Here is a 128,616-nt window from a genome sequence, read left to right as displayed (position 1 = left end):
CCAAGCTCAGTGCCAGCCACATGGCCCTGAAGCAGCAGAGCTCTGAGACCTGCAGGTCCACCCACCCAGAGCACTGGAGCATGGTGATATAACGGGTGAACGCATGGCCAGTGATGTATGGGTTTGCCAGGGCTGCCATAACAAAGTACTATAGATGGGGGCCTTCAACAACAGGGGTTTATTTTCTTACAGTTCTGGAGGCTGGAATTCCAAGATCAAGGTGTCCACTGTTGGTTTCCTCTGAGGCCCCTCTCCTGGGTTTGCAGTCAGCCGTCCCCTTTCTGCCTTCTTGAGTGGTCTTCCTTCTGTGTGTGGGGTCCCTGCTGTCTCTCTGGGTCCGAATTTCCTCTCTTTATATGGACACCAGTCAGATTAGATTAGGACTCCCAATGAATGGCCTCTTTTCACCTTAGTCACCTCTGTAAAGGCCAAATCTCCAAATGCAGTCCCCTGCAGAGGTGCCTGGGGCTGGGGCTTCAGTGCATGAGTGTTGGGGGACTGACTTCAGCCATAACAAATGGCATTAGAGCCTCTCTCCCTCTGACCTCCTGACACTGTGCAAGAGCCTGAGACCTTACCAGATCCACGGAATAGGCAGAAAAGCCCTAAGCATAACTGAGGTTAAGTCTTCCTCCTGCTCAGCAGAATGGGGCCATGGTGGAAACTCAGCAACATTCTAGAAAATTCCTGGTGTGCTGTGGTGGGATTCCCCCCGCTATGTGGGACTGGGTCTTCTCCAGGACAGCCCCAGGTTCTGCCGTTTCCCTCGGGACAGCTGGAGGGGCATCGCCCTGCCCTGCCCCATTAGAGGAGGGATGAGGCCGTGTGACTAACGCTGGCTACTGAGATGTGAGTAGAGGTGGCATGCATCAGTCACTTCCAGGTGGGAGAATTTAATGGCCAGTACATTGCTCCAGCCAGCCACGGTGATGGCAGAAGCATGTGGTAAAGATAGAGCCTCTGCCAGCCTGGGTCCCTGAGGGGGCTCAGTGGGAAGAATCCCCCTGCTGAGCATGCACTGAACATGTGACCAGAAAAAGAAGTGAACCCTACCCTTTAAGCCTCCAAGACTGGAGGCTGTTTGTTACTGCAGCACATCCTGGCATGTCTCAACCTCTCCAAGGGTTAGCTGAGGTGGACACCTGCTACAGTAGCTGTGATTAATTTGATTTCCAAGTAGAGAGAGCAAGGCCTGGGCTAGGGACAAGTAACAGCTCCTGGGCTCAAAGGGTCACCCCCTCAGCCCCTGTGTCACATGGGCTCATTTTCAGACTCCATGGATCATTCTGTTAGTTTCTCCTCCCCTTCATAGCTTCCTTAGGGATGCCTGTGCCAGGGTCATAACCTGAATGCCCTAGTCTTTCCACCTCCCTTCAGCTTCCAGTGGCCTCATCTCTGTGCTTTCGGGTGACTGTGGAGGGGTGAAGGCATCTGGGGAGGAGCTAGTGTGCTGTGATGGCACAGGCCATGTACTAAGTGTGTGCTGGGCACCCAGCGCCGAGCTGCCTTCTGGAGTGCCAGCCTAGGAAGCACTGTCCCCTTCCCTGACCAACTGTTCCTGCTGTGCCACTTGCAGATCAAGGGGCCGGGCCTGGGAGAGAGGGCTGTGCCCGAGCCCAGGAGGAGTGAGCCTGCTCCTCTCCCAGTGACGATGGGGTAGGTACCTCTTGGAGCAGCTGGTCGGCCTCATGGGCTGTCCCAGAGATGCTCAGGTGGCCTGCACCTGGTGCCTGGATGTCAGACACCATGGCACCGAACCCGTTGGCAGATGGGCTCCCTGGAGGCCTGAGCCCACCCTCTGCCCCAGGCAGGTGATCAAGATGCGGCAAAGCCAGCCTGGAGAAGCAGTTGCTAAGCCATGAGTATGCCTCTCCTCGATCTCAGAAATGCCTTTTGAGAGCTGCAAGGGGTTAGAGGCACCTGCTCAGCACTGAGCCTGGTGAATAGACCTAGTGTGAGTGGCCTAGAGTGAGTGGCCACTTGCTTCTCCCCATGGCTTTGTAGCAGAGCTGGGCTGGAGACTGGACCCACACTCCCCAGGGCTGCAACAACTGAGTGAGGCCAAAAGGATATTGGTCCCAAGCTTCCCGTGTCCCTGGGGATGCGTGCGCAAGTTCTGCCTTGGGACTTGGGCTCAGTCCCGGGCACAGCAAACGTGAGGTCTTCAGGACTTCCCACTCTGCAGCCTCTCAGAGGACAGTCTCATCTTCAAAGCTGGCAATCCTGTTCACACCCATGGGTCATTCACAAGAGGTCATTCTGCTAAAGTCCTGGTAATTATCCTGCAAGACAGGTTTACCTATCCCATTTTACAGATGAGGACACCGAGGCTCAGAGAGGTGCAGTTATTTGCCCAAGATCCTAGACCTCATGGGACGCAGAGCTGGGTGTTAAGCCCAGGTCTGCCTGAATCTGCAGCCTGACTTTACCCGGGACGCAATACCCCTCTCAGGAGGACCCAGGTCAGTGGAGGGGTTCAGGGAGAGCAATTTTACCAAACTGCCCCCCTTAACAACATCAGATGTGAAAGGTGTGAATGAGAGGAGCTGGCTTTCACATGTCACATCGGAGAGGAAGGCAGGCTCATCTGGCACTGCACATGTTTTTGGTTGATGATTTAGGGGGATATGAAAGTAGTTCTAAACCCTATGTTCTGGCAGCATTCTAAACACTCGCCATGGGTTATACAGCTCCACTTTACAGACGGGGAAACCTGAGGGAGTGAGGTCACATGGCCAAATACATGGCGGTAGGGTGGGTTTTGACTCCAGGCAATCGGGCTGAGTCCAGGCCTCTGACCACTGCGCCGCACTGTCACATCTGACAGAAACACCCTCAGCACTGGAAGGGCCCCGAGCCTTGTTTCTTGGGCCATTGCATCAAAATGAGGAGCCTGTAGCCACTCCAAAACCAGTCTGGAGGATGTAGAGAAAATGCCGAAAGGATTGCTGGGATGGGACTGAGAGCGCCTGGGGTGATTATAGCAGAGCGGGGTCTGGAGTGCACACCTCTGGAGCATAGAACTAACTCGTTTCCACTCCTAGCTCTGCCACTTCCTCAAGTGAGCTGGCAGGCTTCCTGTATTCTGTGCCTCAGTTTCCCCACCTATAATGTGGGGCTGATTGTGCCTCCTTGGCTTCCATGAAGCCCCCACCCCATCCCGTGCAGGGCCTGGCCCAGTGCAGCATCTCCATCCGGGGAACTGTCCATGCTCTGTTTCTCAGCAGGACCTTCTCTGGAGGGTATAGGGGCTGCTTGTGGGGAGTGGCCCGTGTAATTGGCTCTGGGATCAGGAGCGTGCCCAACGATTTATTTCTCATATTGTTTGGGGACGGTGACTCAGCTGAATGCATTCTTCAAATCAAGATCCAAAAACCTGCTGTGAAGAGTGTTTAAAGCCGGCTCCGGGAGGCTCTGGGATGCAAGATCAGTTCTGCTTGGCTGGAGGCGAATGGTATTCTGGGGAAGACAGGGCCTAATTCGAGGTTGAAAATGTGAGAGCCACTCCAAGGAGCTGGCCCTCCCCATGGGCTGGGGCTTGCCCGGGCTGGAGCTGGGCCATGGGCTTGTGGGGCACACCCCTCACACCATTGGCCTCCCCACTGTGAGCACCTGGGCTGCCTCAGGGGCTGGCTCTGAAACCCTTGACTACAGACTGGAGTGGGTGACAAGCACCCTCCTCTAGACATTGATGCAGCCCTTGTGACGGTGGCCTTCCAGAAGGTTCCTACTCTTCCCAATTCCAAATGCTGACCCTCATCATCCTCATAAATGCAGGTATCCTGTGGGCTTGCACAATGTTTAAAATATTAGTTGTCAGATTTTAAATATTACAAGATTTCATATATTGTCCAAATATTAGGCTTCTCATTAAAAAAAAAATCAGAAGATGTGACAGTCTCAGATTGGGACATTTCTCCCCCAGTTCTGACTGGTCCTCCTGGCATGGACCATCATGTCTCCTGCCTGGCTCCTGCACATATCAGAGTTTCAGACATCCCTGCAATCCTGGGCCCTGTCATCAGGAGGATTCTCCCAGGCTACATCTTGTCCTTCCCACTCATAGCATTCTGCACATGTTTACTGAGCACCTACCTAGTATGCCTGTGCCATGCTCTATAGTGATCTAGATATAGAAGACAGACAATAAAACAAATTACAACCTTGTGTTGCCATGGAGTCCAGTCTTTTTTGCCTGCCCAGTCTTCTTAAAATAATTTTTTTTAAATAAAATAGAGATGGGGTCTCCCTATGTTGCCCAGGCTGGTCTTGAACTCCTGAGCTCAAATGGTCCTCTCGATTCAGCCTCCCAAAGTGTTAGGATCACAGGCGTGAGCCATCATACCTGGCCTGCCTGCCCAGACTTCTAAGATGCCCCCAACTTCCCTTCTGGGTACTGGCCCTTGCTTGGGCTCCTTGGTAGGAACATGCTCAGGCCTAGCCAATGAGGAACGTGCATGTGACTCAGGCTGAGCCAATCGGAATCACTGAGCTGCTTCTGGAATTCTTGAGAAAAAGAAGTGGCTTACTGCAGGGTTTGCCGAGCCGGTGGAATGTGGTTCTGGAGCTGCTCTAGCTCCCTTGTGAGAGTCTCTGAGGATGAGGCCATCAGGGCCATGGCAGAGCTTTGGAGAGGGGCAGGGCTCAGGAGCAAGCTCTCCGCCCAGCACCTGGATCCATCCGAGCCTGAGCAGGGCATGGCAGGCGTTTCCAGGCATTGCAGCCAACACAGCTCCTTTGTGGCTCAAGCCAGCTTAAGTTGAGTCTTGTCACTTGTAACTAGAGGAGCCCTGTCTTATGTGGGTGAGGGGTGAGCCAGGCAGAGGGATACCCAGGGGCTGCGGGCATGGGGAGGAGATCCAGCTCCAAGCTAGGGGCAAGGGCCTTCCAACCGGCAAGTTTGAAGGGTGAGCAGATGTCAGGGAAATGAAGGGAGGAGCAGAAAGGGAGGGCATTCTAGTCTGGGGAAGCCATGAGCACAAGACTGCTAGATCAGTGTGGATTGAAATAAGACGGGACTCTTAGAACCGTGGTTCAAATAAGGAATGAAATAGCGTCTTAGCTTTTACTAATTTTTTCCTTCATGCAGATGGCAATGATCCTCTTATAGTTTGACCAAAAAATTTCAGAAAGTGACAGATGTAAAATTAAATATTCTTAGCAGAGCAAGAAATGATCATACAAGACACCTCCTTGTGGGTCTTGCAGCCCGGAGAGCATCGCAGGTCGTGCTGGCAAAGCCCAAAGTCCAGGCACCTTAAAGACTTCTTTGTCCAAATAACCTTTCTGCAGACACTTTTATACTAACAGAAAATAGAATGGGATTTTACATTTTCTCATCAGTCTCCACACTGGAGAGAGAGAGAGAAAGAGAGAGAGAGAGAGAGAGAGAGAGAGAGAGAGAATATATATATGTGTATATAACATTTTCAATTCCCCACGTTATCAGAGGCAGCCTTATGATTCCAAAGAGCTCCTGTGTTTTTGCAGCTTTAGGGAAGGGGGAACATTTCTTCCTTCTTGTCTTGCTGAGATTTCTTTCACTGGCGGTAAGAAAGGCTTAGAGTTCTCAAGGCCAACTGTTGAAATTTCATTATTTGGCACCAAAAGGAGAAAAAAAAGCAGGCTCAACAAGCTTACAATTCAGACTACAGAAAGGTGAAGAGCAGGCTAGGATGAGTCAGTAGGAGAATTGGGGCACATGCCATTTGCACCATCGGTGAGCGGCATGCCCCCTGAATGTGCCTGGGGAGGTGCAATTGTTCAACTCAGCCAGTGAGGGGGGTATGAGGGTGCGCTGCTGTGGACACACATAGCCGGACCAGAGGACCTTAAATAAAGAGGGGATGGAGCTTGAGGTGAGGAGGGGGCAGGCTAACCAGTCCATGCCCCAGGCTCCCTCTGGCTTTGTGCTCTGTTGGCCTCAGCCCTGGCTCCTATCCCAAAGGTGGCCTCATAGTCCTGGGATGGCAGCTGTGGCTCCTGCTGTCCAGTTCTGTCTAGGTCCCTGGGGCTCTGGGCCAGAAGCCCTTCCATGTGAGGAGCTAGCACATCAGCTGTACTTAATAACTCTCACTTTCCCCTCGTTGCCCAAAAATTGCTGATCAAGTCACCCCTGCTTGCAAGGGAGGTTGGAAAAAGTAAGGTTTCCTTTTTTGAGGGGGTTGGGCACATGCTGTCTCCCATAAATCAGTAACAGAGAAAGAAAACAGATATTAGATAGGCAATTGGCAGTCTCTGCTACATGTACTAAGATATACAAAGAATCAGTTAATGAACTGGTGCTGGTGCTGATGATGGTCATGCTGGTGGTGATGGTGGTGCTGATGGTGGTGCCAGTGGTGGTGGTGATGATGGTGCTGCTGGTGGTGCTGCTGGTGGGTTTGGTGGTGGTGGTAGTGGTAGTGATGGTGGTGGGGATGGTGGTGGTGCTGGTGCTGGTGGTTTTGGTGGTGGTGGTAGTGGTAGTGATGGTGGTGGTGATGGTGGTGGTGGTGGTGGTATTGGTAGTAATGTTGTTGTTGGTGGTATTGGTGGTAGTGGTAGTGATGATGGTGGTGGTGATATTGATGATGATGGTGGTGTTGATGGAGGTGCTGGTGGTGGTGCTGGTGGTGTTGATGGTGGTGCTGGTGGTGGTGATGGTGGTGCTGGTGGTGGTGATGGTGGTGCTGGTGGTGGTGATGGTGGTGCTGGTGGTGGTGCTGGTGGTGGTGGTGCTGGTAGGATGGTGGTGGTGGTGCTGGTAGGATGGTGGTGGTGGTGCTGGTAGGATGGTGGTGGTGATGATGGTGGTGCTGGTGGTGCTGGTGGTAGTGGTGTTGTACCACCAGCAGCCAGTCATAGTTTCCCATAGTCATTCAGATAGGTCTTTCAAATGTTACCTCATAAATTAAGACATCATGGATACAATTCACTCCGATCATGTGTAATCCTTACTTCTTATTTCCCTCCTCTGACCCCTACAGTAGGCAACTACTCTCCCACTCTCTCAAATTTTGTGTTTATCCATGCAGTATGTATCTGTGACAGTATGTGGCATTGTCTTGTGTGCATTTAAATTAATCAAATAAGTTCATACTGATCACTTTCTTCCATAACTTGATGTTTCATTTCATTTTGTTTTGGTGACTCATCTATGTTGATACTTGCAACTACTGCATAGTATTCCATTATACAAATACAGCATCATTTATTTGTCAGTTCTCCTGACAATTCAGGTTGTTTGCAAGCTGTGACAGCAAACAACATCCCCATGCATCATCTGGTGTCTGACTTTCTGAAGCCCTCCCTAGGGTGTATCTTGAGGAATAAATTTTCTGGGGTCATGTGCATACACATCTTCAACTTCATTCGATGCTGCCAAAGTTTTCTTCCAAGTGGTCACAGCAATCCCTGGAGCTTTTGAAACAAGGACGTGACATAGACCAGGAGTTCTCAAACTTGGGTCCTGGCTGCTACGGATTTCTGAAACTCTTTGATGGGGTTTATGAGGTCAAAACGATTTTCACAATAAGCTATGATCTGCCTTTCTCACTCATTCTGTCACAGTGCATGGTGGAATTTTCCAGGCATGCATGTGATGACATCACAGCTCTGACAGCCAGTGAGATGCATGCTCATGGCTTCTTGTGCTTTCGAAGCTCTCCATTCTAATGAGTATGGTAAACGTTGATCGACAAAACTCTCCCTGACAAAAGCTCTTTGAGGGCCTCAATTTTTAAGAGTGTAAAGGGGTCCTGAGACCAAAAAGTTTTAGGGTTGCCAAGGGACAGACCCACCATTTAGACCTACAGAGCTGGGGAGCACGACGGGCAGTCCACGGGCGAGTTGCTTCAGGGCTGCTGTTCCTCCTTGCCGGGTTTACTTCTTGGGATGCTGAGACAAAGTGATTTCAAATTCAGCCGGTGGAAACAGGCCCTTGTTCTGTCGACTGCCCCTGCTGCATGGATCCTCAGGGGGCAACTCGAGCTCTGGGAACCATCTTGCTGGGATGCACTCCTCACATTCTGGGCCTATCTCAGAGCCATTCCAACTGGCCCCATTTGGCCCATGGGGGTTGCTAACAGTGCGTCATTGATCCAACCTCTCTGATTCCATCCCATTTTGGGAAACTGTGATTTTCAGGCCAGAGGGACACTGCCAGATCTGAACAGACCGGCTGGGAAGGTCAGCACTATGCAGAGGGAGGCAGCCGTGTGAGGGAAATAAGTCGGATGCTTGGGTTGCAAGTTAGACCCTACTTCTAAGAGTGACCTTGGGTGAGTAATTTTACCCTCTGGGTCTCAGTTTCCTCTTCTGTAACATAGGGACGATAATATCTCTTCCTGTCGGGTATTAGCCGATCTATAAAATAGCTGTTGCTCAGAAGGCTCTTGACAACTGTGGGTTCTCCAAAGAGACGAGAACTTGGCTTATTTCTCCAACATCTATGTGTGTCCTCATGCTAGAATCACATTCACAGGCCTCGGCTGCTAGGAATGATTCTGCTCACTGCCAGCTGAGAGGGCAGGGACCCAGATGAAGTTCTCTTCCAGAATAAGTCAGCAATCTGTCCAAGATGGGGAAGACTTGCAGGATGGGGAAGACTTGGCGATAGAGCATATTATGTGAAGAAAGAGGGTCCAAAGTGGTCACTGGCTGACTTGTTCTATGGAAAGGCCCAAGCTGGCAGTGAGTCCATGGAACAGGCAGCAGGGGGTGGGGAATATGGGGCTGCTCCACCTGGCTGTGAGACAGCGCGGAGTGTGATGGCTATGTTAGGTCTGATCTGCCACTCCAGAGCCTGCTGCAGCCAGCCTGGGGAGCAGCTGGGTTCCTAAAACTGTAATAGACAGTGGTGGCTCCACAGAGCAGGCACACCTAAGGGGAAAATCAGCATTGCATTGGGAACGGTGAGGTGACATCACAGAACCTGAATTCTCACTCCTTCTGCAGATTCTCCTTCTTCTTTTTTTTTTTGACAGAGTCTCACTCTGTCGCCTAGGCTGGAGTGCAGTGGCACAATCTTGGCTCGCTGCAAGCTCTGCCTCCCAGGTTCACGCCATTCTCCTGCCTCAGCCTCCCGAGTAGCTAGCTGGGACTACAGGCACCCGCCACCTCGCCCGGCTAATTTTTTTGTATTTTTAGTAGAGACGGGGTTTCACCGTGTTAGCCAGGATGGTCTCGCTCTCCTGACCTTGTGACCCGCCTGCCTCGGCCTCCCAAAGTGCTGGGACTACAGGCACGAGCCACAGCGCCCGGCCAGATTCTCTTTCTTTACCTCCTTCTCTGCTCAGCATCACCTTCCCAGAGCAACACAGCTGAACAACCACACTAGAAAGCAGCCCCTTTTGTTGTTCATCTATCCACACAGAGGAAACAGCAGTGAAGAAACCAGACAAAAATCCCCACCCTGAAGGGGCTGATATTCTATTGTGGGAGGTAGATAATCCAGCAGACACACATAGAATCTGCAGAGGTTTATACAGCAGTGAGTGCTAGAAAGAAAAACAAGCAGAGAAGGGGAAGGGGAATTGTTGGGGTGGGGAGAAGAAGCAGAAAGTGTGAATAAACTGTGCAGGAAAGACTTAGGAAAAAGTGACTTCGGAGTTAAGATATGAAGAAAGTGAGGGGGCTTCATTGTGGGTATCTGGGGAAAGAAGTGGGCAGCCGAGAGTATAGTAAGTACAGAGGGAACATATATCACCATGGAACAGTAAGTGCAGGGGAACAGTAAGTGCAGGGGAATAATAAGTGTAAGAGAAACAGGAAGTACAGTGGGAACAGGAAGGGCAAGGGGAACAAGGAGAGCAGGGGAATAGTAAATGCAGGGAAATAGGAAGAGCAGGGAAACAGCAGTGTAGGGGCACAGAAAGGGCAGGTGAACAGTAAGTATGGGGGAAGAGTAAGTTGGGGGTAACAGTAATTGTAGGGGGATTAGGAAGTGCAGGGGGACAGGAAGTGTAGGGGAACAGGAAGTGCAGGATTAATAGTAAGTGCAGGAAACAGTATCAGCAGGGGAACGGTAAATGAGGGGCAAATAGCAAGTGCAAGGAGGCACAGTAAGTGCACGGGAAGAGTAAGTGCAAGGGGAGCAGTAAGTGAGGGGACAGTAATCAAAAGGTGAATAGCAAGTGCGGGAGAACAGTAAATGCAGAGGTAACAGGAAGTGTAGGGGCAACAGGAAGTGCAGAGGAAATAGTAAGTACAAGGGAACAGGAAGTACAGGGGAACAGAGGTGTGTAAGCACAGGATGTCTGGGGACACAGGAAGTGCAGGGAACAGTAAGTGATGGTGGAACAGTAAGTGCTAGGGTACTGTAAGTTCAGAGGAAACAGTAAGTGCACAGGAATGATAACTATAGAGTCCTGCTGTTGTTTTACCCCTGAGACTCCTGTTCACAAATTAACTGTGCTAACTTGTTTGTTAACACAGTTTCTTGTTGATCTCCCTTATTGTGTAAGTTCCATGAAGGCAGGGATTTTGGTATGCTTTGTTTACTGCTCTCTCCCCAGTGCCTAGGATAGTGACTGGTCTTATTGAGTGCTCAGTAGCAATTTTGTTAAAGGAATGGATGGATGAATGAATTGGTGGGTGCTGTAGGGTGGGGAATGCTGAAGGATGGGAGGCTATATCTGATGTTTGACAGTGAAATCAAGCAGCACAGTCCCGATAGCTGGGGGTGTGTGGCTGGGGCTCAGGGCTGAGGCCACTGAGATGGCTCCCAGGGAAGACAGATTCTGATCCAGGACCAGGAATGCCAACCCGGGGCAGCTTGAGATAGGCCACACTGATGGCTAGAAGGGCCAATGCTCTGACCAGGGCTGGCTGGTCAGAGCATTCCATCCTGAACGTGCCTGGCCTGATTAGATGTTCCAGCTGGCAATGCCTGAGGGTATAGTGCATCCTCAGGAAGTGCTAGAGCTCTGGGGCAGGTGGGCATAGGTAAGGGGCCTGGGGTAGGAAAGGGGAGTGTTCTCTTCCTGATCTCCCATGTCAAGTATCATATAAAGGGACTCTGGGGACCATTCCCTTCCAGTCCCCAGCAGAGTCTGGTCAAAGGGGTGTGATGGCTGTGTTGTAGTATTTGTGGTTTGGATGGCCATATAATTTATTGTTCAAATCACCAGCACACCTTTTTGGGGTAACATTTAAGATATATTTTAAAAATAATTTCAGATGTACAGAAAAGGCACAAAGATATTACAAATAACTTTTTTTTTTTTGAGACAGAGTCTTGCCCTGTTGCCCAGGCTGGAGTGCAGCAGCATGATCTCGGCTCACTGCAACCTCCACCTCCTGGGTTTAAGCAATGCTCCTGTCTCAGCCTCCCAAGTAGTAGCTGGGATTACAGGCACCTGCCACCATGCCTGGCTAATTTTTGTATTTTTTTAGTGGAGACGGAGTTTCACCATATTTGTCAGGCTCGTCTTGAACTCCTGACCTCAGGTGATCCACCCACCCTGGCCTCCCAAAGTGCTGGGATTACAGGGGTGAGCCACTGCGCCTGGCCTACAAAAAACTTTTATCTCCTGGACCATCTGAGAGTTGCTGACATGATGCCCAACACCCTGAAGCCTTTAGTGTGTTTTTCCCTCTAACAGACCATTCTCTGCAACACAGCCATCCAAATCAGGAAAGTAGCACTGAGAGGACACCAGCATCTGATCCCCAGACCCCACTGAGGTTTTGCCAATTGTAGAATATCCTTCGAACAAAAGGATCCAGTTCAGGACCACACGGTGCCCTGAGTTATCCCATCTCCTGAATCTCCTTTAGTTAGGAACATTGTTCAGTCTTTCCTTGACATTCATCAATTGGATGCCTTTGAATGTTATCCTCCAGCATTTTTTGTTTTTTTGAGATGGAGTCTTCCTCTGTTGCCCAGGCTGGAGTGCAGTGGTACAATCTCGGTTCACTGCAACCTCTGACTCCCTGGTTCAAGCGATTCTCCTGCCTCAGCCTCTCGAGTAGCTGGGATTATAGGCACTCGCCACCACGCCCAGCTAATTTTTGTATTTTTGGTAGAGACTGGGTTTCACCAAGTTGGCCAGGATGGTCTCGATCTTCTGACCTCGTGATCCACCAGCCTCGGCCTCCCAAAGTGCTGGGATTACAGGCATGAGTCACCACGCCCGGCCTCCTCCAGCATTTTTAAAAAAATAGAATGCCCCTCAATTTGGGTTTGTCTGCTGCTTCCTAATGATTAGATCAGGTTTTGTGTTTTCAGAGGGATGGCACAGAAGGGATGTTGCGTTCTCCTCACTGCACCCCATTGGGGTCCACAGTGGCAGTTCGTCTTATCACTTGATTATGGAAGGAGCCTTCTTCCCTGTAAATGTGGGAAATGTGCTCTTCCCCTTTGCGAGTAACATGCCTCTGTGGGGAGGCAGTGCTTTGAGCCCAGGTGCATCCTCTCTTCTCCCTCCACCTTCCATTTGCCAGTTTTTTTTTTTTTAAATTGAGATGGAGTCTTGCTCTGTCGTCCAGGCTAGAGTACAGTGACACGATCTCAGCTCATCACTGCAACCTCCGCCTCCTGGGTTCAAGCAATTCTCTTGTCTCAGCCTCCCGAATAACTGGAATTACAGGCATGTGCCACCATGCCTGGCTAATTTTTCTACTGTAGTAGAGATGGGGTTTCACCATGTTGGCCAGGCTGGTCTCGAACTCCTGACCTCAAGTGATCCACCCGCCTTGGCCTCTCAAAGTGCTTGGATTACAGGCATGAGCCACTGTGCCTGGCCCTTACTTGCCAGTTTTAGTATCCTTTGATTCTTGCCTGAAACAATTGTTCCCCAAGTGGCGGCCAAATAATGACTTTCAGATCACATACTCCACCCCTTCCACATTTACCAGTTAGCTTCCACTGTTAGGAAGAGCATTCTCTTCTCCCCATGCATTCATTTATTTTAAAATTTATTTACATTTATTTTTATTTATCATTCAGAGGAAAACAGGGACATTTTTGAGAGTGGAAGGGGCAATAGGTACATATTCAGGGATGATAGGTATAAACCAGGACTGTCCCCAGAAAACTGGGAGGTGCGTTGACCTGTGACACCCCTCACCCCCACTCCAGCCGGCTTCTGGGTAAGGAAAGCGGCTCTGCTACCACTCCAAAGGGGATGCCTGCCTGCCCAGTTCCAGGAGCCAGGCCTTGGAAATTCTCCTGACACCCCCTACTCTCTCATCCCCATATCCATTCTGTCACCAAGTCCTGTGCATTTTACTTCCAAAATGTAGCTTCGATCTACCTGTTCCTTCCCACCTCCACCAGCCTGGTCCACGCTGCCATTCCCTCTCCTCTAGGCCAACACTGTCATTTCTATTCTGCCCCATCCTATTCCATTTGCACACTCAGTCACAGAGACCTTTGAAACACACAGATCTATTCGGTGGCTCAGCCCCCTCCCTCGGCTCCCCTCTGGCATGGCCCCCATGTGCTCCTCCCCTCCCTCCCCATCTACGCCCCAGCACCCCAGGCCCTGGAGCCCTCAAACTCCCAGGTTTCCAACCCTAACCTGCCAGCCATTGAAGCTTACAGATTCTTTGTAGTTATACATTTTTATAGTTACAAAATCATTTTTTCACAACCATTCAAAAACGTGCAACAGTTGAAATTTTATTGGAAGGTAACTTTGGCACCACTGTCACCTTTCAGATTCAGTCACAGCAGCTGTGCCCAGTCGACATCCCACCTGCCACCAGAGGGCTCTCTGTAGTGCCACAGGTGGTCCTCATCCACTACTGCCTGCCCGGCCGCTTCTCATCAGTGGTGACTGTCAGGAACCCAAAGGACTGACCCCTGAAAAACATTCCTGATCCCGGACTGTGCTTAGTCAGCTCAAGCATGAAACCTGGTACATTGGTATAAAAAAATTTATGCTTGTAAGGCTGGTTGCGGTGGCTCACACCTGTAATCCCAGCACTTTGGGAGGCCAAGGCAGGCAGATCAGGGTGGGTCCCGGTTAGGTTGGAAGTTTGAGACCAGCCTGGCCAATATGGTGAAACTCCGCCTCTACTAAAAATACAAAGGTTATCCAGGCATGGTGTTGTGCGCCTTTAATCCCAGTTATTCAAAAGGCTGAGGCACGAGAATCACTTGAACCCGGGAGGCGGAGGTTGCAGTAAGCCGAGATCACACCACTGCACTCCAGCCTGGGTGATAGAACGAGACTCTGTATCAAAATAAAAAAAAAGAAAAAAAAAAGTTATGCTTGTAGAAGCCAACTCAAGATTAATTTACATATTTAAAAATATTTTCCTTGGAAATTTAATACACATCCAATATCGATTATCTTCTTTAAGTACTTTGTATCTTATTCTTCCTGTCAAGCTTTGCACTATAAAGGTGATGTCATGCTTTTCTGCCATGCCTCATGCAGGTGGCACCTCCTTCCTCACCCCCACGTCTTTTCCAGGTGAGCCGCGATGCGCAAAAGGTTGGGATGCCTGGCACAGGATGCCAGCTAGTCGATGTCTTTAGAATGCCCCTGCTGTCTCTCCCGGGGCTAAATCCTATTCCACCGTGAGCCTTCCTTGACCAGCAGAGAATAGAAGCGCCTGGTACATACAGGCCACCAAAGGTATCTGTTGAACAGACATGCACACGGCTTCTGCCGTGGGCCAGGAGGGCCCACTCAGGAGCCTGGGTACTTTCCCTCCATAGGCCATGTATTCCTGTGAACAGATGAATAGGGCAGATGCTGCTTTTATCCCTATTTTACAGGTGATAAAGCTGAGGCTCAGAGGGGCTTAGAGACTTGGCTAAGCTCAACAAGCTGCTGGGAAGTAGTAGAGCTGTGATTCAAATCCAGGCATTCTGGCTCCAGGACCATGCCCTTAGCTGCTGTCTCTTCATGCGCCAACCTTTGTGATGCTGTATTTGTTTGTAGTATATGACTATTGTGACCTCTGTGGGGGCACTTAGCACAAGGCCTGGTCCTTGGTAGGTGCTCAATACATATTGTTTAAATGAATGAATGAAAGCAATTATTGTTCCTTTAGATGATCAAAATTTCCACTCCACCCTAAGTTCCCCTTTCATGGAATGAAGGGATACGAGGCTAGGGAAAGTCAGCTTGGGACACTGATGGATTCTCAGAGGGCAGAGCTTGGCCTTCTTGGCCTGCCAGTGGGCAGAGAGACCCTCCCTACCCGAGGGGGCCAGGGAAGGCTTTGCTATGGCAGCGACATTGAGATAGGGTTTTGAAGGATGAGTGGGAGTTCACTGAATCTCAGAAGTGCAGCCTGATGGAATCTGGGGTTGGAAGCAGCACATGTAGTGAAGGGTCAGTCTCATCTTCAAACGACCTCCCCATCATTTAGGCTGGAGGTACAAAGCAGGACTATAGGAACATATACAGATGGCTGTGAACCCGTGACATGGCCAAAGGTTTCCTCTCATCCCTTTTGCTGAATCATTTAGTGCTGTTCAAAGACAAGGCGGTTAAGCCTTGTTCCCTTCGATGTCTCTCACTTGGAATGGATGCTTCTGGCTGCCAGCTGCTCTCCTCCTCTGTGGCTGGAAGCATTTTGGGTTTCTGGGGGTCTTCTCTGAGACTGCAGTTATCCTAGGCATGAAGCAAACATGAGCATCACTGTCTGCTGACCTCTTAACTGTGGGCTGCAGATGAGCAGATGGGGCAGGGGCACAGGGAGCAGGGTGTGGCTCCAGAGAGGAGCTGGAGATCTGGGTAGGGTGGGGACAGGTGGGTGGCCTGCGACACAGGCTAGCTGGCAAGCACCACAGTCCCATGGCCACAGGAAGGACATGTGATGTCAGCTGGCACAATCTGGGGACCAGAACCAGGAGACAGATATCAATTCTGAACGGACTTCTTTCAACACCTGGATCCACCTAGCCCCAGAGTCCTGCACTTCACAATGACTCAAAATCCTCCTGTGCTGTGAAGCCAATTTAGGACGGGTTTCTGACTCTGGCTACAGGAGGTTCCAGGGCAGAGGAGAGTTGGCTTGGTTCAGGGACCAGAGTGAGGCCTGCAACCTCTCCCATGGTTGTGCCCAGAGGAAGAAAGACCATGCAGGCTCAGAAACACTCCCGGATGTCCCTGGCTACTATGCAGAGGAGGGGCAGAGCTGAGTAGTTTTAGAGACTAAGGTTGAAGAGAAAGCACACATGCATTCCCTTTATGCAAAAACACATGACAGATTTGCACTGGGACCTGCAGGAACCACAGGCTCAGGCCCACAGACACAAGACAGAAGAGCACACACACACACACACACACACACACACACACACACACTTCAAATGGTTTAAACTTGTGCTGCAAAAAAAGTACACGCCCTTTGACCTAAAAATTCCGTTTCTGGGAAGCTATTCTTAGGAGAGAACTAAGGATGTGTACCAAGACTCAGATGCAAGGAATATCCCTGCAGTGCTGTTTGTAATAATAAAAAGCTGGCAACAATCTAGATTCTAATAAGGGGTGCTGAAGTCCGCTGTCGTTGGAGGGCACAGTGGCATGCTATTCAGCCCTCAAGAGGAAGTACGGAGCTGTTTACACAGAAGATGAGTGTCATTTATTGTTGAGTGCAACAAAAAGCAGCTTGAAAAATAATCTGAATGGTATGAGCCCATTTGGGTAAGATAGAAGTCAGAAGCAGCTTGGAAGAGGGGCTGAAAAATTTGCTCGGTTGCGGGGGTAATCATGGTTGTTTCTGGTTGCTTTTTTCTTTTTTTTTTTTCAGACACAGGTCTCGCTCTGTTGCCCAGGCTGGAGTGTAGCAGTGTGATCATAGCTCACTGCAGCCTCGACCTCCCAGGCCCAAGCAATCTTCCCACCTCAGCCTCTGGAGTAACTGGGACTACAAGTGTGTGCCACCATGCCTGGCTAATTTTTTAAATATTTTGTAGAGATGGGGTCTTACTATGTTGTCCAAGCTGTCCTTGAACTCCTGGCCTCAAGCAGTCCTCCCACCTCGACCTCCCAAAGTGTTGGGATTATTGGAGTGAGCCACTGTGCCTGGCTTCTAGTTGCTTTTGAGTCGGTGGGATTGTGGCATTCTTTCTTTTCCTGTAAGGGAATCAAGAATTGCTTTCTGGGGCCAGGCACAGTGGCTCATGCCTGTAATCTCAGCACTTTGGGAGGCTGAGGCTGGCGGATCACTTGAGGGGAGTTTGAGACCAGCCTGGCCAACATGGCGAAACCCCGTCTCTACTAAAAATACAAAAAATTAGCTGGGCATGGTGGTGTGCACTCGTAGTCCCAGCTACTCAGGAGGCTGAGGCAAGAGAATCACTTGAACCTGGGAGGTGGAGGTTGCAGTGAGCCAAGATTGCACCATTGCACTCCTGAACTCCAGCCTGGACCACAGAGTGAGACTCTATCTCAAAAAAAAAAAAAAAAAATTGCTTTCTGGGTAGGAAAAAAAGGGAAGGGAAAGGAAGGGAAGGGATTGATTTTGAAAGGAATAGGAATTCTATACACATATACCTCCATATATACAAACTTGAAGTATGGATAAAGATTGAGATTGCTATGTGGGTTATAAAAGCATGAGGTTGGAAGTAACTTATATGTCTAGCAATAGGGGATTGATTAAGAAATCAAAGTACAGTCTTTCAATGGAATTGCTATGCAACTGTTCCAAAGATTGAGGAATGTCTAGATAAGCTCTGGTTAGTAAGAGTCTCCGAGATGTATTGTCAAAACCACCACCACCACCAACAGCAGCATAATGTTTATAGTATGTAATCATTTGCATAGAAACAATTTTATGCACATGTAAACATAAACTGTCTCTGGAAGGACCCATAGGAAACCGATAGCGGTGTTTGTCCCTGGGGAAGGGAACTGGTGGTCTGGAATCAGCGCTGGGGGAAGAGGGGCTCATTGTAGATGTAAACCTGTTTAAATCTTGAATGAAAATTTTTTTTTGCATTATTTGCATGTGTTTTTCCTTTGAAAGCCTAAATTAAAAATGAAGAAAAGGAAAGCACAGACATGCTTAGGTAAGCACATGGCTGAGACGTCCAAACATGCTGGCAGAACAGCTGCTCATCCCCAAACACAAACAACACCCTGCACCCTCATACCTATGGGCATGTCAACAGAGATTCAAGCAAGTCCTTCAGGGAGTCAGGCCTCACACATGGCTGGGGGTGGTGGAGTAGGGGGTATGGGGGCAGCTGGGAGCAGTGGCAGTTCTGTGCTCTGCCTCTTTAATTCCCTCTGGCTGAAATGCCAATTTTCTGCTAGGCTGGTCTGGCTGCTGCAGAATCACTTCTGTTAACAAACTGCACCGAAGAGCTGAGCAATTAGGCAATTAAACTGTTTTAAATTGAATTTAGAGCTCTGATATTTCTCTGGGAAGATGGCCTCCTGGCTTCACCTCTGCCCTGGATGGTGGATGGGAGAGGAGAGGGCTAAAGTGCAGGGCTTGTAACAGTGGCTGTGTGGGGGCTGCTCTGAGATGGACTCGTAGATCTATGGCCCAGGGAATGCAGCCTCTCCTGGCTCACTGCTATGTGCTACAGTGTGCAGATTCTTCATTCATTCATTCATTCATTCATTCATTCATTCACGTATTTATGGGATACCCATTATGTGCCAGGACTGTTCTGGGCACTGGGATCTAGCGATAGCGGTGAATGGAATAGAGCCCTTGTCCTCTGGAGTTTATATTCTACTAAGGGAAACAGATGACAAACAAAGAAACAAAGAAGCAAGACGATTCCAGATTGAAATGGGAATGAGAAAGGGAATGGCGGGGAGACATGTTAGCAAGAGTAGTGGGTGAAGGCCTCTCTATGGAGGTTACATTCCTGCTAAGAAGCTGAAGCCTGGGGAGATGCAGGCATAATAAGAGCTTTCCAGGCAGAGGGGACAGCAAGGGCAAAGGCCCTGGGGTATGTCCAGGCTGGGCTGATGTGCATAAGACCAAAGATTAAAATGGAGAAGAGTTAGGGGAGATCAGCGGGGCCTCCGTGTGTGCTAGCACCGCCCCTGTGAAGTTCACAACAGTCTAACAAAAGGGGACCTGTGGATCCATATTGACTCAGAGAGGAAGGGACCTGAATCGCTCAGCAGGGGCAACTGCAGTAGCCAGGACTGCTCAGAATGAAGAATAGCCCCAGGTGCCCCAGCCACGTGCCCACATGGCTTTCCCTGGTGGAGCAATTAGATGGGCTCCCAGGACAGAGCCGGGGCAGGCAGGCCCGTTGCCACTGAGTGTGAGGAGGGGCTTTTGACCCAAACATCTGACCATGGAATGCCCTCCCTGTAAGGAGGTGAGCTTCCTATTCTGGGAGGAATTTGAGCATAGGCTGGGCAACCAGTCGAGAGGGTTTCATAGAGGAAATCCCTGCTTTGAACAGTGTTGGGCTGCAACGGTGTTTTCCAGCTGCTGGCCATGGGGACTTGCTGGGGGTGTGCTCACCCTGTGTGATGCTGGGCAGGCCACCTCACTGCTCTGCAGCTCAGCTTCCTCAGCCATAAAGTGGAGCTGGTGATGGTACCCACAGAGAGCGTGCTAGGTGACTTAATGCAGCCAACACCCTCGGAACGCTGTCGGGGGAGCTGCTGTGTTATTATAACAGCCATGGGCTTTCACCCACTTGCTTTTCATCTCTTTTTCTTTTGATTTGAAAATCTCAAAGCACGCATATGGTAAAAAACAAAAACAAAAACCAACCAACCATCCAAAAGGATCAGCAGTCAAAGGTGAGTCTCTCTCCAACCCCTGGCCCCACGTTCCCCCTGGAGGCCATCACTGCCAGCACTTGAGTGGGGGATTGTAATCCTTCCAGAGATATTCCACACGTAAGGAAATGCCTTTCCCACACAAACTGTAGCATTCTATATATATCCTTCTGTATTTGGCTTCTTTCCTCACTCCTTGTCAGAGCCATGTACATTGATTTAAAAAATTTTAAATTTCTGAATAGGAAATATATTCTCACGGGGCTTAAAAAGTTACAGTGATGTATATTGAGAATTCTTTCTCTCCTTCCTGTTCCTGACCACCCCATGCCCCAGACAGGTGACCACTTGTACTGATTTCTTATGGATCCTTTTAATGTTTCTTTACACAAACATATACAAATAGACATTCTTATTTCTCCACCCCATTCCTACACAAAAGCCTTATACTGTGTGCGTGGTTCTGCATGTTTGTTTTTCTGCTAACATCTACTAGCATGGCCCAGGGAATGCAGCCTCTCTTGGCTCGTCCCTAAGTGTTAGAGTGTGCAGATTCTTCATTCATTCATTCATTCATTCATTCATTCATTCATGTATTTATTGGACATCCATTATGTGCCAGGACTGTTCTGGGCCCTGGGATCTAGCGGTAGTGGTGAGTCTCACAGCAATGTGGAAGGACCTGTTTCCCAACAGCATGTGGAATTTTCCTATCAGCCCACGGAGCCTCCTCACTGTCTTCAACAACTGTGCGGTATTCCACTGTGTGCCCAAAGCAGAGTTTGTCTAACCAGCTCCTAGATGGGTTGTTTCCAATATTTTCATGATTACAAACGGCAGCAGTGCCTCCCGTGGTGGAACTGTGAGGACGCATCATTTCGTGGTGCCCAGGATGTTTGCAAGACCCATGCTCAGAGGTAGGGTTGCAGGGTCACATGGTAAATATGACAGCCCTTTCTATGGACAGCTTCCCCTCCAGAGGGTGTTCCCTTGACTCTCATGGCAATGTGGAAGGACCTGTTACACACACACACACACACACACACACACACACACGCTGTCGGCAGCACTAGAATTCTTTGCTGTTCTGATAGGTGAGAAATGGTAACTTGATGTCATTAATTTCCATTTCTGTTATCATGTGTGGAGTTGGACATTTGTCATACATTTAGGGGCCTTTTGAGTTTTCTGTAAACTGTCTATTCAAGTTTTCTGCCAATTTTCGGGGGGGTTGTCTTTTCTAGATTTCTAGAAGCTTTTAATGTATTAGGTTAGACCAGGGATTGGCAAACTGTTGCCTGTGGGATAAATTGGGCCCACTGCCTTTTAAATTTTTTTGTAAATAAAATTCTACTGGAACAGAGCTGCACTCACTGTCTGTGGTTGCCTTCTGCCACCACAGCAGAGCTGAACAGTTGCCACAGATACCCTCATGGTCTGCAAAGCTGAAAGTACTCACTACACAGCCCTTTACACAAACAGCCTGCTGACCCTGTGCTAGACTTTTGTAATGAGTTTCAAACATTTTCCCCAGTTTCTCATTTGTCTTTTGACTTTTCCTTTTTCTTTAAGTGCATTTTTAGCTTAAAGATAGTTTCTGGTCGGGCACGCTGTCTCACTCCTGTAATCCTAGCACTTTGGGAGGCCGAGGTGGGTGGATCACGAGGTCAGGAGCTCGAGACCATCTTGGTCAACATGGTGAAATCCCGTCTCTACTAAAATACAAAAAATTAGCCAGGTGTGGTTAGCTGGGCATGGTGGCATATGCCTGTAGTTCCAGCTACTTGGGAGGCTGAGGCAGGGGAATTGCTTGAACCTGGGAGGTGGAGGTTGCAGTGAGCTGAGATCGTGCCACTGCACTCCAGCCTGGGTACAGAGCAAGACTCCATCTCAAAAAAAAAAAAAAAGTTTCTTGGACATCTTTTGATAGGGCTAAAGCTTGACTTCTGGAGGGTCTTGCTTCTCAAAAACCACCCTTTTTATATGCCAGCCTCTGAGGTTCACTGTCGCTTGTGTGTCTGGTTTTTTTTTTTTTTTTTTTTTTTTTTTTAAACAGGGTCTTGCTCTGCTGCCCCGGCTGGAGCGCAGTGGTGTGATCACGGCTCACTGCAGCCTCGACCTCCTGTGCTCAAGCGATCCTCCCGATCCTCCCGCCTCAGCCTCCTCAGTAGCTGGAACTACAGGTGTGCGCCACCAAGTCAGGCTAATTTTTAAAAATTTTTTGTAGAGATGGGGTTTCCCTGTGTTACCCAGGCTGGTCTCGAACTTCTGGGCTCAAGTGATCCGCCCTTCTTGGCTTCCCAAAGTGGTGGAAATACAGGCATGAGCCACCGTGACCGGCCTGTTGCTTGAACTTCATTCCAGTGCTAAAAGGAAATGCATGAAAAGACAGACTTAAACCAAAACTATGTAGACATTGATGGAGAATTTGGCACTTGGATACTTGGATTCTTACTGCTGAGATTTCAATGGTTTGAGACGTGAAGATTGAAGCTGGGGATATGATGATGCCCGTGTTACAGATGAGGACACTGAGGCTCAGACAGTCGTGCAGCCTGCTGGCCTGCGGGGACGGGGACAGCGCTGCGGGACGGCGCCTGGCGCTGGGTCGGCCACTCCCAGCTGGTGACCTTGGCCACTCCCAGCTGGTGATCTTGGCTGTGAAGCGAGATCCAGAGAGGGGAGGGGCCCCAAGGACCCAGCCGAGTGCGGGCAGGGCGGAGCTGAGCGTGGGTCCCAAGGGAGTCCCCGACGTTCTGCGGCCCCCCCAACGCCCGGCCTCTGGAGGCCGTAGGGGCTCCCTGGCCTCTCGCCCCCAGTGCAGCCCGGGCACAGTGCAGTCGCTCCGCGCCATGCTTGACGTGGGCACCAGGGGGCGGTGCGGCACCAGGCATGGCGGCGCGCGGGGCCGGGCTCCGGAAGGGGAGGGGGGCGGAGGGGAGGGGAGGGGAGGGTAGGGAAAGGGACGGGAGGACAGCAAGGGGAGGGGAGAGGAAGGAGAAAGAGGGGAGGAGAGGGGAGGTGAGGGGAGAGTAAAAGAAAGGGGAAGGCAGCGAGAGGAGGGGAGAGGAGGGGTTGGAGTAGGAGGGGAGGGGAAGGAAGAGGAGGGGAGGGAAAGGAGGAGGAGGGGAAGAGGAGGGGGCGCCTCCGGACTGCCGCAGGCCCCTCTCAGTTGCGCCTTTCGGAGGGGCTGGGCAGCGCCTGCCCTGCTGCCCAGCCCCGGGCTGTGCGTCTGCTCTGAGCTGCGCCAACACCGCCTGGCTTACTCCCCTACCCCTCCCCCGGACCCAGTCCTTGCCCCAGCTCCGTCCCTCCTCCCTTGACCCCTCCTGAGTACCCCAGCTTATGTCCCCTCTCCAGCACCCAGTCCGTGTCTCACCTCCAGACCCCAGCTCGCACCCCCAGCCTCAGACCGCACCCATTGACCACAGCCTGTGCCCCTCCCTCCCCAGTCGCACCACCTTCCCAACCCCAATCCTTCCCTCCTGAGTTCCCCTCCGAGCTTCATTTTCTTGCCTGGAGCTGTTTGGAGCCAGACTCTCAGGGTTTGAGCTGAGCCTGCCGCTGGCCTTGGTGTGGAATGGAAAGCCCACCACCGAGCTGGCTTCAAACCCTCCAGGGCTCCTGTCACCTTAAAATAGAATCCCCATGAATGCCCTGCCGCCCAGCTGACACCGCGGCTCCCCTCTCCCCTCCTCTCCTCTTGCAGCGGGCACAACAGCCTTCCTGCTATCCACAAGGCCTCAGGGTTGTGCCTGCCTCCTGCCCCAGCACGTGTGGCTCCCTTGCCTGGAAAGCCCTTCCCTGGCAATGCCCCTCAACCTCTCCTGATGGCCCAAAATTCTCTCTCCCCCCGATGGACCAAGTAGTCCCAATTCCTCCCTGGATGTTTCTGTTCCACTCCCCTATTTATTCCTTCCTTTTTCCCCCTAGAACTTCAGGGCAGCACCCTCCCAGTCTCTGTCTCCACGGGACCTCCCTCCAGCACTGACAGGGCTGCCTGGCACATGGCAGGGACTCAGTGACATGGGAGTGGAGGGTGACCTCAGTCTGGGACTATACCACTCGGCCAAGTGGACTCTGGATGAGGAGGCCTAGAGCCTGGCCTTCTCTGGGACGCTGGCCTGTTGGTCGTGACCTTGGCCTAAGCCCTTGGGGAGGGGACACGGGTCAGCTCACAACTCCCTGCTCTTGCTCACATTTGCTGAGCACTTGCTCTGTGCTAAGGGCTTTTCTTGAATCATCTCCTGGAATCTCATAATAATCCCAATAATGCGTCTCCTTTTTTGGATGAAGAAGCCAAGCTTCAGAGAGATTAAGCTACCTGCCCAAGGTTACATAGCTAAAAGTGGAGGCTGAGTTTGAACCCAGAGAGACAAGCTGCTCCTCTCCTGAGACAATGGGTACGTGAGCCGAGAAGCCCCCATGAACTTCACAGTGATTCTGTCAGTGAACAGTTGGGGAAACTGAGGCCTGCTGCCCAAGTGTCACAGCTAAATGGAGGCAGAGCTGGGGCTCCGAGCCCCAAGGTGAAGGGAAGAATGTGCTTCTTCACAGCATGTCTCCAGAAGCCCCAGGAGTGACTAGCTGGCCGGCCCCGAACCCCACTGGCCTCAGTTTCCCCTTGGAGGATAGCCCCATCCATGGTCTCTGGCTCTTAGGGTCTCTGAATTCATTCACATCTTGAAAGTTGCAGTTGGGAGTCTCAGGTCTGGTGGCAGGAAACTGAGGAGACAGTCGTGGAATCGGGGTGGGGAGTGGTGCGGGAGGATTGTTTGTTCCCTCAGAGACTCTCTAGTGTATGTGTCCCTTGTCAGCTAAGCAAGACGGGCTCACCACAGCAGGTGGGCTCAAGCCCACCTCAAGCAGAGGTGGCCCAGGTGGCAAACTCAGGTGCTGGGGGAGCAGGGCAGGACACCAGAGGGGCATGGGATTCGGAGAGTGGGGGCTGTGACCTCTGGTTTGAAGGGGCATCTGCAGACAACCCCGTGCAGAGCCAGGGCTCACACTGCCATAGCCAGTGCCACAGACTGTTGAAGAGATGCCGAAAGCCAAAACATCTTCGACGTGAAGGCTCCCAATGTTGTAGAGTTGGCAACGGATTCAAATTTTCAAAGCTATACAGGTAAAACAAACTAGTTCTAAGGGCTGAATTCAGCTGGAATGGCTGTTTCTGCTCAAATCCAGCTCTGCTTCTTGTTCGGAACCTCAGTTTCCTGATCCATTAAATAAGCCTAACAGTTCCTCCTGGTGGAGGATCATGTGGGCCAATAAGTAATAATAAAGCGGCTGTGCACAGACGAGTGGTATCATTAGTCCCCACCACAGCAGAGGGAGCGGCTCCAGCAGGCTTGAAGCAGCCTCCTCCGAGCGCACATGGTGTAAAATATAGATTATTCCTGCCACAGACACAGGCCCTGCCTGAGAGGCACCCGCTGAAATCCTGACCTCCCCCTTCTCCGGTGCTGGTCCTTAAACAGCCCCCATTCCTACTGGTCTCTTGGCCTTTGCACTTGCAGTCCCCTCCTCTGGGAGCACCTCCCCAGACTGTGGTGTGGCTGGCTCCATTTTTCCATTCAGGCCTCAGCTTAAATGTTACCTCCTCGGAGAAGCACTTGCTCGGTCGCTCCACCCTGCTTAACTCTGCCTCCTGCATGATGCTTTGGATCTCTGCCTTCCTCATGATGCTTCGGATCCCTGCCTGCCTAGGACCGTGGGTCTCCCCGCCCAAGTGTGTGCGCCATCTGTGCAGCCCTTCCTCTTCCTGCTCACCCAGACCCCAGCTCAGGGCCCTGATTCACATGATGGGTTCTCAAGGAATGAATGAATGGATGGATGGATGGGCTGGCTGGGATTGGGGCTGTTCTCCTTTCCAGGGGATCCAATTAGAGGAAAGTCCCTGAGTGCAGCAGCTGCCCAGCCCTCCCCAGCAGGCAGACAAAGTCCATCTGGAGGCTTTGTTTAAAAATGCTGAAATCAGGCCGCTCAGCTGTACTACCACGGTAGACACAGCCCTCCTGAGGGGTGCAGGCCTGTCTTGCCCAGTTTTGCTGGGCTCTGCAAAAAGAAGTGTGGATTTAGGACTGGTAGATCTTCTGGCTGAGAGACCCTGGGGCCCTGCTCTTCCATGGAGGCTGTGAGGGTTGGAAATTGCCCAAGGTCACAGTGAGGTTGGGACCAGGGCTGAGGGAACAGTGGGGCAGGGACAGGCTCAGCACACAGTGGCAGTGTGAGGGTCTGGGTGGGAGGGGGCACAGGGCCTTCTGTCCTCTTTGTGGTGAGGTGACAGATGGCTGATTGAGCCCTCCTCCTGCCTTAGCTGGGGCCACAGCCCTCCCAGGGCTGTCTCTCCAGGCCACCTTGCACATGGCCACCAGAGGGCGATGTCTTAAACAAAATTGCTCCCGCTTACAATCCTGCAGTGGCTGCCCGGCCTCAGGACAGTTGAGCCTCCAGCCAGGTGCGTGAGGCCGCTCGGTGCCCCAGACCTTGCCCCGCTGCACAAGGGCCAGCATGCCGCTGCCTCCGACCTTCGCCCTGTGCCTCATCTTTGCCCAGCATCCCTCCAGGACTGGGTTCACAGGTGGCCATGGTCCACAACCCTTCCCTGGCCTGCCCCCACCCCAGGCAGGTCAGAAGCTCTGGAGCCCTGCTGTCCCTGTGCTCTGGGCAGGGGTTCAGGCTGGAGGAGGAGGGACAGAAGGATGGGAGACTCTTGGAAGAGCGGCTTCCTCCTTGGTTGTGTGGCTGAGGCTGCGTATTTGATGTTTAAGAGGAGTGTTACCACAAAGCTACTCTCATCAATGCTGCCACACTCCCTGCCCACCTAGTCAAAAAGACAAAGTGAATGTAGGATGAATGAACAAATGAGTGAATGAGCACATTCTGCCCCGTCTCTTCTCTTTCCCTCACGCCTCACATCCGGCCTGTGAGGAAACCCTGCCACCTCCACCTCCAAAATACACCCAGAATCTGACCTCCCGCTCCGGCTCTGTTCCCACCGTGGTGTGGGCCACCCGCCCCACCACTCCTGAGCTGTTGCCGCAGCCTCCTTGCTGGCCTTGCTGCTTCTGCTCCTGCCCCATAGCAGCCAGAGGGACCCCCCTCCTAAACCCAAAGTCAGGTCCCGTCCCTCCCTCCTCTGTTCCACGCACTCCATGACCTGCTCAGAGGAAACAGTCCAACAATGGCCTAGAGGCCTGCACGGAGTGCCGGGGACCTCTCTGCCTCATGGTCCCCTCTCCTGGTGCACAGTCCGCTTCCACCACACCCAGCTCCTTACCAGCCCCGGAACATGCCAGTGACAGCCCTGGCCCTGGGTCTCTGCACATGCTGTTCCAGATGCTCTTCTCCCATCTTGCCCGCCCCTTCACTTCCTTTGGGTCTCTTGCCCAAGTCTCCAGGAGGCTTTCCCTGACTGCCCTGTGATAAAAGAAAAACTTTAGTTGAATTAAATTTAAAGAAGTTTAATTGAGCAATGAACGATTCAGGAATCGGGCAGCCCGCAGAATCACAGAAGAGTCACAGAGACTCCAGCGCAGATACATGGCGGAAGAAGATTTATAGACGAAAATAGGAAAATGACGTAAAGAAATCGGCATTCAGGTACAGAAACAGCTGGATTGGTTATAGGTTGGCGTTTGCCTTATTTGAACACAGTTTTTCCAATTTTGTCTACCTATTAAGTTAGGTTACAGTTCATCCACAAGGACTAACATATAGAAGTATGAAGTCCTTCTCAGGCCATTTTTAGTTTGCTTTAACACCTGTCATGCTCTACCTGTGGCTTTTCTCCTGGCTCTGTATTGTCGCCAGGCATGCTGTATTTCCTTCTGTCCGTGGCCAGCCTCCTCTGTTAGGTGGGAGCTCCGCCCTTTTCCCTGTTTCCAGGACAGTGCTCCACACGTGACAGATGCTCAGTGTTTGCTGGCTGGATGTGTCCGTGCCAGGTGGGGCAGAGGGGCCTGTGGGGCTGCCTCCTCCTGCCTGCATGTGTGGGGCAGGAGTGCTGGAGTCAGGCTGGGCCCCACTCCTGTGTCTCCTCTGGGTGTGTTTGGTGGTGGCCAAGCCCTGTGTTTGTTTAGGCAGCAGGCTTGCTCTGAGTTGGAAGGAGAGGTTGCGTGGTGCAGAGTGCCCGCGTTACTGGCCACCCTTGGTGACAGCCAGTGCCGCCGCCGTCCCTGAGTGTATGGAGTGGGCCTGTCACAATATTTGTTTAACAGGCGGCGGCACATTAAGCCAGGCAGCAAACACAGCACTGCCAAGGGGAAGCCTCCTGTGCCGCTGGGATCCTTTGCCATGCTAGTGACATGCTGCCCTTCTCCTGTGTCTGGCCTGACCGCCCGGGGCCCAGCCTGGCCAGGTTGCATGTGTCCCTCATGGTTCTGCCTCCTGGTTTCCTTCCAGCCCAGGGCCACCCATGCTCATCCCTGCCTTCCATCTTCTTGGGCCCTTTTGAACTTTTGGGCCCTGGCCCCCAAAGCCTGAAGTCAGCCCAGCTCTCCCAGAATCCCAGCTCCTGAATGCTGCAACAAGGACACCCTACCACGCAGAGCCCTCAGTCTCGGGGCCACCTGGTAGCCCCAGGCTTTCCGCCTCTCAGAGCAGGATGAGGGTGGGTAGGACCTGCTCTGGTCAGGGCTGTGGAAGGGCCAGGTGCTGGGACACAGGAATCCAGCTGTCTATTTGAACTTCTCTTGCTTGTCTGTCTGGCCCATCTATGTCTGAACATCTGTCTGACCACCTGGCTCCTCCCGTCTGTCTGCCTGTCCCCTCTGTCTATGTGCCTGCCTGTCTGTCTGCTTGGGTGTCCCCATGTACCAGACCCTGGGCTGGACCTGTACACAGACTTGCCCATGGAATACATCCAGCATCCCCATTTCACAGATGTGGTACATGAGGCCCAGCGTATCACAAGGTGCTGGGATCCACTGCTTACCCAATGCAGTCTTGGGGCCCCAACCTGCAGACCCCATCACACTGATGGCCGCTCTCTTCCCTTTCTCTGCACCTCACTGTGCTCCTGCCACCCCTCGCCCCATTGCCTTGCCCCCACCTGGAACCTTGTCCCTTCTCTGGGCTGCCCCCCTTAGTCGTGCCCCCAACCTGCAGAAGCTGCCTCACCCAGCCACTCCAGCCTGGTGTGACTCCCCCACCTCACACTCCCACAGCTCAGTGAGTCTGAAACACACAATTTAGCGCTTAATTATACACTCTGCTCACTAATTATTTTGTGCCTTATCTCCTCAACTCGCATGAGCTCCTCCAGGCAGAGCCAGCTCTTGCTCTGGCTCTGGGCTTGGCACAAACCTCCTTGTAGGCTACCTGGGCAGGGGGTGGCCACGCCCTTAGCCTGCAGCAGGGCTGAGAGCACCTAGTGGCCACAGGTATGGAAGGAAGGCAGCCTTTCCACTGGTGTTACTCGTATTTCTCTAGTTGTGGGGGCTCAGGGATAAGGCAGGATTCAACAATGCCCCATTCCCTTGCCCTCCTGGAGCACATGACTTCCCCCTTCAACAAATGAGTTCATCCTTACCAGTGCTAGGATGGAAACATCTGGAGGCTGGAACAGGGCCTGCCCACATCTGTACTTCCATCTTGACTGTGCTCATTTTCTCAAAGGCCACAGCCAAGCCAGCAGCTGGGCCTTTAGATGCTGCCTGCAAAATACCCCTGTTTTTTGTTTTTTGAGGTGGGGTCTCACTCTGTCGCCCAGGCTGGAATGCAGTGGTGTGAGCACGACTCTGCAGCCTCCAACTCCTGGGCCTAAGTGATCCTCCCACCTCAGCCTCCCAAGTAGCTGGGACCACAGGTGCACACCACTATTCTGGCTAATTTTTTTTTAATGTTTTGTAGAGACAGGGTCTCCCCATGTTGCCCAGACTGGTCTCAAACTCCTGGGCTCAAGCAATCCTCCTGCCTTGGCCTCCCAAAGTGCTGGGATCACAGGCATGAGCCACTGCATCTGGTCAATATGCCTATTTTGAATTATGCATGCCACCAGCTGCCCTACAGTGGCGTCACCTCTCACCCGGACCACAGCAGCAGCCTCCACATGGCCTCCTTGCCTTCCCCAGGCCACCAGACATCAAGTCTCTACCCAGGGAACAGAGGAAGCATCACCCCCACCCAAACCCTGTCCACACAGAACAAGCGTGCATCTATGCCACCTTATGAGGCCCCACATGCAGGGAGGGCCCCACTGTACTCCGACCCTCTCACACTGACAGCGGCTCTGGCCTCCCTGCTGTCCTGGAACATACCAAGCTCCCAGCTACCCTGGAGTTCTTTCCTGGAGAGAGAGAGAGATTGAGAGAGAGATTGAGAGAGAAGAGAGAGAGATTTATCTTACGGAATTGGCTCACACGACTGTGGAGGCTGAGAAACCCAGTCCGTCAGGTGGGCCCGGGGAAGAGTTGCCGTCATAGCTCAAGTCCGAAGGCCGTCTGCTGAAAGAATTCTCTCTTTGGCAGAGGTCAGTCTTGGTTCTATTGAGGCCTTTGACTGATCGGATGAGGCCACCTACATGATGGAGGGTAATCTGCTTTATTCAAGGTCCATTGGCTTAAATATTTTTTCTATCTAAAAAAATACATTTGTGGAAATGTCTAGACCAGAGTTTGACCAGAAACTGGGCAGTGTGGCCAGGCCAAGTTGATGTACAAGATGAGGCATCACAGAAGCCTTCCTAATTGGACAGCATCTGTGGGGGTGCTCGGACCCCCCCCCCGCTCCACCGCCCCATCCGCCGGGAGTCAGCACACCCAGCTGCAGAGAGCTGCCTCAACTGAGGTCGCTCCCCTCCCTATGAGCAACCGGTGCAGCTCCCCGGGGCCCTCTGAAGGGCCATCGATCTTCAGAATCTCTGCCTGCGTTGCTGGGGCTTCTGTTGTAGCTCATCACAGCTCCCCGCCAGCCCTGCCTTCTCTTGCCCTTTCTGTCCACAGTATCAACGCAAGAGCCCTCCCTAAGTAACGTCCTGCATGTTCACCTCCAACTCAGGGTCTCTTCCCAACCCTAGCCTGCGACGGGGCCACCTTCATAGCTGGCTTTCTTCTTCATTGTGTTCTGTATCTGACATTTCTTCTCTCACCTGGCTGGCTGTGCATCGTGGGTCTTCTGCCCTGGGACATGGGCTCCGTGGGGCAGTGCTGTGTCAGAGTACCCCTGCCATGCCCCTGGCACCTCTGTCACCTGCTACATGAAGGGACAGATAAACCGGCAGGTGTCTACTCTCAGGCTCTGGTCGAGATGCAGGCTGAACTTCTGGGATGCCTAGGGAAGCAGGACCCTTGGGCAGGACCCCGGTCACAGGACTTGGATCTGCAGCAGGCCTGCATCTACACACATGATAAAATGACATAGAATTCAACATGTGCATTGTATCAATGTCAATGTCCTGGCTTCAGTATTGAATAGCTACATAAGATGTTACCACTGGGGGAGACTGGATGAAGACATCAAAGGACTTCTTTATATTATCGTTGCAACTTCCTATACATCTGTGGTTATTTCAAAATTTAAAAATTAAGCAAATAAGGTTAGGATGCAAAATTATATTCTTTATTTTGATTGCATCCCTATGTATTCATAAGAATAATGATCAAGAGAGTCCAAAGAATTGTATTTAGAATTTTTTTAAGTTAATGGTGAAGGTATTGTTTTTGTTATTTATAATTTTATTCACCTTTCTAATAAATAATTATTGGGGGAAAAACTAGTTCCATGTGATATAAATATATATGAGAGTCTGTGAACACTCACTCATTCATTCTATAAATATTTATTGAGTGCAATAACAACAGAAAGCCTTGAACATCTTCAGCAATTTTCAGCAGTTTCCCGACCTGGGAGGCAACAGTAACATCCTACTTCCCTGAAAGCTGGCAGTAAACTCCAAGTCCCAACTTTTGATGTTCCAGCCCTTCCAATGGTTGTATAAACCCCTGACTCCCTGCCCTAAACCTTTTTCCATTGGGGGCCTCGTAAGGTGGCACCTAGCCCCACTAACACGGCATGTGTGTGTGTGTGTGCACCTGCACCTGCACCTGCACCTGCACAGGAGTCAGCTAGAAAGCACAAAGGCGAATGTGTCACTCCTGTGGCATGGGACCATGAATGGCCTCTGTTTGCCCTCTAGTTCTCTGGCTGGGAACTCAGAGATGTCCCTCCCTGTCCAATCTCATCTCCTGCCACTCCCCATACTTCCTCCCCAGCAGCTCCGCTCCAGGACATTGATAACTGTGAATAGAAGACAGTCGTTGGGAGATTTCACCGCAATCTGAATGACCACTCACTTTTTATCTCCACACAAGACTGTGAGCCCCTTGAGGATGGAGGCTCAGTTGCATTTTTCTTGGTACCACTAGAAATCAGCATTGAAGTTGGCAAAAAGTAGGGATCAGGGATTTTTTTTTTCTTAAATTCATGAGTGAACGCTGTCTCCCTGGTCAAACTGTTTTCAGAGGATTGAGATAAGGAGGCATTTGTCTGCAGGTTCCCATCTCCAGAGCAGAGGCTCTGCATGATGTCTTCAAAGCCAGATTGGATCCCTACCCCGGTCTGGAGTGTGAGCTAGAGCCTCGGCCCTCACCAGCATATGCTATAGCAAGGGCTCTGGGCAGGGAGGCATCAAACCCCAGGTGCTCAGGGGGACTCTGCTCCCCTCCATTTTTTCTAGAAATGTACCAGGACCCCTTCCCTGTGCTGGGTGCTAAGGATACAGCAGCAAACAAAATAGGCTGTCCCTCTGTCTTCACGGGCACAATATTCAGCCAGGCTCTTTGCCTCAGTGTCCCCAAGTGTTAATTGGAGACAGTAGCTCTTATATTGTGTGGTTGCTGCAAGGGTAAAATGAGTTAGAAGACATCAAGGGCTTAGAACGGTGCCTGGCACATAGTAAGTGCTAAATGAATCTGGCTATTATTAGATCATGGAGCTTATTATTAGATCACGGGTGAGTCAGAGGATAGACAATCAGGGAGTAACTAGGACCATCTTAGAGTGAGCTAAGTGCCTCAGGCGAGATAATGCAGAGGTGGGGGACAGAGTGGGTGGGGAGGGGAGCCGCCATACAGTGGCCAGGACCAGCTTTGCCCAAGTGGTGGCAACCGCATGACCACAGGAACGATGGCGTGAGCCCCGTGGCAACCTGGAGGAAGGGTGTGCTGGGCAGGGGAGGGCGGTGCAAAGACCCCAAGAAAGAGAGTCTGGCCCATTGGCCAGCACGGCTGGAGTGTGGGGACAGGGCAGGGGTGTGCGGGGGAGACTGGAGTCCCAGGAGAGGCCAGGTTGCAGGGCATTGAGGGCCAGAGGAGGCACCTGGGCCTGTTCCATTCCCAACCCTCAGGATGGCCCACCCATTACCCACAGCTGCACGTGAACGTCCTTTGGCGCTGGCCTCCAGGGTGGGGAAACCAGGTTCCTGCAGAGAGGGGCAGATCTGAGTGTCCCCCGCCCTCGCCTGGGTGCACTCAGGGTCAGGCCTGGTGCCCGCAGAGTCCATCCCATGCCTCATTACCCCCGGCTGGCTGAGGCCCACCCTGGGCTCCTGGTGGGTGGGGGCACTTCTGTGAGCTCCACCACTGTGTCTGTGAGCCCAACCCCGACCAGCCCCCTCCAGCTTCTGGGGCCTGCAAGGAGGAGGAAGGCCAGGGTAGAGGGAATGGAGAGAGACTGTTCCATGCAGAGGGGTGAGCCACCTTCTGCGGTGGAGGCCAGGAGCAAGGATATGCTCTGAGCCTGGTCTGGGGCCCCTCCCCCACTTCCCACCTCCCAGCTCTTCCCTCCTAGAGACACCTTCTTTGTCTGCAGAGGCCACTGCTTTGATTCTGTTGTTGCTAGGTGATGGGAACTGGGGGGAGCAAAGAGTGGGGAACTGGGCAGGGTCTGGCGGGGCTGTGGTGGGGGAAGCTGAAGCATGAAGGCTCGAGGAGCACACAGACACCTACACACAGCTCCGCGGGCATGTGGGGACCCAGACCCACCCCCACAGCAGACACCCCCACAGAGCACTCATGGCCCCCACAGAAATACACCCACACTCATCACAGCAAACCAAAACAATCACACGCCGGTACACAAACACACACACCCCCGCACCAATCCAGGCAGACACAAAGCTCACGGCGACAGGCAGATCTGATTCACACAGACACAGGCACAGGTGCTTCCTGATGCCACCCTCTCTTGGTCACGTGCCAGCACTTGGAGGGAGGAAAGTGCCTCACCAGGCTGAGATGCCCAAGGGACCCCCCAGGGAGGGAAAGCAGGACACACTGGGACAGTTGCTTCCAGCCCTGTCCACACCCTTGTGCCCATCAGGTATGCCGCTCACCCCCACCCCACCTGGACCTTGGTGTCACCTAGGATTGCAGAGGCCGCCTTCAGCCCAGAGCCTGGGGCCTTGCCCACTGCCTCACCTCCCAGGATAGGGCATGCTGTTCCTTTCTCCTTCCCTTTCTTTGCTCTTGTGTGCCTGCCTTTAGCAAACGCCCACTGGGTGTGTGGGTACACTGCGGCCTTTAAAGAGAAGAGAAACACATGAGGCTTACAGCAGGAGGCCCTGCCTAGGTTCCAAGGGACATGGAGCAGGGTGGCTGTGTAGAGCTGGGGAGCATCCCAAGCCTGTGCCAAGGTTCCAAGGACAAAAAGGGCAAGGAGGCCCAGTGCGGGGTGGTGGGGGAGCAGCTAGCCAGGGCCAACAGTGAGCCTCGCGCCTGGGCAGGTGTAGCCTTTAAACGCGGTGGGGGAACCATGGACAGCATCTAAGCAGGGACGTGCCGTGAGTCCTGGGGGTGCAGGGGTGTCTAGAGGGGAAGCTGGGAAGCAGGGGTCACAGCTTTCCGACTGGTGGCTGAGTGTGGGGAAGACAGGAGGGGCAGGTGTGAGATGTACAGCAGACACAGCTGTGTGCTGGGGCATGGTGGGCTGTGGTGAGAGAGAGGAGCAGGTCTTCTCCCCGCGTGTTCAGAGCAGATCCAAACTCTTCTCCCATTCCTTCCTCCACCGTGCATCCTCAGCACCCCTCAGCACTGGCCTGTGTGGGCAGCGTGAGCACAGAGAGCAGGAGCTTGCCCTCAGAGGCTTCAGGGGGTCGCTTGTACCCAGTGGTATGGTCAGCATCATGTTTGACCAAAGGGAGGAAGGTGGCTGTGACCAGAGCGAGGGGGGGTCCTGATGCAGCTGGGGAGTCAGGCTCGAGTGCATGCTGTGCATGTTCTCTGCCTCTCTTCCTGGGGGGCAGGCGAGTCTCCAGAGCCTGGAGGACAAGTTAGCCTTGCGAAGGATAGCAGAGGACCCAGCCCAGGGGTCCCCAAAATGGAGCACCAACCCTCCATGCAGGCCAAGCCACTGGTGAATATGCTGCAAAAAATATGCTGGAACTTCTATGAATACCACAGGGTGTGAGAAGAAAACATTAGAACTTCTATTTTGTACCTGTGTTACTCCACAACAAGAAAGCAATCAGCTTGATCAATGCCTACTGTAAAGACGGCACCGCCCTCCGGAGGTCCTTTCTCAGCCCTGGTGTTCGGACAGCCACATCCCCTCGCAGCAGGGGGAGGCCTGAAGCATAGAGGGGCCCATGCAGGTCTATTCTGTTTCAGCGAATTGCCTGGGTAAGTGGATTTGTGGATTATAGTCTCTGGTTTTAATTAAACTAACCCTAACAAAATGAGCAAGTGGCTTAAGAAGTTTCATGTGAAGGAAATGTGTTTTGAAGATAATGGAAGCAAGAGCTTAAAACAAGAAATGGTAACTCGGCACTCTTCTTCACTCCTGGAAGGAGCCACTCAGGGTGCACAGTACTAGGTAAATACAGCGTCTATGGAATCGGCCCTGATGAGGAGTCGGACACAGAAATTACAACTCACCGAGAAGCCTGCTTGAAATGTGGTTTACATCCACGGCTGTGAACACAGGCCCCACCTGGAAGACGCCCCAGGGGGAGTAACAGGAGAAAAAGCAAGTGGCAGGACACAGTGTGCTTTATATCCCATTTATGAGAAAAACAAAATCGAGTTATGATATGTGTTAACACATGCACGGGACCTGGAGGCACGCGCATTACGCCAGCTTCTCTTTGAAGGGAGGCCAGCACTGTCACCATTGTGTGCCTCGGCTGATTTGAGTTATTACAGTGATTATGCATACAGTTACAGTGAGAGACACGATAAGGAATTTTTAAGCATCTAGGGTTTTTAAACCTTTTATTTTGAAATAATTTTAGATTTACTGAAGAACTAAAAGGTGGTGCAGAGAATTCCTGTCCCGTATGTTAACACATCACGTAACCGTGATACAACTGTCAGAACTAAGGAATAACTGTTGCTGTGCCACCGTGAACTAGAGTTCAGATATCTCCAGCATTTCCACTGATGTCCTTTTTCTGTTTCAGGAAATAATCCAGGATCCATTTCGTGTGGTCATCTTGTCTCCCTGGTCCCCTCCAGCCTTTCCTCATCTTTTGTGACCTGGTCACTCTGGAAGGGCGCTGGCCAGTTAGTCCACAGGATGGGCCTCCCCTGGGGCTTTTCTGATGCTTCCTTATGATGGCACTGGCATCCTGAGGGGGAGGACCACAGAGAGGAGGTGCTCCTCATCACACCACATGGGGGTCCATGCACCAGTGCCACTGCTTTCCAGGGCTCTTCACCTTCATCACTGGTGGAGGTGGCGTCTGCCAAGGTATCCACTGTCCGTTGAGTTGTATCTGGAGTTCAAGCAGGGGACGGTTTCACAGGGCAGGGATCAGGAGACAGGGAGAGAGGCAGCCAGGCCAGGTCACAGGAGACCTTGACTGTGGCATGTGAAGAGGGCTAGGCAGATGCGGTGAGGTCAGCGTTGAACTTCTAAAGTCTCAGTGGTGTCTTTGGGAGAGAGGGTTGCCAGGGCAAGGGAGGAAGCTGGGGTCCAGCCAGGCCAGAGTAGTGTTGTCAGGTGATGGGGAGGAAGACAATTCAAGGGCAAGGGAGGAGGTGAGACCTAGAGGGATTGGCGTCAGGCACCCCACGCAGTGCTTCTCTCACTTGCAGAAGCAGAAAGTTGAGGCTTAGAAGGTGCACGGCCCTACCTCTTCCGAGGTGCCCCTGCGGGCTGTCTACAGACCAGGCAGCACATGCCTGATAGCAGCTGCATAAGGAAAAGCAGGAGCCAGCTCGTGCACAGTGGCCTCAAGTGTGCACTGGGCATGTTCTCTGCCTCACCATCCCTGTGTGACAGATGAAGGTACAGGGGGCCCGGGATGGGAGGACACTGGCCCAGGTGGCAGTTGGGGCAGAGGGCCCTCGAGCCCGAGACTTTTCCCCAGGTCCTGCAGGCCCTGTGCCAAGGCAGCCAAGCTGCCTCCTCTGTCCTGGGCCTCCAACCCCTCCAGCCCTCTGCCCACTTAAAAGTAGGGGAGCCTTAGCTACTTGGGAGGCTGAGGCATGAGAATCGCTTGAACCCGGGAGGCGGAGGTTGCAGTGGGCCGAGGTCGCGCCACTGCACTCCAGCCTGGGTGACAGAGTGAGACTTTGTCTCAAAAAAAAAAAAAAAACAAAAAAATAGGGAAGTCTTTTGGCCCAGGTGGGGATGGCGTGAACAGGAGGGGAGCTCTGTTCTAGGTGCCTGGGTGACAAACCACTCCAAGCCTAGAGGCCTAAAACAGCAGCCATTTTCTCCTGCTCTCCAAGTCTGTGGGTCACGAATTCAGCCAGAGAGCGTCAGGGTGCTTCCCCTCTGTTCCGCATGTCCCAGAAAGCTGGGGAGACTGAAGGCTGGGTGGTGACCCTGGTGACTCAGGCTACTGGGGGCTGCAGGGACCTAGAGGCTTCCTCATACCCAAGCCTGGCACCGGGGCTTGAGTGAAAGCTGACATAGCCTCTCTGGGTGGCTTGGCCCTCCTCACAGCATGGCAAGCCAGGCTCCAGAGAAGCATCCTGAGGACCAGTGTTCCTAGGGACCTCATTCTTCTGACCTCATTCCTACAACGTTTTGTCACTGCAAAGGAAATCACCAAGGCCAGGTCAGGTTCAAGGCCAGGGGCATGGGGGCGGGGAAGTTAGAGGCCACTCTTTGGCAGGGACAAGACAAGGTCAATGCCATGGTCTGTTTGTCCCCAAAGCTTGTGTTGAAATGTGGTGGTGGTGGTGGTAGGTGGGGCCTAGTGGGGGGTGTTTATGTCATGAGGTCTTCCCTCATGAGTGGTTGGTGCTGTTCTAGGCCGTGAGCAAGTTCTCACTCTGGTGAGGCTGGATGAGTTCTCATGGGAATAAGTTAGTTCCCTCGAGAGAGGTTTGTTATAAAGCCAGACACCTCTCAGTTTACCACCCTTCATACTTGCCCACTTTCCCTTTGACCCTGGCCATGTTATGAAGCAGCATGACAGCCCTCAACAGAAGCCAAGGCCAAGTCCTCGAACTTCCTAGTCTGCACAATGGTGAGCTAAAGGACCCTCTTTTCTCTATCAATGATCCAGCCTCAGGTACTCTTTCATAGCAACACAAAACGGAGTAAGACAGTCACACTGCAAAAGCGTGTGCGGGATGGGAGGTGCTGTGTGGTCGCCTCTGGAAATGTGATCTGCCCCATGGTCCTTCAGCCCTGTGTCTGGTGTGACCCTGGAGGTCCCTGCACCCAGGGCCACAAAGCTACTGCATCTCCCCTACACCCACCACCACTGTGCAGTGCTGGTCCAATCCATTATTTTGTGCTCCAGCCTCGGTTTCCCCATTCAATTCCCCACAGTGACCTGAAGGCCAGACCCTGTCCCTGACTGGATCTCTGTATTCAACTAGGGACAGGCAAACTCCTACCCCCTGAGAGGGTGACCTCAGAATCAGTTCCCCAAGTTCCAGTTCCAGTTTGCCCCTGGCCTGCCACACTGCCTGGAACTGGCTGCCTCTCCTCCATGAGGCTCAGCCTCTCGGAGGCCACCCACAGGCCTGGCAGTGAGTGCCTCCCTGTGTTTTTTATGGAGGATGCCTCTTTTGTCTCCCCTTGTCCCAGCCTGCACAGTGCCCTCCCTTTCCACACCCCCATGCCACCCTTGGCTGAAACTGGGTGGACAGGCCAGCCCTAGGCTTATGCCCCACTCTGACACCCCACTGGGCTCTATCTCAGCCCTGAACCCAGGTCTGCCAAATTCTATTTTGGTTTGTATATAGTGCGTTTGACAGCATCTCTTTGTGCAGATTTTTCAGTGGTCATTCCAGGTATTAGATTATACATATATAACTTATCACAGTTAGCTGATGTTGACATTTTATCAGTGGGGGGGGGGGGGGGGGGAAGAGGAGAAACCTAAGTCCTTCACTTTCCCTGTTCTCTCCCCCTGTATAACAATTCTTTTTAGTATTTCCTCTACATACGTTGGCAATCACATCATTCAGTGTTATAACTTTTGCTTCAATTGTCAAGCATAATTTAGAAAACTCAAGAGATGAGGTCTATTGTCTCTATCTATATTTTGTTGACTGTGTTCTTCCTTCCTTACACTTTGAGATTCCTTCTTTTCTCATTTTATTTGTTTGGCAAACTTCCTTTAATCACTCCTTTTGGGTAGGTCTGCTGGTGACAAAGTCTCTGTTTTTTTTTTCTTCTGAAGATGTCTTGATTTCCTCTTGATTTCTGAAGGATATTTTCACTGGATGTAAGATTCTGGGCTGAGAGTTCTTTTCTTTCAGCTCTTGAAAATTGCTGTGCCACTTCCTTTTGGTCTCCATGGTTTCAGTGAGAAATCTGCTGTCATTAAAATGGTTTTCCCTTACAGGTAAGATGCTGTTTCTTTTTTCTCTCTCTCTGTCGCCCAGGCTGGAGTGCAGTGGCACAATCTCGGCTCACTGCAACTTCTGCTTCCTGGGTTCAAGCGATTCTCCTGCTTCAGCCTCCCGAGTAGCTGGGACTACAGGCGCGTGGCACCATGCCCGGCTAATTTTTTGTATTTTTAGTAGAGATGGGGTTTCACCGTGTTAGCCAGGATGGTCTCGATCTCCTGACCTCGTGATCTGCCCGCCTCATCCTCCCAAAGTGTTGGGATTACAGGCGTGAGCCACCGCACCCAGCCTGTTTCTGTTTTTTTTTTTTTTTTTTGAGGTAGAGTCTCTCTCTGTCTCCCAGGCTGGAGTGCAGTGGTGCGATCTTGGCTCACTGCAACCTCTGCCTGTCAGATTCAAATGATTCTCTTGCCTCAGCCTCCCTAGTAGCTGGGATTATAGGCATGCGCCATCACACCTGGCTAATTTTTGTATTTTTAATAGAGACGGGGTTTTGCCATGTTGGCCAGGCTGGTCTTGAACGCCTGACCTTAAGTGATCTGCCCTCCTCGGCCTCCCGAAGTGCTGGGATTACAGGCGTTAGCCATGGCGCCTGGCCAAGATGTTTTTTTCTTGCCACTTTCAAGATTTTTGTCTTTGTCTTCAGTTTTCCGAAGTCTCAATAGAAGGTGTCTTGGCATAGGTTTGCTTTGATTGATGCCATTTGGGGTTTGCTCAGGTTCTTGAATCTGTAAATTTATGTCTTTTGCCAAATTTAGGAAATTTCTAAACATTATTTCCTTGAAAATCTTTTCAGCTCCACCCTCATCTTTCTTCCTTTCTGGGTCTCTCACGACATGGATGCTAGGCCTTTTGTAATAGAGAGACCAAAATATAGACCAAAATGTATATAGGCCAAAATATACATACCCGAGATTCTGCTCATTTTTATCTAAGTCTATTTTTTGCTTTGTTGTTCAAATTAAGTAATTTCTATTATTTTATCTTTAGGTTCACTGACTCTTCCCTCCAGCCTCTCTGTTCTGGCGTTGAGCCATCCACTGAGTTAATTTTGGCTGTTGCGTTTTCAACCCTGAGTTCCCATTTTGTTCCTCTTTGTGGCTTGTTTCTCTGCAGAGATTTTCTATTTTCTCACTTGATTCTGTTGTGTTTGCCGTTGAGCATTTTTGTGATGGTGGCTTCAAATTGTTCAGATGATGCTGCTGTTGGTGTCATCCTGGGTTAGTCTCTGCATCTCTTCTCATCAGGGTCGGTGTTTTCCTGGATCCTGGTGTGGAGTGATTTGTGATTGAAGCCTGGATATTAGGGGTTATGTGGTGGGGCTCCTGGCCTTATTTAAACCTCTGTCTCAGCAGCCTCCTTTGAGGCCCGGCTGTGGTGGACTTCCTTGCCCCCAGCTGGGCTTCTCCAATACCTTCCCAAGGAGGGGTGGCATCTCAGTCAGTACATCTGGGTGAGGGTGGAGGTCTAGGCTCCCTCCTCAGTCTCTGCTGGCCAGGGTGGTGTGGGGCCTCGTCTTTTCCTGTGTGGTCTGATGGCGTAGGTCAGTTATCTTCTAAAGTTTTCCAGAATGCCCCTTGCCTGGCTAGAGGGAGCAGGTTTTTTTGGGGGATTGTTTTCTGAGCCTGTTGGTATTTCTAGGTTGCTGACTCTTTAGCACCCAGTTTGGCAAACACGAAGCAAAAAGATGGAACTCACCACCATGCTGTTGCCAGGTCCTGAGGCTCCCAGCTTGTGCTTCTCTGCACATGTTAGGGCCTCCTTGTATTCATTCTACACAGAATACCCATGACTTTTAGCTGTATTTGGTGGGGGGAAATAAGAAAAAGTACCTTGACTTCTTCCATCTTTCTGGTTGCAGCAGTTCCAGTGGGTAAAGCCCTTTGAAATTGCACACATACACCATCCTCTACGCCAGCCTCCTTCAAGATTCTGAGCTGTGCACTGCTGTTATTCATACTGTTTGTCTGCTCTAATTGTCCAATTCTTGTGAAAAGTCTAAACATGACCTTGGGTGATACCCTGGGGTGCATAGAGCAGAAAGCCAAGCTATAATGAGAGGTTCCTTGGATCTCAGAGGGTGGGCAGGGTCTGGAGGCAGGGCAGCTGGGATGGGGCTGGGCTGAGGTTTGGAGAGGCCTGGGTCCAGGCCAGACGAAAGCCAGTCCTTGGATCCACAAACACCCACAGCCAATCCATGCTAATTCTACGCATTCATGAGTTGTCCTCTAAAACTCTTCTTCCCAATTTCCTCCAAAACCCTCCATGTCATCTAGGCCAGGGTCTACTCTATGCCCCTTTGCTGTGCTCATGGAAACTTTTTTTTCTTAACTTCAAAGACAAGTGAGCTCATGGAAACCTCTCCATCGTTGACCAGGATCTATAGGAAAACCCTCCTCTTCTTCTATATGCAAAGGCTGCACAGCTCCTGGTTCACCTGCACCTCTCCAGACCACCATGGTGCCTGCAGCTCTGAGGGCATTTTAAATCATCACAGAACAACAAGCATATAAGCATCATGAGCGCCTCTGGACCTCTGACGTGCCTTGTGGAGGCCTGCCAGGCCCACGTTTTAATTTACATGAACTCGATGCCCTTTTTGACAGGGAGAGATCTGTTTCTTTATTTGTTAGCCTTTCCCCTGGACCTGCTAGATCTGGACCATCCCCAGGAAAGGAAGGTCACACCACAAAGATAAATATAAACAAAATGAGTTAATTAAGAAGGAGTTAGTCTGAAATTCAATATTCCCAAGAGTCCAAGCCCTTCAGTTCTAAGTGAATTTTTCTCCCCTGTAAAATAGAACTGTTGGGTACAGTGAGATTCCATTGTATATGGTCTCACTTAGAATTTGTCTCATTTCACATATGCAAACACTGAGGCTCTGTGAGGTGAGAGATCTGCTGCACTAGGTCCTGAAAGGCACAGCCAGTGAGCATTCAGCCCAGGGTACATCTGCTGGCTTCACAGTTGCCCTGCTATTCTGTGGTCCAATGTGGCTGCTCTAGCTCCAGCCATCACATCTGCATTCTTACCAGTGGGAAGGGCAAAGCATGACCTTTCTTTTTAAGACACGTTTGAAGTTGCATACATCATTTCTGCTCATGTTTCACTGGCCAGCATTTAAACGGATGGGCATACCTAGCTGCAGGGAAGGCTGTAGTCTTCATTCTGGGATGAAGTGTACCCAGCTAAAAGTCTAGAGTTTTATTTCTATGAGAGAAATTGAGCATGGATACTGGGGGACAATGAACCATTTCCACTTCATCTTCTAATAAATGTGACAAGTGCAATGCTTGTCATATATTGTGTATTGACTCAATTCAGAACACACTGGGCATCTACCCTGTATAAGGCCTTGGCTTGAGCTCAATGGCAGATACACATATGTGTGAGACCAAAGGGCACAGGGAGGCCAGAAAAGAGAACAAGTGACATTTATTGAAGACTTATCATGTCCTGGACCAGGAGCTTTGCATACATCATTGCTTTTAAGCTTTGCAACTCAGTAAATCTGCAGAAACTAAGTTCCAGAGAAATGAAGTGCGTCTTAGGTCTGTTTTCCAGGGAAAGAAACTGTGAGATGAAGATTTGCATTCAGGAAGTTTATTAGGGAGTAGGCTCAGGCTCGACACTGGTGAGGGAGTGAGGGAAGGAGGGCTGGGCAGAGGGAGAAGTTGATTGCGGGCAACAGAAGCCTCAGCCATTCCTACCTGAATGGCCCTTCAGAGTGGTTCTTAACTTCTAATTAAGGGGCCAGGACTCTGTACCCCCTCACCAGCCAGACATTGGATGTGGGATGCCTACCAAAGCCCCCTTCCTCCCCAGGAGGGGTGTGACCTTGGGCGAAGCGGCTGCTGCTATCCAAGGGCACTACCCAGGGACGCAGCTGTCAGGCTTCAGCCTTCAACACTCCCAAATACCTTGGTCCAGAAGGAGGGGTCTGGGCTGCAAAGGACAGTGTCTTCTAGAAAATGACACAATCAAGGTCACATAGCTGGGGGTTCAGAGCTGAGATTCCAGTTTAGTTTTGTCTTCAGAATCCACGTGACTCTTCATGTTCCTTGCTGCCTCCCAGGCAACTGCTCAGGGGCAGATGGGGCTGGCAGAGGAGGAGCCTGGAGGCTGGACCCTCCCCTGGCACATTGTCCCTGAGGACGGTTCAAGACAAGGTCCTCCTTCACAGCTCCGGGGCCCCATCTCACCCTCCTCTTCACTCTGCTCAGTGTGCTCTGGCCACACTGCCCTCTTCACCGCTCCTCTGATAGCCCACGCTCTCTCCAGATGCAGGTATGTCCACGCGCAGCTCCTTTCCCTGGGAGCACACCTCCTCCGGCATTCACACATGGGCTGCTCCCTGTCATTTGAGTCCCACTGAAATGTCACCTTCCCTGATCACCCTTTCGACATTGTCTCCCTGCCCCAGTCCCTCTGGTCCCTAGTAACTGTCATGCCAGCCCCCGGCATTTCGGAGCCCCTCTCTAAAATGATCTCCTTTCTTTAGACTTCATGTGCACACTCCGTCCCCACCAGCACATGAGCTCCGTGAGGGCAGGGATCTTGTCTGTCCTGCTCACCACGATCTCCCCAATGCCTAGCCCAGTGCCTGGCACATAGTAGGTGTTCAATAAATATGAGTTAGATAATGGAATGAATAAATAAATGCATGAAAAAGATATAAATCACCCTAATCCAGGGCAGAAAGAACTTGGGCCTGCGAGGGATGGCCCAGAGCTGGGGGGGTGTTTGAAGGGAGTGATTCCTTCCTTCCTGCTGCCCCAAGGAGATAGAGCAGTGTCAGCCTCAGTTTGCCCAGCTGTAATCAAGGGGATGAGGCTGGCTTCCCACCTCCTAGGAAGCCAGCCCCATCTGGGGTTCTTTCTTGGGTGGTGTGTGCAGTAGGGGAGCGTGTCAGTGCGGTTTCTCCTGAGGCCTCCCTCTCCTTGGCTTGCAGGTGGCTGTCTCCTCCTCCGGGGTCTTCACCTCGTCATTCCCCTTTGTGCGTCTGTGTCCAGATCTCTTCTTACAAGAACACCAGTTATATTGGGTTATGAGCCACTCGTTTTAACTTAAGTACCTCTTTACTGACTCTGCAGGAGTCCCCCTGATCTGCAAGGGGTGCTCCAAGACCCCCAGTGGATGTTGGAGACTGTGGATAGTACTGAACTTCCCCCCATGTACAAACCTATGATAAAGTTTAATTTATGAATTAGGCACAGTGAGAGATTAACAATAGCAACCATGAATACAATAGAACAATAACAGGACATACTGTTATAAGGGTTATGGGAGTGTGGCTTCTCTTACTCCAAACGCCCGATTGTGCCTCACTCACTCTTTCTGTGAGGCTGTGAGATGACACAATGCCTTCGTGAGTGAGTGACGTGGGCACTGTGACATAGTGTCAGGCTGCTGCCAACCTTCTGATGATACGTACGTCAGAGGGAGGGTCACCTGCTGTGGTTACCCTGGACCATTGAGCCGTGATGACACTGCAGGCTGGATGTCAGGAGCAGACGATGTTGATGACTCACAGATGGGGGAGTTGCAGGTACAGCATAAAGACGCTGGACAGTGGGATGATTCACACCCAAGCTGGATGGGGCTGCACTCAGCGAGATTTTTCAGTCTACTCTGAACGGTGTGCAATTTAAAACTTATGAATAGTTTGTTTCTGGAATTTTCTTTCTTCCTTTTTTTTTTTCCTTTTTGTTTGAGACAGGGTCTTGCTCTGTCACCCAGGCTTAAGTGATCCTCCTGGGCTCAAGCGATCCTCCCGCCTCTGTCTTCTGAGTAGCTGGGACCACAGGCACACGCCACCATGTCGGGCTAGTTTTTAGATTTTAAACTTTTTGTAGAGATGGGGTCTCACTATGTTGCCCAGGCTGTGGCATTTTCCATTTAATATTTTCAGACGTGATTGACCGTAGGTAACTAAAATTTCAGAAAGCAAAACAGCAGAGAAGTGGGAACTACTGCATCTCCAAGTGCAGTCCCATTCTGAGGTACTGGGCATAGAGTTCAGTGTGTAAATTTGGGGGCCACCATGCACTCTGCGAGATGGGGTGCCAGACCATCCCCAAGACTGGGAAAAGCAGGAAGCCCTGGCACTTCCCATGTATTTATTTATTTGGAGGATCTTGGCATACTAAAAAATAAAGGCATGTCTCAATGGTTTTAAGAAATTGATCTATATTTTAAGTGGTTACTTTAATAAGTTAGTACTTTAAACAAATAATGCACCACAATTGTACAAATCACAAGATAATTGCAATATTATTAACAAAAATGTTCATTTAGCGCATTGTCTGGTCTGGCCATGGGACATAACTTTTCAGTTTTGCGATGAGCGGCTTTGTCTTTTAATCTTATCATGCGTCTCCACATTCAGGGATGAAATATTCAAACTTCTGCTCACCTCCTTTTCTGCAGCTTGAGAAGCCTCTGCCTGGGTGCGCAGCCCCACAGCCCAGCCTCTGCAGAGTGGGAGGGGAGCCAGGCCCTGCTTGGGTAGCATTGCCATGGCAACCTCTCCCCACGCTGCTCCTCGCTGAGACCCGGGCATCTGTGGCCATGGCGACTGGGCCTGCCACTGGCACATCTGCATAGCAACCAGAGAGGGTGCCGAGCGCAGCTGGGCCCCGCTCAGGAAAACAGGTACACTCAGAGCTTTTATCAGTCATTAAGGAGAAGCTGGGAGCCTCTATGGGGAGAAAGGACAAAGGATGCAGACAAAAGACTTGGAACCGCAAGTGGCTAATAAATCTATGACAAGTGCCCAACATTACCAGCGATCATAGAAATGCAAATGCAAACAACAATAAGATACTTAAAGAAAAACAACAACAACTAGTGCAATTGGCAAGAGATGAGGCACAAAAGAGATAGGACCCAGTGTTGGCGGGGGGTGTAGGGAATGGGGACTCGAACACCCTGCTGGTCTGAGTGCACATTCATGGAACATTTCTGAGAAGGCAATTTGCAATCTGTATCAAAAGCCTTTAAAATGCACATACCTTTTGAACCAACAATTCTAGTTGTAGTAATTTATTCCAAGGTAATAATTAAGTGAGTAAAGATTCAGCTCCAAGTGTGTTCCCTGTAGGGGCAATTATAATACAAAAACTTTGAAACAACCACAATCTGAAAAAAAAAAAAAAAAGAATTGATTAAATCATCTATTTTGCATTCATACAAGGGAGTGCTATGCAACCTTTAAGAAATGTTATAGAAGACTACTTAGAGGTGCAGAACGATAGTTACAATAGAATATTAAGCAGAAAAGCAACAGATTATGAAACAGATGTATAGTGCTGCTCAGGGCCCTCCTACCAACACCTTCAGTCCTCAGCACCCTCTGCATCCAGGGGAGGGTGTCAAGACTCAGCAGAACACTGCCCAGGGTTCCTAGAGAGCGCGACCAGAAGTTTCTGTGCACATGAACGCACGTCTGAGTGTACATCTTGGGGAGAAGCACAGTCCAGAGCTGCGGGCCTGGGAAGCCCAGGTTGTCTCCTGACACCACCTAATTGTGTGACTCACGGATAGCCCTTCCTGGAGAGCTTGTCAGATTGGGGTAGTCATTGCTGCACTGGCCATCCCATCCCAGGGTATTCCCAAGCCAAATACCATCTCTTAGTTGGGTCAAGAGGATAAACCATGAAGAATCAAATAATGTTTTCAAGGCAACAGATTTGGAGCCTTGCCTGCATGAGGAAAATCAACTTCAACATAAGGCATTTTTTAAAAATTCAAAAACTTTTCAGTTGTAGTAAAATGCACATAACAAAATTTTTCATTTTGACCATTGTTAAGTGTAAAACTCAGTGTGCAACCATCATCACCATCCGTCTCCAGAACTTTTTTCTCTTCCCAAACTGAGACTCTGTACCTATTAAACACTAACTCCCATTTCTCCTCCCACCAGTCCCCCTAGCAACCACCATTTTACTTTCTGAATCTGACCACTCTAAGGACCTCATATAAGTGGAATCATATATAGTGTTTGCCCTTCAGTGACTGGTTTATTCACTTAGCACAGTTTTCAGGGTTCATCCATGTTGTAGCATGTGTCAGAGTTTCCATCCCTTTTAAGGCTGAATATTTAACATTCTGTTGTGTTCATATACTATATTTTGTTAATCCATTCCTCTGACAATGGACACTTGGATTGCTTCCATCTTTTTGCTGTTGTGAAGATTGCTGCTGTGAACATGGGTGTGCAATTATCTCTTTGAGACTCAATGTAAGACTTTTCTGATGAAGATCCATCCCGTGGAGTGAAGCTAGAGAGGCTGTCAGGGATGGGCTTTTCTATCTCCATGTGGAGAAGTTGTCGATGTAAGGATCAGTTGGAGAAGAGCAAGGCAAACCAAGAGACACACATGAAGGAAATGGCATTCATCCAGACAGAAGCGCCAACTCACCAGAGAGCTGGGAAGACAGTGAGGTGGAGGAAAAGAGTTTTGTGTGTCTTGTCTTCCTACTCACATACTCAATGTGTTCACAGATTGGAGCATAACTTAAACAGTTATCAGAAAAGTAAAGAGTGAGAAGCCATGTAGAAATAATGAGAGTGAGAAACCTCTCAGAGCATTCACTTTATTTGCCTAAAAGAACTCAAATAGAAGACAAACCCTGTGGATTTTACAGACAGTGTTCAATTTGGCAGCCACAGTACACATATGCATGAGACAGTTCTTAGGGAGGGAAAATATTGCATGCAGAGTCTGTGGGCAAGTGTGGAGCTGTGGTATACCCCTCAGTGGATGCCAGAGAATTTGTGTGGAAGAAAGTCTACGTGCATGATATGTGAAGTCTTTTGTACTACTTTTGTACTACTATCTTCATGTTGGTATGTACACACTTTTCTGGCTCCTGCTAGCTCGTGGGTTATCTCCTCTATCTCTATTTGTGTTGAGCTCTTGTATCTACTTTCTACTCTTGTTTTATACTGGCAGGGACTTCATTACACTTTAGTAATTTATAAAGTAAAATTTGGTATCTATATTCTGTTGCTCAGGAGTGATATATTTTCTAATGAATGATACGTATCTGCCATTTGTTTTCTGTGACATTTTTCATTTTTTAGCTATTTCAATACCTGTATTAAAATAACTAAAATATGAGATAACTTTAGTACCTTATCTAGTACCCAACTGCAGTCATGTGTCACTTAACAATGGGGATATGTTTTGAGAAATGCATCCTTAGGCAATTTCATCATTGTGCAAAGAGTGTCCTTATACAACTTAGATGGCATAGACTACTACACAGCTAGGCTACATGGGATAGCCTGTTGCTCACAGGCTACAAACCTGTACAGCATGTGACTGTACTGAGTACTGTGGGAAATTGTAACATAGCAGCGTTTGTTTACCTAAACACGGCTAAACATAGAAAACAGACAGTAGGCTGGGCCCGGTGGCTCACGCCTGTAATCCCAGCACTTTAGGAGGCCGAGATGGCTGGATCACCTGAGGTCAGGAGTTTGAGACCAGCCTGACCAATATGGTGAAACTCCATTTCTACTAAAACTACGAAAATTAACCTGGTGTGGTGGCAGGCGGCTGTAGTCCCATAGTCCCAGCTACTTCGGAGGCTGAGACAAAATAATTGCTTGAACCTGGGAGGCAGAGGTTGCAGTGAGCTGAGATGGCACCACTGCACTCTAGCCTGGGCAACAGAGTGAGACTCTGTCTAAAAAAAAAAAAAAAAAAAAAGAAAACAGTAAAAATAAATATGGTATAAAAGATAAAAATGCGAATACCTGTATAGGGCAGTTACCATGAATGGATCTTGCATGCCATGAATGGATCTTGCAGGACTGGAAGTTGCTCTGGGCGCGTCAGTGAGTGAGTGGTGAGTAAACATGAAGGCCTGGGAATTACTGTGCACTACTGTAGACTTCGTAAACACTGGACACTTAGGCTACACTAAATTTACAACAAATATTTTCTTTCTTCAATAATAAATTAACTTTAGCTCACTATAACCCTTTTACATTATAAACTTTTAAATTTAACTTTTTGACTTTTTTGTGATAACACAGCTTAAAACAAACACATTGTACAGCTGTACAAAAATATTTTCTTTCTTAATTTTTATTTTCTTTTTAGAGACAAAGTCTTGCTCTTCTTTCCAGACTGGAGGGCAGTGGTGCAATCATGGCTCACTGCAGCCTCGATCTCCTGGGCTCAGCCTCCTGAGCAGCTGGAATTATGTGGCACCTGACTGTATTTTTGATTACTTATCTCTGTGTAAGGCCATTTTCCATGGAGTAGTGATTGTTGGAGGTTCGATGGTGGAGAGCCAGTGTCGCACCCAGGACTGCTGTCATCGATGTGTGTGGAGCCCTCAGAGCCAACTCCTTCCACCTGGCAGAGCAGCCACCTGAGGTTCTGGTCTTTCCCATCCAGCCATATGGCCTGGGGTGCTTGCTGCAAATGTGTTTTCCCTTCCTTTGAGATTGGCCAACCCACTGTTTGTCAGACACAAACTAAGTACAAGGAAGATAATGCATTTCTTTCTACATTCAAAAGGGATTTGGTCTTACGGTTAAGGCTTTTGGTTCTGTCTTGGATACACGTACCTTGTCAACTCTTTCTGGTCCCCATAGCCATGGGCACTTTATGTTTTCGCCTACACTCCTGCTAAATTTTTCTGCTTTTTATACTTCACCTATTTTTTGGTTTGGCGTTTCAGCTAAATCATAGCTCTGAGCAAGGAGAAGTTTGATTTTCTTGCTATTTCTGAGAGATTTCATTGAGAAGGGAAGAACATCAGCTTAATGGGGCTGTTTTCAAAAGTCTTGTTAGCATTTTGAAATTTGATAACAATTTTGCTTCAAATCATTATCATCCAGTCCATATATCTTATTTGGCATAGGTGACACATTCATACCTACATCTTTAGAAAATATAAATTTCAGCCAGGTGTGGTGGCTTATGCCTGTAATCCCAGCACTTTGGGAGTCAGAGGCAGGCGGATCACCTGAGGTCAGGAGAGTTCGAGACCAGCCTGGCCAACATGGTGAAACCCCATCTTTACTTAAAATATAAAAAAATTAGCTGGGCATGGTGGTGCACGTCTGTAATCCCAGCTACTCGGGAGGCTGAGGCAGGAGAATCACTTGAACCCAGGAGGTGGAGGTTGCAGTGAGCTGAGATCACGCCATTGCACTCCAGCCTGGGCAACAAGAGTGAAATTCTGTCCCCGCCACCTGCTCCCCACCAAAAACAAGAAAATGTAAATTCCAAGAAAAAAATTCCAGGTTGTTCCTTGAGGTTAAATGTAAATGGTACTGTTTCACCTTAGAAGACTGGGTGATTTCATCACTGCATAGCATGTTACTATTTTCATACTCCAGCAATCTGGCTTCTTAGTTCGAAAGCTCAGGAACCAACTTCAGCAGATATGCTCAGAAATAGAACTTGTTAAAAGGATACTGGGTACCTCAGAGATTTACAAAAAAATCTACATAATCATTTTCATTTTCAGGGCCAAACCTTTGGACATCACTCCCAGAATCCTGCTGTGGAACCTGGGACTGTGCCTTGGCCCCCAATCTGTGCATGTGGGTCTGGCAAAGCCTGGATCATGTGCCCTTGCTGGAGGGAGGTCACCAAGTGAGATCCCAGGGTCCTCAGCTGCTTCCAAAGCAGTGAGCGGGCTCTGCCTCCCAACCAAAACCCATGGGGTGGTGACTTGCCACTCATAAGAGGGTGATTTATTTGCTAAGCAGCAAAACAAACGAACAAATAGACAGCATGCACTTTCTTTTCAAACTTTCACACATTTAAATATACATGTGGGTGCGAGCTAATGCAGTACAACTTCCTTATTACTGAACTGACTCTCCCTTTAAAAAGAAGGTCTCCCAAAGTTTCAAAAGGTGAGAGTCTATGTCCAAGGTCAGCATCTCAAAAACATGCCCATCCCTTCTATGGTGAAATTTCTTCAAACACAGAAAAAAGATTCAGATGCTGAGTATCCAAAAAGAATGGAAGAGTCATAAAACCAGGTCTCATTACCAGTCTGAAGGCAAGGCTTTGGGTGGGCCTTTCTAGCATATTTTTTTGGATACTTTCTTTAAAAGAGTTGCTATAAACTGTAAGCAAGTTGGTGAAGGAGTAAGTTGTTCACTGGCTCAGATGATTTTCATCCTTGCTTGTATTTCGTTTTGCATCTGACACAATCGGCAACTTTGTCTTTACTATAAGAATTATTTTGTTCCATAAAAACCATCATTTGACTTTTCCTAGGAAGTTCTTGGTGCTATAAGAATAAGATAGAATAGCTCATGTTACAGCAAAAAGACAGATGAACCTGTAACCCACTGGGGGTGTGACTGCAGTCATGATGGTGTCTAAGGTAGCTGAGTCACCTGTTCTTTCGTCTTAACATGTGCTTTGTTCTCCTGAATATTCACCCTAAGGCATGAAGTTCTCTGTGATGGCTTCTTCCCTCCCCCAGTGATAATTCCTGGGACCCAGATGTTAGGTCAAGTTCTTGAAACTTGGCCATCCCCTTGGCTTCTCCTTCTTTTCCCAGGTGGTATAAGTTCACGCTCTGATGGTGTTGACTTAGTCCTGGTTTGTTGATATCTGGGAGGCCAAGTGCCCGGAGGTCCCAGTGGTCATGGTAGATATGGCTGGCATCTGACCATCAGTCATCTTCTGTCTCCCCCATGCACTGCTCTTGGGCTGTCCCCACTTGCCCGCCACCACCTCATGCCATTCCTTCTGAGAGGACAAGAACAGCACTACTCCTGACAGTCACTTTCTGAACATATGCTGCTTTTGATAGGGGTAACTTACTGACTCTACTGCTCTGGGAAAATATTGAGGTCTTGCCAACAACCTGGGCTGGTAGTGTACTCTCTTATAAAATATAATATGGGTTGTATTATAGGCTTGTAAGTGGGATGTGCTGAAATTCTGGTAGTGAGACTTGAGTCAACAACAAGGAACTAAGCTTACCTAGAGGCTGGAGGGAAATTTTGGTGAACTCTCAAAGGTGATTTGGAGAAAGCTGCTGTGTTCTCTTACATGGCAGTCTTCTTCTCGTGTATTTCCTTGTGCAGACCTGGGGCTGTGCTCAGGTGATGGCGAAGTGGAGGTCATCTGGGCCTGTGAGCAATGCAGCCACCTCCAAGGCACGTCCCTGAGGAAAGGGACGCTCAGTCCTTGTAGCATCCCATGCAGTGCATTCTCCATCGGCATCTGACATCTACTTGGGGTTCTACCACCCAGCTGGGAAGCTGGGGTGACTTGTATTTGGAATACTTCTCTTTGTTTTGCTGGGTAGAATCCAACTGTGTGTTTTTTTTTCCAATTCTTTTTTTTTTTATACTTTAAGTTCTAGGGTACATATGCACAACATGCAGGTTTGTTACATATGTATACATGTGCCATGTTGGTGTGCTGCACCTGTTAAGTGGTCATTTACATTAGGTATATCTTCTAATGCTATCCCTCCCCCTTCCCCTCACCCCATGACAGGCTCTGGTGTGTGATGTTCCCCACGCTGTGTCCAAGTGTTCTCATTGTTCAATTCCCACCTATGAGTGAGAACATGCAGTGTTTGGTTTTCCGTCGTTGGAATAGTTTGCTCAGAATGATGGTTTCTAGCTTCATCCATGTCCCTACAAAGGACGTGAACTCATCCTTTTTTATGGCTGCATAGTACTCCATGGTGTATATGTGCCACATTTTCTTAATCCAGCCTATCATTGATGGGCATTTGCGTTGGTTCCAAGTCTTTGCTATTGTGAACAGTGCCGCAAGAAACATACGTGTGCATGTGTCTTTATAGCAGCATGATTTATAATCCTTTGGGTATATGCCCAGTAATGGGATGGCTGGGTCAAATGTTATTTCTAGTTCTAGATCCTTGAGGAATCACCACCCTGTCTTCTACAATGGTTGAACTAGTTTACAGTCCCACCAACAGTGTAAAAGTGTTCCTATTTCTCCACATCCTCTCCAGCACCTGTTGTTTCCTGACTTCTTAATGATCGCCATTCTAACTGGTGTGAGATGGTATCTCATTGTGGTTTTGATTTGCATTTCTCTGACGGCCAGTGATGATGAGCATTTTTTCATGTGTCTGTCGGCTGCATAAATGTCTTCTTTTGAGAAGTGTCTGTTCATATACTTCACCCACTTTTTGATGGGGTTGTTTGTTTTTTTCTTGTAAATTTGTTTGAGTTCTTTGTAGATTCCGGATATTAGCCCTTTGTCAGATGGGTAGATTGTAAAAATTTTCTCCCATTCTGTAGGTTGCCTGTTCACTCTGGTGGTAGTTTCTTTTGCTGTGCAGAAGCTCTTTAGTTTAGTTAGATCCCATTTGTCAATTTTGGCTTTTGTTGCCATTGCTTTTGGTGTTTTATTCATGAAGTCCTTGCCCATGCCTATGGCCTGAATGGTATTGCCTAGGTTTTCTTCTAGGGTTTTTATGGTTTTAGGTCTAACATTTAAGTCTTTAATCCATCTTGAATTAATTTTTGTATAAGGTGTAAGGAAGGGATCCAGTTTCAGCTTTCTACATATGGCTAGCCAGTTTTTCCAGCACCATTTATTAAATAGGGAATCCTTTCCCCATTTCTTGTTTTTATCAGGTTTGTCAAAGATCAGATGGTTGTAGATGTGTGATATTATTTCCGAGGGCTCTATTCTGTTCCATTGGTCTATATCTCTGTTTTGGTACCAGTACCATGCTGTTTTGGTTACTGTTGCCTTGTAGTAGAGTTTGAAGTCAGGTAGCATGATGCCTCCAGCTTTGTTCCTTTGGCTTAGGATTGTCTTGGCAATGCAGGTTATTTTTTGGTTCCATATGAACTTTAAAGTAGTTTTTCCAATTATGTGAAGAAAGTCATTGGTAGCTTGATGGGGATGGCATTGAATCTATAAATTACCTTGGGCAGTATGGCCATTTTCACAATATTGATTCTTCCTATCCATGAGCATGGAATGTTCTTCCATTTGTTTGTGTCCTCTTTTATTTCGTTGAGCAGTGGTTTGTAGTTCTCCTTGAAGAGGTCCTTCACATCTCTTGTAAGTTGGATTCCCAGGTATTTTATTCTCTTTGAAGCTATTGTGAATGGGAATTCACTCATGATTTGGCTCTCTGTTTGTCTGTTATTGATGTATAGGAATGCTTGTGATTTCTGCACCTTGATTTTGTACCCTAAGACTTTGCTGAAGTTGCTTTTCAGCTTAAGGAGATTTTGGGCTGAGACGATGGGGTTTGTAAATATACCATCATGTCATCTGCAAACAGGGACAATTTGTCTTCCTCTTTTCCTAATTGAATACCCTTTATTTCTTTCTCTTGCCTGATTGCCCTGGCCAGAACTTCCAACACTATGTTGAATAGGAGTGGTGAGAGAGGGCATCCCTGTCTTGTGCCAGTTTTCAAAGGGAATGCTTCCAGTTTTTGCCCATTCAGTATGATATTGGCTGTGGGTTTGTCATAAATAGCTCTTATTATTTTGAGATACGTCCCATCAATACCTAGTTTATTGAGAGTTTTTAGCATGAAGGGCTGTTGAATTTTGTCGAAGGCCTTTTCTGCATCTATTGAGATAATCATGTGGTTTTTGTCTTTGGTTCTGTTTATATGATGGATTATGTTTATTGATTTGTGTATGTTGAGCCAGCCTTGCATCCCAGGGATGAAGCCAACTTGATTGTGGTGGATAAGCTTTTTGATGCACTGCTGGGTTTGGTTTGCCAGTATCTTATTGAGGATTTTTGCATCGATGTTCATCAGGGATATTGGTCTAAAATTCTCTTTTTTTTGTGTGTCTCTGCCAGGCTTTGGTATCAGGATGATGCTGGCCTCATAAAATGAGTTAGGGAGGATTCCCTCTTTTTCTATTGATTGGAATAGTTTCGGAAGGAATGGTACCAGCTCCTCTTTGTGCCTCTGGTAGAATTCGGCTGTGAATCCATCTGGTCCCGGAATTTTTTTGGTTGGTAGGCTATCAAGTATTGCCTCAATTTCAGAACCTGTTATTGGTCTATTCAGGGATTCAACTTCTTCCTGGTTTAGTCTTGGGAGGGTGTGTGTGTCCAGGAATTTATCCATTTCTTCTAGATTTTCTAGTTTATTTGCATAGAGGTGTTTATAGTAGTCTCTGATAGTAGTTAGTATTTCTGTGGGATCAGTGGTGATATCCCCTTTATCATTTTTTATTCCATCTATTTGATTCTTCTCTCTTTTCTTCTTTATTAGTCTTGCTAGCGGTATATCAATTTTGTTGATCTTTTCAAAAAACCAGCTCCTGGATTCATTGATTTTTTTGAAGGGTTTTTTGTGTCTCTATCTCCTTCAGTTCTGCTCTGATCTTAGTTATTTCTTGCCTTCTGCTAGCCTTTGAATGTGTTTGCTGTTGCTTCTCTAGTTATTTTAATTGTGATGTTAGGGTGTCAATTTTAGATCTTTCCTGCTTTCTCTTGTGGGCATTTAGTGCTATAAATCCAACTGTGTTTTTAAATATAAAATTTGGGCTTGGCGTGGTGGTTTATGCCTGTAATCCAAGCACTTTGGGAGGTAAAGGTGGGAGGATTGCTTGAGCCCAGGAGTTTGAGGCCAGCCTGGGCAACATAGTGAGACCCTGTTTTTACAAAAATAAAAAATTTAGCGGGGTGTGGTGGCACATACCTGTGGTCCTAGCTACTTGGGAGGTTGAGGTGGGAGGATCACTTGAGCCCAGGAGGTTGAGGCTTCAGTGAACTATGATGGCACCACTGCACTCCAGCCTGGGTGACAGAGTGAGACTTTGTCTCAAAAAAAAAAAGAAATATATATTTAAATATATATATTTATATATACATATATATATATGTGTGAGTGTGTGTGTGTGTGTGTATATATATATATATATATATATATATATATATATATATATAGTAAAAAACCCCCAAAACACCCAAGATGTACAGTGTGATTTTATTTTGGTTAAAAAAAGTGAACACATGCATAGAAAAAAACTATTAGAAGGATATATACCAAAATGTTAACAATGGTTATCTCTGGGTGGCAGAATACCCATGATTTTATTTTGTTTCTCTCCTGTTTTCTAAATGCTTACAGTGAACTTGTACTGCTTTTGCAATAAGAAAAAAAAATAAAAACCATTTAGGAATTATCAATATTTGAAAATGTAGACCTGTACACCAATAAATTAAGGAAGGATTTATTCACTTTATGAGAGAGAATTTTAGACTTCAGGGGGTTCTCAGTTCTGTGAATACAATAGGAACTTGATAAATATTTGCTGAATCAATTAATAAATGAATTTGCTCTGGGGTTTTCTTTACGTGGCAGGCTCCCCAGTGTATTTCAGGTGAAATCAATTTACAAGAACATGATTTGCACATTTCCCTGGAACACTATACACTATCCATTGTGTAAAGGAGAAGATCAGATGAAAGGAAGCGTTTTGGTTTCTGTTCTGCCCCTGGTTATAGTCCTGGCCCTTTCCCCTGTGCCTGGCCCTCATGATCAGTTTCTTTTTTTTTTTTGAGATGAAGTCTCGCTCTTGTCCCCCAGGCTGGAGTCCAATGGCGTGATCTCGGCTCACTGCAACCTTCGCCTCCCAGGTTCAAGTGATTCTCCTGCATCAGCCTCCCAAGTAGCTGGGATTACAGGCACCTGCCACCACACCCGGCTAATTTTTGTATTTTTAGTAGAGACGGGGTTTCATCATGTTGGCCAGGCTGGTCTCGAACTCCTGACCTCAGGTGATCCACCCACCTCGGCCTACCAAAGTGCTGGGATTACAGGCATGAGCCATTGCGCCTGGCCATGATGAGTTTCTTTAACTAAAAAGGGGAATAATAGTCACCTGCTCTCAGGGTACTTTAATGTTCGTGAAAAACTTTTAGCAAGTGTAGGCTTGATGTAAGGCAGGTAAGCCCTAGAATTGGGTCTTAGCCTGAGAAGTTTCCTGGCTTTGCTTGGAGAGAATTCAAGAGTGAGCCAGTGGGAGAAGAAAACAGCTTTACTGAGGTGGCAGTATTAGAGCTCTGTGACTGCTCCTGAAGAGCAGGGCTGCCCCTAGGCAGTGTATGGAGAGCAGCAGCTCAGGGGCAATTCTGCAGTCATATTTATACCCATGTTTAATTACATGCAAATTAAGGGGTGGGTTATTCAGAATTTTCTAGAAAAAGGGTGGTAACTTCTGGGTCATTGCCATGGAAAGGGGTGGCAACTTCTGGGTACTGCCATGCAATTGTAGACTGATATGGCACTGGTAGGCGTGTCTTATGGAAAGGTGCTTTTGCCTCTCTCCTGTTTCAGCTAGTCCTCAATCTGGTCTGGAGTCTGAACCCCACCTCTGGAGTTGAGCCTCGCCTCCTACCTCAGGTTGCGCTGCCAAAGAGTAAGAGTGTAAGGGTTAGAATCTATGTGACTATGAATATATTGAAGCCAAAGAAACAGGGTGGTTAAAATGATGTTTCCATTGTAAATCATGAGCTCACAAATTGCACCAAACAGAAATGTGCAGCTTAGTGAATTACTGCCAGGCAAATTCCCATGAAGCCACCAACCAGGTCACAAAATCGAACACTGCAGGAGGTTCCTATTGTGTTCCTCCTAATCCTTCACACCTCCCTCCTCCCGCAACATGACCACTCTCCTGACTTGTATGGTAATCAGTTCCTCCCTTCTTTATTGTTTTATCACTATACTAAGCATGCATTCCTAAAACATAATTGTTTAGTTTTGCCTATTTAAAAAATACAGGTTGGAATTATATAGTTTGTCTTTTTTTTTACTTGCGTCTTTTAATATTTTGTTCGTGAGATTCACCCATGTTGTTGTGTGTAGTTGCAATTTGCTTGTTTTCATTGCTGTTTGGTATTTCACTGGGTAAATATAACACAATTTATGTTTCTATTTTTCTGTTTGTGGATGTGTGGTTCGTTTCAAGTTTGGGGCTATTATGAACAATGTGGCTATGACCATTTTTCACTTGTCTCAAATGAGGTGTGCATGCTGCCTGGGACTATTTTGTACCTGTGCACACATTTCTCTTGGGAAAAAATCTAGGAGTGGAATTGCTGAGTTATGAGGCATGCATATCTTAACTTTAGAACATAACGCAAAACTGGTTTCCAAAATAGTTGTGCCAGTTTACATGTTTATCAGTAGTATGTGAGAACTCCTGTTCCTCTACATTGTTACCAACATCTTGTATTGTCAGATATTTTAATTTTAGCCCATTCTCATGAGTGTGTAAAGATATCTCATCGTGGCTTGAATTTGCATTCCCATAATTACTAGTGAGACTGAGAACCTTTTTATGTGTTCAATGACCATTTGTATATCCTCTTTTGTGAAGTGCTTGTTGAAGTCTTCTGCTTATTTTTCTGTTTTCTTTTTCTAATTGATATGTAGGAGTTTTAAAAATAGACTGCATATAAACATTTTGTCTGTTATATATGGTACTAATATTTTCTTCCATTCTGTGGCTTACCTTTTAACTTTCTTAATGGGGTCTTTGATATATAGACTTTCCTAATTTTAACTTTTCTTAAATGTAATTTACTTTTAAAGTCCAATATTATCTCATATTGCATTACTCCATTTTCTGTTGCTCATAACAGAGCACCTGAAACTGGGTAATTTATAAAGTGTAGAAAATTATTTCTCACAGTTATGGAAGCTGAGAAGTCCAGGGTCGAGGGGCCACATCTGGTGAGGGTTTTCTTGCTGGAGGGGACTCTGCAGAGTCCTGAGGTAGCGCAGGGCATCACATGGCAAGGGGGCTGAGCATGCTAGTTCAGGTCTCTCTTCCTCTTCTTATTTAGGTAGGTGCAAAAGTAGTTGCAGTTCAATGGCAAAAACCGCAATTACTTTTGCATCGACCTAATAGAAAGCCACCAGTCCCACTCCAATGATAACTCATTAACCCATTAGCCCATTAATCTATTCATCCATTAGTCCATGAATAAATTAATCCATTCATGAGGGCACTGCTCTCATGAACCAATCATTTCTTAAAGGCCTCATCTCTCAATTGTGAAGGAAACCAAAATGGTTTACCCCAAAATATACTTCTTTGACATATTTTGAGATGCCTGTTCAGTTCAGAGGGCCTGCAGACAGAAGTAGCCCTACAAAGCTGTCTTTTGTGGGGAGATGTGCATCTACAGAGGAAATAAAGTGAATTAAACAATACATATGTAAGTGCTATCACTTGAATATTTGTCCCCTTGTCTGGATTTGCCACTCATTTGTTCTTTCTGAGGGCTGCTACCTGTGAGGTTTCTCCTGCATAACAAGACTGCCTTTTCCCCAGGTCTTTCCTCTTCTCTGTCTCCCACGACCTGTCTTTGCCACCATCCAAGCCCCTATTCTTTCTGTAACCCCAAGACAGTACAAAAACTTCAACCATCTTGCCTTTCTTTGAGTGTTTATATTTTTTATGACTCCTGTGCACACATGTGCACATAATAAAATTTGTATGCCATTTTTTCTGTTACTCTTTCTATTGTAAGTTTGTTCTATAGACTCAAATTATCGAATCTTCGGGGAAAACTTAAACTTCCCTACAACTGCCACATTGGGGATTAAATTTCAACATGAGTTTTGGAGGGGACAAATATTCAAGCGATAGCACTTACATATGTATTTTCTACATACATAAAATGCATTCCATATATATTTTCATGCATTCTAATATGTCAGTGCTTTCCTTTATGGTTAGGTTTTTTGGTATCTTAGTTAAAAGTTGTTTCTTACCCTGAGATTATATATTCTCCTATGTTATCTTGCAGAAGTTTTGTTGTTTTACCTTTCACTTTTAGATGTACAATTCCACCTTCAATTGACTTTTTAATGTGGTGTAAGGCAGGTATCAAGTTTACTCTTTTCCTCATATGAATAACCAATAGTTTTAGCAATATTTGTTAAAAATAATTTCCTACACTGTGTTCTGAAGTGTAATCTTTTTTTAAAAAAATAAATCAAGTATCTGAATATATGTGGGTGTGTTTCTGGGCTCCCCTTTCTGCTCCAGTGATCTATTTGATTATTCTTGCCTCAACATTATGTTTTCTTAAGTATTGTAGTTTTATAATGGGTCTTGATGTCTGGTAGAGCAAATTCTCCTACTTTGCTCTTCTTTTTCAAGATTGACTTGGCTATGTCTGGTCGTTTATTCTTTCATATAATATTTGGATCAGCTTGTTAATTTCTAAAAAAAAAATCCTGCTAGAATTTTTGATTAGGATTCCATTGAAACTATACATTAATTAGAAATAATTTACATCTTTATAATATTGAGTCCTATAAGTCATGAACATTAATTTACTTTGATTTTCTTTAGTTTTATTCCTAAGTACTTAATATATATTGATACAAGCATAAGTGGCATCTTTTAAAACAATTTATTTTTGGTTTCTTACTGATATATAGAAGTTCAGTTGATTTTTGTATATTGACCTTGTATTAATTCTAAGAATATGACATAAATTATGTTAAGAATCTTTTGAATTTTAGCTGTACATTATCATATAACCTACAAATAATTCCAGTTTTAGGAGTAGTTTTCTACTCTTCATATCTTTTATTTCTTTTTCTTGCCTTGCCTGACTAGCAACTCTTATAAAATGGCAAATAGTGGGGATGGCGAGCACCCTTGACTGATTCCTGATCTCAAAGGGGAAAAAGTTTAACATTTCATCACTAAGTATGCCACTTGTTGTGTATTTCTCATATATATCCTTTTTCAGATCAAGAAAGTTTGCTTCTATTCCTACTTCCTGAGGATATAAAAATATTGTGAATGTATATTAAATTTTATCAATTTTTTCCCTTCATCTTTTAAGACATTTATATGCTTTTTAAAGAACTTAATTCTACTAATATGATGATTTCCAGATATTAAACCAACTTACACTTAACTTATACTTTTTGGAATAAATTTTATTTGGTGTGATATATCTCTGGATTTAGTTGGCTAATATTTTGCTCAGAATTTTTCCATTTATTTTCTTGAGTGATATTTCCTTTCTCATAATGTCTTTATTGGGTTTTGGTATCAAGTTTATTCCTGCCTCACAAAGCAATTTATAAAATGTTTCCCCTTTTTCTCTTCTCTGGTTTGAAATTTCTAGTAGAATTTGCTGGTGAAGACATTTGGATCTAGATTTTCCTTTGTGAAAATATTTTTAATAGTATTTTTAGTTTTTCTAGTAGTTTAATAGTTCTAATAGCTTTAATATTTTATATTCTTGTTTCTGATATGGTAAGTTATATTTTCATAATTTTTTATTTCATAGAAATTTTCAGATATATTGGCATAAAAATGTATTCACAAAGTCTCATCATTTTATTACCTTCAGGATTTGCAACAATGTTCTTTTCTTTATTCTTGGCATTTGGTTATTAGTACCTTTTTTCATTTTACTTTACCAAACTCGTCAAGGATTTATTAGTTTTGATTTCTTTTTTTGTTACCCAGGCTGGAGTGCAATGGTGCGATCTTGGCTCAATGCAGCCTCTGCCTCCCAGGTTCAGCCAATTCTCCTGCCTCAGCCTCCTGAGTAGCTGGGATTACAGACACCTGCCACCATGCTTGGCTGATTTTTGTATTTTTAGTAGAGACGGGCTTTCACCATGTTGGCCATGCTGGTCTCAAACTCCTGACCTCGTGATCCACCTGCCTTGGCCTCCCAAAGTGTTGAGATTACAGGCGTGAGCCACTGCGCCTGGCTAAGGGTTTATTAAAAAGCTTTTGGTTATGTTGCTTCTTTCTATTGTATGCTTGTTTTCTACTTTGTTTTTATTTCTGCTCTTCTTTATTTTTCTATTTTCTTGTTTTGTAGTAAGTTTTGAAATCAAGAACCTTGACTCTTCCTACTTTGTTCTTTTTTTTCAAGATCATTTTGGCCATTCTGAGTCTCTTGCTATTCCATATGAATTTTAGAATCAGGTTGTCCATTCCTACAAAAAAGTCAGCTGGTATTCTGATAGGAATTGCACTGACTCTGTACATCAGATTGGTGAGTAGTGCTATTTTAACAATGTTTAGTCTTTCAGTCCACAAACATGGGATTTTTCCCATTTATTTAGATCTTTAAAATTTCTTTGAGCAATATTTTACAGTTTTTAGAGTATAAGTTTTGCTCTTCTTTTGTTAAATTTATTCCTAAGCATTTTATTCTTTTTGAATTGTAAATGAAATTGTTTTCAATGTAAATGAAATTGTTTTCTTAATTTTATTTTGGATTGTTCATTGAAATTGTGTAAACATATAATTGATATCATGCAAAGGAAAAAATAAGAGAGGAAGGTAATCTTGATGACAGTGTTTGAGACCTGGTTTCAGCTAAAGTGTATATTATTCCTTGACCATTCAGTTATCACTACTACCACTATTGAAATTACTACTATTACTATTTTGATTTAGTCTTCTCTTACTTGCAATCAAATGTTTATTGATTTGTTACTTGTATATTTTGGTTCAGCAATTAAAATAAATGTACTATAGTAATAGAAGATGTTAATATTAGAGGTTAGAGGGCTCTGGGTGTAGGATATAAAGAACTCTTTGTACTATCTTTGCAACTCTTTTTAAAATTTAAAACTATTCTAAAATTAAAGGTTTATTTAAAAATACAATTGATTTTTTTTTTTTGACAGACCCTCACTCTGTCACCCAAGTTGGAGTGCAGTGGGGCAGTCTTGGCTTACTGCAACCTCTGCCTCTCGGGTTCAAGCAATTCTCCTGCTTCAGCCTCCCAAGTAGCTGGGACTGCAGGCCTGTGCCACCACACCTGGCTAATTTGTGTATTTTTAGTAGAGACTGGGTTTCACCATCTTGGCTAGGCAGGTCTTGAACTCCTGACCTCAAGTGATCTGCCTGTCTCCACCTCCCGAAGTGCTGGGATTACAGACGTAAGCCACTGCGCCCAGCAAAAATACAATTGATTTTTGTATATTAATTTTGTATTCTGCAACCTCGCTCAACTCATTTATTAGTTCTAATAGTTTTTTAATAGATTCCTTAGGATTTTCTATTTTCTTTTTTTTTTTTTTTTTGAGACAGCGTCTCACTCTGTCACCCAGGCTGGAGTGCAGTGGCACAATCTTGACTCACTGCAACCTCTACCTCCCAGGTTCAAGTGATTCTTGTGCCTCAGCCGCCCCAGTAGCTAGGAGTACAGGTGTGTGCCACAATGCTGGCTAATTTTGGTATTTTTAGTAAAGACACGGTTTTGTCATGTTGGCCACGATGGTCTCAAAATCCTGACCTCAAGTGATCTGCCTGCCTCGGCCTCCCAAAGTCCTGGGATTACAGGTGTGAGCCACCATGCCTGGGCCCTTAGGGTTTTCTATGTACAAGATCATGTCATCTTCAATAGATAGAGTTTTACTTCTTTCTTTGTGATCTGAATGCCTCCTGTTCTTTTTTCTTGCCTAATTACCCCAACCGGAACCTCCAGTACAATGTTGAATAGAAATGGTGAGAGCATACATCCTTGTTTTGTTTCTGGTCTTAGGAGGAAAGTATCCAGTTTTTTACCATTGAGTATAATTTTAGCTCATTTAGCTGTTATTCTATTGGTATGGTGATTTAATTGATTTTTAGTTGTTGAAACCAAGCTTGCATTCTTAGGATAAATCGAACTTGGTCATGGAGTTTGATTTGTTTTATATGTTATTAAATTTGATTTGCTAGTATTTTGTTGAGGATTTTTGCATAAGAGGTATTGGTCTGTAATTTTCATTTCTTGTGCTATCTTCACCTGGTTTGGATAGTAAGATAATATTGGCCTCATAAAATGAATTGGAAAGTATTTCCTCCTCTTTTACTATTTGGAAGAGTTTGTGAAGAATTTGTATTAATTCTTCTTTAAGTATTTGATAAAATTCAGTGATTAAGCCATTTGGACTTAAGCTTTTCTTTATGGGTAGTTTTTGATTACTAATTCGATCTCTTTACTTGTTAAAAGTCTATTCAGATTGTCTATTTACTTTTGAGTCAGTTCCTGTAGTTTTGTTTTTGTCCTTCTATGGAAGGACATTTCTTCTAATTTATTGAGTTTTTTGGATACAATTGTTCATAATATTTCCTTATAATCTTTTTATTTCTGTAAGGGTAGTAGTAATGTCTTCTCTTTAATTTCTGATTCTAGTAATTTGAGTCTTCTTTCTTTTCTTATTGAACAATCTAACTAAAGGTTTGTCAATTTTGTTGATCTTTACAACAAACTGGCCTTGAATTAACTGCTTTTCTTTATTGTTTTTCTATTCTTTGTTTCATTAATTTCTGCTCTAGCCTTTATTATTCCCCTTCTTTGATTGCTTTAGGTTTAGTTTGCTCTTCTTTCTCCAGTGTCTTAAGGTGGAAGATTAGGTTATTGATTTGAGATCATTCCTTCTTCTTAATATAGGCACTGCAGCTATAAATTTCTGTCTAAGCACTGCTTTAGCTTTATCCTATAAGTTTTGGTATGGTGTGTTTTCATTTTCATTCTTGTCAATGTATTTTTAAATTTGCCCTTTTATTTCTTTTTTGACCTATTGGTTATATAAGGGTGTGTTTAATTTCCACATATTTCTGAGTTTCCCCAAATTTTCCATTGTTGATGTCAAATTTTATCCCAATTGTGGTCAGAGAACATACTTTGTGCTAGTTCTATTCTTTTAAATTTGTTAAGGTTTGTTTTATGGCCTAATATACGGTCTATCCTGGGGAATGTTTCATGTGCTCCTGAGAAGAATGTATATTCTGTTGTTGTTGAGTGGAGTGTTCTATAGAGATGTCTGTTAGGTCTCATTGGTTTATAGTGCTGTTCAAGTCTAATATTTCATTATTAATCTTCTGTCTAGTCTTTCTATCCATTATTGAAAGTGAGGTTTTAAAGTCTTCAACTGTTATTGCTGAATTGTATATTTCTCCCTTAGTTTCTGTCAATTTCACTTCATGTATATTGATGCTCTGTTATAAAATGCATACGTGTTTATAATTGTTATATCTTCCTGATTGATTGACTCTTTTATCAGCATGAAATGTCTCTCTGTCTCTAGTAACAACTTTTTTCTTTTCTTTTTTTTTTTTTTTTTTTTGAGACAGAGTCTCGCTCTGTCGCCCAGGCTGGAGTGCAGTGACACCATGTCGGCTCACTGCAAGCTCCGCCTCCCGGGTTCACGCCATTCTCCTGCCTCCGTCTCCCCAGTAGCTGGGACTACAGGCGCCCGCCACCACGCCCGGGTATTTTTTTGTATTTTTAGTAGAGATGGGGTTTCACCGTGTTAGCCAGGATGGTCTCAATCTCCTGACCTCGTGATCCATCCACCTCGGCCTCCCAAAGTGCTGGGATTACAGGCTTGAGCCACTGCGCCCGGCCCTTTTTTTGTTTTAAACTCTATTTTGTCTGATATCAGTACAGCCGCTTCAGCTTTCTTGTACTGTTTGTATATTTCTTTTTCCATACTTTACTTTCAATGTTTTTGTATCTTTGAATCTAATCTGAATCTAATCTTGCCCTCTTATACACAACATATAGTTGTATCATGTTTTTTTAACCAAGTCCAACAATCTCTGCATTTTTTAATTCATTCACATTTAATGTTGCTATTGATATTGTTGGATTTACATCTGCCATTTTGCTTTATATTTCTATATGTCTCATGTCATTTTGTTTCTCTATTACTTCTTTCTTGCTTTTTTACACTAAGTGAATATTTTCTAGTTAGGATTTTAGTTTCTTTAGTGTATTTTCTAATTTATTTTTATGAGTTTTTTTATTGATTGCTTTTGGGTTCACTGTACATCTTATCAGATTCAGCTTTAGATTTATACTAACTTATGGTGATATGTAGAAGCCTTACTAGTATATAGCTCTATTCACTTTTCCCTTTTCTTGTGGTATTATTGTTATGCATGTTACATCTATCAATGTTATAAACTTAATGATAAATTGTTGATTATTACTTTACCATCTGTCATCACATCCTTAGTTCAATACAGCTCTGCTTCTACCCACCTCTTTCGTGTCATTATTGACAAATACATTACACATAATAATACATTTCTCTATGTCACAGGCCCAAAATTACATTATATACACATTATTTTATACAATTGCTTCTGGTTTTTTTTTTTTGAGTTAGGGTCTTGCTCTGTCACCCAGGCTGGAGTACAGTGGCATGATCATGGCTGACTGCAGCCTCAAACTCCTCGGCTCAAGTGATCCTCCTGCCTTAGCCTCTGAGTTGCTGAGGTTACGGGCATGAACTACAGCACCTGGCTACAATTCCTTCTTAAATCACTTATGAAAAGAAAGCAGAAAAAAATAGACTTATACTGATTTTTATAATTAAATAATTATCTTTTCTGGTGCTCCTTATTTTTATTTGTTTGTATTCATATTAACATCTGGAGTCACATGCTTTCAGTCTGAAGAGTTTCATTTAGTATTTCTTGGAAGATAGATCTGCTATCAATAAATTCTTTTATTTATTTTTTTTATCTGGGTCAATCTTTATTTCCCCTTTATTAAAAAAAATGTGGTTTGGGCTGGGCGTGGTTGCTCACCCCTGTAATCCCAGCCCTTTGGGAGGCTGAGGCAGGTGGATTGCTTGAGGCCAGGAGTTTGAGAGCAGCCTGGCCAACATGGCAAAACCCTGTCTGTACTAAAAATACAAAAATCAGCTGGGCACATTGGTGCACACCTATAATCTCAGCTACTTGGGAGAATGAGAACTGAAAATTTGTTGAACCCAGGAGGCAGAGGTTGCAGTGAGCTGAGATCATGCCACTCCACTCCAGCCTGAGTGACAGAGCCAGACTGTTTCAAAATATACATTTAGTTTTGTTGGATACAGAATTCTTGGTGGACAGCTTTTTTTGCCCTTGAGTACTTTGAATATGTTATTGTACTGCATCCTTGCCTCTATTGTCCTGCTGAGAAGTCAACTATTAATCTTACTGAGGTTTCTTTGTAAGTAATTTTTCTCTTGCTGGTTTCAATATTTTCTTATTGTCTTTGACTTTCTGCATTTTTTACTATGATGTATCTGTGAATCTCTTTGCATTTATCATACTTGTAATTCTTTGTGCTTTCTGGATGTATATTGCTTTTTAATAAATTTGGGAAGTTTTCTGCCATTATTTATTCAAATATTTTTTCTTCTCTCTTCTTTCTCTTGTCCTTCACTCCCATTATGTTTGTGACTTTGAGGGTCTGTTTATTTGTCTTCATTTTGTTCTCTGTTCTTTTATTTGCATAATTTCTATAGACCTATCTTCAAGTTTATTAATTCTTTCTTCTGATAGTTCTAATCTACTGTTGTGCCCCTATAGTGAGTTTTTAATTTCAGTTACTCTATTTTTCAACTCTAGACTTTTCTTGGGGTTCTTTTAAAATAACTTCAATCTCTTTATTGATAGAAGATGTTTGATGCAACACTGCCATTATATCTTGCTTTTGTTTTTAAAATCATCCTCTCTTTCAGCTCTGTGAGCATATTTATAATTTGTACTTTGAAGTCTTTTTCAGTTAAATCCAATATCTTGTGGCTCTTAGAGGCAGTTCATGTTGCCTGCTCCTTTTTTTTTTTTTTAAACCAGTGTATGGGTCATACTTCTTTACAAGCCTTTTGATATTTCACTAGAAACTGGACATTTTAGGTAATATATTTCATTATAATACATTGTAGAATACTGTAGATAATATATTGTAGAAACTCTGAGCACTGGTTTCCTCTCTTCCTCCATGGGGCTTATAGTTGTCATTATTTGCTTGTTTGTTTTTTAGCAACTGGTTGGAGGAAGGGAACTCCCATGGCTTGATTGCACTCATTTGGAGCTTAGCCTCAGCAACAGGTAGCTGGGGACAGGACAACAAACACTGAAGTGCTCTTTCTTCTGGGAAGAAGGACTTCCAACTGTATGCTGGGGTGATACCTTGTCTTCTTGGTTGCAGCTATCTGGATTGGATTCTCTGCCTCACGGGGCTGGGATGGAGGGAGTCATGAAATACCACAGACTCTAAACTTTCTTACCCAAATTCTATGGGTTTTTCTTAAATAGATGTTTCTTAATTTTCTTTTTGTCCTTTGGACCATTTCCAGAGGCCTTAATTAAGAGGGGCTGGCAGAGCTCCTCATGTCATCATGCTGGAAGTTGATCTCCTACAGCATACATTCTTGAGTAATCAAAGTTTACTTGGCACATCACCAATTTCCTCGACAATGCAAGAACTTAGAGCATTTCAACTCATTTAGCTTCTTCCTGACTTGTTTGGTGTTTTTTGTAGGTTTTAATTCTTTACCTATTAAAACTCTCGCAAAGACATTATTATTACATTATACAGTTAATATTCATTTAGCTTTATATATGTATTTGCTATTTTAATATTTTTTCTGCATTTCTGTTTATCCATCTGAAATATACTCTATGTCTGAACACTATCATTTTTATTTTAGCTTGGGTGTATTTTTTATTATTTCTTTCCATTTTTGTTTGGCTGAAAATATTTTTATCTCACCTTCATTCTTGAATGATTTTTCTCTGAAGGTAGACTTCTAGGTAGGTAGTTATTTTCTTTCAGTAGTTTGAAGACATCATTCTATTGTCTTCTGGTTTTTATATTCTCTACTGAAAAATCAGTTGTCAGTCTACTTGTTGCTCCTTTGAAGGTAAAACAAGTTGTTTCCTCTAGCTGCTTTGAAGATTTTCTCTAGTTTTTGTCTTCAGCAATTACTTTCATGTGCCCAAGTGTAGATTTATTCTGACCATTATGTTTGGGGTTTGTAGTGCTTCTTGAATATGTAAACAAATGGCTTCCATCACTTTTGGAATATTTATTTATTTATTTATTTTGTAGGGATGCGGTCTCACTAGGTTATATCTGGTCCCAAACTCCTGGCCTCAAGCAATTCTCTTCCCTTAACCTCCTAAAGTGTTGGGATTACAGGTGTGAGCTACTGTGCCTGGCCTGGAATATTTTCATCATTTATGTCTTCTGTTCTATTTTCTTTGTCCTTTTTTTCCTGGTGCTTCAAGCACACATATGTTAGATCTTCTCATTCTATTCTCTTTGTCTCTTATACTCTCTTCTGTTTTCCATTCTTTTGTCCTTCTCTGCTTTACTCTGGTGTTTCCCCCATCCTTCCAGTTTAGTAAATCTCTTCAGTTATGTCTATCCAGAGGTTCCCAGGCTTTCTTGGCTCATAATATTCTTAATATCTCATTCCTCTTCCCTCCCCCACCATGGTGCTCCTAGGTAAAAAGGAATACCTAATAGTTTTCTTAAGTAGCTAGATCCTAACAGTATAAGTATTTGTGTCATAACAGAGTAGCCACCTTTTTGGCATTGCACAGCTTCTCAAATTATGGAATCATTGAATATTGCTACCCTCATTTCTTGCTTTACATTGATTTTCATGCAATAATCTCTTTGTATTACAGCGATCTCTGAAAACTTGGCTTTGCAAATATATGATGTTATCAGAAGGAAGGTAGCCATCTAATGTTGAAACTATGAACTACTTTGAGCTAATAGTTTGTGTTGTGTCCAACAGATAGCAATATGTTTCCTTTCAATATATAAACTATTTTGCAGCACTCCTGTGATGCACAGGAGCACCTGGGGCACCTTGGCACATGGTTTGAGAACAGCAGGTCTACTCTTTTGTTAAACATACCCATTAAGTACTGAGTTTCAATTATTGTTTGCATTTTAGTTCTAAAATGTCTATATTACTCTTTTTTCAAATCTTCTCTATCTTATTTAGAGATTGTTTTCAGTTTCCTGCCAAAATTCTCAATGTTTTCTTGAGCATAATAACCATAGTTACTTTAAAGTCTATAAGTGGTCACCCCGATATCTGTGTATCTGCAGATCTGTTTCTATTGGCAGTTGTTTCTGTTGTCATTATCCTGTCTTTTTATGTGCCTGATTGTGATGATAAGGATGATGGTGATATTGATGATGATGGCAGAGATGATGATGTCGATGACATCCTGGACATTGCATTTGAAAAACTATGTGTAGAACAGTTTGAGGCCTAGATGACATTGTCTTCTCCTAGAGAAGATTGACACTGGATCTTGACCGGTGCTTTGTGTCACTAGTAATTTTACTCCACTCTCAGAGACTGGTATGCCTCAGAGCTGTGCTTCAGTCTCTGAGAGCTGCTCCAATTTTGGTTCACATTTATTGTGAGATGCTTTCCTCAGGATCCCCACCCTAGGCTTCAGGAACAGGGATGTTTTCTAAGTCTCCCTGACATTATTGTATTCTGGATCCCATGAAGCTGTCAAAATTCTTCTCAGTCTGTCTTTCAGACACTTCTGATGAAACTGAAAATGCCACCAGGGAGAAGCAGCTGAAGTGAGTATCTTTTTTTCCTTTTATTTTTTTTCTGCAACCTAACCTGGTGGTTCTTCACTATCTCATTAGCTCTCTTATGCTCTTAAAGAAGATTTTAACAGAAACCTGTTGTTCAGTTTTTCTGTCCTTAACAGAGGAGTTAGCTCATCTTGCCTACTACCATCAGAAGCAAAAGTTTGGGATGATGTCATTTCAACCTGCAGAAATGTATTCATTCCGTGGTTGTGGGGGGACAGGGTAAACCAAACTGTGCTTTTATTTAGGATTATACATTACTTTAGAAATAAGTTCTTTTATTCAGAAAGGGATGATCCTAGGTAATCCTGAATGGGAGGATCTTGCAGTGAAGGGCTGGGGTGAGAAAGGGGGGCAGTAAATATCTTTTAATATTAGGATATCTTTTTATATTAGGAGGATTTTTTTTTGTTTCACCCCAGCAATGTGAGAGATAGAATGGATGCCCTAAAGAAGAGGATGCAGCAGAAATTAGGAAGAGATAAAGAAGAGCAACATTCCTTAAGAAATGCCCTATGGTTGGGAATGGCCATTTCATGTTAGAAACAAAGGTGATAATATTCAATTCTGGGCAGTCTTCTGCTTAGTGCGATAACTACCTTTTTTCTGAGATAGAGTTTTGCTCTTGTTGCCCAGGCTGGAGTGCAATGGCGCAATCTCGGCTTACTGCAACCTTTGCCTCCCAGGTTCAAGTGATTCTCCTGCCTCAGCCTCCTGAGTAGCTGGGATTACAGGCATGTGCCAACACACCTGGCTAATTTTGTGTTTTTAGTAGAGATGGGGTTTCTCCGTGTTGGTCAGGCTGGTCTCAAACTCCCGATCTCAGGTGATCCACTTGCCTTGGCCTCCCAAACTGCTGGGATTGCAGGCATGAGCCACTGCGCCTGGCCTCCCTTTTTTAACTCACCCTCCAAAACCTTTAGTAAAATCTATTTTACCCAATGCCTTTGTTTTTGTGGTGTCTTGGGGGAGAAAGGTAGGTTCTCCCATGTGGTAAGAAGGAGCAGGGATTGGACAGAAGCACATGGCCTGAGGTAATGGACAAGATACTGGATGGGAGAACACCAGGAGAATGCCAATACCTTCCCTGCTTGTCCCTGGGGTTTAGGGCATCTACTGGACTCCCCAGTCATATAAGTTTCAAACAGTTCTAAAGCTGTAGCCACACTCCCAGAGGTTCCCAGATTTAATTGGTCTTAGAGAAGACACACCCCTGGGTTTTTTTTTTTTTTATAAAAGCTCCTCAGGGGGTTTTAACATGTACCTGGGATTGAGACTCACTGTCCTAGATGTACCCTCTCCATCAGATGTGGAGGGCCTCTTCTTTCTCAGCCCCACAGGGCACTTGAGCACATTCAGATCTATTTGTGAGATGTGATGAAACACCAAATTATTACTGTCAGTGGCTCAGGCACAATATCTTAATGAAAAAAGTTGATTGATGAGGACAAGAGGCAAAGACAGAAGTCATAAGTGAATTTTTGAGTTTGTCTTCCTCGTTTCTGAATAGTTCAGAGCTGGGTTTTGCACTGTGTGCAGCCTGAACCTTCCAAAGCTGGCCTCAGCAATGTCTCCCTTCCTGCATGCTCCTCTGCAATGTGACCCTGACACTCCTCCATCAAGAGGTGGGGCCCAACTTCCCTCTTCTTGAAGCTAGGTTCATCTGTGACTTCTTCAACCCATAAACTTTGGCAAAAGTGATATGCTGTGACTTCTGGGGTTTGGTTGTGAGTGACCAGGCAGCTGCTGCCTTGTTCAGATAACACTTGTGCTGAGGTCGCTGAGCCACTGTGGAAGACATCCAAGCTCCATAAAGACAGGTCAAGTGCACATGCTCCAGTCAACAGCCCAGCTGAGCCCTCAGCATACAGCCAACACCAACTGCAAGCTGAGGGTGAAACAACTTGGATGTCCATTTGGATGTCAAGCTGGACTTCAGATGCCTGTGGTTGCAGCTCTGTCTGCAACTACATGGAAGACGCCATGTGAACCACCTAGTAGAGCCCTTCCTAGAATTGTTGGCCCTCAGACTCTACATGCATATCAAAATGAATGTTGTTTGAAGCCATAAGTTTTGTTGTGATTTGTTACGCAGCAACAGTAACTGCAACATCACAGGATCCTTGGGGTGTCATTTTCTGGCCAGAAACCTCTGTGGCTGGTGGTGCCTTTGCCCAAGTTTTGCTCAGGCTCACTGGGCTCATTCTGCCCACTCAGCCTGATAGGCTGTACTTGGCTTGTGCTACCAGCCTGGATCCCATGCCTGCCAAAGGTGAGCCAGGCATGGAGTGGTGAGGGATGTGTGAGCGAGCAAGCATGGGGCCCGGCCACTGTGCACAGCCAGGCATGCTGGCTGTGGTGGGGCGGGCAGCTCCAGATGCTGGTACAGGTACTGCTTGCCTGTGAGGCTGCAGCTGGACCAGGCTTCTGGTCCATAGAAAAGAAGCTTCTATGGCTGGCATCAGGGAAGGCAGTGGTGCCTGAAAGCTTGGAGATACCAGGAAACACAGAGCCCCAAAGAGGGTGTCATAGCCCTGGCTTGGGGAGCTCCTAGGTCTGGGGTCCCCAAAGGGCTACAGCTCTTTTTGCCTTCTCTCTTTTCTCCTTCTCATTGCCTGAAACCTGGTGAGCAATGGGCATATTTCAGCCCTGTTTGTATTACAGTTCTTTCTGCCCCACCATTTGGTGGGTCCCAAGTCCTTGTCCTGCATCCAGGAACAATGAGGTACTCAGACAAGTGGAGGGTGAGCATGGTGAAGAGGAGCTTTATTGAGTGGCAGAACAGCTCAGAGGAGACCAGCAGTTGGTAGATGCTCTTTGCAGGCAGGTTGTCCTGTCATCTACCCAAGTCTGGCTGAGTCCAGGGTTTTTACGGACTTTAGAGGGGAGGAAGTGCATGCTGACTGGTCCGTGGGCAGCCATGGTCGGTGGGGGCGGGGGGGCAGAGAAAACACTGTAAGTTCTCACCTTGGTCCACGGAGCTGACAGCCTGGCCCCACACTTCAGGCAGTCCCTGACTTGAAGGTGGGGCTTCACTGGGAACCAGTCCCTTTCTGCTCAGGAGCCTATCTGCCTCCTGCCACCATTAACCTGCCATCCACAGTGCCCATGATGCCCAGGCTGTTTGTGCTGAGGGGTGACTGCAGGCCTGTGCTGAGCCACCCTTAGCCCTGCCTCAGCCTCCCTGCCATGCTTATCAGTGCCCAAAGTCTGAAGGTGGCCGAGGTGGGAGGGGGCTGGTGTGTCAGCACTGTCTTGAGTATATGCACACCTGGCTAGGTCATGACAGTGCTGGGGTCAGCCACAACTTTGCTTTGAAATTGGAGTGGGTGCCAGGAGAGGCAGAGGCCAAGCAGCAGGAACGGGTACTTTTGAAGCTGCAGGGGAAGGGAGACTACTTTCTGGGATCCCAAGAGTGCAGAGATGCCTAGGTCCACAGCTGTGCCTGGATGGCTGCAGCTGCACCCAGGAGGGTGGGGCTCCTGCCTCTCCAACTTGGAAGCAGGCAGGGCTTCCATCTGTTCCTGGCTCCTGCTGACTCCATGGAGCATGCAGTCCAGTCACACCTTCTCCACTGCAGCTGGCATCATGGCAGCAGGTGTCCCAGATGGGCTGCCACCATCACCAGTAACACACTGTAAATTGTTATTCTATTCCATAAATATTACTGGGTGGCTCTTGTATTCCAAGATTTGTGTTGGGTGCTGTGGACACTCAATGAAAAGACTTGGCCCCTGCCTTCAAGTTGCTTATAGTCTAGGTGGGGAGATAGGCATAGAGGAGGATGATGCACTGTCTTAAGTGCTGTTTTTGTGGTAGACATTGTTACTTGTCCCCAGTATCTGTTCTCACATTCCTGCTTAATAACAGAAATCCTGAGAGTTGACTGGGCACAGGTCTCTCAGAATAAAAAGATGTTTCCTGGCTTCCTTTGCAGTTAAGTGTGGCCATACAAGCAGGTTCTGATCAATGAGATGGATGCTGATGTGGTGTGTGCAGCTGCTGGGAAGTGCTCTCAAAGGAGAAAGATGTGCTCTTCCTTCTCTTTCTTCCTTCCAGGTGGCCAGAATGTGAGTGAAGCTTGCACCATGAGGTGAATGCAACATCCAAAGAATACAATATTAGAGAGAAAGAGGCTGGGTCCTTGATATTGTTTGGATGTGTGTCCCCTCCAAATCTCATGTTGAAATGTGATTCTCAATGTTGGAAGTGGGGCCTGTTGGGAGGTCTTGGATCATGGGGGCAGATCTCTCATGAATGGCTTAGCACCATCTCTTTGGTGATAAGTGTGTTCTCACTCTATTAGTTCACATGAGAGCTGATTGTTTAAAAGAACCTGGCATCTCTCTTGCTCCTTCTCTTACTGTGTGACACACCTGTTTCCCCTTCACCTCTGCCATGATTATAAGCTTCCTGAGGCCTTATCAGAAGCCAAGCAGATGCTGGTGCCAGGCTTTTACAGCCTGTAGAATTGTGAGCCAAATAAATCTATTTTCTTTATACATTACCCAGTCTCAGATATTTCTTTATAGCAACTCAAAACAGACTAACACAGAAAATTGGTACCAAGGAGTGAAGCATTGGTATAAAAATACTTGAAAATGTGGAAGCAGCTTTGGAACCGGCAGACGTTGGAAGAGTTTGGAGGGCTCAGATGAAAACAGGAAGTTGAAACATTGGAATTTCTTAGGGACTGGTTAAATAGCTGTGACCAAAATGCTGATAGAAATATGAACAGTGAAGACCAGGCTGACGAGGTCTCAGACGGAAATGAGAAAGTTATTGGGAACTGGAGCAAAGGTCACTCTTGTTACTCCCTAGCGAAGAACTTGGCTGCATTGTGTCCATGTCCTAGGGGTTTGTGGAAGGTTGAACTTAAGAGTGATGACCTAGGGTATCTGGCAGAATAAATTTCTAAACATCAAGGCATTCAAGATGTGGTGTGGCTACTTCTAACTATATGATCAGATGTGGGAGCAAAGGAATGACTCAAGATAGGAACTTACCATTACAGGGGAAGCAAAGTATAAAAAATTGAAAGATTTGTAGCCTGGCCGTATAGTAGAGAAGGAAAGCACATTTTTAAGGAGAGGAATTGAAGTGGGCTGAAGAGCAACCACTTGCTAGAGAGATTTGCATGACTAAAAGGGAGCCAAGTGCTAATATTCAAGACAATGGGAAAAAGGCCTTTAAGGCATTTTGGAGATTTTTGAGGCAGCCTCGCCCATTACAGGCCCAGAGGCCTAGGAGGAAAGAGTAGTTTCAAGTGCCAGACCCAGGGCCCTACTGCTTCACACAGGCTGGGTTCACTGCACCCCATATCCTAGCTGCTGCAGCTCGAGTCATGGTTCAAAGGGCTCCAAGTACAGCTTGGGCCACTGCTTCAGAGGGTGCAAGCCATAGCCTTGGTGACTTCCACATGGTGTGTTAAGTCTGCAGGCTTTCAGAATGCAACAGTGAAGAAGGCTTGGCAGCTTCCACCTAGATTTCAGAGGATGTATCAGAAAGCCTGGGTGCCCAAACAGAAGCCTACTGCAGGGAGCCCCTGTATGGGAGTGCCCCTATATGGGAGCCCCTGCAGAGAGCCCCTACATGGCAAGTACCAAGGGGGTAATGTGGGGTTGGAGCCCCTGCGCAGAGTCCCCACTGGGGACTATCTAGTGGAGCTGTGGGAAGGAGGCTACCACCCTCCAGACCTGAAAATGCTAGAACCACTGGCAGCTTGCACCCTGAGCATGGAAAAGCCACAGATACTCAACTCCAACTCAAGAGAGAAGCCATGGGAGCTGTATTGTACAAAGCCACAGGGATGGAGCAGTCCAAGGCCTTGAGAGCCTATCCCTTGCACCACTGTGCCCAGGATGCAGGATATGGAGTCAGGATTATTTTGGAGCTTTAAGGTTGAATGTCTCCTTTTCTGGGTTTCAGGTTTGCATGGGACCTGTTGCTGCTTTCTTTTGGCTGATTTCTCCCTTTTGGAATGGAAATATTTACCCAATGCCTGTACCACCATTGTATCTTGGAAGTAAATAACTTGGTTTTGATTTTATAGGTTCATAGGTATAAGGAACTTGCCTTGAATCTCAAATGAGACTATGGACTTTTGAGTTGATGCTGGAATGAGTTAAGACTTTTGGGAATTATTGAGAATGGATGATTGTATTTTGCAGTGTGAGAAGGACTTGAGATTTGGGGGGGCCACAGCCAAAATAATATGGTTTGGATGTGTGTCCCTCCAAATCTCATGTTGAAATATGATCCTTAATGTTGGAGGTGGGGCTTAGAGAGAGGTGTTGGGTAATGGGGGCGGATCCCCCATGAATGGCTTAGTGCCATCTCCTTGGTGGTGAGTTCTCACTCTGCTAGTTCATGTGAGAGCTGGTTGTTTAAAAGATCTTGGCATCTCTTTTGTTCCCTCTCTTGCCATGTGACAACACTGCTCCATGTCACCTCTGCCAGGATTCTAAGTTCCCTGAGGCCTTACCAGAAACTGAGCAGATGCTGGTGCCATGCTTGTATAGCCTGCAGAACTGTGAGCCAAATAAACCTCTTTTCTTTATAAATTACCCAATCTCAGGCATTCCTTTGTAGCAATGCAAAATGGACTAACACAGTTCTGATGTCATACCAGCCTGGGACCATCTACTCAGAGAAGAATTAATTCCATCTTGTTCAAGCCATGTAATTTGGGGTTTCAATTTATCTACAATCAAACCCCAATAATACTAGCTCTTTTTGTGTTTGCCTCTCCTGAACACCAGCTTCAGTGCCTCCTCATGCAGGTTCTACTGTCTCCCATTGTTCCTGACTCCCACTATTAAAGATGGTTGAATGGCTCCCCCAGCTACAGTGCAAAAACCCTTGGAAGGACTCTGATTGGTCCAACATGGGTCAGTTGGCCATAGGTCAATCAACTGTGGCCAGGGAGGCAGGCCAAGAAGCACAGAAGGAAAAGTTGGGGCCACCCAGGTAGCGTGGGCCACTCCCAGGGCAGTTCCACCACAAGGTTGCTGCATGGGCTAGGTCCCCTGCCCACTCCCCTGTGGCAGCAAGTGATGCTCAGCTAGTCATGTGTCTCTGTGGGCCAGATCTCTGAGGGGACATGAAGGCTACATGCCAGTTTGTGCCCTGGAACCAGTCTTCAGCCCCTTCCACTGCTGGAAGCTTCCAGCCTGCAAGGCAGAGCAGAACAGTGAACAGTATGGATTCCAGATCAACTCTCAGCGTTCTCACATTTCTGCTGTGTAAACTGAGCAGGTCATTTCACCTCTCAGATCCTTGGCTTCCTCTTCTGTGAAGTGGGGATTGTAACAGGTCCCACCTCTCAGGTTCCTGTGGGGATGAGATTCGCCGAGCATCACAGCACAGAGTGCTCTGTCTGGCCCTTGGAGGCTGCCTAGTAAATGTTGGCTCCCCTGTTTGACCAGGCTCAGAGGGGAAGTGACAGGCCCAGGTCCCACTGGGGTCTGTGTGCACGGACTCCTCTCCCTTCTAGAACTCAGTCTCCTTGCAGCTCACAGCGCTCTCAAGTCTTCACCCTTTTCATTCAGCAGGGAAGTGGGATCCCCTCACTAGTTGGGGCCTAGGACCACCCACCCAGACCCAACTATCCCTAATGCTCTGATAAGCCCAGTTCCTTCCCTCCCACCCTTGCCCGGAGTCAGTGCTGCGTTTTGCTTTTGCATTTTTTATTGTGGTAAAAAAATACATAACATAAAATTGGCGTTCTTAACCAGTTTTACATGTACAGTTCAGTAGCATTAAGTATATTCCCATTGTTGTACTACCATCACCACCATCCATCCACAGAACTTTTTTTCTTTGAGACAGAGTCTTGTTCTGTCACGCAGGCTGGAGTGCAGTGGCGCAATCTTGGCTCACTGCAACCTCTGCCTCTTGGGTTCAAGCAATTCTCCTGCCTCAGCCTTCCAAGTAGCTAGGATTACAGGCACCTGCCACCACGCCTGGCTAATTTTTTGTATTTTTAGTAGAGATGGGTTTTTGCCAAGTTGGCCAGACTGGTCTCGAACTCCTGACCAAAAAGTGATCCACCCGCCTCAGCCTCCCAAAGTGTTGGGATTACAGGTCTGAGCCACTGCACTCAGCCAGAATTCTTTCATCTTCCCAAACTGAACCTCTGTCCCCATCAAACACTAACTCCCCATACCCCACCCCCAGCCCCTGGCGACTCCCATTCTACTCTGTCTCTAGGATTGTGACTGCTCTAGGGACCTCATGTGCTGGAAGGACAGTATGTGTCCTTCTGTGACTGGCTAGTTTCATCTAGACTAGTGTCTGTGGTATTCATCCATGTTGCAGCATAGGTCAAAATTTCCTTCCTTATTAAGGCTGAATCATATTCTACTGTATATATGTGTGTGTAGACACACACACACGCACACACACACAGGCTCATCACATTTTGTTTATCCATGTATCTGTCAGTGGACATCAGAGTTGTTTTAGTTTTACGATTAAATTTTTTCTTTTTCTTTTTAGAGACAGGGTGTTGCTCTGTTGCCCAGGCTGGAGTGCAATGGTGCAATCCTAGCTCACTGTAGCCTTGACCTCCTGGGCTCAAGCCATCATCCTGCCTCAGCCTCCTGAGTAGCTGGGACCACAGGTGTGTGCCACTGCACCAGCTAAGTTTTTAAAGCGTGGTTTTAATGCCCTTTTGCTGAGTAGGCCTAGGAGGGGCCCTGGGGAGGGGCTGAGGCTCCCTTGAGGATCCCCTCTGATTTGCTTAAATGCCTTCTAACCAAACACCCCAGCAGGCATAGACTCTCAGTTAAGGAGGTTTTAGGGCTGGCTGTCAGGAGCTGGATGGGCTGGGGAAAGATGGGGGCCCATGAGAGGAAGGCAAGGGGGGGTGGGCATGGTGGGGGTAGGGGCTAGAATTCCAAAGCTGCAGGAGATGAGGCATCCAGGCTCAGGGGTGTGTCCTCCCACGGGGCAGGTGCCTTCGGGCTGGCTTTCCAGCTCCACAGGGGAGGGACATTCACAGGTCCTGGAGAGGGGTGGGAGGAACCCCAGCTTCTCATCCCAGTTTTGTTCTGGCTGGGAAACCTCCGACCTCTTCCAGAAGAATCTGACCCTGCCTTCTGCCCCCCTGAGCAGTGCTCTGAAACTCAAATATGGCCCTGTTGCTCCTTCCACGAGCTAGGGCCAGGGCTACAGAGAAGCAGAGGAGGCAGTGGTCCCAGTTGTGAGCAGGCAGGCACTGTCCACCATGCAGGAAGCGCAGTGTGCGGATGTCAGGTGTGGGTGGTGGAGGGAGATGGCCTGGGCTCCAGTCTTAACTCTGACTTACAGCTGTGGGATCACAGGCAAGTCATGTATTATCTCTGGGCCTTGGTTTCCCCATCTGTAAACTGGGGATACAAATAGCTGCTCTTTCTAGGTGGTGGTGTGAGGATGTCAGTCTGCTCAGGCTGCCATAGACTGGGTGGCTTCAACAACAGACACTTACTTTCTCATAGTTCTGGAGACTGGGAGTCCAAGACCATGGTGCTGGCAGGCGCAGGTTCTGCTGAGGGCTCTCTTCCTGGCTGCAGACAGCTGCCTTCTTGCTGTGTCTCCATGTGATCTCTTATCTGTGCATGTTTGGAGAGCAAGAGAGTGAGTTTTCTGGTGTTTCTTCTTCTAATTCTTTTTTGGTTTAGAGACAAGCTCTTGCTCTGTTGCCTAGGCTGGAGTGCAGTGGCACCATCATAGCTCACTGCAACCTTGAGCTCCTGGGCTCAAGGGATCCTCCCACCTCAGCTTCCTGAGTAGCTGGGACCACAGGTGCATACCACCATGGTGCCTCTTCTTATGAGAACAGGAATCTTATGGGATCAGGGGCCCACCCCATGCTCTCATTTCACCTTCATTACCTCCTGATAGGCCCAGTCTCCAAATGCAGTCACAGTGGAGGCAAGGGCTTCAACATATGACATCTGAAGGGGACACAGTTCAGTCCACAGCCGGGATGAATGTGGCTGTCCCTGTGGAGTTCAAAAACCCAGGGATTTTGCTATTCCAGTTGTCATCTCCTAATTCTTGCTCCTGCCGTTTCCTCTGTCCTCCGGAGCATACTTCCTCACCTACTCCAGGAAGCCCTCCCTACTAGACCGGGTGAGGTTCCTCCTGCCCTGGGCTTCCACTGGCCTGTGGGGCCTCTTGCTGCCCCTTTGTCTATGACAGCAACACTCTGTGACTGTGACTTTCAATAATGGGCTTATCTAATGTCCACTCACCAGTGTGTTCCTGTGGGATTGGGGATTCGTCATTTCCCTGTCTTCAGTGTGCAGCCCAGGCCCCAGGATGCCCCAGGGGCTCAGTTGTCAGCTAGGGGACTGGCGGCTGTAGGCCTCAGTTTCCCATACCCAGTCACTCTCTTGCACCATTCAGGTCTCAGCTCAAAGGCCACCATGTCCGAAAGGCCTTCCCTGACCACCCGGATGGGGCTCTCCTCCCTGTCACTCTGGAGCCCTTGCCCAGATTTATTTTTCACTTGGCACTTACCACGGCCTGAATCACCCTAGTTCTTTATTTGTGTCTACTTCTACTTACTTATCACCTGGAGTGTAAGCCCTCTGAGGACAGGGACCTTGTCTGATATCTCTGGCACAGTGCATGTGACACATAATTGCTGACAACAGCAGAGCGGGCAGTTGAGGACTCTTGAGGCCAGAGCAGGGAGGCAGCATGCCTTGGGTCTCCTGCACAATTGCCTTGCTTGCAACACCCCCGTGCCCTCACTTGAGCAGGTGAACAGCATTTGCCAAGCACTTTTCTTATCCCTAACCTCATTTGATTTCTTAAATACACCATTTCACAGACGGGAACACTGAGCCTCAGATGGCTGAAGCAGCCTGCCCAGGGCTTGGTGGCAAATCAAGGGCTGAGTCAGGCCTTGGGCAGGTCTGGCTGCTGCATTCCTTCCTTTTCCTCTGCCCCTTTCTCTTTTGAGGGTCATCCCCCACAGCACCCCATCACAGGGTCCTCAGAATGGTGTCTTTCCCATTTGGATCAGTTATTCATCTCCTCTCTGCCTGGGCTCTTGTTTTCCAGCTCTTGGGGGACTCACTTGTGCCCTGAGTGCCATGCCCTCTGACCAGGATGCACCTCCCACTCCTGTCTACATGGGGACTTCTCCCTGTCCATTGGGACCCAGCTCTCCTGCTCCTTTAGCTTTGTCTGAATCCTCTCTCCTCTGAGGCCCGGGGCTGAGTACAATCTCCAGCACACAGTGTGTCCGGGGCCTGATTGGTCAAAATCATTGTGTTCCAAGAGCCAGAAACCTACAACGGACTGATCAGGCAATGAGGAGAATGTGTGGGTGCGTTCAGCCCAACCAGGAAGACCAGGGGTCAGCTGCCAAAAGATACCTGGGGCGGGATGCTTCCTTACTCTTCCCGTTGGATTCCCACGTGTCTCTGCACGTTGGCTACATTCTCTCAGGCTAGCTTCTTCTGTGGCCCTGGAATGGTGGCACCTGCAGCTCCCTGGTTTACATTTTCTGTTTGTAAACTCAAACATCTTGGAGATTGGCTCTGAGTGGCCAGTTTGGGGCAGACCAATCACTGTGGCCAGGGAAATGGAAGCATTTGAAGCAAAATCACAGACTTACTGGCATTACAGCTCAGATGCACAAACCTTCTTTCTCCAGAACAGATCCGATTTCCGCACATGTGCCTACTCTGCTGTGTGTGTGTGTATACTTATGTGTGTGTGTGTACTCATGTGTGTTTGTGTGAGTGTGTACTTGTGTGTTTATACTCATGTGTGTATACTTGTGTGTGTGTACTCATGTGTGTTTGTTTGTGTACTTGTGTGTGTGTACTCCTGTGTATGTACTCGTGTGTGTGTGTTTGTACTCATGTGTATGTGTGTGTGTATGTCTGACTATATTGGGGTACATGCTCAGTCTTTCCATTGCCCCCTTTCATTCCCTTCCTTGAAGTCCCTGTGATTGTGGAAGTCAATCCTGTGTGCTCTCTGGTGGCAAGGGAGGGGAGGTGTGAGGGGAGGGTGGGGGGGCTGGGTGCCAAAAAGGAGCCAGCTACGCAGAGGTGAAGGAGTGGTGTGGCAGAGCAGTCAGGCAGAAGGTGCAAGGGTCCTGGGGGAAAGAGTGTTTGTGGCACGTTCGAGAAATACCACAGAAATCTGTGTGGAGGAGGTCAGTGGAGGGGTTTGGTTCAGGTCGCATAGGATCCTCTTGGCCATTGAATTACGTGTGAGATGGGGAGACATGATGGGGGCTGAGCAGAGACACCGTCTGACAGGCACGTAGAAGACTCGCTCTGGCTGTTGGTAGGAAGGTCAGGAATGGTGGCAGGGAGACCAGAGGGGTGGCTGCTGCAATTGTCCAGGCCAGAGGAGCAGTGGCTGCAGTCAGGGTTGCAGCAGGAGGGTGGGGAGAATTCTGGATGGAGTCTGCACAGATCTGGAAGTGGAGCCAACAAGATTTGTGTATGGGTTAGGGGTGTGTGTGTGTGTGTTTGTGAGAGAGAAAGGGAGAGAGAGAGAGAGAGACTGATCTCAGCGGCTGGAAGAATGGAGCTAGTATACAATGAAATGGGGACGTCTCAGAGGTGCTGATGTTGGGGGAAGGTCAGCGGTTGAGTGTCTCCACATTGCTTGAGATACCATCTAAATCAGTAGTTATGGTAATGCAGAGAAGAGGTAGTGAGCCTCCCTCCTTTGGAAGCGATCAAGGTAAGGCTGGTGGCTGTGGTCATCCATTGCACAAGGGGCTCCCAGGCAGGTCTGGAGACAGGATACTGAGAGGTTCAGTTTTTTATCGTTCCATGTGGGGTCTGCAGACTGGAACTGCTGGTGTAGCCCCCACTGTGCCCGGCCTCGTCTCCGCACTGATGCTATTGCCTGTGGCAGGAGCCAGCCCTTCGCCATGGCTTCCCTCCCCCTCAGTCCACTGGCCTGTGAGCTGCAGCCAGTCCTGGCTCAGGAGAGGCCTTAATGTCCCCTGCACACTCATCTCTCTGAGGTGCCTCAGTGGAGGCTCTGAGGTCCCTGGGGCCTGGAATGGGCAGGACGGGCACAGGGTCCTGGCTCCTGAAGCCTGTGATTAAATGATTATTTTCCAGCTAGACACTGATGCCGCCCACACCTCAGAGCTGCACACGTGACCACATTGGCCAATCAGAGTAAACCCCAGGATTTTTGCTGAAACCACCGGGAAGAGTCCTCTTTTCCCATGGGGTCAGGAAGCTAAGGAAGGGAGCTTGGAGCTGCTGGAAGTTGTCTTCGCCACCTCCCCAGGGGAAAGGTTTTTATGAGGTGGTGCCAGCTTAGAGGAAATCAGAGCAGACACACAGAGAGGCTGAGCCCTGAGGACATCCCAAGCCCAGGGTCCAGCTCCGTCAGATCTGCTGCAGATTTTCAGTTTTTGAGACCACTCATCATCTTTAAGGCTCAGACCAGTTTGAGTGGGAATCTGTTGTTTGCAATGGAAATAATTCAGACCGATGCACAAAGAAAACCCTGCACCACGCTTGATGGGTGAACTAGGGCCTTCGTGGTCACTGACTTCCCCTCCTGCAGCTCCGCCACTGCTGTGGGTGCCCTGCCCTGGCCATGCATGTGAACTTGGCCTCTTGCCTGGTCCCCACCCCTCCATCGGCTGCAGTCTTTCCTGGGCCCAGGGCTCCCTTATTTCAGTAGCTGCTGCCCCTTCCTGGTCAGAGTTGCTCAGTTTTTTATCTCTGATGTCTGCAGCTACTCTCTGGGCCCTGACCACCTTCCATGTTCTTTCCCAACTCTGGCAGATGCTTCAGTTGCCCACCAGGAGCCAATTCATGTTCCCTTGCAGGGAAATGGACAAGGGACCTGCTGCTGGCTTATACGAGGAAAGGCCGTCTCACCTGGGGGCTTTGGGGAAAAGTTTGCTTTCAGATGGAGAAAGAGATGGAGCCTCTCAAGGAGAAAGCATTTCCCTCTGGTGCTTCCCTTCTTTGTGCCTGCAGCTTCAAGGACCACAGAGGGCCAAGTGCAGGAGTAAGAGGCTGGCGTGCTGACAGTGGCCAAGGGCATTGGAGGGAAGGACCTGTCATCACTGGGCCAAGGAAGGAACTCCAGACTGCCTACTTCCAGAGGGCCTGCTGAGTAAGCCACACACATCCTTGTGGTTTAAACAACTGTTCACCCAGCATCTTGTCATTTATAGCCAAAAGCAATCCTACCTAATACACTAGCCAAACACCCATGGGCTCACCCAAACATTCAGCAAACACTAAATCAATGTTCGCTGAGTATTCCCTGCATCCGGACACTTTATCACATTTAATTTAACCCACCTAACAACTTGAAGATCCAAATTATTATCCCTATGTTAAAGATAAGGAAGGTGGGTGTGATAGAGCAGCCCTAGTGGCTGCAGAAAAAAGACAACCCCAAATCTCAGTGGCGTCACACAATAGATGATGCTATTTCTCACTCATGTAAAGTTTCACTGTGACTAAGATAGGGGCTCCATGCAGTCATTCAGAGACCCAGGATGATGGAGGTTTTACCACCGTCAACATGGGGCTTGTAAGTCACTCTAGGTGTTAACATCTGACTGGCAGATATGGGAAGAAAATATGTGGAGGATCACACGAGAGCCTTCATGATCCAGATCCGAGTGTGTGAGCATCATTTTCACCACAATCATTGGCTGGACAGAACTCAGCCACATGGCCACACCCCAGGGCAAGGAGGGCTGGGAATGATGCCCAGGCATTCCTCCTGGCCCCAGAGGAAAGGGCAGTGAGTTGCTGAACAATTAGCTAATCTCTGCCACCAGGGCTCAGGGGGCTGAAGAACTGACCCACAAGACTCTCAGATGGGCGAAGTGGGACTCTGTGCCTGCTTTGTTTTCTCAGGTGTCCGGAAGTCCAGGGCTGTGCTCAGAATAGCGTCAGAGCTTGGCTGAGCCAGGCACAAGCCAGAGCTGGTACTTAGCAGGGGCGTAAGTCCCCCTGGCATCCTCTCTGTGACTGGGCCATACTCCTTCTCTTGCTTTCATCCCTGTGTTCTAGGGGCTCGACTTACATAGCAGGGGTGGTGCACAGCAGACTGGAGAAGACAGGACCCTGGACCAGCTCTGCATCCTAACTGTGGGGCTTTGGGCAGGTCACTTGATCTCTCTGTGCCTCAGCTTCCTCGTCTGTGGAGGGCACTAACACTACTTCCCTCACAGGGTTGCTGGGCCCTGGGCGAGTGATGTACAGAAAGCATTCAGTGCCATGCAGGGCAGTGGCACCGGGTGTTAGCTGGGTTTCACTCCCACGGAGTCCTCCCGGCTCCTCATTGTCCTGTGTTACAGATGAGGAAATGGAGGCTCAGAGGGAAAGTCGGGTGCCTGCCCCTCCTGCCACTCCACCTTTCATCTCCATGAGAGTTTCTGATAGGGAGCGGTTTGGGGGTCGCAGGGACCACACCTTGCGGGCTGCGGGCTGTGGGCTGTGGCAAGGTCCCCCCAGCAACCTCGGTTCCTGACTTCCCCACAATGCCTGGCCTCCTCCCTCCCCCAGCGCACTCACACCGCAGGCCTGACGTGCTGGAGTCTGTCACTGGCGTGCAAAACCCACAGAGCTTTCTCATTTCTGCTCTGGTGGAACAAAAGCCCCTGCAGCTGAGCTTAGTCAGTGGAGGCCTCAGGATGTTTCCGTGTGGAGAGATAAGGCCCAGTGGAGTGCTAAAGCCGAGCCCTGAAGCGTAGGCCTGTTAGGGACCCAGAAGAGCCTGAGCCTCTGGGGTGCAGTTTCCTAAATCCCAGCTCCTGAATGTTTACCTTCTTCACGCAGGTTCCCAGCAATCCATGCACCTTTTCCTGGGCCCCTCTTCCTCCTCCCTCCTCTTGACTCAGTGAGTTTTTACTGAGCAACTACTGTGTGTCAGGCATTGTTCAAGGTCTGGGGGCACAGCAATGAATAAGGCAGACACAATCCCTGCCCTCAGGAGCTGGCATGCCAGGGCCGAGGCAGACGCAGGTGGATGCAGGGTGTGCGAGAAGGCACCAAGAGCTAAGGAGAAAAATGGAGCTGGGGAGGGACAGGCACCATGGGGTGGGGGCAGGAAGAGCTGCAGTCTAAAATAAGGTGCTGAGGAAGGTAGGAAGGTGAGGAGTCGAGCCTTGGGGCAATCTAGGGGAAAGGTGTTTCAGGCATTTCAGGCCAAGGGAATAGCCGATGCAAAGGCCTGGGCCTGCCATGCCTGTTGAGGAACAGCGAGGAGACCAGTGTGGCAAACACAGGGAGCAGGGCTGGGGTGGGGCCAGGAGGGCTGAGAGGTCACAGGTGGGGCTGGACAGGCCAGGCAGGGCTGAGTGCACTGAGTGTGCTGGGAAGGACAGGAGACATAGGATGGGAAACAGCTTAGCAGTGAACGGAACACACGAATGCCTGGTCCATAGAGTTCACAGTCTAGAGGGGAAGAGAGAGAAGAAATGAAATAAAAAGAACACGACACATCATGGGAAAAGGTGATAAAGCAGGGAATGGGAGTCGGGAGTGCCCAGGGGGAGGGGGCTTCCCGGGGGAGTAGGTGGTGGGGCAGGGCCTCGCTGAGCAGAGACGCCAGAGCCGAAGAGTGCTCTGTGGATACTTAGGGAAGAACATTCCAGACAAAGGGAGCTGCAGGGCCAGGGCCCTGGGTGGGAGCCTGCCATTATTGCTGCTGTCTCTTGTGGTCTCGTTATTCATAAAGCAGGGATCTCTTGATAAAATGGATGCAAAAGTCTTGAAAACTAACAAATGTTGCAAACGTTTGTGAGTCACCCTTGTTGGACATGGCCTCAGCAAGCTATTGCCACAATAATGCTGTTTAACAAACCACCATGAGACTCGGTGGCCTACAACAATCTCGTTTATTCTTCTCTCACATTTGCCCGGTCAGCAGGCATTCAGGGGCCGAGACTGGGCTCGGTGGGGCTGGACCCCAACACTTGAGCTGGGGGCCGCACCCCCAGCTTTCTGTCTTTGATCTTCCTTAGAGCAGTGGCTTCGGAGGCATGTTCTTCTCATGCATAAGGGCAGAGTCAGCCAGACATGCATATTTAAGGCTTCTGCTCACATTCATGTCTGCTGATGCACCTTTGGCCAAAGCAAGACAAACCTAGCCTTGAGTGGGTAGAAAATGTGCTCTCCTCCAGGCGATACAAAGAGGGGTGAAGGACAGGGGCACTAAGGCTGAGGTCTGCCAAGCTTTTCCGAAAAGGGACAGATAGCAATTTTGGCAGTGCAGGCCATATGGTTGCTGTCTCGGTGATTCAGCCCTGCTGTGGTAGTGGTAGTGTGGAAGCAACTGTAGACATCATGTGAGCAAACAGGTGTGGCTGGGTGCCAAGAACAGTTTATTTACGGACATCAAAATTTGGATTCAATATAATTGTCTTGGGCCACAAAATACCATTCTTTTTTTGATTTTTTTTTTTTTGAGACGGAGTCTCACTCTGTCACCCAGGCTGGAGTGCAGTGGTGTGATCTCAGCTCACTGCAACCTCCGCCTCCTGGGTTAAAGCGAGTCTCCTGCCTCAGCCTCCCGAGGAGCTGGGACTACAGGCACATGCTATCACGCCCAGCGAATTTTTTTGTATTTTTAGTAGAGACGGGTTTCGCCATGATTATCTCCATCTCCTGACCTCGTGATCCTCCTGCCTCAGCCTCCCAAAGTGCTGGGATTACAGGTGTGAGCCACTGTGCCCGGCCTGACTTTTTTTTCAACTTAAAGAAAAAAGGAAAACTCATTCTTAGCTTGTATGCTGTACAGGAATCAGTGGTGGGGCATTTGGCCTGTGGGGGGTAGTTTGCCGACCTCTGCAAAATAGACCTCAGAGCTCCAGCATCTCTCAGGCCACCCCTGGAGCCTCCAGGCTGCAGGTGGAGGCACAAGATACCTGCAGAAGAGAGCTGGGAGCCTCTGCAGGGTCTAAGATCACAGCAGCCACAGCGAGTGGCAGGGGGAGGACATTTCTGAACTGATTAAAAGTCCCCTGATGAAAAGCATGTTTGGGGAGATTCGGAAGTCATTTGTGCTTCCTGGTGACAGTGGGGAGCTGGAGCTAGACCCATTTCTCAGCAGTAAAGTGGGGAGGCCCCACAGGACTGGTGTGAGACTCAGATAAGACCATGGCCATGCAGGGGCTCGAAAGACAGTAAAATACCTTATGGATATGAGCACGTATTATGTTTCTTAAGGTTCCGCTAACTGTGGTTTTCTCTCTCTCTCTCTCTCTCTCTCTCTCTCTCTCTCTCTCTGTGTGTGTGTGTGTGTGTGTGTGTGTGTGTGTGTGTGTCCTTTCCCACTGCAGGGAATTTTAGCTTGAACTTGCCTGCCTTGACTAGGGCTTTCTGAGCAGCAGATGATTCTGCAATGGTGTTAGTCCAGGCCTGGTTCTGCATGACATTGACCATACTGTGCACCCTGGGGTCATTATGTCTTGGGCTTCAAGGGGCTCCATGGGCTCCAGGGGGCTCCATGTGACACTGCACAGAGCTCTCTCTAGGTCACCTGGATGTGTCTCTTCCTAGGAACCCCAAAGAGCTCTCTCAACAAACACACCCACGAGTTCCAGGAGTGAGGCTGCAGGGAACAGCCTCACTCTCAGAGGGGATACAGAATTGTTCCACTGGACAAGGGCTGGGATCGTCATAGGATGCCGTTGGCCTGTGGTTTCCAACAGAGGTGCAGTTCATTGAACTGTGGTCTACAGTCCATTCTCTAACTTGGGGACCCTTGAAGAAGTGTGGAATCATGACAACAACCCTGTTGGGAGACACTATTATTCCCATCACATGGATGAGCACACGGAGGCAAAAGGAAGTTATATGATTGTCTGAGATCACCCAGTGAAGACTGTGTGGCTGGGAGTTGTCCCCAGTGTTATCTGCACGCTGCTTCCTTTTGATGCCTGGCCCTTCTTTATCAAAAGAAGCATTGGCAGAATCTGGGTGTTTATGGGTCAGCTCAAAATAAATTACTTTATATGTCATTCATATTGTTCTTCATTTCCTGGACAGTAGAAGTCCCCTCCACACCCACTTTCTGTTGTTAGAAGGGGCTTGTCTCATTGTGAAGAGGTCTTTTCCTCCCGGCTTCCTGGGCTGATGTAAATACCCAGAAGAGAACTCCTCCCTTGTCTGGCAGACCATTGAGGGTGGGAGAGTCGGGTCTGGACCCTGGCGGGTACAGTGGGATAGAGAGTGGCAGCTGTGAGGCCTTGTCCTCTTCCTGGAGATGCTTCTTGTGTAGGCCTGGCTTCCAGGGGGCCAGGTGCTGCAGGCCGAAGGCGGAGCTGCCTTGAGCCCCCAGACCAGGCTGAGTCTGCTCTGAGCTGAGTCTATGCCATTCAGAGGTTGGCTGGTATACAAACAGCTCCCGGCTCAGGGACAGTCCCAGGGCCCAGCCCAGAGGCTTTCTTAGCCGGGCTGTCTTCTGAGGGGCCTATCTGCCAGGACACTCAGTGTAGCAAGCTCCAGCAAGAGGACACTTTCTCACCACCCAGGGGAAGGGGGCCTTGGGTTGACACAAATAAATCTTACATTTATCAGCAAAATGTGCATTATTTTCTTATTGTTCGAAAACAATTTAGCTGGTAACTATTCTGCCATTTTGCTTATGAAAACATTTAAAACAGAGAAGAATGGGAGGACTAATTGGAAGAAATCGGAATGACTTGCACCTGGATTCAATAATAGTTAAAATTTTTGTATAGTTGCTCCATCTCTTTTCCTCTCTTTATGCATTTTCTCTGTGCGGAACTCTTTGAAAGTAAGTAACAGACATCACAAGGGGACACCCTAAATCCTGCAGCCTGCTTCTTTGAAGAGCGCGTTTTGATCACCCGGAGACCTTCATGAATCTCCAAATTTGCAAACATGCTGTCCTGGGCGTCTGTTGTTTTGCCAGCAGCACAATCCCCTTCAGCTTTCCTTTGGAGAACAAAGTCAGTCTGTGCGGCGTGTGGGGGATGACACCTGCGTCCCCTAGGCCTGGCAGGCTCAGTGGCCCAGTGCCAGCTGACCTCAGGATGCTGCTGGAAGTGGCGAGGTTCCCAGCTGGCTGCATGTGGGTCAGAGCTGCCTGTCTTGCAAGCGTGAGGGGGACCCGCCTGGGGTTGTGGCCACACTCAGGAAAGTAGAACCAATCAGCAGCAGCCAGGGCCAGCCAGGCCCCACGGGAAGGGATTCACTACTTTTTGTTTTGCGAAACCGGTTTGAGTTGGGTTTTTGTCGCTTGCAAGTTGTAAATGACATGATCTTAGCAACTGATTCTCCCATATAATGTCCTCAGTTATGTAAAAATGTTAAATTAATGAGGTGATCAGTTCAAGACTAAAGTAATTTGTGAGAGCATTAAAACAAACTTGGCCGTTAGAGTCAGCTCTCCACTTAGTTACTTTGTGCTGTTATTTTGGTAACCATGGGCTATGAACTCACCTAATCTATAGAGCCCGCCGATGGTGAATGACACAGTCCTCATTTACTTTGTGAGAAGGGCTGTGTTGGTGAGGATGTGGGGGGAAGTGGCCCCAGTGGAGACAGGGGTTCTGAGGGGTCAGCGGGGTACAGGCTCTGGCCAGGGCAGGGGCCTGGGTGGAGCTCCTCACATTCAGGCCTCCGCGACTGCCAAGGAAGTTGCCGCTAGGGAGCTTGGAGTGTTTTATCAATAATAAAAGTTGCCAGTGGTCTACATGAATCCACTAAGACCTCTGCCCCCTGCTTAGAAAGATTCATCAGAAAAGAAAATTAAGAACAGAGATGACATGGAAGATGGGTGGGAGGCCATTCTAGCGGGAGAGAACCATGTGAGCATGGCCATCAGGTGGCCAACGCAGAGAACCTTTCTGTAGCCCTTAGCTTGGCTGAGCCTGAGATTCATTTCTGTGAAATGGGCCCAGGAGACCACTAGGACTGCCCATTCCACATGCTCGGGACCTCTTGAAGGACGGTCTAGCCCCAGATGTCTCCTAAGAGTAAGGGTGCTCCCCTTCATGCAGCGGACTCCTAAGATCCCAAAGAGGAGAATCTGAGAACTTCATGTCCCCAGTTCTGCAGGTGCCACCGGGAGAGGGACATCTGCGGTGTGGGTTGGCCCCCCTTCCGCTCCCCACGGCCTACCTGGAGATTTTTTCTCTTATTATAATAGTCTGTCTGCGTTTAAAAAATTAAAGAGCCCTCAATTTTAAGTGGAAAGACCTTCACATTTACAGTTTTTTTCATTAGATTTGCAGGAAGTTTTTCTATTTTATTAGTTTTTTTCAAAGAACCAGGTCTGGTATTTATTTGTTATTTTCACTGCTTTCATGTTCTCTAATTTATTTATCTGCTTTTATCTTTAGGATTTTCTTTCTCCTATTTTTCTTCAGGTTTGTTCTTTTCTTAAAAATCCGAGGTTGAAAGCCTCATCTCTTCACGTTCTCTTTGCGTGTGTGAGCTGGTTTGACAATAAACACGTTTAAAGTTATGGGCGAGCCTCTGAGGCTGGCGAGGACCGTCCTGTGGGTTTTGATATGTAGGTTTGATTTTCATTGTTTCTGGGTTATCAGTTACTGTGTACTTGATTTCCTCCTTGACCTAGATGTTATTTAGGAGAGTAGTTTTAAATCTCTACTTTTCTTTCTATTTTTAGAAAGTATTTCTAGCTTTATTATATTGTGGTCAAGACTGTGGTCTCTAAAAGATCTGTTTGAAAAATCTTTTTGACATATTCACCGGGACTGATGATATGATCAGCTTTTAACGATGTTCCCTGAACCTTCCCACCAATGGCACATTCTCTGTTTGTTGGGTAAAATGATAAATGCTCACGTATTAATTCTATCTTCTCAATGACATAGTTCATATCCTCTGTGCTTATTTTTTGCTTACTTAATATTCCATAAATGAGTATTAGTGAATTAAAATGTCATGTCTTCTCTCCTTTTATCTCTAACATTTAAAAATGAGTTTTGTGGTTTGGTCTATGAAAGTGTGAGGAAAAGGAACATCAGGATTCACTGAGCCTTTCTTTGATGACCTGAGTGTGGCCTCTGGAGCTGGGCTGCTGGGGCCTCCCGTCCCACTCAGGGCCGCTGTGGAGCTTCCCTGCCTCAGTTTCCTCGTCTCTACAATGGGGCTTGGAGCCATGTTCACTGAGGAGGCTCTTGTCAGGAGATAAGCGCACGCGTGGGGCACAGGAAGCACAGTGCCTGGCTCGCAGAAAATGCTCGAGAGCTGAATACTGGTGCTGCTGTTTTAGTGTTTGTTGGTGTCATGATACAGTGAGCCCCTGGACCACACTTACTGTGTTGGCTTCGTCTGATGTTAGCGCTGCCATCCCTGCTTTCCTTTGTTCAAGTTTAAATTAAACACACACACATACATGCACATGCACACGCGTGCACACAGAGTCCTCCCCACTGTTACATTCCCTTTCTCATGCTTCGTCCACTTGACATGGAGGCCTGAGCCACATCCTCCCCTTCTGAACTCTCCATCAGGCTCTGTCATCCTGCGCCCTCCTAACCTCAGGAGAAGGCTCCCTCGGGCCCACCAGCTGCCCCCGGCAGCTCCTCGTCTCACCCTGCACCAGCGTGGTGTCGCCAGGCACCTTCCATGCTCTCTCTGCCTTTGATTCCTTGCTGAAACATGCTGTTTCAGGCTATTTCTCTTCATCTTCATGACGTCTCTCCTTTCCAGTGAAGCTGCGCTAGTCCGGAGGTGTCTACCTCCTGCCAAACCTCCAGGAAAGTTTCCATCTTAGCAGAGGCAGATCGAAGCACCTGTGTTGTTCTAGACTTCTGATCTCTGCTCGAGGGGCTGTCTCCGGGGCTGAGATAATTCCTGCTGGATCCAAGGAGCCCTCTGGCTTCATGTTTGCTTCAGCTGCTGCAGGACTTAAAGCCAGAATCACACCAGTTGTGGGAGACAGGCCCTACTTTTCTCCCTTCCCTCTTTCCCTCCTTCCCTCCTTCCTCCCTTCTCTCCTTCCTCCTTTCCCATTCCCTCCTTCCCTTCCCCCTCCCCTTCCCACCTTCCTCCTCTTCTCTCCCTTCCTTCCTCACTTGCCTCTTTTCTCCTTCTCTCCCTCCATTCCTCTTTCCTACTCTTTTAAAGCGTCTACTATGTGGCATCAGGCACTGCACTAGGCACGGAGATAAAGAATGAATAAACCAGATGTGGTCTGTGTCAGAACGACTGCTGTGACAATGATAAGCCCCATCAAGTACGGGCAGCAGGGCAGAGAATTGGAACAGCCATGTTGGAAAACTGCTTGGCAGTCCACTGTTGAAGGGTGAACACACTTTTATCCTCTGGCCTAGTGATTCCATGCTTGAGTCTACGTGAAGCAGAAATGTCCACATATGTTTTCCAAAAGACATGTACAAGAATGCACATAGTGGTGTTATTCAAACAACCCCAACCAGAAACAACTCACATGTCCCTTGACATAGACTAAATAGATAAATGTGGGAAATCCCCCTGTGGGGCATGACATAGCATGAGAAGAAGCAGGGGCAGTCACAGGCAACACCACCATTGGGTCTCACAGGTCCGGGCATCTGTCCAACAGAAGATCACAGAGATATGATTCTATGTACATACAACTCAAAACCAGCAAAATGGAGCTAGACTGTTGGAAGTCAGGCTAGTGGTCCCCCTTCAGTGGGAGGGTGACATGGCATGTTGCTGGGAAATGGCTGGGTTTCATGTCTTGACCTAGGCACCCCTTATGCAGGTGTGCGCACTGTGTGGGAATTCAGTGAGCTGTGCACTGAGGGCTTGTGCGTGTGTCTCTAAGCGTGGTAGACTTATAAAATGAAATAAAATGAAATATAAAATAAAGTGAAATAAAATAAAAGGAAGTGCTTCCTGTGCTCTTGGAGCTGGTAGTCTTATGTGAGGAGACAGGTATCAATCAAATAACTGCACAGACAGCTGCCAGAAGCACTGACTTCGAGACCCTGATGAAAGCGAGATGGCTTCCCAAGGAAGCAGTAGCCCAGCTTCCCTCCAAGGACAAAGAGGAGTTCACGAGGTAGGTGGTGGGTGGAGTGGGTGAGGGAAGAAGGAACATCCTAGGAGCAACCTTCTTACCAAAGCCCATGGTGGGTGGGGCTTGGTGGGTCAGAGGCTAGGGCTCCCGGGTGTGCCCATGGGGTGGGCGTGGGGTGCAGCTGCAGATGGGGCTGGGCCTTATGGGTTCCTGTGGACTATGGGAACGGTTTTTGTTTTTTTTGTGTGTGTGTGTGTGTGTGAGTGATGGGAAGCCTTGAGGAGCTTTAAGTAGGACGTGTGTGTGTGTGTGTGTGTGTGTGTGTGTGTCGGGGGTCCTTGGGGTGGGTTCAAAACCCCAGGTTTCTCTATCAGCCCCACTCTGGGGATCCTTCCAAGTTGCTCCTCAGCTCCCCGCCAGGGAATCAGCTCTTGAAGTCTAATAAGCAGATGGGCCAGTCTACCTCTACCCACCCTGACCCCAGTGGACCTGGCCCCTGGCAAATGCATCTGGTTCCATCCAGAAGGGACCCTGTGAGTGGTTGTGTCCCCCCAACATGCCTCCCACAGGCACCCCAACTCACTCTGCCCCTGTGGTTAGGGCCCCTTTCCCTAGTCCCTTCCTTCCCCACCCTCTCCCCAGGAACATCCTGGGGGCTCCCTGCTAGTCCCTCCTGCTGAATCAGGCCCAGGGCCCTTCTAGCTCGGCTCCTCCTGTTTTCTTCCCCTCCCCTGAGTCTCAGATAGACATCTGTTTGAAGTTTAGCTTTAAACTTTGTTTCTTGAAAAGATCTTAGAAACAAGAATCAAAATACAGTGAGAACTCCGTGTCTCTCCCACCCCGACGCCCAGCTTCCTTTCCCAGAGCCAATGGCTCTTGTCAGTTTCATGAGCATCACTCTAGATATATTTTACACACGTGCACACACACACACCCACACACGAATAGTAGCATGTCATACAGAGCACTCTGCCGCTTGCCTTTTGATCTTCATGGTCTGCATGTGGGTTATCCACATCAGCATGTACAGATCTGCTTCCTTCTTTTTAAAGTGGCTGCAGTGGACCTCGCCATATGGATGTGCTGTGTCCATGTGACCAGTCCCTGTTGAAGGACACTGAGATCATTTCTCTGTCCTCTGTCCTGCTGCACCACCACGCTGTACACACACCTCAATCCTCGAGTCCTGGTACACCTGTGGTGAACTTTCGGAAGTGATGCTGGGTCAAGGGCAAGTGTGTTTGTAAGTGGATAGAAATGTCACCCCACCTGGAGGGTGCAAGGTCTGCTCATGTGCATCCTCACTGGACAGTATATTATCCAATCTTCTGATATTCATCAATCTAATAGATGAAAATGGCATCTTGTTGCATTTGTGATATGTTATTTTAAGTGATAATAAACATCTAATATAGTTGAAAACTTTGTATTTCCTACTCCTAACATTTGCCTATTTTTTTCTAACAAAGTTTCCATTGTGTTTTTTAGTGATTTGTAGAAACTCTTTATATATTAAAGAAATTAGTCATTGGACTACTTCCAAGCTCACTTTATTATTCAGCAATCCTGGCAGCTTTGCATAGCAATTTTAGTTTCGTACAATTCCAACAACAGATGCTGGGGACACCTGAGGCCCTTTCTAATAGTGGGGACTCAGGAGTCCCAGCAGGGCCAAGGCCTTAGGGTCTGAATAGTAATTGTCTCTCAGAAGATCTCACTGGTGGCTTGAGTTCTTAGCTTGTGGCAAAGCTTCCACCAGCAATAAGTGCTGAAGCTAAATCCTGCCCAGGTCCTCAGATCTGACCCTTGGACTCTGACACAGCCCTGTGTGGGCTAGAAATTGCTGGGGCCCCTGGTTGACCTTCTGGTCCTGGCTCAGGTCCCTCCTGTGTGGGGACCTCCAGCCCTGCCTTCTCATCCTGGCCCTCCCTGGCTCAGGCTCTGCCAACTGACATTCCCACACTCCTGCTTGTTATTCCCCGGGCCTGGGAGAGGGTCCGGGTGGTGTTCACACCCTCACCAGCTTAGGCTGCCCCCTTAGAGGCAGGGCCTGAGCCTGGTTTATTGAGGGAGCTCTCAGGGGACCCCTGTAAGTGGAGGGAAGTGAATGTGCCGAGCAAGAATGTGGTCTCAAGTGGGGCCCGCTGGGATTGGGGCGGGGAAGCGTTCTGGAGAACAAATCTCATTGGCTCTGTCCTGCCCTGAGGCCAGGGGCCTGGGCTCCTGTGCTCTGCTCAGTCAGAACAGCCAGCTTTGCTCTCCACCTCCGGGGGTGGATGGGAGGGTGGGCGTAACCTCCCAGGTGTCTCCACCAGGTGGCACTCATTGGTCAAGGTAAATTCTCGGCATAAGGTCACAGGTGTAAGCCAGGGAGCACTGGGGACCCTGCACCAGCCCCTAAGGGCGCTTTCCTTAAACCAGACACAACTCAGCTCTGCAGCTGATGCAGTGGAGAATCTCCATGAAGGAATGGGGTGGGGCCCTGTCCTCCAAGATTCCTGGCCTTAAGGATCTCTCCCCAATGCCAGCCATCTCTGTCATGCCAGCCTCAAAGGAGCCCTGGGCCCTGCTCTCTGCTCAACTCTGCTTCATAACTGCAGTGCTGGGAACAAACAGTGAAGTGGATGGGCATGACACAGGGAAATAAACCCTCAAAAAACCCAGTTGGATGGCTGGGAAGACAAGCCTCTCTCCAAGGCCGAGGCCTCCGTGGACAGGGTGCCTGCAGGCCTGGACAGCTTCATTCTATACCTGCCCCACCGAGGCCGCCCCAGTTCTGCTGTGAGGACTGTGAACCCCCATCCATGGGGAGGTAGAGACAGAAAAGAACAAGTTTGATAGAGTGAGAGAAGGGGATAGAGCTCTGGAGGAAAAAAGCAGGCAGGTGTAATGAGATGCAGGGCAGGGTGGGAGGTCACGGAAGGACGGGGTGGGCAGAGACCTTCGGGAGGGCGGCCAGGTTGGCTGAGGACACCTTTAGGCAGCAGGCGAAGGCCTTAGGGTGGGGGTGCTGAGGGTGAGCATGGAGGCCGAGGGGCGGAACGGAGTGAGCACAGGAGGAGGGCAGGGCAGGGCAGGAGCTGGAGCCCAGCTCTTCCTCAGTGGGGGCCCTGGCCCGGCAGGCTCCAGCCAGACAACTACACTGGGATTGGATGCTGTCAACGCACACACGTGGTGGGACAGTGCAGTAGGGCCACCTTAAAACCCATTCCCCATCTGGAGTAAGAACCCGAGGGACCCTCTTTCAAAAACTATTTGGATTCTGTTTTCTTGGCTGCTGGACTGGTGCTGCAGACACAAAGGGTCTGCGTTAGTCAAACTCCTGGCCCCCTCCTCCTCTGCCTGCCTCCTTCCCACCAGCTTCCCCCTCCCCTACCCCCTCTTTTCCATAGGCCTTAGTGCCGGGATGGGCTGATAGGGTGCCAGCTCTCCACCTGTCAGGCCACGGATGCACCCTGCCTCTTATCCCTCTTATCCATGGAGCTAGAACCAGGCATGCTTCTTTGAGAAAAAGTAATTTATTTTCTAATTACAAAAGACAATGGGCTTAAACAAAGGGAAGGCAGCTCCACGCTCAGACAGTGGGGCCCTCTGTGGACTCTTCTCTTCCCTCACTGACCTGGGGAGGGGCGCTGGGGTCTCCGGAATGAGGAGAAGCTCACAGGCATGTCTAGAGCCTCAGGCTGGTGATTGGGAGACCCAACGGGGAGACCCCAATCCTATTCCTGGTCCTGTCACTTATTTGAGGACATAGGGATAGCTTGGGAGCTCAGTTACCTATCTGCAAAGCAGGGTCCAGAGTCTGTGGCTTGGGGGTCCTTTCAACTAGGATAATCCATACTTTTGGACATTCATTCTGGGAATCACTTAATTGTTCTTACGGATTTATTGCTCTCCCCTCCTGGTATACCTTCACCCCAAACACACACCCCATTCTTCGGTGTGAGTAGAAATAGCACCTAGATGTAAAGGCCGGACACTCTGCCACTGCCCAGGCCTTGGTCTCCTCATCTGTCCTTCCATGAAGGTTTGCTGGGCGGCCATTTGAGATAATGCAGTGGCAAGTTCCTGTCATGAAGTTGGGGGCATATAAAGTCATTGGGAAAAGGGCAGCTGGCATTTCCTTCCCTCCCTGCCTGTCTCTTTCCTCCCTCCCTCAATTTTGAGCCACAAGGCTGGGAATTCTGAGAGCCTCGAGGACATACTCAGCATTTTCAGCTGGACTTTGTTTTCATTTGTGTGTTTCTGTCATTGAATTTCCCTTTTCTCTCCCTGCCTCCCCCAGTCCCCACCTCTGTCTGACACTCTCTGCTAAACAAATGTGTGTTCAGTGTGAATCAGATGGGCTGAGTCCACTGGAAAGGGGCAGGTGGCAGAGCAATCAGAGATGACTGGAGACCTGGCCTTGCTCCCAAGGAGATTTTGCGAGCCAGGAAGGTCTGGCCCAAAGGGCGCAAGGCTTGAGGTTCAACAGCACCGGCCTGCTTCCAGCTGGGCTGGAGAGGGGACCTACAGGGGAGGGGATGTGGTGATAACCACATGGTGGGGGTGAGAGGAAGGCGCACACTGGGACCGGTCTGGAGACATTAACTCTGGTAGAATGCTTGGGCCTGAGGCGCTTTGACTCTAATTGGTCCTGCTAGGGTCACCTGCCCACCCATGAACTGAGCCCTGTGGCCAGGAGGCTCTCATTAATCAGTATCAGTGTCACCCAGTGCTCCCCACTAGGCATTGAGAGGCTGGGGATGGTGGGCACCTGCAGACCTTCCTCTATCCCCCACTTTCCTTCTTGGTCTGCCTCCCCCTCACACCTCCCTGGCAGCTCACTTCTGATGCCCTGGCTGTGTCCCGTGTTGGCCTCTGATGTGAGCTCCAGGGCTCCCTTCTGACCCCTTAGACCTTTTCTCCCCAGCTCTTGTCACCACAAGGCCTTCCCATGTTAGACCCTGAAGCGACTAATTTGGCCAAACCTGGACTGAATGCCCACCCTTGGTAAGGCTCTGTTGGTCAACTCTCTTGGTTGCAAGAGACAGAAGTCCAGCTCAAACTGGTTGAAGCAAGAAGTTATGGGAATGGGTCAGGCACTGCAAAGTCTTCAAGACTCAATATGGCTTTATTTCTTAGCTCTGTTTTTTTCAGAGTTTTCATTCTTCATTCGTTCATTCATATCTCCCCTAGTGGTAACAAAGACGGCCTGGGACACACTGCACAGACTCCTCCCAGCTGGAAGGGCTGTCAGCAGACAGTTCCTGGTCCTCCAAGGATTGCTCTGGCTAGAGAGAACTGCCTTGGCTAAGGCCACATCCTTTTTCTTGGTGGCCCAGACCCAGTGACTGATGGATGTGAGGATAAAAAGCCTTGGTCATCTCAGCCCACCTCGGTACTAGCCCCAGAGGTCCTTGTAGGGTGGCTGAGGCTGTCACTTCTCCTTCTACCTCCTCCACTTCCTTCTCCCGCCTTCCACAGGGGTCATCCCCAGGCCCCCTTTAATGAATGCTCTGCTTGCTAAAATCTGTGGCAATGTCGAGAGTCTACTTCCCAGGGCACCCAAGCTACTGCAAACCCTGATGAGCTCCTTGTCAACGTCCTACGAGCTCAGTGACCACCCCCCCGCCATGAAAAGAACGACCTGCCTCTTTCCCAAAAGTGCTGCAAAATCTAAAACGTGATACTCCTTGCCTCTGATTGGCTCTGCCTGGGCTACATAACCCCTCCTGAACCAATCGCTGTGGCCGGAGAAATGCAGCATTTTTATTGGCCAGGCCCGGGTCATATGATCAACCAAGAGCCTGGGTCCATCAGCTCACTTGAGATACTGGACTGAGGGGTCGGGGTAACTCCCCTGGGGGATGCTGAGCTGTTTCCAGATGGGGGAATGGGTGCCTGCAGAACCACAGCTGCTCTGGCACAGGAGCAGCTCAGACAGGGTGGAGGCAGGGTGTGGGGCTATGCCAAGCACTGGCAGTGTGGGGTCCCCACAGGACTCGGGGGAAGTGTCTCTTTCCTGGCCCCCAACAAGAACAGTGCAGTAGTTTGCTTCCAGTTCCCATCTTTTCAGTGTGTGCAGGGGGGATGGTTAGGCGACACACAGCCTAAACGTGAGCAAAGCCAGTGATCCTGCCACTATGGTCCTGTCCTTGAGTGGTGCCATGAGGCCAGGAAGGCAGACAGGATGATGGCGGCACCAATTCCACATCACCTGCCAGGAGGCCCCAAGCCGCCCCCTGATCAGAAGCTGCGCGTCTCCAATTAGTCGCCCAGGTGACACACACCAAATCAAAGTCGACACTCTAAATGGGCCAATCAATAGCTCCATTTTCCCCTTCCCACCCTGGTGGGGGAGGGAAAGCTCATTTATGAAACCTTTTCTTCCCCTCATCTAGCAGGCATAAGAAAGCCCAAAGAAATTTGTTTCTCAGTTGCCCTCTGAGACAGCAGGTTTTCCTCTGAAATGTTTTGGGAAACATCTGTGGGGGCAGCCAGAGTCTCATCTTCTGGCCTGAGTGCCTGTCCTCCCATGGCCCTGGGTCAGGATCATGGTGGGGGCAGAGAGGCCTGTCTACATCTCTGCTGTTAAAGCAGAGGGTGCCCCTGCTCTGCCAGGACATAGAGCCCCTGTGTCACCTCAGCCCAAGGGTAGTCCTTCCCCAGGCCCCTCACTCTGCTCCTGGGTGGGGTCAGGCCCCCGATGCCCCCAGGCCTGGGTCCTCTCCTTTCCCTTTCTCAGCCCCTCCCAGGCTGAGACAATCCTTTTGGAGACATAATGTCTGGCAAGAGCCTGCCCCTGCCCAACATGGCATCAATTCATCTTGGTTGAGTGGGTGGTGGGCTGCTCCCTTTTTCCCATGCCTCCCCTGAGCTCTGGCTCAAAAGCTTCTCCCACCTTTGACCCTCTCACCAGGTGTCCTGGAGGCACCTCAAACCCAGCAGGCTCCATACTGAGCCCAGCACCCTCCCCTACACCTGCTTCTCCTCTGTGTTCTCACCTTGGGGAGAGCCCCAGGTTCTACCTGGTCACAGGGGCCAAGAATCTGAATCTGATCTGTGACTTGTCCCTGGTCCCTCTCCATCACTCACCTGGTGTTTGCCATTCTCTCTCCTGCCTCCTCCATATTCCTGTGGCTACCTCTTGTTTCAAGTCGTCACCCTCTACCTGGACCACAGCCATGCTCCTGACTGTGACAATCAATCACTCTCCAGACCTCTGGCCCCCACATTCAGCTCCCACCTGTGCCACCAAAACATTCCCCAAACCCTAACTGTAACCATGTTGCCACCTATTCAAGACCACCCCTGCTTCCTCGTCCTGCTCCATCTCAACCTGCACCCAGCCCTGCTTGTGACACTCCTGACAGAGAATGGCTTTGCCTTCCATGTCGACCCCTCCAGCCTTTGCTTGTGTCATTTCTTCTGCTAGGAATTCCCTTCTCATTTCTGGTGGTCTGCCCCTCTTCCCCATCTAAGCTTTCCTGGACTACCTCTTCTGGCTCCCACAGCCTCCTGGACCTGCCTCCTTCTCGGAACTGACCACAGAGACTCGCAACTACTCCCACCTGCCTCCCAAGACTGAGATCCTGGGATGTCCCCTTCCTCTCCGCCTTCTTGGCAGCAGCCCGCACAGAGCAGTCCATGCAGGACTTGGTCTACATTTGTGGGCAGCAGTGAAGCTGAAGCTTCTCCCTAATGGGGATGCTGGGGTCACCCAGTCATGTTCACTGCAGAGCAAGTTCTCCTGTTGGGTCCAGCTCGCCCACATCCAGGGACCTGGCCTGCAGCTTGGGAGGTTCTAGCCTCCAGGTGACCTGGGATTGTAGCCACAGAGAGCCTCTGGTGGTCTGGGCCCTTCTGCCCCAGAGGAACCCACCCTGGACTGGAGGCGGCCCCCACCCCCTGCCTAATTAACATCCAGAGCGGCTGTCTGCTTCTTTGCTCCATCTCATCTCCAACATTTTTCATGTCTAATCCACCGAGGAGATCTCCTGAAGGCTTTGAAGTCTCTGGGCGCGTGAATAAAGATGTCACCCTGGCACTCGCCGTGCTTCTTAATGAGCATGGGTTTGATGTGGAAGCCGCAGCCCTGGAAGGAAGCAGTCCGCCCCCAGCTGCCACCGCCCCCATTGCATCAGGGCGGCCAGGCCTGCCTGCAGCAGGCGAGCGGGGGTGGGGCTGGGAGAGCCTAGGTTTGAAGCCAGAGCTAGTTAAGGGAGTCTGGGCCAGGCAAGCTGCAGGAGGAAGGGGAGGTGGATGGCACTTATGATTCCCTCCTCTGCCCTCCCTGGCCAGGGACCCCCATGCCCCGTGCCCAAATTCAGGGACCCAGATCAGGCAGGGAGAGTTGGCTTAGGTGAGAGTGCAGGTCAGGGAAAGACGAGGGCAGAAGAAAGTGCCTGGGGATGGGAGGAGAACATGCCTGGTTGGGGGATCAGGGAGGAGGTGGCACCTGCAGTGGGCCTGGGTCGAGGCAGTGGGAGGTTCTTCCCAGGAGTGGCTGGCTCCACTGGCCCTCCATCTCTAGGAACTCCCACCAGCACTCTCACCTCTGTGCCTGAAGACAAGGGGCTCTAAAGCAGTGGATGGGAGCCAGGCTGGCGCCGGGCTCGCTGGGATGAATCCCCTCCATTGCCTGGATGAGGCAGGAGCCTCTCTGTGCCTCAGTTTCCTTATCTGGAATGTGGGGCTGATACTAGGCTCTACCTTGTGGGGGTGTTGGATGACTAGTGAGGCCATTATGTAAAGGACTAGAAATGCCAGATGTATATCACTTCTAACAGTATTACTGGAAGAATGTATCTGGGAGGCCAGGCCTGTGTGGGCCCTGGACCCCATCCTGCTTCCTCAGCCCTTGTCATCTGGTTACTGGCTGTGCCCCTGGTTGGGTCCTGTCATCAGTTGACTTGGAGCATCATGGGTATAAGGACACCACCCTGAGTCCTGCTGAGCAGGGGTCCCATATTCCTGCTGGTGAAGTTGGCCTCGGGGACATCCTCACTTTCTCTTGGAGACACCTGCACCTGCACCCCTCAGCCCCTGCAACCTGCACCCCTCTGCCCCTGCAGCCTGGACCCCTGGCTGCTCCTTTCAGTCTAGTGTTGCAGCATTTAGTAAGCACTTACCTCGGGCTCGGACCCTTCACATGGGTGACCCCAGTTGCCCCCTCACAACCCAAGGGGCAGACACTGCTCTTAGGCCCATTTTATAGAGATTTCAAGGGACCCCAGATGGGCTAGGGGAAGTTTCCCAAGGTTACAGGACAACTGGCAAGGGATGGAGCCAGCATCCGCTCTCTGATGGCCCAGGTCTCAGCAGTCCCAGGAATTCCAGTCCCCCCTGGTGTGGGCCTGTGCCAAAAGCCAGCTGGGCTCTTGTCTGTGCCCACTTAGGTGAGTTCAGCCTGTCTGCCAGGAGGAGTGGGGTGGGGCTCCTGGGGTACTTCCAGTTTGGGTGGTATGGACTGGTGAACCTTTACCCATGTGGGGCCTTAAGAGGCCAGCAGGGCTCAAAGGAAAAGCCCTGCCCACCCCAGCTATCTACTGGGTGGCACTTAGGGGCTCCAGGGGTCGCAAAGGAAGGTCACGTGCTTGGGCCAGCCTGGAGCCACAGGGCAGAGCCTGAGAAGCAGGGCTGGAAGAGTCCATAGCAGGGGTGCTGGGGACTGACAGGGCTGAAGACAGCCCTGGCAGTGGGTCAGCAACCTGGGGCTTGTAAACATGCGTGCAGGTAGGTCCTTCTCTATGGGCCTTGGCCAATCCTGGATGCCTGGGGGCCCCTATGTCACTCCAACCGTTTGGACTTACCTTGTTTTTGCCAGGCACTTCCCTTGATCCTCACACCAATCCTCTCAGGGAGGTATAACTGCACTCTGTTTTACTGAGGAGACAAAGCTCAAAGAGCTTAGGTGACTTGGTTGAGGCCGCACAGCACTGGTTTCCTTCCCTTCCTTGTCTCAGTTCCCATTCCCACCTGGTGCTACCTGGGCTCCCTTATAAGCGACTTGCACTTGAATCCTGGTCTCAGGATCTGCCTCTGGGGGAACCCCATCTAAGACACCTAGCACGGGCTTGGACGATCAAGAGACCCTGCTTGTGTCTTCATGAAGCTGATGCTGATTTAGTGGAATGGTAATGCTTTTCTCCTGGGGAACGTGACAGCTGGTCCTGACCACTCCCAATGCTGGCTGGGGCTGAGCTCTGTGACACCTCAAAACAGCATGGACCAGGCTCAGAGGTGGCCTGTGCATGGCACTGTTGTTCTGGGGGCACTTTTGAAGTAATTAAGCACCTGCTGTAAGCAGGAATCACATACCCTTTGATTGCTAGGGAATGACTAAGGGGTGGCTTCCTTTCTGCCGGATATAGACTACTGGGAGCGACAGGGGTGGCCCTTGGGGTATGGCTGGGGCCTGCAAGGATATCCCACCAAGGACTGCTGGCAGGCTCCACCCACTGATAGCAGAGCACTGTGCAAGGGGCCAATTCTATTCCCACATGCCCCTGTCAAGCTCACTCCCATAAGCTGCTGCACTCAAGGAAAAACCAAGAGGATTAGAAACTGAAGAAACAGAGGCAAGATGTCCATACTGCATGGTGTGGCTCTCTCTGCAGAAGGGCTGGCTGGTTATCTTTTCCCTGAGACCCCCTGGAAGGGACCTGGCTCAGCCGTCTTGGGCAGCACTATCCCTCAGTAATAATTGCCCCTGCCTCTTCCTCTGGAGAAATCAGCCCCAGCCCACTTGGCCAGCTCTTGTCCCTGCTCAGAGGCTGTCATGGCTCCCTGCGAGTGAAGGTCCTGCACCCAGGTGCAGGCTGACCTGTGGGCCTTGGCCGTGTTACCGCTCTCAGATCCCTCAAAGTCTTAAACCTGTTCAGCGCTTGCGCTCAGCCACACCTCCAGGCCTTTGCCCATGCCACTCCCCTCTGGATGGACACGCCCTCCCATTCCTCCTTGCCTAACCTCGTTGCCTGGCATTCAAGGCCTCTCTGATTGAGGCTGTGCCCACCCACCCCACCTCACATTCCTCCTCCTCCCTGCACTCTGTCTCAAACACTGAATCACTTGCAATTTCCAGAATGTGTCCCCGCCTTCTGCCATCCTGCCTTGGCACACACTCTTGGCTCTCCAGGGAGATGGACTTGTTGGCTGTAAGGCACTCTAAGATTCAGAAAGGGCTTTCCCTTTCTGTTAGTAAACGCTGCACTGACCACCCACTAGGCTGACCCCTGAGTGCCGGGCAGAGACACCCTCCCTATGCCAGCAAAACGCTCTCCGTAGGAGCTCATTCTCCCTCGAATCTCAGGGATGGCCTTGCATTCTGATGGGCGCACATGGTGATTTAGGGAAAGGGAAAGTCCACAGTCCACACTGTGGGCTCCTTGCTCCCCGAGGCATGGGCCTGGAAATGAGCCGGGGTGGCTCAGAGCCGGTGGGGAGAGGTTTCCCGCTATTCGCAGCATCTCTGGGAAGATGCCCAGAATTATCCACAGAGGGCATCAGGTGAAAGTGATGGGAAGAGTGGAACCAAGTTGGACAACACACTTCAGGATATTATCCAGGAAAACTTCCCCGACCTAGCAAGACATACCAACATCCAAATTCAGGAAATACTGAACTTGGAGCAGGCACTTTGGAGCCTGAGCAGCGAAGGGAGGGGCTTCTGATGGCAGGCTGACCTCCAGTTCAAATGGTCAAGCAAAGGACTCTGAGTCTAAGAGAACTTGGGGTGACTTAAAATGGCAAGGCAAAGCAAACCAACACAAACAACACCCCCCAACCACCACACTCACACATGCCGCGGGAAACAATGTAGTATTACGCGGGAGAGCAGGGACTCTGGAGCCAGACTGCCTGGGCTCAAATCCTGGCCTTGCCACTTATTTTTGATATGACCTTGGATAACTCATCTAACCTCGCTGTGCCTTGCTTTCCTCAAAACTGCAAAATGGAAACATGAGTAGTGGCTGCCTCATGGTTGATGTGAGGGATTCTGAGAGTTAGCGTCGGCTCTAAACACTTGTTTAGGACAGTGCTGCAGTAAAGTATTATTCCTACCACTGCAGAATGGATGGAAATGGGTCCATTCACACTGCAGAGTACTATACAGCATGTAAAAATAATGGGCCCTATCTGCGTGTGTCAATGGAGAAAGAAGTTAGCAATTTGGGCGAAAAAGCATGTTGCAAGTTAATGTATGTGATATAACATTTATGACAAAGCACAAAATAATAACATATTCTATGAAAATAGATATATATAAGCACATGCATGCACAGACATACATGCACATACACATGTATATATACATGTAAGTTAATAGGAAAAGAACTGGAAGAATACCATGTGCTGATATTTGTGGTGTTTTTGGGGAAGGTGAGGACGGCATTGGTGGTGGGTGGGGGCTGGGGAAGGTATTTGAAATTGGGGTGGTGAACAGGGGGACTTTACCTTATCTGTAATGTTCTGGTTGTTCAAAAGGAGAGTGTATAATTACTTGTTTAATAACAATTTAATTAAAAAATAGTAGTGACTATTGGAGAAGGAGCATGAGCCATGAGTCACCTGCTGTGGGTTGGTACCTGTGACCCATGGTATGGTCCTGCCTGCGGGGGAAGGATGGCAGGGCAGGGAACACACCCTAAGCTCCATGAAGAAATATCTAGTTTGAAAAGGCATTTCTGTGTGAGAGAATAATTTCATATTTGGAAAATGAAAGGGAATTAGCTACTTTTCTTGTAATATAAACAACAGGAAGTAAAGCTAAACAAAATCCTCTAGACAGTTGGGGCTTGGATTTCAAAAGAGAGAAATACCGACCGTCGCCAGGCCGTTTTTTGTTCGGCATGTGGCATGTGTTGCTTTAACCCTCAGCCGCCTCTGTGGGGTGGCATCACCTCCTTTCTGCACCACAGCCACTGAGGCTATGAGAGGGGAAGTGAGCTGAAGACAGAAGCAGGTAGTGCAGGAACTCACTTCTGGACCATGTCCACCACCGCCCCCCAAGGCCTGTGCTGGGCATCTGCACTACATCGCTGTCTCCGAAGAGGGAAGGCCAGTGGCCTGCACATTCAGCAGCAGGAGTCCATGCCTATCTCTGCTACCAGCTTCCTTTTACTATTCTCATTCTCAACAACCAGCAGAATTCCACTTTACTGAACACTTACTGTGTGCATCTCATACACATTGCAATAACCCCCTGGGCAGGTTGTAGTAGATTGATTACAGAAATAGATCCAGTTCCTCATTCCTCCCTATGACCTCACACCTTTGCCACATGATGAAGAGCCTCCCACAAAGGGGCGGGAATCCGTTGCTCCACCTTGTCTCTGCGCTGTTCCGTGACCTGCTTTGGGCAGTAGAATGTGGCCAAGTGACACTGTGCTTGTTTCCAGACTGGGCCTCAAGAGGCCTTGTCCACTTCGATGCTTGCTCTTGGGACTTCCCAGATGCCATGGGAGCCAGCCTGGGCTAGCCTGCAGGAGGATGAGAGACACGTGGCCCCAACACCACCTGCCATGTGAATGAGACGCAGCTCAGGCTGAGCTGCCAGCGGACCCAAGAAGCATGAGGAGTACATTGCTAGCTGGTTTGCAAATCCTCTGTGTTTTGCGGTAGTTTGTTAGGCGGCACTATTGGTGATAATAGATAACAGGCAGTAAGGCTTAGCCCCCTTTGACTGAGGAGAGAGCTGCATTGCAGAGAGGTTAAGTGGCCCTGAGGTGGGCGGCCAGCCTGGACTGCCACACTTTGAGCTACAGTCTTGCCTGGGGATGAGTTTTCTCCCTCTGATCAGTTCCACCTCTAGCACAGAAAATAAGGCTCTGCATCTTGCCCTGCCTCTTCCTCCTGCTGTATTCAAGGCCCCAAGGATAATTCACCTGTGAAGACACTCTGGGGAAGCCCCATCATCCCTGAGGCCCCCACTCTGAATTTCCATTCTGGGGAATGGCCCCTGCTTGATTTGATTCTGTAGGCCAGGCTGGCCCCAGGGAATCAGGTTGGCAAGAATATAGGACTTTACTGAGTAATTATAAGATTAGGCATCCCCCTTGAAATTAAATGCTACCTCTTTACCTTCCAGAGAAGAATCCCACCCCCCACCTGCTACCATGTAATTATCTGGTGAATTACTCTACGGAGGTCTCACAGTAATTATGCTAGAAGTCAAAAGCCAGCAATTCTTCCAGTCATTACAACCAAAGAATTAGCTTTCATTGTGTGAGCCTGCCGTGCCGCAGCAGCGGAGGCCAGCCCCAGAGCACTCAGTCCTCCTGCACAGGGCCGTGCCTCGCACCTTCCCTCCCACCTGCCCGAGAACAGGCTTCGTGCACAAGAGGGGAGCCCCAGGTGGAATGACTGTTTCCTCCCGGCTCCCATAACCTGCTACGGTGCTGACCTCTTAGTGTGGCAGGTGTCTACTTCCTCATTTGCTTCTATCTTGACTGTGGGTCGTGAGGGCAGGGGCTATGTTTGAGCCATCACTGCACCCATAGTCCCCAGCACAGGGCCTAGCACAGAGCAGGTGCCAGCAAATGTTTGTTGAATAAAGTTAGTGAGCATGAATGAACTTGCAAGTGTCTGGTAAAATTATTGACAAATATTCATTTCAAGCATGTTCAGATTGACATACTCACATGTCACCAAGAGACAGCAGGGTGCTAGGAGTGTGGGGCTGGGGGTTAGTGCCTGGGTCCAGCCACTCACAGGGTATGTGCCTGCTTCCTGCCTTGGTTTCCCCATCTGACCTATGGGGTGGTTGTCAGGATTACATGAACTAAACTCAGGGCTTGCTCCAGCACCTGGTACAGGTGCTAGAAAGAGTTTGCTTCTAAGATGATGGGGTGGGGTCACAGGCTGGGTTCTGACACGCTCCACTAGAGGCAGAGAAAGTGGTCTTGAATAGTCATCAGTCAGGGATGAGGATGGCCCAAGGGTGGCACCCAGAGAAAGGTGGTAAATGGGGCAAGAGGAGGATTTGGGGCTAAACATACCAGTGGAGTGCATGCCTGGGGCTGGCCTGTCACTTCCTCCAAGGGGTGCCTGGCTCATTCAGAGGGACCAGGTGGGACAGAATCTCCCCGGCCTCCACGTTCCCAGCAGAGTCTATGGCTGAGACCTCAAATGTCTGGAACCCAGCCTACTGAGAATGCAGGCAAGGCCCAATTCACAATGGTGGCAACCCACTCAAGTGCCAAGCTGGACAGTATTGGTGAAGGTCAAAGGCCAGGAGCTGGAGGAAAAGGAGAGAAACAAAGGGGAGGTGGGAATTTGGGTGGAGAACACACAGATGTAATCTGTTCCCATGTGCCAGAGCTGGCCACCCAAGTCAGAGCCCCATCTCTGTCACTGGGTGGCCATGGGCAAGTTGCTTTGCCTCTCTGAGCTCTTGGTTGAATAGCTGTGTCCAACCGTGATGGCTATAGAGAGAATTCAGGCTGTGAACGTGTGTAACATGCACACAGAAAAAATGCCCAACCAATGCTGTGCCAAAACCAAAAAGAACCAGGCATCTCCCTCCATTGCCTTGAGATTTGACTCATCAGCCTTTCTCACACTCCCTCTCCTCCTTGAAGCATCTTCTGCAGGTTCCCACTGAGACCAGCTGGGGCACCCCACATCACATATCACCAGGCATGGAGGAGGGGGCTGCCGTCAGTTCCACAGGGTCAGGGCTGCAGAGCCTGGCTGTGGAGTGAACTCCAGAAACCTGGTTTCTCTTTGCCCTTTTAGCCACAGCCCACTCCCTAAATGGGTGTGAGCAACATCTGGTGATGGCTGTTCAGACTTGTGGCAGCCTGTTGCACAGACGTGTAACTCTAGCCACAGGATTTGGTCCCCAAGGTGCATTTCTGAACAAAGAGGGACAAAGGCCTTTTAGTCCATCTAAGATCAGGTTCTCCCCCAAGGCAAGGTCTTCCCACACTGCTGTCGGTGACATTCAGGGACCTCAGCATTTTTTCTGGCTTTGTTTCTTACTGGGCTGTCCTCGAAACCCTGCCATCATGCACACACCTCCTGCCTGCATACGTTGTTCTTTCTGCCTGCTGCACTCCTGTGCTTCCTCAGAGGCCTGCACCTTTTTCTGTGGGGGCGCTGATGGCTCTGACTTCTCTGCCCCTCTGCAGGCTCTCCCCATTTGGCCAGATGCAGTGGGTAGGGACCCATCTCTGGGGGTCCAGTCTGGCACCAGGCAGGGTCCTGCCTGTGTTCTGGGCAGAACTGAATGGAGGAGGAGAGTACCTCTTTGTGTCCCTGCCTGCTCCAGCCCTGGCCCCCTCTTGCCCTCCCCCATCTCTTCACCTGTCAATCTTGTTTCCCTTCTCTCCTCCCGAGCAGGGACCCATTCTGGGCTCCCTGTGGTCTGCGAATGGCAATCTGAGGTTCCCCGCTGAGCCTCGCTCCCTTTCAATCCACTCTGCCTTCCATCGCTTCATCATTGTAGTCAGGCCGAGACATGGACTGAATGAGGCAGCCGCTCAATTCGAGCCTGGTACAAAGAGAGTATTTTGATGTTTTCATTTCTTTCTAGTTCAATAATTCGAGAAAACACATAGATTTGGTGCTGGTTCCAACAGGCTCTCTACTACTTTTTAAAACTTTATGTTGGTTAAAAAGTATATAGGAGATGGGGTGTGACTGACTGTGGGGCCCTGGGGGTGCTGCTCCGCCCAGGCAGCGGATTAGCCAGTCCTGAGGCTCCTGCTCCCCCCTGCCCTGTTGCCGCTCAGTCAAGCCGGCTAACATTCAAAGTCTGGGGAGTCTTGTCCAGGCCAGAATCAGAGTCTCAGAGAACAAAGAAACAAACCTGGAGACCCCTGCTCTAGCGGTGGCTGGCAGCCAAGGAGCTCTCCGTGGTCCTGAAAGAGGCCCGACCGACTTCCCTCTCCTCGCCCATCCTCTGTACTCGGAGAGATGGTTCCTAGCCTATCTGATGTACTGATATCCACCTTTTATTCAGTAGATGTAGGTTGAGCTCCTAACACAGGGCGTCATTGTCCCAGGGACTTGGGACCCTTCTTCCAAAGAGTGAAATAAAGCCTGTGCCTTCAAGGAGCACAGCCTAGTGTGGACGTCCAACCACCACAGTATGGCAGAAACTTTGTGATCAAGGAATGACTGCACTGTGGAGGCAACATCAGAACATCCAGCCCAGATACGGGGGGTCAGAGAAGGCTTCCCGGAGGAGGTGATATCTCAATTGATATCTAGTGGGGATTAGGATTTAGCCAAGTGAAGAGAGAAACTAAAGAGTTCCAGACAGAGGGAACAGTATGTCTAAAGGCACAAGTGAGGGTTTAGCACAGTGGTCAAGAGTGCAGGCTCTGGGGCCATTTTCCCTATTAACTAACCAGCTGTGCAACCTTAGGCAAATGACTTACCTTTCTGTGTTTTCGTTTTCCCATCTACAAAAATACTATACAATGCAGAATATTATACACGTTTATAGGGTTGTTGTGAGGATTAAATGCTTTCAATAAATGTCAAGTGCTCAGAACAGAGACTGGAATATAGCCAATATCAATGCAAGCTTGTTCTGACAGGTGCAGAGGCTCAGAGTTCAGAGCACAGTGGCTGGACCCTGGGCTATTTGGCAGTGCAGGGAGTTGGCAGGGTGGGGTTTGGGGGAGCAGTGAGGACTGAGCCTGCAGAGGTGAGTGGGGCTGGGGGAAGGAACTTGGAGTCTGTGTTGAAGTGGATCTCACTCTCAGGGCAACTGGAACCCTCAGATGGTTGGCTATGTGGAGACTGGGCTGGGTCTGTGTGTGTGTGTGTGTGTGCACGTGCATGTGTGTGTTGGGGGGTGTCTAGTGGCTGGCTGCCACCTGAGAGGAGCAGATGCTGGGATGGGGAGAAGGGGATAGTCGAGACCACTCCCCCATGTCTAGCTTTGGTAGGGGTGGGTGTTGGGGACACGGTTAGCTGCAGTCATCCATCTTTTAAGGGCGGTCTTTATTTCTCAGATCCTTTTTTTATTGGTTCCCCTTCCCCCACAATAGGTTTCCGTGAAGAAAACCCCTGTTAACAACCTAGCATGTATCCTGTATTTTCTTTTGTGTTAATAAAATCCTATAGAGGCCTATATACATATACATATATACACACAAACTCACAGATTTTTTTGCCCATTGTTTTATAAAAATGGGATCGTATGTTACATTCTTATCTCCAAATTGCTTTTCTCACCCAATAATACCTTATAGAAATCCCTTTAAGTCTATTGGTAGGCAGGTAATTAAATTTTTTATAAGTTGCATAATATTCCGCTGTGTGGCCGTCCCGCCGCCTGCCCTTCCCCACTCCCCCGTCATGTCCACCTCCCAGCTTACGCCTCGGCAGCTCGGCTTCCAGAGCCCGGAAACGGCGCGCTGCTTCGCACCTCCTCTCCGCGATGCAGCCCGTTCCCTCCGCTGCCTGACTCACACGGCTGCCTCCTACTCACTGGGGATCCATCTGCAGCTCCTTCTCCAGGGCAGCGGCCGGCAGGGCTGGCGGGAGCAGGGGGCGCAGAGAGGTCAGGGGCAGTTGAAGTGGGGCCTCGTGAGCCAGGCCGTGACGGGGCTGGGTCTTGATCCTGGATTGGGGGCCTCCCGGAAGGCTCGAAGCAGGGAGTGCTGTGTGTTAAGAAGCCCTGTAGCTGGCTGGAGACCTGGAACCTGTGCTGGTCGTCCTGTAAGGCAGGGGACCTGGGTCCCTCCGCTCCTCCCCAGGCTCCCCATCCACCCCCTCCCTCTTGGTCCCCGCTGTCTCCATTGGCTTCTCCTCCCCCGTGGTGAGCCAGGCTGTCCTGAGTGTCCAGGGGCAGACGGCCCCCGCCCACCCGCTTCCTGCGGCTCCCCCCAGGCCCTCCGGCTTCAGTCTCCACAGCTGAATCCTGCAGGAAGCCATACAGTGGGAATCTCCGGGCAGCTTCTGGTTCGCCCTCGGGTCTGAGTCACTCTCTGTGCTCTGTCTCCCCACCTCCCCACTTCCTCTCTGGCAGGCACCGATGCCTTCTGCACATTGTTCCCCGGGGAAGGGAACCACCCCTGCCTCACCTGGCGGCTTCCACTCCCGGTGGGGCCGTGGTGCCAGGGGCGGACAGTGCCATGGACAGGGTGGCTGCTTTGGTTCCCAGACTCCCTGAAGCCGCTTGTAGGGCCCTTCTAGAAAGGCCTGTCGTCGGCCCGCCCCTCCCCTGAGGTCAGAGGGCATGGGTCATCAGCAGCCCCGGGGGCTTGTCCACCAGATGCAGCAGGGTGGGGCGGAACAGGCCCTGTGTCTGTTCTAATTGCCCTGTTTCACTTCCGAGGCTACCTGGCTTTTACACCACAGGACGCTGAGTTTCTAATTACTATAGGGAAAGAGAAAAGGAGTTTTCTTTTTCAATAAGTGTATTTAAGTGGAGGAAGATCTGAAGGAAATGCCCACATGACTCTAGTGGGGCCGGGCGCCCAAAACCTGAAGGAGAGTCCGTGAAGAGGCTGGGAGGGTGCCCGCCGGCTGCTGGTGGGCCAAACCCACTTTTCTTCCCGCACTGTTTTGAAAAGCTATTGAATTGTGGGATTCCCAAGCAAACGTGAATTTTCTGGCTTCTTTTGAAAGGTCTGGACACTGGGCAAGGCTGAGAGGGGGAGCAGCGTGCCTCCCCGGCCTCCCTGCTGGGTTCACGGGGGAGAGGTTTGCAGCCCGCGGGCATCCGAGTCCTGCCCAGGCGACTGGGAGGGCCAGGCCAGAAGGGCGTCTCCTGGGGTGGGAGGCCCATGCCGGGCCGCCCCCGGGACTCACGCTGCTCCCAGGCCCTAGAGAGGGCGCCCAGCCCGAGCGCCTGGGACAGGCAGTCGCGCAGTGAGCACCTGTAGAGGCTGGGGTTTGGGCCGTGGCGCTGGCGCCGGCTCGCGGAGCTTCCCTCCCGCCCTCGCGGTCCCCTCTCGGGCTCGGTCCCTTCTCGGGCTCGGTCCCCTCTGCACAGCTAGGGGCCGCTCGGCTGCGGCGCGGCGCTCTGGGGGCGGCAGGGGGCGCTGGCGGCCCGCGGGAACCCTCTGCAGCTCAGGACAAAGGCTGCGGGTGCGGCGCCGAGCCTGCGCTATGCTGGGACCCGGCGATGCAGCCCCGACTGCAGCCCGCTCCAGCCCATCCCGACCGCCAGCGCCGTCGGTAGTCCTCTCCCCCAGCGCACACCTCCGCCTCTCCTCCGCATCCCTCCCCGGCCATCTGTTTTGCACTTCCCCTCTCCATCCCTGGGCCTCTCTGTCTTCTGTCTGCCTCTCTAACTCCAATAAGGGCTGACCCTGTCTCTGAGTGCCCCTTGGGTCCCTGGCATCTCTCTGTTTTTCCTGTTCCAACTGTTTTCTCCGGAGGTCAGTTTGCTCTTCCAGAGAGGAGGCCCTGAGACCACATTAGCAGTGATGGGACCAGCGGAGAAAAAGCACCCCGCCTCCTCCACCTTCGCCTGCCCTTTGGCCTCTGTTGCAGGCTGGGCGCCTCTGACTGCCCACAGATAGTCTTCATGTTAATGCCAGGTCTTACTGGGTTCTCCCTCTGGTCCCACCATGCCCCCTGGGTTGCCTGGGGAAAGGGGGGAGGTTGGGATCCTGGCCTGGGCTCCCTGTGGTTGCGGGCAAAGCTGGTGCTGAATGGGAATGGAAGGCATTCTGAGGCTCCGGGCTGGGCCACGGGACCTGGCCTGCCTCTGCTGTGGCCTGCCGTCCCTGCTTGCCTAAGATCTTCCCTTCCATGTTCCCAGTTCCCTACACAAATAATGAAAATGTAGGGCTCTATGACATTTTCCAACTCTGATCATCTAGACTCTAGTGACATGGATCTAAAATCCCACACTCCTGGTTATCTGACCTTCAAAGCAGGTGCTTTATCCAGTTCTTAAGACAGTACTACGGGGAAAGTGTCAGCACGCCTATTTTATAGATGAGGAAGACTGAGGCCCAGAGAGCCGAAGGAGCTGCTGCAGGGACACCAAGCCCTGTCTGACTCTCAGCCTGGACCTGCTCCCCTGAGCCAGGCTGCTGTGCAAATGGTCAGAGGGCTCCAGGCTTTAGCTGTCAGAGGTTTCTCCACCACTGGAACCTTAGAAGCACAGAGGAGCCACCCTCATATGCCATGTACTGCATGATTCCATAACTGAGAAGTCTTCCTTGTGGTTTGGATGATGTGTCGTGCCAGTTAGGAACACTGAAAAGCAGATGCCAAGATGACGGAGCAAGAAGTGCAAGGGATTTATGGCAGGAATCACCTGCAAGAAATCCAGAGGAGAAGGAGCAGGAGTGGGTGGGGATTGCCTGAGACCATACTGTGGGTTTGAGCCTTCTAAGAAGAGAGAATAAGGCAGGCAGATTGGGTAAGAAGAGTGTTAGCCTGCAGCACAGCTCTGAGAAAATCTCTCCGGCCCAGTGGGACTCCCTGATAGACTGTCCACAGAGGAGCCCCAAGCTGAGCAGGAATGCCCAGGCCCTGGTACTGCTGCCACACTGGGCTTTTGGCTAGCAGAGTGTGGCCTCAGCCTGGCTACTTGGCAGGTTTTGCAGGCACAGCAGCTGCAGGCTGTGGGCTGATTGGGTCCTCAGGGCAGCTCTCTTTGGAAGGCTGAGAAGTTGGGTGGTATGGCTCTGTGGCTGGGGGCACCCACTATTCCAGAAAGCACACAGTGCTTGGAGCCAGCCAGACTTGCCACTTTCCAGCTGGGTGATCTTGAGCAAGTCTCTGAGCCTTGATGGCCTTACCTATAAAGATGATCAGACAGTTGTCTAGAGGATCCTGTGGGTAAAGTGTCTGGCAGAAGCTTGGCAGTAGACACTTTTAAAAGGTGGCTGCTTTGAGATAATTTTTCTTTATCTGAGGAGTTGGTATATCCCCTGCCCTTCTACTCAGAGGGCTGATTAGACCCTAGGTATGACCCCATACTTTTGATTCCTCACTGGGACCATGGGACTAATACTAGTATCTTCTTCACTGGTTCATCTTCCTACCTGTTAGAGGCAATAACATTTTCCTATTGTGTTGTTGGACTGAAAATTGCATTCTTGCTATTTGCCCATTCATTCATTCACCGACTCTGGCCCAGCACATCACCCTGTTTTATCTTCTCCATCTTAAGCCATCTTGTTTATTGAAGTGTTAATTGTCCTTAAGCTCTGGGAAGACTTGGCTCTTGTCAAAACTGTTCACAGCTGTGTCTTCAGAGCCTAGCTGCAACACCTCTTTGTCGAATGAGTAAATATATTTACCAAGAGCCTACCTCTTCTCATGTAGGGGTAGCATGTGGCGCCTCACGTCTAGGTGCTCCTAGTTCAGTGGAAAGCTGGACATGGACTGGATTTTAAACACTATATTATCAGAGCTGGGGCAAAGAAGGCACGTGGGGTTTTGGCTGGGTTTGGAGAGGGCTAGGGGTGAGCACAGACTTTCATCTTTCAGAGCTATGCAGAGGGTTTCTCTAGGAGTTGCAGAGTAACAGATAGGCATGAATGAAGTGGCCAGCTGTGAGCCTCCAGGGACTGGTGGGTACCAGGATGCTCTGGGAGCTCAGGTCTTGTCCAAGAGGCCTTTAAATTACATTTTTATAGCAGCACATGCAAGCCCACAAACAAGACTGTGGCCAAACAAGGCTCTTGGGCCCCTGTTTTGCTCTTCCTGGCCTAACCCTCTGCTTCCTTTTTGGGGAAGAGGTGGGAGCAGTGTGTAGAGTGTGTGTGCCCTGGGCTGGTACACAGCACATATTCACTCATTAGACGCCCCTTCAACCAACTCTGAGTAATCCATAGTATTGATCATGTGGGCCAGATGCAGAATCAGTAATGCAGAGAGGTTCCACAGCTCCTCAAGGTGCTCAGTAAGGAAGAGGTCTAGCGGAGATCTGATCTGAGAACTGGCCGAGTTCAGAAGTGGTGCTTCGATCATTGCAGGGTAGTGCCCAAACATTTCCCTGTGGCGCTCCACCAAGTTGCCTTTCCCCACCGAGAGGCTGTGAGGGCACATCCAGCCAGGGCTGGAGCCTTCTGCAAGCTGCCTTGCCTGCTTCAGGCCCTCTTCCCAGCTCCGTCCTGGGACAAGTTTTGATTGTCGGCAAAGGCCTTTGGTGCCTGTGCCTCACAGCTGAGCCTCCACAGATGGTTGCTCAGGGAGGACTGTGCCTATATGTTCTGATTACCAAGGGACAGATCCCCAGCCTCAGAAGAGGGTCTCCCCAGGCCCCTTGTCCCAGGCAAGGCCCCCTGGCAGGCAACACTTGCAAACACAGCAGCCCTGCAGGGCGGGCAGCGGCCCAGATGGCCTGACATGCTGATATGTGCAAGGAATGCAGGGCTTTTGTCTTTTGTTCCCTGGTCAACCAGCTGCTGCCTGAAGGCCACATGGAGCCTGCGGGCATCAGCTGAGCCTTGGTTCCATTGCCTATGCCTGGGCTACCTTCAGCAAGTCATTTAACCTCTCTGGGTCCTGGTTTCTTCATCTGAGAAATGACAGAGGGGTTTGGATGAGCTTAGGGCTTTGACATCCAGATGCTATCCTTGGACTCATGTCAGTTTCATCAGTACTCGTGTGTGTGTGTGTGTGTGTGTGTGTGTGTGTATTCTTTTTGCACCAAATCAGAGTGAAATTAGCAACATTTGGCAATTAATGCATTTTTTTTCCCCAAGACTCAACTCTTAAACAAAGTTCTGAGTGTTTGACTTTCATTTTAAATAGGTGGCCGTCAGGGGGAATTACATGGCTCCTAAAGAAACACACAGACATTATAATTAAAGAGATGCCAATCTTGACAGGTAGTAGGAGAGGAGAGAGGATGTGACAATGAGAATGGAGAAGGGGAGAGGGGAGCTCAGAGCCGAGCTGGACGGGATAAGCCAGGGAAGTGTCTCCACTAGGGTGGCAAGCTTGGTTTCAGCATCAGCACCCAGACTGCCACTCTGCTCATAGTGACCACAGCAAGACCCAGAAGGGGCGCCATATGGTTTGCAAGGCACTTTCACAATCTCTGTTTCTTAGGATCCCATAACATTCTAGAAATGCAAGTTAATTAATCCCATTTCGCGGGTGAAAAAAGTAAGACCAATGGTCAGTTCCCTTATTTTGGCCACAAACCAATAATGCTACAAACTGATTCTCCCCTCTAATCCCAAGTTGAGCCCTGTCCCGGGCTGAGCCCCACCCCTGCCCCACCCTTAACTCAGACTGAGCCCCCCCGCCTCCCACCACTGAGCCCTGCCCACCACCCCAGGCTGAGAGGTGCACCCAACCCAGGCTAGACCAGTTAAGCAGCAGCCAAATCCATTCCACTGGATCTAAGATAGATGGTCTCTAAAAGTGTAGATGACCCAGAGAAGCCTCCTTTTTTTTTTTTTTTTTTTTTTTTTTTTTTTTTTGGCTAGGGTCAGGGCTCAAAGCTCAGGGTCCCTGGACAGTGAGGGAGGAGTGGGTGAGGAATGGCTGGGAGAACCCTGGCCTGCCAGGAGTCAACCCAGAAAGAGAGGTTGTGAACTCTGGCGTGGAAGAGCTGATGGGGCCACCCTTGAGTAGATTCCATATGTCCAGGCCAGGTGAAGTGGACTCCTTCCCAGTTGGTGGTCTTTCCTACACACACACACACACTCACACACACACACACACACACACACTCACACACACACACACACACACACACATGCTGTCCCTACCACCTTTGGTGGCCCTGGTGGCTCCTGTGGCCTGCCTGAGGCAGGTGCCTGAGGGACTGTGCTGTCTGACTAGCCTGGGCTAGACTACCAGACTCCCCATGTGACCTTGGTTAGGTTCTTGCACCCTACACCTCATCCGTACCTCCTGGGCCTCTGGGCCGGTGTGCTGAGATCATGGGGATGAAGGGCCTCTGGCCCAGCAGGTGCTCAGCAAGGGTGAGTTTCTTTCCCTCTTCCCTTTGAATCTTGCCTCTTCCCTCAAGGCTGACTGGCCCATCCTCCCCCAACTCCCACAGTGGGCTCCCCCTCTGACAGGCACCTCATTAGCAGAATCTCTGTAAATAACGCCAACGAGTTAGAGTTACAACAAGGTAGCTCATTAAAGGCACTTCGCTTGTCTCACTTCCCAATTAGTGTTTCTGTGGGTGCAGCTGCCAGGACTGCGGTGACAGGGCACCCTCGGCATGTCATGGTGCCTGGGCAGGCCTGGGTCACCCCAGGGGAGCCAGTGTCAGCAGTCCCAGGAAGAGGGAATGGGCAGCCTGGCTCACTCCAGCTCAGCAGCCCTGCATGGTCATCCTGTGACAACTGGTAGCACACAGCATTTGCACCCACCGCGTGGAGCACCCAGCTGCTGGGGCACCCCAGAGATGGACCCAGACTTGGACTTGGTTTTGGTTGGCGAGTCCATTCCTCCATCCCAACCCTTGTATGGTCCACTTCCACTCCAGCTGACTCCATCAAAACAGACCTGTCCCATGTCCCATCTGCTCCATCTTCCTCTTATCCTCTTTCATGGGTGACCTCGAGTTTTCCACTGCAGCTCCTTGGGACCACATTCTTTCCCTTGAGTACTGAAGTCGTCGATGACAACTTCAGTATGACAACAATGGTGGGAATTTCAGGCTAAAAAGGAAGAAGACAGCATGCCAGAGAGGCCTTGGGATGCGTGGGTGATGATGTCCCCAGGACAAGCTTGCCAGGTTGCAATTTTTATCCATGTTTCTATACATAATGAAACAGGCTCATAGAGGGTCAGCCATTTGCCCCAGATCACGCAGCTGGTAGGTGCCAGTGCTGAGGCCAGGGCCGAGATCACTCTAGAGCCTGTGTTAGGAGCTGGCTACTTACCTGTGCCAGCAGGTTAATGGGAGTGGAAAGTGATTCTCTAGTCCTTCCCTCCCTCCCTGCTCCCTCAGCCTACCCCTGTTCCATCTTTTTTCCAACTAGGTTTCGATCCCCTGGCCACACTTCCTTCTGTTTTCACTTTGGGTCTGCACTTTCTCTTTTACTTTGGGAAGGAAACAGCTCCCAATTTCTCTCCCTCTTGCTGAATCGATAGCTTAGCTGGGCAAGGCAGAACATGAAATTTACATTCAATGGTTTCCATGGCAACCACCGTGCTGGACCAGTTTCTCCTGCTCTTGGGGGCACAGTCTTTTGAGAAGAGCCAGGTATCAAAAACTCAGCTCCCTGAGAATGTGGCAAGGGTTTTAAACAGAACTAGAGAGGGCTTGAGTCCCCTTGACCATCAATTTTTCTGGCTGTGTGTTACATGAGGGAAGGGAGAAGAGCCCTCCATTTCCCCAATATATCAAGGAGCAAATTGCTGGTAGCATCATCCCTCAGCCTCATCACAGCTAACACTTTGTGAGCTCTGACTACGTGCCAGGCTTTGTGCTGAATGCTAAAGCATTCTTTTCTTTCATCTTTGCTTCAAACTTAAGAGGTAGGTACTATTGTTATCCTGTTCCGCAGATGAGGAAATTGAGCCAAGGGAATATTATACACCTTACTTTAATGTCTCAAAGAGTCACAGCCTCCAGGATGGACCCTAGATTGGCTTGACTCCGGAAACTGTGGTCTTAATTATGCTGTAATGGAATCACACTGGGGACTCAGAGGTGAACAAACTCCCTTCCTGCTTTGCTGAGGTCTACAGAAAGGGCTGTAGCATCAAGGCTGAGAGCACAGGTCTGCAGCCAGGCAGCCTGGGTGCCTTTCCATATCTTGGGTGTGCCTCAGTTTTTTCCCTCTGAACTAGAGATTAGGCATAGTATCCATCTCTCAGGCGTGTTGTATGGATTAGGTGAGATAAAGCCCACAAAGCACTGGGGTGGTGCCTGGCACATGGTCAGTACTCCATAACAGTAACCACCATGTTTGCCACTGGGGTAGGAGGCGGACCAGTGGGAGTCAGCCATTCACATGGTGTCAGTGTGTCCTGGAGAGCCAGGGAGAAGCACTGGACTGTGACAGCTCAAAGGAGACAGCAGGCAAGGTCTGGGGGTCAGAGAGGCTTCCTGGAGAAGGTACAGGGAAGGCAAGGAGAGGAAGAGGAACATTTGAGGCAGAGAGATTGGCAGAGAGTAAGGAGGGAGCGTGGTACATTTGGGCAAAGACTAGCGTGGGATGGGGCTGAGACTCCGGGTGTGTGGAAGGGGCATTGTCATTCCTGCCTCCTCAGTACCTATTTCTCTTCTTAATTTTCTTTTAGGAACCCACTCTCTCTCATCCACAGTCTATGTGATTGGGGAAGGTCTGGCTCCGCCCCCTGGGTCCACGTATGGGCATATGACTGAGCCCTAGCCAATGAGAGACTTGCATCTCTCTGGCTGCATGGACACATGACTCAAGCAGAGCCAATCACAATTAATGCATGCTATGCCTGAGACTTTTGCTGGAGCTATGGGGGTGGCTTAGCTGGTAGAATGAAAGCTTCAAGCCGCAGGGCAGTGGGGGCTGTATTTTCACCTTGAGGAGAGAGCCTGCCTGAGAATGAGGCCAACAGTAGAGGGAGGTGTAGCTCAGAAGTGGCAAAAGATGAATTCCTGGCACTGTTCCTGGATCCAGCTGTGCCAGAAGTCCCAAGGCCTTTCTGGCACAGTAGCCAATAGATCACTTCCCTTTTATTTATGCCTGTGTGAGATGAGATTATGCTTTTTACCATAGCAAGAGCCCTCCTTAACGCTAGGGGAGTGACGAGCAATGGGCTGAGGGGAAGGCAGGAGAGCCAGGTCATGAAATCTTAGATGGCATACTGAAGAGCTGAAAGGTGGTGGGGAGGCTTGATTATAAGAAAACGGTTGATAGGATCGGGCTTTCGCAGGATCCTCTGACAGCAGCGGACCAAAATGACTTGCAATAGAGCTCTGGCAAGAGGCTGGTGTGGTAGGCCAGGTGGGAGAAGATGCGTCTGACCTAATGCAGAATGTGTTAGTTTCCTAGGCTGCTATAGCAAATTGCCACAAACTCCACGCTTAAAACAACACCAGCTTATTGCCTTATAGCTCTGCAGGTCGGAAGTCTGAAATGGGCCTCACTGGACTAGAATCAAGGTGTTGGCCAAGTCGCCTTCCTTTGTGGTAACTCTAGGGGAGAATCTGTTTTCATAGCTTTTCCAGCTTCTAGAGGCCACTTGCATTTCTTGGCTTGTGGCCTCTTTTCCGTCTTCAAATCTCATTACTCCAGCCTCTGCTTCCGTCATCACATCTCTTCTCCCTGATTCTGATCTTCCTGCCTCCCTCTTATAAGGACCCTTGTGGTTGCATTGAGGCCACCTGGATAACCCAGGATAAGCTCTTCATTTCAAAATCCCTGACTTAATCACATCTGCAAAATCTTGTTCGCACGTAAGTTGGTATATTCTCAGGTTCCAGGGATTAGGACACAGACATCTTTCAGCTGTTTGTTTTTTAGAGATGGGGTCTCACTCTGTCATCCAGGCTGGAGTGCAGTGGTGCAATCATAGCTCCCTGTATCCTCAAATTCCCAAGCTCAAGGGATCCTCTTGCCTCATCCTCCCTAGTAGCTGGGACTACAGGCATGCAATACCATGCCTGGTGAATATTTTTAAAACCATTTTTAGAGATGGGGCCTCACTGTGTTGCCCAGGCTGGTCTCTAGCTCCTGGCCTCAAGCGATCCTCCTGCCTCAGCCTTCCAAGTAGCTGATATTACAGACATGCACCACCACTCCAGTGTGGGCATGGACAACTTTGGTGGCTATTATTTAGCCAGTGGGGATGGAGGAGAGCTATGGATAAGAGATACAAGAAGGAGTCAGAGTGCCTGAACTTGGTGGGTGTGGGTGGTGAGGGAGTGCCTACAATTCCCAGGGCATGCATGGTGGCACCAGTCCCCCGCGTGGTCTGATGCTTTCCAACAGTGTCCCACAGTCTGGCACAGGCACAGAGCAGGCAGGCAGATGAATCCATTGAGGCTGGAGTTCTTGCCAGATGGGAGGTACAATGGCAGGATGATAGGGCAAGAGCGAGGGGGGTGGTTGAATCATGGATCCTGGAATGTAAGAGGGAAAGAGAGAAAGAGACACTTTCCTCTAACAGGTAAGAAAGTAGACCTGTCAACAGGAGAAGGAACTCACCTTTGCGGGTGACTGCTGCACACCTGGCCCTTGCTGTACCCTGGGCCTGTGTCCACTCTAGTCCATGACCCTGCCTCCTGCCGATGTGACAAGCACTTGAAGGTCAGTTGGGAGCCTCAAACTCAACAGGTCCCAAACCAAGCCCCTGACCTCTCCCCATCCTGCTTCTTCTGCAGCCTTTCCCATCATTCTTCCTTCTGACTGCTTAGGCCAAAAACCTGGTGTTATTCTTGGCTCTTTGTCTCTTATGATCCCCCACCCAGAGCTTGTCATCTCCACCTTCAAAATATTAGCAGAATCAGACCACTTCTGCTCCTTCACTCTGGACCAAGTGACATTATGTCTTGCCTGGACTGTTGTGAAAGCTCCTGAGGCATCTCCTTGCCCCTCAGTCTATTCCCTAAGCCCCATACCGATTCTCACCTTATTCGGAGTAGAATTCAGTCCCAACATTGGCCCTCAGGGCTCGACATGTTTAGGCACCTGTCGCTGCATGACTGGCTCTTGCCTCTCCTCCCACTCCTGACTCCACCCTGGCCACTGTGACTTCTTCCCTTTCCACAGGTATGTAGCCCCACCCTGCCTCAGGGCCTTGCATCCTGCTGTTCCCTCTGCCTGGGACCATCTTCTCCCAGATACTCACATAACCTGCTTCTTCACTTCACTCAGGCATTTGCTCAAGCTTACCTTCTCAGTGAAGCCTTCTCTGGGCATCCAATTTAAAAAGATAACACCACCTCCATCCCTGCATAAGGGAACGGCTCCGCCTTGGCGCCCTGCATGCAGCCACAGGGCCACGCAGCAAAGGTTCCCACCCTTGAACCACAGCCTAACCCAGCTTGGCACGACACCCTGCAGTCCTCCTGGAACACCGGAGGATGGAGGCCTCTCCCCTGGGAGGCAGTGCTGAGGCAGCTCCGCAGTGCCTCCTGGGTCCCCAGCAGAATAGAGCTGTGGAATTCAAAGCCACTTAACTGCAGTCAAGCTGTGTCAGGTTCCTCGGTGATGGGGTGTCCCACAACTCAGACCCAACTCGGACTGTGGTCGTCCAGGCCCTTGGCTTTGGTGGCATCATTTTAGGTGTGCAGGACAGGGACCCTGGACATGACACTGTCCCTGACTCTTCCTTTCATTGTCCATGCAGGTCACACACTGTCAGAATCTAAAAGTGGCTCGTTGTGTCTGCTCTGGCTGGGTCAGTCAGGGCCAGCCTGGTCTTGCTGCAAGTGCTTAACCACCACTCTTTGCTATGTTGTGTATTTTAATTATCATGTTCTGTTGTTTCTCCCTCCGTGAGGACAAGGGTTTTGTCTCCTTTTACGTGGTTCATGCCCAGTTCCCAGTCCTGGGGCTGATACACGGCAGGTACTCAGCAACTATTGAATGAATGAAGATGAGCCATCCTCAGGCCTTTTGTACATAAAGAAATCGAGGCACAGAAAGGTCACACAGCCAGTCATTGGCGCAGGTGGGATTTGAACCCAGGCAGTCCAGCTCCAGAGCCCACCCCTACGATTCACAGCTTCCCATTGGGGGAGAGTTTCTGCAAAGGGGAGGAATAGGTATGGTGGAGCTTGGATGAAAGCAATCAGGGAGAACTGGTATTTGGTTGGAGATCCAGTAGGTTTCTGGTGCTGACCCTAAAGGTGTGGCTGAGGGCCTGGGAGGCTGGGATGGAGTGGAGGATTGAGATCCTGAGAGCCCAGGGTGCTGGACTTGGCATGGGTCGTCCACTTGGTCACTGGGTCGTCAGGTGGAAGGGCTGGGGTAGGGAGGAGGCCTGCAGGCTAGGCCAGAGCCTGCAGCAGAAGGGTCTGGAGTGGGGAGCAGTGGGCCCTGGTATGGTAGGTGTGTGGTAGATTCCAGGGTGGCCACTCTAATTCTAAGTTATTTTTGGTAAGGTTATCCCATTTTTCTAAAAATGCCTAAGTCTTGGATTCATAATTTTTACACAGAACATTTGCTGGAGTCCCAGAAGCTAGATTTCCAGACTCCTGCAATTCTAATGAACCCACCATCAAAAGATGCCTAAGTGGCCAGGCATGGTGGCTCATGCCTGTAATCCTAGCACTTTGGGAGGCTGATGGGGGTGGATCACCTGAGGTCAGGAGTTCAAGACCAGCCTGGCCAACATGGCGAAACACTGTCTCTACTAAAAATACAAAAATTAGCTGGGTGTGGTGGCAGCATGGGTCTGTAATCTCAGCTAGTTGGGAGGCTGAGGCAGGAGAATCGCTTGAACCTGGGAGGCGGAGGTTGCAGTGACCTGAGATTGCGCCACTGCACTCCAGACTGGGCGACAGAGCGAGACTCCATCTCAAAATAAAATAAAAAAAAAAGTGCCTATGCAAGGCTGCTAACTGGGAGAGTGGAGAGGGGGACATGGAGGTGAGATGGCCGTCAGTGCGTCCATCTTCAGCTGTGATTGAAGACAATAGGACAACAAAGCCTGGGGGTGGAGAGGGTGGCAGAGAGGGTCAGAGGGCGATCGGGCCGCAGGCCTCAAACCTGTGGGCACTGGCAGGTGTTCTCCCTCCGGGCCACTCACATGAACCACCTCAGGAGACAGCCCTCGACCAGGTCCAGCCTCGAGTCTGGGTCCTGTCAGGGTCTTGGTGTTGGCTAAGGGGGTATGGTGGGAGTTTCTCCTGGGGTTCAGGGTTTTCCAAAGCAACTCCTGCAACAACACAAGCAGCGAATGAGCTTGGTCTCTGAACATCCCTGCGTCCTGTGGTTGGTCACTCCCTCCTTGGGGTTCCTTATTTTGGTGTGTGCTAGATGCTGTGGCGCCCCCCAGTACACCTGCCTCTGTCTGACTCCCCAGCCTGAGTCTAGCTGTGGCTGTGCACTCGGGCCTGTGGCTTGCCTGAAGTGGGGAATCCGTGTCCCTGAGCAGGCCCTGATCAAGGGGCTAGGTGTTGATGCTCAGCTCCCTGGCCCCTGGGGATAACTCAGCTCTGTGCTGCGTCAGGCACCAGCTGTCCACTGGGGTGACTGGCAGTGATCTCTGTGCTGGCCCTCGCCTTCCCAGACTCACACCCTCTCCCTGCTGGTGTGCCTGGTCCATCCCCAGTGACACCCTCCACTGGGGCCCTTGTCTAGGGCTGGCTTTGGGAGAGATCAACCCAAAACTTTGCCTTCTCCTGGTTCTTAAGATAATAAATCCATATTCAGGGCAGAAAGATGAAAAGTTGGAAAGGGAACAAGGTAACCCAAATCACCCCAATCCCAGTGACTTGTGTGCGCTCCCTCCGGGCCTTTCCTCCTGGCAGCACTGTAACTGGCATTTGCACAGTGCCGGCTACGGTCACGCATGCTTATCTCCTTTCTCCTACCAGCAACTTCTCGAAGGAGTTACTGTTTTATTATCCCCATTTCACAGATAAAGGAACTGGGACATAGAAGGTTCAGGGAACCTTCCCAAGGCCACAGAGCTAACACGTAACAAACAGAAATTCTAACCCGGCAAATGTGTGACTGGCCTTAAAATAGGTGTATTTTACAAAATTGGCATCACACTGACCTTCCAATTAGCTTGCCATGAGCGTTTTCCTGTCTTAAAAGGCTGTGAAAGCATGATGTTTACAGTTGTTTGATAATTCATTTTCTAAGGGAACTCCAGAATTTATTTTTTGCTCTTCTCTGTTTTCTCTCTCTCTCTTCTTTTTCTTTCTTTTTAAAATTGCTGTTATAAACAACAACTAATGAATGTCTATCTTTGGGACATTTTAAAGGGTAGCACATCTTTTGGACAATGTTTCCCCAGCTCCTCCCTTTCCCCCCAACAATAGCACTTGGGGGTTAAGAGATAGTGTGGCCCCATTTGCCCGGTCCCCTCTCCCACACTGTGTACTCCAGCCCAGGTGCGAGGAGATGGAGCCAGGAAGCCCCCAGGGAGGGATGAGCTCATTCCATGACTTAGACTCCGTGAGAGTGATGAAGCTACTTGCAATGGGACACCTGAGGCCCAGGGCCTAGAGGGGCAGCTGCTCCCCCAAGGTGACACTGCAGAGCCAGGTGAGGACAAGGAACGAGGCTTTGATCTGAGTCCTTCCCACCTTAAGCTACTTTAACTTCTGAGATGAGGTATCCTGGTGCTGAGTGGTGCTTGGGGCAGGGGGCCTGGCCTCCTCGGTACCAGGGCAGTGGTCAGGATTCATGTCCTGTGTTTTTATGACCTGGGTGCAAAGACCACTCCCTGATTCACTTGGCTGCAGAAGCTCCCATTCACGGAGGGCATACTGTGAGCAGGGTCTTGAATTCCCATCCCCAGGGCCCCTGCTGGTACATAAACCATGGCAGGTGAGGTGTGCAATGTATCCCATTTTTAGCTTCAGTCAACTGATTCCAAGAACACGGTCCCGGTGGTTCAGACTTGGACTTCTCAGAAAAACTTGCAGGTCTGAGCTTTTAATGTATAATCTCTCATTTTTTTAAGTGTTAGCAACCAAATCCGCTTTCTCTTAATTTGTTGACTAGATTATGTGTATAGACAGGCAAGAGCCCTCATCCCTCCCTGTCTCCTGTGCCCAGTGACTGCTCCTCCATTCTTTTATATGAAAGAGGTGGTGTCCTTGTCGATTTTCTGCTGCTTATAAATAGAATACCTGAAGCTGGGCAATTTAAAAAGATGAATTTGTTTCCATAGTTCTGGAGGCTGAAAAATCCGAGGTGGAGGGGCCGCATCTGGTAAGGGCCTTCTTGCTGCAGCGGACACTCTGCAGAGTCCTGCAGGGCCTCACGTGGCAAGGGGGTTGAGCATGCGATCTCAGGCCGCACTTCCTCTACTAGTCCCACTCTCACGAGAACACATTAATCCCTTAGCCCATTAATCCATTAATCCACAAAT

The 128,616-nt window shown here is 49.2% G+C and overlaps 2 long non-coding RNA genes across 8 annotated transcripts, besides 8 other annotated features; one reads left to right on the top strand and one right to left on the bottom strand.

The window, feature by feature from the left end:
* Positions 1-13,580: 13,580 nt before the first annotated feature.
* LINC02034 (long intergenic non-protein coding RNA 2034) lies at positions 13,581-33,255 on the bottom strand. 7 transcript variants are annotated; one of them, XR_007096066.1, is made up of 7 exons: positions 33,022-33,109; positions 32,375-32,491; positions 31,949-32,106; positions 30,745-30,991; positions 30,004-30,173; positions 26,935-27,074; positions 13,581-15,557 (listed from the first exon to the last, which is right to left on the bottom strand). It is a non-coding gene; the product is annotated as a long intergenic non-protein coding RNA 2034 (long non-coding RNA). The 7 variants fall into 7 exon arrangements; XR_007096067.1 differs by having other exon boundaries at positions 30,017-30,173; XR_007096068.1 differs by lacking the exon at positions 13,581-15,557 and adding an exon at positions 21,962-22,018.
* Positions 22,215-22,534: a silencer, noted in NCBI's record as "silent region_14687". NCBI's record gives its function as "represses an Ori minimal core promoter by ATAC-STARR-seq in GM12878 lymphoblastoid cells {active_cell/tissue: GM12878}" and the evidence as "EXISTENCE:reporter gene assay evidence [ECO:0000049][PMID:35858748]".
* LINC01471 (long intergenic non-protein coding RNA 1471) lies at positions 32,678-72,857 on the top strand. The gene is made up of 7 exons (NR_125397.1): positions 32,678-32,785; positions 34,995-35,272; positions 36,052-36,341; positions 36,689-36,823; positions 38,023-38,073; positions 70,716-70,773; positions 72,548-72,857. It is a non-coding gene; the product is annotated as a long intergenic non-protein coding RNA 1471 (long non-coding RNA).
* Positions 76,289-76,974: an enhancer, noted in NCBI's record as "H3K27ac hESC enhancer chr3:127212327-127213012 (GRCh37/hg19 assembly coordinates)". NCBI's record gives its function as "activates a minimal SCP1, AML or CMV promoter by ChIP-STARR-seq in primed H9 embryonic stem cells {active_cell/tissue: H9 hESC(primed)}" and the evidence as "EXISTENCE:reporter gene assay evidence [ECO:0000049][PMID:30033119]".
* Positions 96,349-96,848: an enhancer, noted in NCBI's record as "H3K4me1 hESC enhancer chr3:127192453-127192952 (GRCh37/hg19 assembly coordinates)". NCBI's record gives its function as "activates a minimal SCP1, AML or CMV promoter by ChIP-STARR-seq in naive and primed H9 embryonic stem cells {active_cell/tissue: H9 hESC(naive and primed)}" and the evidence as "EXISTENCE:reporter gene assay evidence [ECO:0000049][PMID:30033119]".
* Positions 96,849-97,350: an enhancer, noted in NCBI's record as "H3K4me1 hESC enhancer chr3:127191951-127192452 (GRCh37/hg19 assembly coordinates)". NCBI's record gives its function as "activates a minimal SCP1, AML or CMV promoter by ChIP-STARR-seq in naive and primed H9 embryonic stem cells {active_cell/tissue: H9 hESC(naive and primed)}" and the evidence as "EXISTENCE:reporter gene assay evidence [ECO:0000049][PMID:30033119]".
* Positions 103,837-104,336: an enhancer, noted in NCBI's record as "H3K4me1 hESC enhancer chr3:127184965-127185464 (GRCh37/hg19 assembly coordinates)". NCBI's record gives its function as "activates a minimal SCP1, AML or CMV promoter by ChIP-STARR-seq in naive H9 embryonic stem cells {active_cell/tissue: H9 hESC(naive)}" and the evidence as "EXISTENCE:reporter gene assay evidence [ECO:0000049][PMID:30033119]".
* Positions 104,337-104,838: an enhancer, noted in NCBI's record as "H3K4me1 hESC enhancer chr3:127184463-127184964 (GRCh37/hg19 assembly coordinates)". NCBI's record gives its function as "activates a minimal SCP1, AML or CMV promoter by ChIP-STARR-seq in naive H9 embryonic stem cells {active_cell/tissue: H9 hESC(naive)}" and the evidence as "EXISTENCE:reporter gene assay evidence [ECO:0000049][PMID:30033119]".
* Positions 114,434-114,863: a silencer, noted in NCBI's record as "silent region_14686". NCBI's record gives its function as "represses an Ori minimal core promoter by ATAC-STARR-seq in GM12878 lymphoblastoid cells {active_cell/tissue: GM12878}" and the evidence as "EXISTENCE:reporter gene assay evidence [ECO:0000049][PMID:35858748]".
* Positions 117,390-117,910: an enhancer, noted in NCBI's record as "NANOG-H3K4me1 hESC enhancer chr3:127171391-127171911 (GRCh37/hg19 assembly coordinates)". NCBI's record gives its function as "activates a minimal SCP1, AML or CMV promoter by ChIP-STARR-seq in primed H9 embryonic stem cells {active_cell/tissue: H9 hESC(primed)}" and the evidence as "EXISTENCE:reporter gene assay evidence [ECO:0000049][PMID:30033119]".

The sequence above is a fragment of the Homo sapiens genome, chromosome 3 (assembly GCF_000001405.40).
Source record: "Homo sapiens chromosome 3, GRCh38.p14 Primary Assembly".
Taxonomy (NCBI): Eukaryota; Metazoa; Chordata; class Mammalia; order Primates; family Hominidae; genus Homo; species Homo sapiens.
This window is presented reverse-complemented; position numbering and strand designations above follow the sequence as displayed.